At 35.5% G+C, this 127,400-nt stretch overlaps 8 protein-coding genes across 10 annotated transcripts; 5 read left to right on the forward strand and 3 right to left on the reverse strand.

Annotated features, from left to right (window-relative positions):
- Nucleotides 1-5,128: 5,128 nt before the first annotated feature.
- On the forward strand, nt 5,129-6,536 carry LOC110730260 (M-phase inducer phosphatase-like). The gene is made up of 2 exons (XM_021910047.1): nt 5,129-5,627; nt 5,871-6,536. Exons 1-2 carry the CDS (start codon nt 5,230-5,232, stop codon nt 6,067-6,069), a joined length of 597 nt encoding a protein of 198 aa, XP_021765739.1. The 5' UTR covers nt 5,129-5,229; the 3' UTR covers nt 6,070-6,536.
- A 6,829-nt stretch (nt 6,537-13,365) lies between these two features.
- LOC110730261 lies at nt 13,366-63,395 on the forward strand. 3 transcript variants are annotated; one of them, XM_021910048.1, is made up of 64 exons: nt 13,366-13,725; nt 15,892-15,995; nt 18,536-18,670; nt 18,760-18,813; nt 19,160-19,254; nt 19,328-19,445; nt 19,604-19,705; nt 19,791-19,979; nt 20,060-20,220; nt 21,161-21,331; nt 22,109-22,195; nt 22,598-22,916; nt 22,999-23,103; nt 23,191-23,283; nt 23,823-23,890; nt 26,276-26,396; nt 26,473-26,679; nt 26,900-27,100; nt 27,253-27,362; nt 29,782-29,884; nt 30,051-30,149; nt 30,584-30,748; nt 30,832-30,906; nt 30,983-31,408; nt 31,489-31,833; nt 31,950-32,081; nt 33,441-33,554; nt 33,631-33,815; nt 34,006-34,114; nt 34,921-35,064; nt 35,198-35,488; nt 36,059-36,658; nt 36,764-36,949; nt 37,498-37,601; nt 38,254-38,543; nt 38,627-38,711; nt 38,792-39,121; nt 39,393-39,749; nt 39,831-40,320; nt 42,137-42,300; nt 43,824-43,986; nt 44,144-44,413; nt 45,480-45,680; nt 46,299-46,341; nt 46,965-47,083; nt 47,184-47,693; nt 49,565-50,362; nt 50,470-50,543; nt 50,647-50,986; nt 51,071-51,169; nt 51,255-51,410; nt 53,173-53,351; nt 53,609-54,115; nt 54,619-54,790; nt 54,888-55,024; nt 55,287-55,413; nt 56,551-56,772; nt 56,854-57,213; nt 58,215-58,373; nt 58,481-58,765; nt 58,841-59,056; nt 59,140-59,192; nt 62,244-62,352; nt 62,763-63,395. In XM_021910048.1, exons 1-64 carry the CDS (start codon nt 13,629-13,631, stop codon nt 63,105-63,107), a joined length of 12,975 nt encoding a protein of 4,324 aa, XP_021765740.1. In that variant the 5' UTR covers nt 13,366-13,628; the 3' UTR covers nt 63,108-63,395. The 3 variants fall into 3 exon arrangements, with proteins under 3 accessions (XP_021765740.1, XP_021765742.1, XP_021765741.1); XM_021910050.1 differs by having other exon boundaries at nt 49,580-50,362; XM_021910049.1 differs by having other exon boundaries at nt 39,396-39,749.
- A 1,672-nt stretch (nt 63,396-65,067) lies between these two features.
- LOC110730262 (poly(U)-specific endoribonuclease-B-like) lies at nt 65,068-69,626 on the forward strand. The gene is made up of 7 exons (XM_021910051.1): nt 65,068-65,605; nt 65,712-65,813; nt 66,623-66,688; nt 66,781-66,849; nt 67,474-68,082; nt 68,340-68,411; nt 69,178-69,626. Exons 1-7 carry the CDS (start codon nt 65,465-65,467, stop codon nt 69,409-69,411), a joined length of 1,293 nt encoding a protein of 430 aa, XP_021765743.1. The 5' UTR covers nt 65,068-65,464; the 3' UTR covers nt 69,412-69,626.
- A 19,886-nt stretch (nt 69,627-89,512) lies between these two features.
- On the forward strand, nt 89,513-92,107 carry LOC110730263 (beta-amylase 3, chloroplastic-like). The gene is made up of 4 exons (XM_021910052.1): nt 89,513-90,033; nt 90,147-90,357; nt 90,819-90,929; nt 91,067-92,107. Exons 1-4 carry the CDS (start codon nt 89,513-89,515, stop codon nt 91,853-91,855), a joined length of 1,632 nt encoding a protein of 543 aa, XP_021765744.1. The 3' UTR covers nt 91,856-92,107.
- Nucleotides 92,108-93,269: 1,162 nt separating this feature from the next.
- Nucleotides 93,270-93,986, reverse strand: LOC110730264. The gene is made up of 2 exons (XM_021910053.1): nt 93,630-93,986; nt 93,270-93,522 (listed from the first exon to the last, which is right to left on the reverse strand). Exons 1-2 carry the CDS (start codon nt 93,863-93,865, stop codon nt 93,408-93,410), a joined length of 351 nt encoding a protein of 116 aa, XP_021765745.1. The 5' UTR covers nt 93,866-93,986; the 3' UTR covers nt 93,270-93,407.
- Nucleotides 93,987-98,804: 4,818 nt separating this feature from the next.
- On the forward strand, nt 98,805-100,518 carry LOC110730001. Its single transcript, XM_021909784.1, has 2 exons — nt 98,805-99,370; nt 99,455-100,518. The coding sequence occupies exons 1-2, from the start codon at nt 99,239-99,241 to the stop codon at nt 99,827-99,829; spliced, it is 507 nt and encodes a 168-aa protein (XP_021765476.1). The 5' UTR covers nt 98,805-99,238; the 3' UTR covers nt 99,830-100,518.
- Nucleotides 100,519-101,139: 621 nt separating this feature from the next.
- LOC110730266 (probable serine/threonine-protein kinase PBL19) lies at nt 101,140-104,742 on the reverse strand. The gene is made up of 4 exons (XM_021910054.1): nt 103,387-104,742; nt 102,838-103,098; nt 102,216-102,338; nt 101,140-101,844 (listed from the first exon to the last, which is right to left on the reverse strand). Exons 1-4 carry the CDS (start codon nt 103,780-103,782, stop codon nt 101,440-101,442), a joined length of 1,185 nt encoding a protein of 394 aa, XP_021765746.1. The 5' UTR covers nt 103,783-104,742; the 3' UTR covers nt 101,140-101,439.
- A 3,887-nt stretch (nt 104,743-108,629) lies between these two features.
- On the reverse strand, nt 108,630-117,707 carry LOC110730267 (novel plant SNARE 11-like). The gene is made up of 10 exons (XM_021910055.1): nt 116,710-117,707; nt 115,396-115,488; nt 114,760-114,853; nt 114,360-114,397; nt 111,937-112,025; nt 111,348-111,427; nt 110,861-110,917; nt 110,639-110,731; nt 110,484-110,558; nt 108,630-109,021 (listed from the first exon to the last, which is right to left on the reverse strand). Exons 1-10 carry the CDS (start codon nt 116,784-116,786, stop codon nt 108,932-108,934), a joined length of 786 nt encoding a protein of 261 aa, XP_021765747.1. The 5' UTR covers nt 116,787-117,707; the 3' UTR covers nt 108,630-108,931.
- Nucleotides 117,708-127,400: the final 9,693 nt, after the last annotated feature.

The raw sequence follows: 127,400 nt of genomic DNA on the forward strand, positions 1-127,400 counted from the left end.
GTCGGTGAATTTTGGTGACAGAAAATCATGAATTAAATCAGCACCCGTTAATTTCCCATGATCAAAACTAAAAGACCTTTTATTTTTTTCTTTTTCTACCATATTGATTTCTTGTGTCAGTGAGTCACAGCATAGTACTTTAAACTTAACTTACTCCGATTAAAAATGAACCAAAATAAGCAACGTGGCAGTTGTAAGGAGTTATTCAGTGATACGGTGGTACAGGAATTTACGGTACACGTGGTTTGCTGATGAATCAGGGTTTATGACGTACGGGCAGATACCTGCCCGTGATTCTAGGGCAGAGCCTCCGTGTTACCAAACAATTGCCTCGCTTCTCGTGTCTCACTGCCCACTCTCTTTCCTTCCTCTTTGGACAAATCATTTTGCGCTTCACTATATTTTTGCCTTCCTTTTCGCTTTTCCTTTTTTTCAATTATGTTATTTTTAGTATCATAAATTATTTTATTGTTTTTTTTTAATACAATAATGTATCAGTAGTGGTTATGCGGCTTAATACGTCTCACAAAATAAGACCTTTGGAAATCTCTTAATTTTAAACCTCTATTACAAGAATTTTGGTTTTGAGTTACGTTGTACAAATTGAATACTCTATTTTATAAATATTATACGGCATAGTGCTCAATTAATTCATTTTGTCCATTATTTTGTCTAATGGAACTTCAAAAGTATTTTTTAAAAGTGAAAATTTGTAGGTTTTCACTAATTAAATTGTACCAAAAGTAAAGATTGCTAAGGTGGGTGGCAAAGGAGGAAGATCATGACATTCTTAAATACGGAGTAAGTGACATTTTAGAAATATCCGAGAAGCTATATAGTGTAGAATATGACATTCTTAAATACGAAGTAGAAAATAATCATATATGTACTCTACAAATCAAAGAAAGGCAAAATTCATAATTCAATATTTAGGATGTTTCTTTGCATTCTCAGTTGAATGTTGTAAAGTCATACATCATGTTACTTAAGTAATCTACTATTAACATGAATAACATTTTAAGAACACTCGCGCACAAATAAATATGAATCGTCAAGTGTGCTATTATAAGTCAAATGTACTAACACAAGTCAATGACTATTTAATGTGTCATCTCAAACAATTTAACAATTGCGTGGTACAATAATTCAATGACTATAAATCTATAATACGGAGTAGTAAGTTGTATGTATATAACATAGACACATTAAGGTAATTTAGATATTAAAAAAAAAAAAATCGCTTTTGATGTTGTAGGAAGTAATATTCTCCATTACCCTTTTGTTTTGTTGTAAAGTTAAAAGATCATTTGTTTTTGTATAAGTTGAAAGACCTTTCTAATAAATAGTCTTCCTAACTCAAGGTCTAATAAAGTCTTAGGCTCTGTTCAATTTAGCTTATTTTTATTGAAATGAAATTATCTTTACATAATACTCCGTATCATTTTTTTTAAGGTGGAATGAACATAACTTTAATCAGTAGGAGAATATTACACTTACGCTTTGTTTGGATAGCAAAGAAGGAAAGAAAAGAAGGGGAGGGAGAATGGAGGAAGGGAAGGGAAAAGAAAGGGAGGGGGAGGTGAGCTCCATTTTCCCTCCAAATCTCTCCAATTTTGGAGAGATTATGGTTATTATAGAGAGGGAAAGTAGATCCCTCCCTCTCCTTCTCCCAATCTTTTACCCAAATAATAGATTATGTTCTCCTCTATTTCTCTTCTCTTCTTTTCCTTCCATTTCTTCCTATCCAAACAAAGTGTTACGGAGTAAATAATGTACACAGTAATTATTAATTACGGAGCAAATTTAAAAAATTGATAATAATCTGACAAGTACAAAAATACGAAAAAGGCCAATAAGAAGAAAAAAAGATGTTGATTTGGGTATAACATGAATTTTGTACAGTACTAGAAGTATTGACCGGGGGTAAACACTGAACAAAAATAGAGGGGTGAAAAGTAAGGCCCACGTTATGATGAAGGGAAAAGGGTGGGGCCCAATAGAATCGGGGGGTCCCACACCAAGTGGAGGGAAAACGACAAAAGAATCTGGCAAAAAGTGAGGGGGCCGAGGAGGGGCTTATGACGTAACCTGTGTTTTTGTACTGTGCCTAGTAAAGGGAGTTTGGAAAGAAAAAGGTTAATGGAGTTTGAGGAAAATTATTTATTTTCTCCTGTTATTTATGAACAAAGAATCTGGGTCATTGTGAGAGTTACACGTATTTTTTGGGTGCCTGATTGGGTTGCTTTTAGGTGTACGTGTAACTTTGTGACGTAACATCACGCGCTTTCGTATGTCTTGTGTCTTTGATATTATTTGTACTGTATAATTAGTTTTTGCGTATATTATACGATACACTTGGATCGGTTGTGAAATTGGGCATGTATTGGGCAAGCACAAAGACCGGCTAAGCACGGGTTAGCCTGACGAAGCCATGATTTGTGCTTGTGCTTATGCACGAACATGATTCTAAGATTTCTACATACGCTTGACCTATTTGAACATCGGCTTGTGTCAACTTCCTACCCCGTTGCTATTGCTTTAAGACTTGTGTGCTGTTTCAAGCCTTTATAGATATCGTGTTTACCTTGTTTTAGAGTATCCCCACCAAACCAAGATACCCTCATAAGACGCCTTCAACTTGTCGGTTCCGCTTGTGCCCGCTTCGAAGTATCGGCCGTCACAAGCCCCGACTCAGCACCCATTGTTGAGTGTTGACGAGTGCTTTCTTGAGATACCTTTGGTTCGTGTTGCCATATGCTCACAAACCACTCTCGTCCTGGGCTTGTGTCCTTGTCGCCAATAGACAAGTGCGCGTCGCACGATCCGGTGTCAGAACATTTGGACCATGACAGTTGGTATCACATTACATAATTTTCTTAGGATTATTTTAAAACGGCTTATTTGAGTGCAAAGTGTGATGACATGACACATTGACTTGCTCTAATCGTGCCTTACTCCATCCTAATGTTTATATGCCTTTTCACCTATGCTCATACCCGAGCATTTAATTTTTTTTATTATTATTATTTGGTTTAAATTTATTATTGTATCTTATACAAATTATCATGTTTGGGAGGAGAAATGTCTTATAAATAATATTACTCCAAATGAACTTAGGAACAACTTATGATTTGATCACATGACTAATAAACAAACTTATCTTTGTGAGACTTAGATAATATCAGTTCGTCATTTTATTCATCTTCCTACTTAGATTGATTGAAAATGTGTATGGATTTTGTGAATATCCTTCGAATTATACGAGAGCGACATATGACTAAGTTCGAAAGGGATACTGTATGTAGTTATAAAGAATGGATTATGTACAAAGATAAACAAACTTTACAATGAGGCATATTTTTAAGATACTTACATTTCTTAATACAAAATCTTGATTGCAAGTTACTCTAATTCCTTGGATACAATTCAAATCCAAACATACTTTTGGCATAATTCCATATCCAATTGACTTTCTATAAGGGGCTGTTCTAATAGACAGCTGAACTGAGCTGAACTGAACTGAATCAAAATAAATATTTTATAAAAGAAGGAAATTAGGAGTTGAACTGAACTGAACTGAATTGAGCTGAACTGAACTGAATTGAAAATAAACGTATGAGAACAGATCCTAAATTGAGGAAGGAGTAGTCTAGCGGTGACACTCCCATGTCTTGTAGAATTAATTTGAGGTTCAATTCATGTCTACATTAAGGACTATTAAGTAAAAAGAAAAAAACATGTTCCACATAAACATGATATTTTACACAGTTTTTTTTTTGTGAAAAGTATTTATATAGTATACAACTATAAAAAATTAAAAATGAATTTTAGAGGAAAAAAGCATTTATGTTCTGCAAAGCTTAAAACTTTTAGCAAGTAAGATATAAAATAGACAATTTTACCTGTGTCGATAATACCAAAGTTAACTTATATTATTTCATATGATTATGGACGTGTTCGGCGCTAGCTTTTGAGTAGCTTTTAGGTAGCTTTTAGTGGTTTGACCAAGTCAAACCACTACTCAACAAAAAATGTGAGTGTTTGGCAAAGTAATGGTTCAAGTAGCTTTTAGTGGCGGAGGTAGCTTTTATTAAAAGCTAGGATTATTAGCTTTTGAATTAGAGGTAACTTTTGAAGTAGCTTTTGAAAATTTAATGTATAGTTTTAAAAATAAAATATTGATTCTTAAATGTAACAGCTAGTCAACCACTACTTTACCGAATAGTCATACCTAAATTATCTTTTTTCACAGCTAACAGCTATCTCCACAGCCCACAGATATCTCCACAGCTACAACTACCTTCACAGCTACATTTTGCCGAACATGCCCTATAACTCAATTCAAAAGTTGCTCACGTAATCACATTAATCGGCTAGTTTGTGTTTGACTATACCATTAGAACTCAATATGATTTGACCAAAATGATTTTTCACTCGAATAAAACTCAATCCGAACCAATATGTATCGGAAAACTTAACCGATGGATAAATGTTGTAAATAGTTTTTTTTTTTTTTTTATTGCACACATTTAGGGGTGCAACCAATATTTACCCTGAGATCACACGCAAGGTGAATTTTTGCCAATATCTCCGTACAATAGTAGTTACAAAAATCTTAAGGAGTACTCCGTACAAGTGAAAGAGTAAACGGAAATTGAAAAATCGCGTGAAAAACACGAGGTAGAAAAAGAGAAAGGGGGAAAACAAAGTAGTTGTCGTTTTCTCCGTCCGCTCAAGTGACGTTAAGAGTCGCGAGTAGGTCCCATTGTGGCTCCCCACCCTCCCTAAATTGAAAGCAAACAGAAAACTTAGCATATAACCCCACCAAAATTACACACCCACCCTCCCTTCAAATTCCCCAAAACACCCCTCACTCAAACCCCCTTTTCTCATAAACATCCAAGGGCAAATCAGTCATTTCCCACCCCATCACAACAAACAGCCAATGGATTCAGTAGCACGGGATTCCATACACCCGCTCGTGGTTTATACTTTCTCTCTCCTCTTCCTCCTCTTTAATTTTTCAATTTCAATTTAATTAATTTAAATTTAATTAAACTAATTAATTTATTCAAAGAAAAATTTGATTAATTTCTCTTTCCACCAAACCTCTCTTTATAACCTCCCTTGTTTCACCCCCCATTCTCTCCCTTACCTTACCCCATCACCCAACTCTCTCTCACTTTCTCTCTCCTCTCAAACCAAAGAAAATCCAAATTCTCCATTAAAATGGAATCATCATCATCAACAATGAGAAGGCCTTGTTTCAGAGCAGAAGACGATGGTTTAGCTTCTATTGCTGGATTCTCCGGTACTACTCAAAATCATATCATAAATAATAGTGGGTTTCCTTACAACAACAACAACAACAATAATCATCAGAATCTGAATCTGAATCAGATTCAAGCTTTTTTATGCTACAATGGCGGAAATGGTGCTGGTATTATGATGAAAAGACGAAATAGTCTAAGAAATATTACTTCTCTTTCTTCTTCCCCTGTTTCTTCTCCTAGATCCGGTCGTCTTTTTGATGCGAGATTTGAAGAGCTTCACTCCCCTCATTTCCTCGAATCTTGCTTCCTCTGCAAAAAACCCCTCGGCGGAAACCGCGACATCTTCATGTACAGGTCAGTCTATAACCTCCCTAGATCTACCTTCGTTTCCGTCTATCGGTGTAATTAATACATTTACCGTCTTAAGGACTAACTATCGGAACAAAACATTGTATTAATTACACCGATAGACGGGGACGGGTGATAGTTAGTCCTTAAGACGGTCTATAAACAACAAATTCAATTTGTATATATTGAGTTCGTATTGTGTATGATTATTGATTTGTGTTGGGATTTTTGTTGTTGTTGTTATTACAGAGGAGATACGCCATTTTGCAGCGAAGAGTGTAGACAAGAACAAATAGATATAGACGAAGCAAAAGAGAAGAACAGAAAAGTGAAGGCGTTGCGAAATAAGAAAGAATCGGCTAAATCAACTTCAACAACATCTTCATCTTCTACCCCTAGTAAAAACCCAAACTACCCTTTTCGAACCGGAACCGTTGCGGCAGCCTAATTTCACTTAATTTCCCTAATTAATGTTCTTAATTAGGGAAAAATATAAGAACTTGTTACATAGTAAATCTAAAGAAAATAGGTTTTTTTTTTGGGTTTTTTTAAAGGGTGATCTTGAAGAAAGATCTATTTTGGGAAGAAGTATGTAAATTGACCTTGTTGGTTTACAGTCAAAGGAGAGAGAAAGTGAGGAATCAGAGGGAAAAAGGAGAGAAAACAGAGCTCATGAGAGTGTTATGCAAGGAGTATAACAAGAAGAAGATGAAATCAGAGTGATGTGCATATGGAATTATGGATGGTTTTTTTTAGATGAAAAATTACTCTATGAATGGCTCTTTTTTTTTTTTTTTTTTTTTTTTGGGTTGAATTATAATCCCAAAAAAGGGGTTGGAAAAAACAAAAATAATTTTTGGTTACTTTGGTTGTAATTGTTCTTTAGTTTTTGATATAATACTCCTACTTTACTAATCTATGAAAATTAGATGCATATTACTATGACAAAATAATCAAAATTTGTTCTTGTTTTTTCGTCAATTCTTTTTTTATTTATTTTTGTTTTGATTCTTTGTTGTTGATTTGTTTTTGTTATGTGTCTACTATGAGTCTATGATACATGACAAAGTAAGGTCCATTATTGGAGAAAATTGACAGATTATTCTTGAACTTGTATCAACAAATCATGAATTTTTTTCTTTTTCCAAGTTTTTTAAATAAATAATTTTGTTTTTTTTTTTTTTTTTTTGAACGAAAATAATTTTGGTTAGTTCACTGAAATTTTGATTCTAAAAAAATTAAAAAAACAAAAAGAGATTCTATATGTCAATTTTTAGAAAAGATTCGGGACTTTATAAAGTTGAAATTGTACTACACTACAGATATTTCTAAATATACTGTACTGTATTTCGGCACCTTGATTTGTAAATTGAAATTTTGATTTGTGTTATTATGATTATGAATTTAATTTAAAATCTAATTTTTGTAAACGGCATAAATTATACGGAGTATCCCGTAATTTCATCTGTAATGACTTTGTATAAATTTAGCTAGATATTTATTTGAAGTCAATATTAGACTTTAAGTTTGAGTGTCTTTTGCATAAAGTAAAGTAGGAATGGACTATGATTATTACTCCGTATTATTTATTTTTTCCTTAGATGTATTGTCACTGTTAGTTCTTTATGATAGTAATGGCCACAAAGATGAAAAGAAGGTTTCAAAGTAAAAGAGATGACAATTTCAGACACAGAAAGCAAACTATTGAGACTGCCAACAAAAAGAATAGTAGATCTCTCACTTCTTTAATTAACCTTAGCTAGGCAGCCGGGCTATATGGTCCTTCTTTCACCTTGGTCTGGTTCGACCAAGGCGGGTGGACCAAGCAAAGGTCCCTCCATCTCGATCTTTTTGGTTAAATCGATTTCCCATTTATTTCGACCACTTCTATAAAGGGGAGGGGGGAATTACTCGAATTAGGGGTTTGGTCGGTTCAAGTCCATTTCAACATATACATTATTTATACTTTTACGTTTTTAACCCATAAGTTAACATATCGATAATTTTCTATATATTTTGAAAGTACTCCGTAATATTTAAAGTAGTTTCCATCAAATTATACAAGTACTTTTTTTTTTTTTGAATAGAAATTATACAAGTACTTTGTACTCGAGTATGAAATGAAGATAGCCTTGAAAGAGGTATTAGGTGGTCAATGAATGAAGTACTAGCAGCTAGCAGTAGAATAATTAAGGCAGAAAAAGAGAAAGACACCGTAAGATGTAGCAAGTAGAAGCTGCGAGATTCAAAGATCTAGCTACTACCGAGTACAATTTACTGCAAAGTTTGATATTAAAGGAGATCTCCTTATTTGGGGGTTTTTCCGAAATAGTAGTTTTATGACAAATTTAATTATAGTTGGTACGGAGTAGCGTTTAATTTATGCAATTGGTTCAAATATTGGCCACTTTCTTGGTCATCCTTATAGTGGACCACAATTACCATTACAAATTTGGACCACTTTTGTGGCGTGTTTCTAGTAGTTAACCATCCATGTCTAGAAAAGGATTTACTCCGTATAAAATTAATTGATCAAAGTGAAAAGTATAATTGTAAAAAATATTTTTATAAAAAAATTAATGTAATAATGCTTAGTCAATGAAAAGACTGAAATAGAGTACGGAGTATTAGATGATGTAGTGTATTAGACTATTACTCCCTCCGTCCCAAAAAGAACGACCCATTTGGGTTGATTACGCGGGTATTAAGGAAGTTAAGTAAAAAGAAGCAAAAGTATATTCGAAGGATAAATTTACATGGGGTTTGTAAAAAAATAGAGAGAGAAAGTAATAAAATAACATGGAAAATCAAATTTTTATGTGGGGAAGCAAATTGGTGGTGTTTTAATGCAAATGGGTCATTCTTTTTGGGACAAAGTTTTGGCCAAATGGGTCGTTCTTTTTGAGACGGATGGAGTAGTGGATGATTGAGTGACATTTTGTTTATTACTCCATATGAAATTAGGGGTTTATTGTCATTGATTACAACCATTTATTAATAATAATTACGGAGTAAAATTATATATTTGAAATTTCATTTGATGGTACATCTTGACAATATTACATTTGGTTCTTCTTATTAAGCTAAGGTTTTCAAATTAAAATCAATGATGCTTGGTCTAATAATGCATGCTTGTATTGAAAATTATAGTATTATTAATTGATGTCTATGTTTTGAATGATTTCATAAAATATTCTCCATAGTAAAATTCTATATAGAGTTACGTTGTCCGACTCTTTTTAATATATGAGCTAGATAAAGTCCTGTGTCACACAAGGGTTTAACAAAATTATATAATGAATTATAATGTTAGTTCAAAATCTATTAAAAAATGAAATTGAAAAGGTTTTAACGTTAATTTATACTCGGATCGAGCCTTAAATTCGGATTAGACAAAAGGTTGAACACCAAAAAAAAAATAAAGTAAAAGATGTAGAATAATATTTTATACAATAAAAATATGAAAAATATGTGAATATTATTTAATTATAGGAAGTGAATCACAATCTTATAAAGAAATAAATACTACCTCGTCTTTTTAAAATTGATACGTTTTGACATTAGGATTATTCACACAGTTCCCTTTAACCGCGCTTTATGATTTATACGTAATGAAAAATATAGTTATGTGGAGTATGGTTGGATTCGTCAAGATTATATATTTTCAAAATATCAACTTTTTATAATTTTTTGAAATCGGTAATTAAAGATATTAACGGCTGAATATGTTCATTGACAAACGTGACTATAGAAACCTGAGCTAAAAGGAAACAAAACAAGTATTTTTTTTCTAGAAAGTGAATAAAAAAACAAAGAAAAAAATTTATAAGGGAAAAAACAACACCAAGAACTGACATGTGTCATTTTTGGTGGATATTTTAGTATTATATTGTTCTGTATTGATTATTGATTGATTGATGATTTTAAAATATTCTCCTTAGTAAAAGTTTATATAGACTTGTCTAACTCTTTTCTCCTTTTTTATATATGAATTATAAAGTTTATAACGGAAATAATACTTGTAATTTTAAGGGTTCAATTACGGTATTCCATACGTATTAAAACTTCTCTTAAAGTTCTTTAATGTAGATGATAGTTTGATGGGATGAATTGAACATAATTCGAGTGTTAATCATACATTAGCGTACGCCGTCCATATATACACTCAAAAACAGGGTGCAGTACATAATTACTCCGTATCAACGGTGCCTTGATGTGAATGATTTTCTTGTCTTAGAATCATAGTGTCAGTCCTAATTCCCCCAAAGTTCCACCTTTTTTCAGAGAAAATCTCTCAAACACCTTTGCCACTTTATTAAAAGCCTCAAAATAAAGTAATTAAAACCCATTAAAGCCATCATACTAGTGCTCATTAAGCTTTACTATAATTAAAGTAGTTGTCATGAAAGTTCCAAGGAGAGAGATTCGAGGAGAATCCTTTTTAATTGTCCACTACTAGAGTACAAGACAAGTGTGATGCACAATCTCATTAGAGAATAGCAATGTTTCATTCAAGTTTTTAATTACTACCCTCTTTATTTTTTCATTTTATTTGTGAAATATAAAAAAATCTTGAATTGTAACTAAAATTAACATAAAACTCAAATTTGTACAGAGTAATAAAATTTCAAAATACGAGTAATTATTTGTCAATTTATATTATTTATATATGATTAATACTCCCTCTGTCACTTTATCAAAAGCTTTTGGTTGAGCTGGTCATTTAATATGAAATCAGAGCCAGCGTGACACAAAGGTTACGGGTTCGAATCTCTTCCACCCCTACTTTCAAGTGGAATTAATTCGCACCAGGTATGGGTGGACCTGCATCCATATTTCAAGTCCAAAGGACATTCTGTAAGGGAGAGTGATAGAGTATATAACATATTCCTGGGCCTCAACCACCAACGGAGGAGTACCTAATAATTCTACTGTAGCCTCCTTTAATTTAACATGAAGTGTTTACAGTAATGCTATTTACATAAACATAAGATTAAAATGTAGCCACAAATTAAAATATAAAAGTAGCAACAAGTTCAGTACTCCTAGATCATTATACACTTAAAAAGTTGGTTAAAAATGAAAGGTGAAATGAAAAGCAAAAGAAAAGGAGGAAACCTTTTAATTTAGAAAAATGATACTTGTAGATTGGCCATTTTAATACTATGAAGTATTGAAGTATTAATAAGTGTGGGGATTGAGCTGGAACAAGCTCAGCTGTGGGGGCCACTTAACGTTAATGGTTGTCTACAATAAGAGGGATGTCAATTATATGTGGTCATGTGGGACGTAGTTATGTCTATATCATGAGGTGTTTCTATGATCAATGACCATGACTCACCCTTTTGGTAAATCCATCAACAAACAAAGGGACAACAACCTTGCTTGGAAGGTTTCTTGATCAATGCCCATCAAAATTTAATTCAAATGAAGGAACATTGGAGTAATTTCTGTATATGGGCAAGCCTCCATTAAGGCAGTGAAAGTGGTCTTGTTATTCAATTGTTTTGTTGTGCACGATACAATGGACGTGGGAGAGAATTTGAAGAGAGGGACTCAGGGATGGGAGAGGTTGGGATTGTTTCACGTACTCACGCTATGGCACACATGAGTATGTGAAACTTTTTATCGCTTACGTGTTAAATACGGGTCTGGGCCACATTCGCAAATCAAGAGAGAGTGCTTCTTCACTTCCCCTCACATGGACCAACTCTTGGTCCAATAAACTTTAGCCATTTAAGGTCCCATACTGTGGGCCTAACTCTGATACCATGTTAAATACGGGTTTGGGTTGCACCCGTCACAAGAGAGTGCAAGTCCACCACTTTACAAGACCAAGGAGGTTCCACCTCAAAATCATATGGCAATAAGGGGAGTAGCCCCTTAGCCTTATATTGTGCTGATAACTCTTGAATTCTTTCAACGTGGGATTTCATTACCACTATACTCCCCCCTTTTTAGTGAATTAGTGTGGGACAAGAGAATGCTCACATGTGGGTTGTTCCTGAGCTCAACAATACGACTGGCTGGTAATTTTTTGTATTATACACCAGTGTGCAATTAATAGAGTATAAAAGTCATTCATTTAGTGGTAAGATTAGATTATTAAATGGAATTTAAAACTAACTGGCAACGTTTAATAAGATAACTAGTGTTTTACTCCGTAGATAAGATTATTAAAGAGGATTGCATTATCACTTAAATTTTATGGGTATTTGGTTAGGAGGATAGGGATAGTAAAAAATTATCTAATTTACGGATTTATGACATGTTATCTTGTAAGTTGTAACATATTTCTTTTGTCCCACTAAAATTGCAATAGAACAAAGTTGATGAAAACTAACTATGTTAACGAGGAGTACTTGTTTTTTTATTGGTACTTCATACAGTATTTGATCGTCAAAGTCATACTCAAATAGCGAAAAGTGAAACATAATTTTGAATCATGTAGTTTGATCACAATCTTGGGTCATATCGTATAATTCGAAAAACTGTGTACATATATACTCCGTATTAATTTTGAAGAGACTGTAAAACTGTGTACATTGTACAATGGACTATGGCCTTTACGGGGGTTTGAGGCTGAAGCCATCTAAATAATTGACGGGCCCCATTTTAAGAAATAATGTTGGGACTACTTTAAAAATTAGATGGACTGTTACTGTTAGTTCATTATTTAGCCATTTTACTGAAAGTCGATTTTAGTGGTCCTTGCCATTTGCTCTAGAGTCTAGACATACTTCTTATGTCCTTATTCTTTTGAAAAAGAGAGTATATCAGAATTATTAGAATATGACTATTCATAAGTCATTCTAAATTTCTAACTACCATTTAATCCAAACTATATACTAAGTATGTTGTTACTTTACTCTTTATGTTATTCATATAATTCCTTACATTTGTGATTAACTTGCTGGAAGAATTAAGCTTTTGGATTAAAGATGTTTGGGTCAAAGTTATTCACAAGCACACCTTGTGAAGGCTCCAAACTAGCCCAATTTCCTTATTGACAAAGTGAGTGTCTAATACATGACCCATGGAAGGCTTTTGCCACGAGCTTGGTTAAGCTAATTTGCTTGAGAAAAAGTTCTTATAAATATGAGAGATTGATATATTAATTAAAGCTAAACTTATATAAAAAACCACGCTACTAGCTGGCTATCAATCGGGACACAAACTAGCTACAATGAAGGATAACTTGAAATCCTATATTGCATGACAAACTATTACGGAGTATGTTAATTAGCTCATTATTGGAAATGCGCTAAGGCAGATTTATTTGCATTTATTGTAGTTGCACACAACTTGCCATCTCATCATCCATTTCCGTACACGTCATCTGCCATATATATTGCGACAAATATATACAAAGTATATTTTTTCTCATGTCTTAACAAATTTCTCTAATATTAATATGTATGGACCGTTCAATTTACTCATATGTGGGCTTGTGGATTAATCCATTCAAACAACTAAAAGGGCAACTCGGCCCAGCCCATAAAAATCAGCCCACCACCCCACAACTTCACAAACCAGAAGCACGTGCCATTCATAATTTTTTATGATAAACACGTGCCATTCTTAAATGCATAGTACACTTAGCAGATTTACCCCGTCTTTACCTCCAAAAAATGCGCCACGTGTCAACTGCCACTGCCTTGCAGGTGAAAACTCTTACTCGTACTATATTTTTTTTTTTTAAAAACTCTTACTCGTACTATATTCCTCTTCTTCTCTCTGAAATATCTTTCTTTAAATAGGAAAAAAGCAAATCATCTTTATTTTTTTCTCTATTTCTATCTCTAGAAACTGTCAGACTTGTCCTCTAATCCTCGAATCTCTCTCCATTTTCTCTCTCCTCCTCCTAGATTTTTGGCGGTTTCATCATTTCTGCACTCTAGGTGTTCGACGAATTGCTTCAATGAAACTAATCCAATTTTTATTTCTATGATTTTTGTTTGTTTTTTTGGATGAGATTTGATTGCAGTTTGATCGTCGAAGAAGAAGATGTTAGAGGATCAAGTAGCGTATTTGCTGCAGAGGTATTTAGGCAATTATGTTAGAGGTCTTAATAAAGACGCTCTCAAAATCAGCGTCTGGCAAGGTAATCATCAATTTGTTCCTATTTTTGTGAATTTTTTGATCAAATTTGCGTTACTTGTTGCTTAATTTTAGTATATACTATGAATGTTAATTGAATTTTGTGGTATAGAAATATAGAATAAATGAATTTGTATTTTGACTGTTAAATTGAACTTAGTAGTTTACCTGATGCCGGACATTGTATAAGACATCTATTAGTGTAACGAGGATAATAAATTTATAATTAGATTACAGTGTGGAGGACTGGTTAGTGGTGGTAGTCGACTAGTCGCGTCGGCTGGAATTTCCGTTAGGCTAGTGGCGGATTCAAGAATTTTAATACATTTTGTCTGAAATGTGGTTAGATAAACCTTAAATCATTCTTAAGTTAAAGCTGTTATTACACGGATAGTAGTAGTACGGATTATCTCCAGGCTTTCAGTGTGGAGGTAGTGGTATAGCCAGTCTATCTGTTAAGATTTTAGACCAGTGACGGATTTAGGATCTTCAATGCAGTGTCTGAAGTGCGGTTAAATAAACATTAGCCATACTTATTATGGGGTGTATAGTGTATGGCTTACCTACTATAGTAGCAATAGAAACTATGATTGTGAGACTAAGCAAATGTATGAACCATATATTTGAACTTTTAAGTATATATACTGAAGTCAGCCATTTTACAAAATTTATGTTATGCTTAGTATCATGTAAACATGAATAAGTCTTTGCTCCTTGTGCTGGGGGGACATTACTGGATTTTGAATGACTTAAGGGTAGAAATCAATCGGGCACTAGCATGAGATTATGGTATTTTATTAATTTTCGGTCAGTGTTCTAAGGCAAAACTGGAAATGGATGGTCGAATGGATACATTGTATTGGAATTGGCTGATTCATCAAGGTCAACCTTGAACAATAATAACACACTATCTTTGCATTGTACGTAGAAATATTACCTCCGTTTCATATTATTTGTTACGATTTGACATAAAGTAAAGAGGAAAAATGTCTATTCGTTGCAAATAGTATGAAACGGAGGTAGTATTTATGTTTGAAATTAGAAGTCTTGGAGAGTTAACAAGGGGCCTTATGCTCAATTTAGTGATGGAACTAATGAGCTATGGTCATTTGAAGTTGGGTTGTGCTGCAGCATATTAGGGCTTCCGCATCATATTAAAATTTTCTTTCTGCTACATAACTTTAGGAAATATCTTATTAAAACTAGTACAAAGTAATCTTTTTGGAAGGGAACTTATAATGTTTTGCTTAGTCAGGATTGGAATAGGTACTTGCAAATAGATCTCCAAATGACTTTCTTTTTATACTTTGAAACAGTATTTGTTACTCTTTCATTAAAGAAGTTTGAACATCATTTTTTCACCCAAATGATTATTATTTATGATTTTTATTAGCTTATTCTAAAAGAAATTGTTCATAATATTATGCAAAATGATAACTATTTAGCTGGAAGAGATCACGAATAACTACTCTTAATTGAAATTACACCTCAATAGAACTATTTCTTTGTTTCTAATGTTATTCAAAGAGCCAAAAGTATTTGTTAATAATATATCTATGAATTCTTAGCCTTTTGAAACCAATTTTCATTTCTCTTTTAGAAAATTCTCCATCAATTTTCACTACATTGGCTAATGATTTAACTTAATTTTACTCTCTTTATCTCATTCTTCCAGCAGCGTGCTCTGCTACACATCCATGAACTTATACCTGTTCTTTTTTCCCCCTTTCCTTTTCAAGGTTTTAGATCTGATATAATTCGTATAATTAGGATTTTTTAGCCTATAGGGAAATAGGCTTCCGCTCTATGCATGTGTATTCAGAATAGAGATAACTGTCTTATATGATACATCAAGCCTTGAAACTTGTGAGTTTGACTCTGAAGATCACCATATCCTTTCCTTGCTCTCTTCTTGCATAGTGGGTTTCTTTCAGACTATCTGATTCACATGGTGTTAATCACTGATGACCCCTATTTTAGGCTCTTTCTTATCCTATGTTATTGAGGTTGCTTTTTATTTTGTGATTGGTTTGTGCTAGGTATCATAAGCTCAGTATTTGTTTTCTTTGGCGAATTCTTAGATATACACTGTTTATTTGCATGGATTTTATTTAGTTATGCTACATGAATTTATGTCAGTTTCTGATAGTAATTTGGTACTTGTGAACAGGTAATGTTGTGCTAACTAACATGCAACTAAAGCCCGAGGCATTAAATGCATTAAAACTGCCCATCAAAGTTAAAGCAGGATTCCTTGGATCTGTCACACTCAAGGTTGGTTATATTTCTATGCCATAATTTTAGGGGGAAACGCTCTTCACTTTCTCCATGTAAATTTGAAACTGGCCTTTAAAGCTGTATGCTAGAAGTCTAGGACCGGGAAAAATGAAAATTATAATAAATTTTAGATGGTAAGGTTTAATGGAATACATTTTAATAATATTGCTCTTGTTGAAAATGTTTTTATTTTTATTTTTTTTGACAAGTGTATATGTAAGAGAGAAGGTGGTTCTTGTGGTGGAGAGAGACAAAGAGAGAAGGTGACTATGTTGCATAGACTCGAATTTGGGTGTCGTGTTTGACACTCCAGATTTTATAAAATTTCATATAAGGCCACTATATATTTGAGTGTTGTATCGTGTCGAAGTGTTGGAGGATTCGACACTGGACACTCGGCGTACAATAGGGTGTCGGAGTAACATAGGGTGGTGGGTTGGTGAGGCTAGGGTGACCAGGGATAGTGGTTAGAGGTGTCGGTGATTAGGGGGGGGGTTGGGAGGGCTGGTTTGGGCAGGTGACATGTGGGTGGTGAAAAAGGAAGAGATGGCTGGAGAAATAAGCTAAATTAAAACTCGACATTGTTACCATTTAAACTGGTTACAACGGGTTAGGGATCATGTTGGGAAGAACCCCTCAAGGTTGGCCCATTGTAGGATTATTTAATAGATAGATAGATGGACTATTTATAGCGTACAGGTTAAAGTAAGTTGGGACAGTTAAAATCAAATTTTTTTTTTTATGCATTCTTAAACTATGTATCTAACTATCTACATTAACTAATTGAAAAAGATTGGAGGTAGTAATTAAAGTGAATTTTTAATTTATGTGAATAACATAATGAAGCAAATAAACACTGCCTCATTAGTTGCTTTGTGTAAAATAAAACACCGCATAATGACTATAATGTCATAACTGACTTTTTTGTAACAATTCTAAGCATGACACCAAATTACAATTGTTTTCTTGTATGCACAACTCCTAATTGATGCTCACAAGGTCTCAATTCCTCAATTGTGTGTTTTGACATCCATGGATTGAGGCCCATTTAATTGTATAATAATATGCTTATGTCTGCAAATGCTACTCTAATTTGCGTCATAATCCAAGCTAACATATTTATTAAAAGGTAATCTTTTTGAATTAATTATTCACTCCCATATCAGACTAACTTGGGAGCAGGGTCTTTTCACGTATAGTCGTATATAGGGGGATGACAGGGAGTCATGATCAATATGAAGATAGGAAGAGAATTAAGAAAGAGCAGAAGATGGAAATTGGGTTTCTGGGTGTTAATGTTGGCATCTTCATGATCCATGGCATGTTTCTGGAAGTACACTAATTTTTCTCAACCTCTTTTGATTTTGAGGATTCCCGGTCCTTTAATTTGCCATGCTTTACATTTTCTCTGTGATAGACATGTCTTCTGATATTATCTGGTGCTTCATTTATTTTTATGCAAGAGTAGTTGTTTACATAGTCTGGTATGATAGATTTTATATACTACCTCCGTTTCACATTTTTTGCAACTTTGGAGTTGCGGACTCCTAGGTAAACAATGAGAATTGGAGATTAACAAAAGGAAGGGGCATGTGATTAAGGAAGGAGGGAGAAATTGGGGATAGTTTAATTAATTATTAACCACCCAACATAACACCAGCCACACAGGCCACCAGACGCACCACCACTTCGCATTACCACCCTCACGGACACCGCCCAACACTAATCCTCGGATATTGCCTAACCACTACAAGCCCACTAGCCACCACACCCAAAACCTAAAACCTATCTCGTGGGCTGTACTCACCACACATCCACACAAACCCGAAACCATCTACCCACCCCGTGACCCCTCCTCAACCATGCCACCCAAAACCTAAAATCTAACCCACAACCACCATGTAACGCCCCCACGAACCACACTAACTCTAAACTCTTACCCTAGCCAACCAAAAAATTATCCCACACCCTCTAAAATCACCCATCCACCGACCACTTCTAGCACCACCAACCTCATCGAAATACCCACATCGCCCTAAATTCATTCAATGATGGTGGTTCAACCACAACCATAAACCGTAAACTTTCTGTCATCGTTGTCCATGCATAGAACTCCGCTACGATGGTTTGTCTTTGTGGGAAGAGAGAGAAAGAGGTCAGATTGAAGGATAGAGAAAGAAATTGGGGAATTGAAAAAGAAGAACTTCAAGAAATGGGTTTGAATTATGGAAAGATTTGATGATAGTTGAAAGTTGTTCAATGAATTGAATTGGTTGGTTGGGGGACTTCATTAGATTTGGTGAAAATAATTAGATTAATCGTGTTTGTGAAAATTTTAGTAAGGGTATTTTAGTAATTCCATTTAAAAAATTACTAAAAATGGAAAATTTTGGAAAGTTGCAAAAAATGTGCAGCGGACGGTTTTGGCAAAAGTTGCAAAAAATGTGAAACGGAAGTAGTAGATAGAATGGTTGAGTAAGGATGCTGGTTTAGTTTTTTGTTATTTTAAATTTTCTTATGATGGATCTTAATTTCAGGTTCCTTGGAGTAAGCTTGGCCAAGATCCAGTTATAGTTGAATTAGATGAGATTTTTTTGTTAGCTGAACCTGCCACACATGTTGACGGAGACAGTGAAGATGCTTTACAGGAGGCCAAAAGAAATCGAATACGTGTACGACTTCATTGATCTTCCTTTTGAACTCATGTTTTTGAATATCGAATTAGGAATTTTAAAATTGTTTTTGGTAATTGTTGCAATAGGAGATGGAAATGAAGTTGTTGGAAAGAGCACAACGCTTAAAAACTGATGAAGTGGTATGTCATGATCTTTTTATTGTTTTTTTTGAGCATGTAAATACATTGATGACCACATGAAAGCTCGATCAATTAGGGGGTTGGGACTTGGGATCCCCATACTCTCTAGTCTCCTCCCTGCTTCAGTCTCTTTCATAAATAGACACAGGGGATGACCGGATGAGGTATATATATATATATATATATATATATATATATATATATATATATATATATATATATATATATATATATATATATATATATATGTAATGCATGTATTCTGGTTTGGTTTTCTGGTTTTTGTGATGTAATTTTTGGTCAGCTTAGTGCTGATGACATTCAATGACTCCATTCCTTGTATCAGAATAAATCTTGGTTGGGGTCACTAATTAGCACTATAATCGGAAACCTGAAGCTTTCAATTTCAAATATCCATGTTAGATATGAAGATGGTGAAAGGTATTTGCAACAACTTAAAATACCTGAAATTTCTTGTCAACTATACATTTTTTAATATGTTATTTTTCTTCAGCAATGCTGGCCACCCGTTTGCAGCTGGTGTTACCTTGGACAAACTTTCAGCTTTCACTGTTGATAACAACGGGAATGAAACTTTTGTCACTGGGGGTGCATTGGACAATATCCAGAAGGTTTGTATATTTTCAGTAGCAGAATGTAAAGCCAATTGGATGAGCTAGTCACTTTTAGCCTCATGATATCTTAAGATGATTGTGCACTTGTTTTTGTCCTTAAATTATTACTCATGTTTCTAAGTTCCATTATTGCTTTTCTTTTTGAATACTGTTAGTCTGTGGAACTGGAGCGTTTAGCTTTCTATTTCAATTCTGATATAACTCCATGGCGCCTTGACAAACCATGGGAGGATTTGCTTCCTTCTGAGTGGTCTCAGGTGTGTACTGCAGTACTTGTCCTGTACGTGTTATTTACTCTTATTGCTAGGAATTGTTATTTACTAATACAATGATGATTATCAGGTTTTTAAGTTTGGAACAAAGGATGGAAAAGTGGCTGCTGCTCTTGTAGATAAACATAGTTACATATTGGAACCAATATCTGGAAACGCCAAGTACTTAAAACTGCGGTCATATGATTCTCCTGTTACCGGTCAACCTTTGCAGAAGGCAGCAGTAAATTTGGATGATGTGACAATCTGTTTATCAAAGGTAGATATTTTTGATTAACAAATAATTTTGTTGTGGGTTGATGTGAATGGTGCCAAGGACCTTATGATGCCATACTACAGCATGGTTACAGAGATATGCTGAAGTTAGCCGACAATTTCGCTGCTTTTAATCAGCGTCTGAAGTATGCGCACTATCGCCCAGTTGTCCCAGTGAAATCTGATCCCAGGTCCTGGTGGAACTATGCATACAGTGTTGTATCAGATCAACTGAAGATGGCTAGGTTTGGAAAATCTTCTTACATTTTTTTCTTCTTCTTTTGGGCTTCTTGCTCTTAATTGCAGGAGCAATTTCTCTTTGGGCACGTTCTAACCATGCTTCTCTTTCCTGTCTTGTATCTTTTATCTGTCTTGTGTGTGTGTGTGTGTGTGCACGAAAATCGATGTAAGGATTTTCTTCGTAGATTTTGAAGACTATTGTGGTAAGTTTTAAAATTTTTCTTTCCAGAAATCTAATTGTCCCTTTTGGTGGTTATTTGTTTTCCTTGAGTGGATTGTGGATTTTTTCATAGTTTTTGAGGTATTGCAGCTTGCTATATCGTAGCCTAATAATAAGCTTTGATTTTTTATTATTTAATTTAATTTATCCTCAAAATGGCGTTAGATTGCCCCCCTCCCTTCCCCGGTCCTTTAAGTGCTTAATATGTTTATAACAACAACATATACACAATATGTTAATTATTGAAAGTGAAATGACATGGTTGGATTTGTCTACTTCTAAACACTTTATATTCTTATGCTGTATCTAACTTATTTATTTATTTAAAACCATTTTTAAAATTTTTTAGCCAGGAATTGTTGCCTTTCTCCCCACCTTTTTCTCTTTTTAGTGACAGCTTGTCCCTTCTTGATAGTGTTTTTATTAGATCTGTTTCAATTACCTGACATTATTACTATCCGTCAATCTTTAACATGCCGAATAATGCCGTGCAAGATTCACTACTGTATTATGATGTAGAGTTGAACAGTCATGTGAGTTGCTACTGCAGTGATCTATAGTGGGTTTATCTCCAACTATATTGCTATTTTTTGTGTTTGTTTGCTGTTTGAACTTTTTACTACTATTTTTGAATCCTTGGAGAGACAGGTCAGTTAATGTATATATATGCATGCTTTTTGGATATGTATGTGATGTGCTTTGCGTCTTTTGATTTTTTATTGCAGTGGGAAACTATCTTGGGATCGAGTGCTGAGGTTTGCGAGGTTAAGGAAGAAGTATATATCTTTGTATGCTTCTTTACTGAAATCAAATCCAAGTCAGGCGGTGATTGATGACAGTGAAGAAATTGAAAAATTAGATCTTGAACTTGATATTGATCTCATTGTGCAGTGGAGGTGAGATTTGAAGGTTAAAGTCTATTTTTTTTTTTATATAACTTGTCTGGTGATGATTTAAGCTAAAGTATAACTTGTATTTTCTTCATGATATTTTTTGTCTGTGGATAAGTTATTTTGCATTTATGACACATGTTAAAACTTTAAAAGGCACCAAGGGGGGCTTTATCCACTTACTTATAAGCAAAAGTTGGGCTGATGTAAAAAAATTCTCATGCGCTCATGCTTTCATGCAACATCTAAACAACTTTTAGTAGCTGTGGAAGTTGTCTATCTATTTTTCCTTTTCTTTCTTTCTTTTTTTTTTCTTTTTCTTTTTTTTTTTTTGGACTTCTAGCTGCGTTATGGCTTGTGACTTGCATGTATATCCACAATTGGGTATGCTGGTTAATGGTCATTTGCATTCTAAAGCTTTTGAATATGAAATGATTTTCTATTTGTTGTTAGTAGAGTAGCGATTGTGATAGTGGTTAGTGTTTTTATAGCAAATAGCAATCACAGCAAGTAAGTGTTTTATGCAAAACTATCTTTTCGTGATTTCTAGTGGTCTACAATCAGATTTCTTATGAAATGTTTCTTCAAGTTATCATTAACCTCTAATCACTAATTAATTCACTACATCATTGTAAATTATTACGATGGTATTACTTAGAAGGGTGTTGCATAACTCACCCTATATTTGGTCTGAAAGCAGGACCTACTTATGCTTTTGAAAGTATATATCTGGTTTGTTCTATTGATGTCTAATATTGTGATCAAGATGTTTCTGTTGTCCAGGATGGTTGCTCACAGGTTTGTGGAGCATTCCATAGAGTCAGACCTGAGGAAACAACGAGAAAAGAAGTCATGGTGGTCATTTGGGTGGTAAAATCTTGCTTTCTTTTTCTTATTTTTGTTGAAGCTAAGAGCAACTCCAATGGTTGGGAAAAGGGACTAGCTTGCAAATATTAAAAATCTTAAGCTAGTAGCTACACCATTGTTGCACATCTTGATGATTAGCTTTGGCAAGCAAATTAGCTTTGTAGAGCTAATTAGCTTGGCAAATATTTGTTAGATAAAAAATATTATTAATTTAAAAATAAATTAATTTACAATTAGCTTAAACATTGGAGAAATAAATAGCTTGAATTGTTGTAGCTTAAGAAGATGACGTGGCATGTCAAGCTATTAAATAAATTAGCCAACCATTGTAGTTGCTCTGAGCTCTTTTACTGTGTCGAATGAACCCCAGAGTGGTTGAAGTAGCAGTTAACTCTTTTCTTTTAGGGGTGGCGGTGAGTCATCTCAAGCTGAGACTGAAACCTTACAGTTCACTGATGAGGATTGGGAACGCTTGAATAAAATCATAAGATACAAGGAAAGCGATGTTGGACAAGTTATTGATGTGAAAAAGGATGTTATACATACTGCATTTGAACTCTACATGAGACGTAATGCATCAAAGTTGATTGATGCCGATGGATGTGTTGCTGAATTGTCGTGTGAGAGCCTAAAGTGCTCCGGTAGTCTGTATGCAGAAGCAAAAAATTTTGATCTGAAGTTAGGCTCATATCGTCTGACATCACCACAAGGAATTCTTGCTGAGGTCTAATCCTGACTCTGGTTCATGTGACGTTTATTATTATTTATTTTCATGCTGATGACTGGATGCATTATTTTGTTGCCAGAGTGCTACAGCTCATGATTCTCTAGCCGGCACATTTGTTTACAAGCCTTTTGATGTGGAGGTTGATTGGAGTTTTATTGCTAAAGCTTCTCCCTGTTATGTGACTGTGAGAATGCTTTCCCAAGTAAAATGTTTCTTTTTTTTACACTATAAATGTTGTGCAGCGTTCAGTAACATCAAATTGTCATTACAGTATCTTAAAGACCCCGTCGATCAGATTGTGAAGTTTTTTGAGAGCACCACTGTCAGTCAGACACTAGCTGTAGAGACCGCAGCCGCTGTACAGGTATTCCTGTAGTTCTTTGCACAACTCAGTGGGAAGTCGGGGTCAAACATAGATATTTTTTTTCTAATGTTATTCCTCTTTTCTTATTTAGATGTGCATGTTGTACAGGGTACAAACTACACAACGTTTTAAATTAATGAATTGAGTGACATGGATGATCTAAAATTATAATAAACTCTAAATAATCCTAACTTTTGGGGTTGTATTCTCTTAATAAGCCAATTGCTATATTATTTTTCAGATAGTGTTAGATAATTTCCTAAAATTTAAGTATTAGATTTATTCATATAATTTGAGGGTCAATTACAGAGTGTGATATAAGTTTTTTTGTAGGTGGGATTTATTTAAGTAGATGGTTAAAAGTTTGATTTTTTCATGTTAATTTTGTTCCAGCATATCAGAAGTGGCTTTTAAATCTGGCTAGGTCATGTTTTTGGTCTGTGTTATTTTATTTATAAATTCCAATGCGTGTTTTTGTGATCTCCTGTTATTTTATTCTATATGTTACTGATTGCTGAATCTATTTCTGTTAATCTCAGATGACTATTGATGAAATGAAAAAGACTGCACAAGAGCAAATGTCCAGGGCTTTGAGAAATCAAAGCAGGTATGCTTTGACTGTAAACTTAATATCACATTGCTGGGTTGCTTTTATATCTAGCTTTAGATTAGACTTGGCAAAATTTGACCCAACTTGATGACATTGGGTCTTGAGATGACAATAGAATCCTAAACTCAAAAAAGACTGAACCTAAAAAACTAAATATAGGTTGGTGAAACCTGACTTGACCTTACTGTCCCAATTTAATTGTCATGACAACCTTTTCAAGTAGTTTTATGCGATAAGTGGTTGGTTTATCTATTACTTCCTATGTTCCGGATTAGTTGCACCAAGTTGGCGAAACCTGACTTGACCTTACTGTCCCAATTTAATTGTCATGCCAACTTTTTGAAGTAGTTTTATGCTATTAGTGGTTGGTTTATCTATTACTTCCTATGTTCCGGATTAGTCGCACCTCTTTAACCAGAACAATATTTAGGTAAATCAATTAAATTAATTTACTATATTTATTAGGTAGTAGGGTGTTTTTTTTTTTTTTTTTTTTTTTCTTTTTATTATAGGTAGTGGGTTCATAGTGAAGTGATGGAATTTTTTTTTAAAAATGGTGTATTATTACCATTTATGTAAGTTTTTGAAGTAATTTGGGATGAGTTAATTAGAAAAGTGTGTCATCTATGACATTAAGTGCATATATTAATTGAAAAGTAATATGATGGGAAATGGTGGAGGAATATAGAATTGAATGAGAGAGGGCGTGACTGTGTGAGACCTTAACTTTTGGTAATAGAATGTTATTGAGTACATATTAAACTGGGATGGAAGTAAAATGAAAGTGTGATGTTCAAATTAGGATGGAAGGAGTATTATAATGCCCTAATGTTTAATTAGGGTGAATTATTTCGCTGTTTATAAAATTGACTTCACTTTTAACTGCTCAAATTTTGGCATTGTTGGTAGTTTGATATTTGCAAACCCACTAGTAAGAAAATTAAACTAATTTAAATACTACTTTTAATCATTTACATTAAATTATTAATTATGTAATTTCTTTTTTAGAAAATCTACATCAAATGAACTCCTAAAATTTGGGCCTGCTGTGAATATCAGTTGTCTTCTAATTCTGCTTGGACTTGGTTCTTTGATTGAAACACAATAGGGAGAGAGAACTTGAGAAGATTAGAAACAGAACAGCGAGCAGCAGCCTCTGGGACTACGGCTTCACAGTGGTAGCCTGCAGTTCTGGTGAGGTAGCAGGCACCATACTGCATTTCTTGTGGCTGAGCTTAGGTAGAGCCGCAGAGGTGAGATAGCGAGTACGGTGGCTGCTCAGAATCCCAACAGAGGAGAGAGAAAGAGTGAGAAGAAGAGGGAGAATTTGGGCTTGTAAATTCAAGGTTTAAATTGGTGGTTTTGGGTTTATGTTAGAGTGGTGTTGAAAGCTTGGCAATGGCAGCCATGGCTTAGGTAAGATAGATGAAGAATGATGAGATAATTTCTGAAAAATTTTAGGCGAATGGGATAGTTGTATTGGATCTTAAAAATTCAGTAGGGTAGCATATCAGGAGTTCATTTCTGAAGAGATAGTATGCCAATAATGGCTGGAGGTTCTACACACTGTACACATGGAACATGGAAGAAATTGGTTGTTCTCTTTTTGGAGTGATAAGGGTAATATCGTCATTTCAGAAATTGTGATCAAATTCAGATATGGTTTTCTGGGCTGTAAAATATGATGGACAATAATCAAAATTAAAATGTTTAGTAGAAAATTATTATTTTGGCACAATGACATAAATAATATGTCGAACCTATTTTAATCGTACTATTATATATTCAGTAATCATGAATGTAGTTTTAGTAAGAAACAAATATTTCTCAAAACAGTATCAAATTATTCGAGATGTTTTTTAGCTTATAAAATATCACTAACATCTAATAAGCCCTGTTTAATATTCAGGTTATTACAGTTTGTACTACTATAATTTCTATGAAAGTGAACTGAAGAAACCGTTTGAAGAGATTCATTATCTTTTTAGCATTTGTTATTATTTTGTGATAGTGAACATAATAAAGTTTAGATACCCTTTGAAGAGGCCCAAATTATCCTGCTCAAGAATTTTCTGAGATCCCCACATTTGCCCGTTAACCAATTGGAATATCATTAAGGGAGAAAGAAAAGATGTCTTCAAACGAAGTGCATTTGCTTAGATTAAAAAGCCTGAACAAGCCAGCGCATCGCAGCGATTTGTGTTAAGACTGAATTTACTCTTGATCATCCTTAGCTATAGAAAGTTAGTTATTGATAGACACCAAAACCCATGGACTGACTAATCTATGTAAATGATTCCTTTCTTCCACATCAGCCCCTAGATTATTGTTGTTCAAGTTTTTCTGAAACTGTGAAGTGTTGGATTTAATATGTGCTTTTAGGTTTCTGCTCGACCTGGATATTGCTGCTCCCAAGATTACTCTTCCTACTGAGTTTTGTCCAGATGGTGATCATTCAACAAAACTCATGCTTGACTTGGGGAATCTGATAATACGAACAAAGGTAGTTTCACTTTAACTTTTAATAGTGCAGGGTATGCATGTTAGGTAGTTTTCTAATATGCCTACTGCAAATGTAGAATGACCATGGATCAGAGTCAGCTGAGATCATGAATTTGTACCTGCAATTTGATATGGTGCTGAGTGACGTATCTGCTTTCCTAGTAGATGGTGATTACTGCTGGGGTGAAACCTCATTGGGTGGGCATCTTGGCACTTCCAAGTTACCCGGTGCTGTTTTATTGCCTGTTTTGGACAAATGTGGTGTGGTTCTTAGGCTTCAACAGGTAAAGGTTGTTTTTTGGCTAATAGATCTTCAAAAATACAGAAGATCCAAATATGATTTAAGCTCACCTGCCATATGTAGTTAGACCTTGTGGAAGATCTTTTCCATTGTGCTTTGGTAGATTGCATATCTTCTTTATTGTAGTATTCAGGGTCAGCAATCTTCATTCTGTGGAATACTCACGCTTTCCTGCAATCTTGCTGATGCCTTGATACATACAGATAAGGGTGGAAAACCCATCATATCCATCAATGAGGTTGGCTGTTCGGGTGCCGTCATTGGGATTTTATTTTTCCCCAGCTCGCTACCATCGTTTGATGAAAGTAGTGAAAATTTTTGTGGAGGATGACGATAATGCTAACCGTTTGCTTCCGTGGACACAAGCTGATTATTCGGGTTGGCTGTATCTTTTGACTTGGAAGGTTTCTACTTCTTGAATATTAATCGCTTTGAAATTTGGTTCTTTGATTATTTTGTTAAAAATAATTAATAATGGAAACTAATCTTTACTGGGCGTCTCTTCGATTCCAGCGCTAACCTTTTACTGCACCTGGTTTTTGCTTTTAACCTATAGGGAGTAGCGAACAGGGAGGCTGTTTGGCAGCGAAGATACTTTTGTTTAGTTGGTCCATTCCTTTACATACTTGAAAATCCAGACTCCAAGACCTACAAACAATATCTGAGGTTGGGGCTCTTACCACTTTGTTCTGTTTTGTGATTCTTCTTTCAATATTTGCTTTATATTGAATTTTGATTTTATACGTCTGTAACTTCTAGTTTTGTCCTCTCCCTTTAGGACAGTTTTATTTTAGCGGTTGTCTAAGAGTGGATGCAATGTTGGGTTTTGTTGGATTAGTGGATGCAATGGAATTTTATATAGGCTAGTGTAATGGATCTGGAGGAAACACTTAGAGCATGTACATTAGGGTTCTTGAACTAATTCTCTAATGTGCTCTTGGAGGAGAGAGAAATTAAAAATTTTAATCTTCCCCGAACTATGGGGTTTCTGATTAGCTCTTGGATGGAGCTCCATGGAGAGCCACATGAGAATGACTCTTCCCCAAGAGCCACTTAAATACTTATGGAGAAGCTATATGCTTGAAATATGTACTAAATCTTGTATGTTTTTTTGGGACCACTAGAGAGCTCATCGAAAGAGTTCATATTGTCGGGGCTTTTTCAATATAGATTTTTACTTTATTTCTGGTGTATCTTATTGAGAAGAAGGTAGAGAGAGAGAAGGTAAGAGCTCACACCAATGTACATACTCTTATGATTTAGGACACTGCTATTTGGTTCAATACTAGGTAAGAATCCTACCTCTTGGTAAAGGTCAAGTGGAACGGAAAATGGCTGAGATGACGGCGAACCACTATTGAGATTATTTGAACCATTTTTCCCACGTAGTTCGTCAGTCAATCATTTTATTGTCAGAGTACTAGAGAGATATTTTTCTAGTGGCTTCTATCAATGTAATAAAAGAACCATCCGATTTTGTTACCCCTAGCAACAGATGCATGTATGAACCATCATTCTCTTTTGATTCTCCATATTCTTCTCCACATTCTGATTTAGCGAGATTTGGGAATAACTAGTGCATTACAATGAAAAGACTAATGTTGCGCCAAAGAATGTTTCTTAAGAAGAATTAGGACAAAGTGAGTGCAGAAGGACCTGAAAAGAATGTTGATCTTGCAAGAAGAAAGGTCTGTTGTGTTTTGAGTGCCTATAAAAGAGGGACAAAGGGAAAAATCTATGGGAGCAATCCACCTAGTCTGAACGAATCTTTTGACTATGACCCACTCAATTCTATGCCTGTTGTACGCTAGAATTGGTGATGAACTAGCTTTGGGAAAAAAAAACACTACCCAGCTACATTTAAAACCTTAAATTCAAGACTAAAAAATGCAAAATGGTCAAAGTATAGCTTACTGAATAATCTGACTGAAAAAGCGGAAGATCCTTACCGAAAATGAAGGTCTATTTTTAGTTGATACTGCTCCAATACCCATCCAGGAGAAGAAACGACGAGTTTAAATAGTAACATTGAATGTAGACATTAATAAACTTAAAGCAAATATAATTTTGACTAGTGTCAAGAAAATGGGGGTTGGTATATATATAGTTGGTAAATGTCTTTTTATATAGTATATGTGAGACTTGTTTTTTTTTTTTTTATGAATCCTAGCTTTGGCGGTTCGTCTTTATTAATTCCAGCTAACAATTAGTTTTTAATAATATAGATTTGGGGTTGGGAGGTTTCATTTTTTTGGGTCTTCGATGACTAGTGATTTGATGATTGCGTAATTTTTTTTTTATTTATTTACTTTTTTTTTCCCCCTTATGTCCATCAACACTAGTACTAACCTTTGGCGGCCAAGGCCATTGAGACCACCATTAAGGGTTGTTTTTGATTGTGGGGGAGGAAGGAGGTACTTTTTTGTATGGTGGAGATGGGAGGGGGTGACTTTCGATGGTGGGGGAAGGAAAATAGGCAGGTTTTAGTTTTGGAAAGGAGGTGATTTTTTGTGGTGGGGGAGGGAAAAGAGATGGCTTTGTAGTGGGGAATGGAGGCGGTTATATTCTGGAGGAAGAGAGGGGTGGTTTTTGATGGTGGGGGGCTGGACAGCGGTGGAGGGAAAAGGGGTGGTTTTGCAGAGGACATCGGTAGGGTAGGAGAGGAGTTAGGCTTTTGGAAAAAAAAATTATTTATAAAACCAATTATGAGTTGACACGTGGCAAGAAAACCGGTAACTTGGTGGACCAAATAAAGCTAATCTCCCAAAGTTCGGATAATAAAAGTGAATCGGCCAAAGTTGGGATTAATTAAACCAAATTTTCTAAATCAATATATCAATCGTTCTGCTACTAATTGTGAAATCATATTCACTCCTCTTTTAAGTATTCGGCTGCTTAGCTAAATTTATATTTCTATTTTTGTATTATTTATCACTTATAAAACCCAATACAATATCATTTACCATTTTGATTTAGCTATAAAATATTACTAATCAGCTTTGAATAGTAATGCATTGTACTTATTGGACAACTTAGATAGATTAATTTGTAATGGTGATTTGGTCAACTCACTGGCCGTTTGCAGTTTGAGAGGGAAACATCTGTATAAGGTTCCTGCAGAGAATGTTGGTAATGAGGAACATATACTTGCTATCCTTGATGCTACACGTGTCCATGCTCCTGGCAAGGTCCTTATACTCTCTTTTTGTTTATATATTAATTGCAAAATAGCAATTTTTTTTTTCAAAGTTCATTATTTGAAGTGTTGGGTTTATGTGATTGTCATTTATATTCAATGATTTCACTGCTGTTGGCCTGTTGCAGTTCATTCTATCCCCATTTTTGCATTTGCAGATTGTTGAGCAAGCAAATGCATTGATCTTGCGATTCGAGTCTGATGAATCTGAAAGCATTTGGTATACCCAACTACGGAATGCTATATATCGTGCATCAGTATGTAGAAATTGTCTCTTTGTATCTTTTATTTTGGTTCACCGGCTATTTATTATGATTAAAAGTGCCGAGGGGAGTAGGAACTTTCTATTTTTGTTAAATATCAATTTGTGCTTTTTAAAGTACACTTTTCTTGTCAGTTTTATTATTCCTGAGCCTCTGTTGTTTGGCTAAGCTATCTTCGCTTTGCAGATTCAAGTTTTAATTTTTTTTTTTTATTTTAAAAATCATCCTTTGGCCATTAGATTTCCCTCTTAATATGTGGTTGATGGCCAGTAAATGTGATTATCCAATTTGATTCTATTTTCAAAACAGTATAAGTGTATTACTGTTGAAGGTTGAGTCCTATATCCACTCCATTTCCCCCTTGTCGCTTTTTGCTTTTCAATATATGTTTAATGCTGCATATTTTTCTGGTTTTATGTTAAATCTAGAATTCAGCTCAAATCAGTACATTTTCTGAATCTTCATCGGATGCTGAAAGCTTGGAATCTGAGGCTGTTGAACACAATGGTGTTGATAATGTTATAAACATGGAGAAAATATTTGTTACTGGTGTGTTAGATGAGTTAAAAATCTGCTTCAACTATAACCAGGAGGTAAAACTACATTTCAGTATGTTGTAATCTAGATCTTTTGCTGCCAGATATCTTACTTGTCTTTGTGCTGCCTGGAAACTTAGTATGATGAGAGTTTTATGAAGATGTTACTATCTGAAGAGAAGCATTTGTTTGAATTTCGAGCTGTTGGTGGTCAGGTATGTTTGTTATCCTTGTACTTTTGCACTCTAAATACTACTTTACCACCATAGTTTTATATATTGGTTTGAACAGGTGGAAATTGCGATTAAGGATAATGATATGTTCATAGGAACTCTCTTGCAATCCTTGGAGATAGAAGATTTAGTATGTGGAGGAACTTCTCAACGTCAATATTTAGCCAGATCATTCATACAGGGACCTGAAGTTAGTATGATTTCTGAAGAATCTAGGCAGAGCAGTAATGGTGATTTGTCTGCTGAAGGTGATGATAAATTCTACGAGGCTCCAGAGAATCTGCCGGATAATGACTTCACCATCCCTGAAGTATCAGCATTTAAACCTCCCAGCTTTAGCAGGGTGCCTGGTCTTCTACCTGATAGCTCCTTTCAATCTATAGCAGAGAAAACTGGGCAAAATGATGAGTTGGGAAGTTTTGTTAAAGCTCAAATAGTTATATATGATCAGAACTCTCCTTTCTATAGTAAAACCGATAATATGGTGAGTTGCTGTCTCTATTCCGGGCTGTGAAGCTTGATTGGTTGTTGATGTCAAAATGATTTTTTCTGTGGTGACTGCAGGTTGTGGTGACCCTTGCCACCTTATCGTTTTTCTGCCGTAGGCCTACACTAGCTGCTGTTATGGATTTTGTGAGTGGTATTAATTTTGAAGATGCAAGCTCTGTATCTCTCAGTGACAGTTCACCAGCTGCCGCTCAACAGCATGAAATTCCTGTTGAAGATGGTGATCCACAAAATACAACTATAGCTGCGCAGTCTGTTGCTGTAGGTCTCTTAGGAAAGGGAAAATCCAGAATTATTTTTTATTTAGTCTTGAATATGGCTCGTGCCCAGATAGTTCTTTTGAAGGAGGATGAAACTAAGCTCACTACTCTGTCTCAGGATAATTTGCTTACTTATATTAAGGTTTACTTTAGCTTGCCCCCCTCTTACGAGTCTTATCTTATCCTTGCATTATGCTATACGACATACTTTTATTCTTGTGAAATTGATTTTAACTAACTAGACTTCCTTTGGGTTAGGTATTTCCATCATCATTCAGTATCAAAGCTTCCATAGGTAATCTGAGAATAAGTGATGACAGTCTTTCCCTGGAGCACTTTTATTTTTGGGCTTGTGACATGAGGAACCCAGGGGGAAGTTCATTTGTGGAGGTATTGCACAATTTTGAATTTTTGTGCTAGCATGATTCTTTTGTTGGTTGGGTGTCATTACGTGTCATATTGGTTTTATGTCAATACTCTTTTGTTTGTTTGTTTGTGCATGCTCGCGCGTGTTTGCGTGCGTCCGTGTGTTCTTTTTGAGAAGTAATTACTCTTAACACAAAGTATTGGGTGAGGCAAGCCGCACCCAATGTTTTGCCAGTCGAGAAGGTATCATCGTCATTTTCTTGCGATGAAGAACAAGTTTCCACCCGATGACAAGTTGGTGGTGGTTACGATGAAGGAGAGGAGTGAGGTCATCCATGGCGGAAGAGAGAAAGATTAATTGCTTCAGATTCTTGGATTTTTCGAAAAATGTCCAAAAATTGAATTGGGGCTTTCTTATGTGATGTATAATTGTTGAAATTGATTGTCCCATATGATTGTATGTTGAATTGTGAGCATTTTGATAACATATGCATGTATTTTGGTTGAGAAATGAGCAAGTTATGTTATACCCATGGCCTTTAGTATGAGATCTTCAATGGAGGTTCCGCCATTTTATACATATCATCAAACAAATTATACATATTCTCAACAACTTATACATATCCTCTATCAAATAATTTATATCTTCCAATTATTTATACATATCCTCTATTGGTTGGATGATATCCTATATTGGCTATATGATGTCATTTATGATTGTGTCTATGATATCCTTTATTGGCTGGATGATAGAGGATATCATCCCTGTAATAGAAGATATCATCCCGCCAATAGAGGATATCATCCCGCCAATAAAGGATATCATATAGCTAATAAAGGATATCATCTAGTTAGTAGAGGATATCATCCAGTCAATAAAGGATATCATCCAGCCAATAGAGGATAACATCCCGCCAATTGAGGATATCAAAAATCAGCATTTTTTTAGTCTGGACTGACGTAATACCTTCTCATATTCTTAATTAGACGTGTAAAAGAATGAAACTGAAGGAACAATGGTTATCATACTTTTAAACCCCCCCTTTTTTCATTTCTCTGGGAAACTGAAGTTTATCTCCATTACATGCATAGATTTGCTGTATTTAGCTATTTACTACCAATTTTTTGGTAGATACTAATGTAAATGATTTTCTGTAATGTTTTTTTTCCCCTTTAAATCGATGAAATTCTAATATTTTGTTTTAATCTAATGGGTTGTCTAATCTTGTCTCACTCATAGTCATAAGTTACTACATGAACTTAGATACATTTAGCACAATTTTATGTGGTCACTCAAATTTTTCTGCCCATTTACCCTCTTTTTTGTTTATATATATTATTATTTTTTTATCATTGTTTTACAGTTTGACTCTGTGCGTGCAGATCGATTTCTCTTCGTATGATTCTGATGATGATGATTATGAGGGGTATGACTATAGTCTCTCTGGTCAACTTTCTGAAGTGAGGATTGTGTTCTTGAATCGCTTTATCCAAGAGGTAATCAATTTTATGTTTATCTTGTTTGCTTAGCTTTCTTTTGTATCTTGCTCTAACGGTTAGAAATTGTATGTAGGTTGTTAGTTACTTTTTGGGTCTTGCTCCCAACACTTCTGCTGGGGTTGTCAAATTGAGGGATCAGGTTACTGATTCTGAGAAGTGGTTTACTACCAGTGAAATTGAGGGCTCACCTGCTATGAAGCTCAATTTATCACTTACAAAGCCAATTATAATAATGCCTCGGAGAACGGACAGTCTCGAGTATATATTTATCTTATTTCTTTATTTATTTATTTATTCTCATATCAAGATAGAGTAGTTCGGTTTATTTATTTATATATTATTGTTATTGTTATTATTATTATTATTATTATTACTACTATTATTATTTATCCCGTCCTTGATGCTGAAGACCCTGTTAATATTGGATCTAATGGGTTCTATTCTGCAGTTTCCTGAAGCTTGATGTTGTACATATAACTGTCCAGAACACCTTCCAGTGGTTCAATGGCAGTAAACATGAGATGAATGCTGTTCATATGGAAATATTGACTGTGATGGTAAGTTATGTCCATATCAAACATTTGATATCTCTCTCTTTCGCTCTCCTTTTTCAGTGATTGATTTTAATCAAGATTTTAACTGTTGGAACTGGATCCATTGTCGTTTGGTCCTTTAGTTTCCTTTTTATAATGTTTTTGCTATGTCTTTTCTTCCCTATGGATATGACTGAATTGATTAGCTGAAGGTTTTTGGGGTTGCCAGGTTTTTTTGGTAAGAAAAATAGATTGTTTTCAGCTGAGAAGTGTGTACAGAAAAATATAGGACAAGGTGTCCTCCAATGAAAAATAGCCGATTAACATAGTTTGACGAACCAAGTTATATTTTGAGCCCCAGCTGATTTACTTTGGAACAACACTTTGAAATAACTTTTATCCTTCTAAAATTATAAGATTAAGATTTTATGAAAGGACACAAAGCGAACTGCTCAAAGAACAATGTGAAACCATTTGAGGCAGTTTCCGTGCCAATTTTCAGAAATTGACCATGTAACTATGCAAGCATTAAAGCTGAACCTCTCTGATGAATCTGCTGTTCGACCTAATTCAGCGGACTAAATCTGTCTCGCTTGATTTTTTTTTTTTTTTTTTTTTTTTTCAATTTGTTAACCAGCTGTCCTATTACATCTTCTTAGAGCCTATCTCCAATAACATCTCAAGACAGAAGCCTTGTTAGAGGAATTGGGGCACCAATATGGTTTTTTTTTTTTTTTTTTTTTTTTTTTTTTTTTTTTTTTTTTTTTTTTTTTGAATAGTCATTATAGGTTGTTGTTAGCAATGCTTTCAAGTCCATTTTGTCTGTGTAGGTTGAAGACATCAATTTGAATGTTGGAACTGGAAAAGAAGTGGGTGATAGCATTATTCAGGATGTCAATGGATTGTCCATTGTTCTTCGGCGATCACTTCGAGATTTGTTACATCAAATTCCAAGCACCGAAGCAACAATAGAGGTCATTTTATCTACATTCATACACACTTTGCTCTACAACAAAGTCATATCATTGCAGTCCCTATCTTATTTCATTGGTTACAATTTCATTGTGCTTTTCTTATTAACTTTTTTTTCTTAATTTGTGTTTGTAGATGGATGTACTGAAAGCTTCTTTATCTAACAAAGAATACCAGATCATTACAGAATGTGCACAGTCTAATTTATCCGAGTCTCCAAATATTGTGCCTCCCTTGCAGTGGAATAAAAAGACCCCTTCCATTGACATGATTGAGTCTGCTGCAACTTTCGAATTAGGATCTACTGAAGTTGATTCTCATACTAGGGAGGTCTGGATCAGCTTGAAAGTCATTGTTGCTATTAATAAAGTGGAATTGAGCTTACATTCAGGTGTTGCAAGAGATGCTCCATTGGGAACCGTTCAGGTATCTATTAGTAGTAGTAGTAGTAGTAGTAGTAGTAGTAGTAGTAGTAGTAGTAGTAGTAGTATTGAATAATTTGATATTTAAAAATGATGAGTGATTTAGTGGCAGATGATAGAACTTAGATGTAGTTTATGGCAATGCCTAATTGAACCAAATGGAAATGATTCTGAAATGTAAAATTTTCTGTTCCAAAACATTTTGTATGATATATGTGCAATTAGTAATTGCTGAACATGATTATGATAAATAATCTCATCTACATGATTCAGAATTCAGAATTCAGATTTCAAATTTTCATGTTCGGTGGTTGTTTTCCATCATACTAGGATGGGATAGTTATTGTGGATAAATCTGTTGCTCCCCTTAAAATAAATGTTATATGTCACTACTCTTAAGCTAATCCGGCCATTATTGTTTATTAGTTATACACATCATATGTTTATAGTGTATCTTTTTGTATACAATCCCTTTTAATTTCTCATCACTTGTTATTTATTTATTTTTTGAATAGTTTTATTTGTATTTGCTTCATTTATAATATGGGATCAATAATATTCTTTGCTATAACAGATCAACACTGCATGGCTTCTTTACAAGTCTACCACAGGCGGAGAAGATTTTCTATCTGTCACGCTCCAAAGTTTTAATGTACTGGATGATCGTGAGAGTACTCAGGAACAATTTAGACTAGCAATTGGGCAGCCAAAAAGCATTGAGTATAGTTCTTTAGAGAATGAAATCAGGCAGATAGATGCTACAATGCTTGTTGTCGATGCGACACTGAGTGAGAAATCATCATCTATATGTTTGTGTTTGCAAAGGCCTCAATTGCTTGTTGCACTTGATTTCCTGTTGGCCGTTATTGAGTTTTTTGTCCCAACAGTTCGCGGCATATTGTCAAATGAAGAGGATGACATGCCCATGAGTTTAGTTGATGCAATCATTTTGAATGATTCTACCTACACCCAACCTTCATATGAATCTTCTATCTCTCCAAAGACACCCCTTATTATTGATAATGAAAGATTTGATCATTTTATCTATGATGGCAATGGTGGGACACTATTGCTGAAAGATAGGCAAGGTTCTATTATTTCATCTTCCAGCACAGAAGCAATAATATACGTGGGAAATGGGAAAAGACTGCAATTCAAAAATGTTGTCATTAAGGTGGCCAGCCTTATTAAATTAATTTCTTTCAATATTTGTTTACTATATATTAGCTTGTGTAAGGTAAAGAAGAAACACTAATCTAAATAGTGTCTATTGTTGCAGGATGGACGTTATTTGGACTCTTGCATTGTATTAGGAGATAATAGTAGTTATTCGGTGTCTGAGGATGATCACGTTGCTTTGGAGTATGATGATGAACCTTCAAAGGATTCTTCTGGGACTTTTCAAGTTACAGAGAACCAAAATACTGATAATGGCGAACCTCCAGAATACATAATTGAGTTGCAGGTTATGCTCTGTTCAATTTTCCCTTATTTTCTACATGGAGATTTAATTTCATTCTTGGCTCTCTTTTATGTCTTCCTTAATTTTCTTGGATGCTCTTTCTTTTGCTCACTTTACTCACCATATATATATATAAAATGACTATCTTGTTATGTCCCTTTCTTTATATCGTATGGTTCCTTATGACGATTCATGTTAGGCGACCCCAAATCATTTTGGGACTAAGGCTTTGTTGTTGTTGTTGCAATCTTTTTAATGTTAGTAAAGAGGGGAAGAACCGATCAATTATTACCAGGGTATTTTCCAGGATGAATCTCTCCTATTTACAAGCTAACATATTTGCAAGTAGTAGATTTAATGAAAATCTAAATAATTTATACTTGGATTTTTTTTTCTTTTTTTTTGTCTAATTTATTTTGGGGGGGTGGGGTAGGGCTGTTCAAATTTCTTTCCAAAAATTACAGAGTTTTTATCTTCCAATATCAGTTTTAGGTAAGAAAAAGAGGTATTATATGCTTTTAAATATTATTCTGATATGTGTGTACTTTCAGGCAATTAGTCCAGAGCTCACTTTTTATAGCTCATCAAAAGATGTGGGAAATTCGGCAAGTTTATCCAACAAATTGTTGTATGCGGAGCTGGATGCATTCTCCAGGTTAGATTTCTCATAGTAAATAAGCCACTATAGGTCAAGTCCTTGCTTTTGAAGTAAAAAGAAAACTTGTGAAATGTATTGCTTTCACGAGAGCCTCATGGGCAGAAGTCAATTTAACCTTTGAACACCTGATAATTTCCTGCAGTTGTTGCATCATTTCTTTCTCACTCTGAAACCAAAGAATGATTAAATGAGTCCATCTTCTTAGAGCCTTCCTATTATATCTCCCCAATCTCATATAAATTATAAGTCAATGGTGGGCAGAAAGCAAGTAAACCTTTGAACACCTTCTAATTCAATCAATCAATCAAAGCCTTAATCCCATAAGTGGGATCGGCTACATGAACCAAAAGTGATTATTCCGTATAGTCGCTAACCCAATGTTAGAAAACAATTTATTTCCAGGGAGTAGTTATCTTACTAAGAACAAAGAGATAATTTCACCCTTCTGTATGATCAAGGTATTTGCACTGGAAAATTAACCTTTGGTTTTAAAATTTATGCTATTATTAAAATCTACTAGTCTCTACTGTTTGTCTATTTTTAAAATTCAGAATTGTTGTGGATTTTGTTGTAGTATTTCCCTCCTATTTTGAGGAAGGAAAGCTTAAATGCTTCGATGTTATGTAATGCAGTAAATATTTGGTTTTAGGATTGTGTTAAAGGGTGAAACCATGGAAATGACTGCAAATGCACTTGGATTGACAATGGAAAGCAATGGAGTCAGAATTTTGGAGCCATTTGATACATCTGTCAAGTTTTCAAAAGTTGCTGGAGAGACAAACATACATCTCTCATCTTCTGATATATTCATGAATTTTTCCTTCAGCATCTTGCGTCTTTTTTTGGCTGTTGAAGAAGATATTTTGTCCTTCTTAAGAATGACGTCAAGAAAGATGACTGTCAGTTGTTCTGAGTTTGACAAAGTAGCAGTTGTGGAATGTGAGTTTCTTACTTTTGGACATTTGTTGTTGCATAGTATTGTTATCTGCGCTATCATCTTAATGATTCCTTTGATTCCTCAGACCCGAAGAATGACCTCATTTTTGCCTTTTGGAGACCTCGTGCACCCCCTGGCTTTGTTGTTCTCGGTGACTATATGACTCCACTGTTAGTGCTGTCTCATCCATTTTTCTGCCCGTTTTATTTTATATTGCTTTTGACTGTTGTAACTCTAAATTTTTTGCCAGAGACAAGCCACCTACCAAAGCGGTTCTTGCAGTAAATAAGAACCTTGTAAGACTCAAGAGGCCTGGGTCGTTCAAGTTGATATGGCCACAAACTGCATCTGGTGATGTCTCTGACGCCGAAGGCATCAACAGACTGCCATCTATTCTTCAGGAGGGCAACGTAAGCTGTTCAATTTGGTATCCTGTGGCCCCAGAAGGTTATATTGCTCTGGGCTGTGTGGTTTCTTCTGGAACAGCACCTCCTCCGTTGTCGTCTTCGTATTGTATCTTGGCTTCTTTGGTTTCTTCTTGTCCATTAAGGGATTGTCTTGTGATTGGAGCAAGCAATGAGTACGTGACTATAAGAACCCTTTCTGTTACTATTTTACTTAAGAATTGCAGGGAATGAATTAAATCAGTTTTGTCAAGCAGTATCGAGCATTTATTTTTGGCATTTTATGTTTTTGTATGTTACTAAGATGGGTCTGGTATCTTGGAAATTCTGCAATTTGTTTTCGCTCTCAGTTTTTGTGATTAATTATCAATTAATTAGAAAGTTGGAATAATGCTGTAACTTTATTTTGTTGAAACTAATCTGGTTTATGTAATCTTTGGAGTAAAGCAGGTTCTCAATGGCTTTGCCCTTCTGGCGTGTGGATAATTCTGTTGGCACGTTCTTACCAACAGATCCTAATTCATTGAAGCTGGTTGGTGGAGCATATGACTTGCGACATATTTTCTTTGGGATATCAGAGTTCTCACAAGATGTTCCTAAGAGTATGCCTCATCATGCCTCACCGCGTGATGGACCCCTCCCTGTGGAACCGTCAATTGGAAATTCTGGTCGGCGTTTTGAGACTGTGTCGCTCTTTGATCTGGTGTGGAGCAATCAAGGTTCCACTTCAAAGAAAAAACTCTCAATATGGCGTCCAGTGGTCCCACAAGGGATGGCATTCTTTGGCGATATTGCTGTTAAAGGGTATTTCAGATTTGTAATAGACTTTAATCTTTATGTTTGTTGCTTTTATCATTATTGACTGAGAGAATGTATTGGCCATAGGTTTGAACGTCCAAATGCTTGTGTTGTTGCTGAAGACATTGGTGATGAAATTTTCAAATTACCTATAGGATACCAAATGGTTGGTAGAATTAAGAAGCAGCGGGGAGTAGATCCTATGATATTTTGGTTGCCTCAAGCTCCGCCTGGTTATGTTCCTCTGGGATGTATTTCCTGTAAAGGCTCGCCCAAGGATTATGATTTTAGTGGCTCATTGCGATGCATACGGAGTGACATGGTTGTTGGGGATCAATATTCGGAAGAAAGCTTGTGGGATACATATGATGCTGGTCTTAGAGCAGAACCATTTAGCATATGGGCAGTTGGTGGAGACTTTGGAACTTTTCAGGTGCGGAGTGGAAACAAGAGGCCTTCCAAAAGATATGCGGTGAAGCTTGCTCATAAATATGTAACAGATGGCAAGGAAGATACAGTCATTGATGCAGAAATTAGAACGTTTTCTGTTGCATGCTTTGATGACTATGGTGGCTTGGTAAGTGATGCCTTATTTGAGATCATTAAGTATCCAATACTTCCTCAGTTCTGAATTAATTGCTCCATTTCTCATTTTACATTCTTCTAACTTTCTTTTGTGATTTATATGTAGGAAATTTTCACATTTGCTACCACCTAAAATGCCTCGCTTCAGATTTGCTTCCTATTTATTTTTTTTTTCACTTTGCTACCACCTAAATCAGACTTTGTTAAAAATCACTACCACTTAATGGAATCCGTTAGGATTTCCGTTGAGTTTATTTAAAAAAAAAAAGAAAAATTAAAAAGATTTTAAAAAAATAAAAAAAAAAATTAAAAAAAAACCAGCAACCCCACCCACCCCCTCCCCTAATCTGCCACCCTCTCCCTCCCCTAATCTGCCACCCTCCCCCTCCCCCCTTCCGGCGGCCGACGCCTAAAGATTCGGCCGGCGCCAGCGACCTCACCCCCTCCCTTTTCCCCACCCAAAATTGACAATCCTAATCCTAAGCCGACACCCCCAAACCCTGACCACCACCGCCACCGTAACCCCCAAAACCCATACCAACACCACCGTAACCCCCTTTCCCCTTCCCTCCACCGGAAATCGGCCCCCCTCCCCTGATTCCCCCACCGAAATCGACCCCCCTCCCCTTCCCCTACCCTTTTCGGCCATCCCTAACCCTAAACCACCACCCCAAAACCACCACAACCGAAACCCTAAAATTCGTTTAGGGTGGTTTTGGGGTGGTGGTTTAGGGTTAGGGACGGCCGAAAAGGGTAGGGGAAGGGGAGGGGGTCGATTTCGGTGGGGGAATCAGGGGAGGGGGGCCGATTTCGGTGGGGGAATCAGGGGAGGGGGGCCGATTTCCGGTGGAGGGAAGGGGAAAGGGGGTGGTTTTCGTTCGGGGTAGGGGTCGGAGCTCAAGAACGGGAAAGGGAAAGGGGGGATTGGATGCGCATAGGGTGGGGGAAAGGGAGGGGGTGGGTTCGCGCGGCGGCGCCGGCGCCGGCAGGGGGAGGGGGGAGGTGAGGGGTGGCAGTGAGGAGGAGGGGTGGCTGCAAGGTGGTTGGAGGGGTGGCTAAACGGTGGAGTGGGCCCACTAACGGAAATAGTAACAGAATAAGGCATGTGGTAGTGATTTTTAACAAACTCTGTTTTAGGTGGTAGTAAAATAAAAAAAAAATTTAAACAGGTAGCAAATGTGAAGCGTGGTGTTTTTAGTGGTAGCAAATGTGAAAATTTCCTTATATGTAAGTAAATATATAGTCACGTTTGTTGGATTTGTTTCTATGTATATACTTTCAAAATATCAACCTTTTATAGCGTTTACTTAAAGGGAATTAAAGATATTAGTGGTCATAGTTGTATGTGGTAGGGAATCACAAAACTCCAGATGGAGCATTTATATAAAAACGGGGGAAGTAAACAATTTATAATTTATCTGAAATGTGTCATGCAGCCAATGGGCTACCTGAGGTGTTTTTGCTGATTTTCATGATATAACATTTTTTTATGATTGACATCTAATCTTCCAAGTTGTAATCTCTAACATCTGTCTAAAAGTGCACTGATAATTAAGACTAAAGGATTACTTTTTGGTTGTATGGTTGATATATTTTGGGACACTTATACATACGCCTGTTAGAGATACATGCCTAATGCTATTGGTTGGGACAATTATCTGCACAAGAGTGAGAAATATGATTTTGAAAGTTTCTGTTGTTTTTCTTATCTTGGTAACTTCTTGATGTCACTTTGTTGTTGAAATATGCAACGTCCTTTCCCTTGCATAATCATTTTATGTTCTTGCTTTTTTATTTTATATTTGCAGATGGTTCCGTTGTTTAATGTGTCCTTGAGTGGTATTGGGTTCAAATTACAAGGAAGGCCTGACTACCAAATCTCCAATGTAAACTTCTCTCTCTCAGTGAGGTCATACAATGACAAATACGAGTCTTGGGAGCCTGTGGTAGAGGCAGCTGATGGGTTTTTGAGGTAAGTATTGATTTTAATGTCGCAGATTATATGTTACAGTTGTTCTTTGTGTGATTAACGAATGTTTAGCCTTGATCTCAATTTTGGCATGGTTGCCATGTTTGAAGAAACTTCTAATGAAAAAAGGTACTGCACACGTGAGGATTGACATCTTGCAACGGAATTAAATGTTTCACACTTATCCCACCAAAATATTGCATTACACTAAGGGGCCGTTTGGTTAGCATGGGGTAAACGGAATGGAATGAACAAAGGGAAGGAAAGAGAATGGAATGAAAATCCCTCAAATTTCCTATGTTGTTTGTTTTAAAAAACAAAAGGAATGAAGCCACCAATCCCACCACCATACCACCACCACACAACAACCTATCTCTTCACTTCCTACCTTTTCGAACCACCATCTAGCCACCTCACCATGCGCCGCACCTCCCCCACCACCGCCGCGCCTCCCAGGCCCTCGCCGCCCTCCCCTCCTCCCGCAAAACTCTTCCCTTCCCTGAAAACATCCCACAGCCCCGTAAACCCTAGAAACACCTCCCTATCCCCGTAAAACCGCCTAGGGTTTTACGGGGGTTGTGGGATGTTTTTGTGGGGGAGGGGAGGGGCGGCGAGGGTCGGGGGAGGGACGGCATGGTCAGGGGAGGATGGCGAGCGTCTGGTATGAAGGTGCCTGGTTTTCTGGTGGTGTTGGTAGGTAGGAAGGTGGTGCTGTGGTGGTGTGATGGTGGCTGTGGTGGTGTGATGGTGGCTAGGGAATGAATATGGAAATACCTAGGGGTGGTGGGGAATGAACTTGGATGAAGGGAATGGAAATACCTAGGGGTGGTGGGGAATGAACTTGGATGAAGGTAATGGAGGTGGTAAAGGGAATGGGAAAAATCAGCTAACAAACAGCAACAAAGGGAATCAAGGTGGTTGATTCCCTTTCCCTTTGATGAGTTCCCCAAAACAAACGGTCCCTAACTCCTCCTACAGAATATTAGTTTTGCAACGAGAGCAAAGGCTAAAAATTTAAATGGTAATCTTATGATTGCAGAAAATATTGGCCAAAATCCACTCTTATTGCATGTAAGCTAATCTAAACTCACCTTAGATTTCTCTCATCAGTTTTCCAAAAGTCCCATGGAACTCACCCTTAATTAGCCTTCCTTACTTTTTTTGAGCTTCACTTTCCCCACCTTTGCTCTTTTACATGCTACATAATGTGTTAAGTTTTCTCAATTCGTGATTAACATGTCTAAGAGTGGATAATTTAGCTCTTTTGTGCTAATTTGTGTTTGAGTGTCTTTAGTTCTTTTTTTGTTGTGTGATTGAATTGTATCATTGTATGTGGTGGCTACTGGCTAGCTTTTAGCCTTTGTCAAAAGTACACTCTGAACTAATCTCACCCAGTGGTTGACCGTTGTTAGACTGTCAGCTGTAATTTCTTACTTTGTTAGAAGGCTTCTCTAATAAAAATGGTTGTTTTTATTTTTGTTGCATGATTTTGTCATGAGTTGCTGTCTCATGATTAAAATATGCAGGTACCAGTATGATGTGTCTTCCCCTGTTGCTGCTTCACAGTTACGACTCAGTTCAACCAAAGATCTTAATGTGAATGTTTCTAGTTCTAACATAAATATGATTCTCCAAGCTTATGCTAGCTGGAATAGCCTCAGTGAAATCCAAGAGTCCTGCGTTACTAGAGTATGCTCTTGACTTTTCTAGTTATTAGTGTATGATATTATTGTAAGCTACTTCATGCATATATGTTATATTTGCCACCTATTTTCAATATTATGGACCATTTCTTGATTATATTTTGTTGTGTTGTAACTTTATTTGGTGATACCCTATTCTTCAGGAAATTGTTTCTCCAACTCATAAGGATACATCAATTGACAGTGTGCATCATAAAAGAAATTATTTCATCATTCCACAAAATAAGCTCGGCCAGGACATTTTCATCCGAGTTACTGACATTAATGAGCTTTCAAGTGTATTCATGATGCCATCAGTGGATCTGAAGCCTCTTAAAGTTCCCGTGCTGAAAGATATGCTGGATTCTCACTTCCGAGGGAATATTGGCCAGAATATCCGTACAATGGTGACGTTGATGATTGCAGAAGCACAGGTATGATCAGAAAAAGTTTAATTAAGAAAAGAAAATTGTCCTGAATCAATTTCAAAGTTCTACTTGATGTGTAGCATAGCTCTGTACTAGTGTATAGTTTGTATAAATTTACATCTTACTCTTTGTATTATTGGTTCGTGATTTCTGCAGCCTCACTTGGATCCTTATGCAAGCAGGCTGATAAAATATGATGTGTTTAATTGTTTTTTGTCATTCCGTAGTTGAAGGGTTGATGCTGTGAACGTTTTACAGCCATCATGTTTTAGTAGCTAGGCTGGACATTAAATGGTCATAATTTAACAGCCATCATGTTTCCTCTTTTTTGTGGGACTTTGATCTTGACATATTTTTACTTGATTATAGGATTACTAGTGTTGTTATAGACAAGAAAGTGTAACAAATTTCGTTTGTCAAGCAGTAATAGTGCCCCTAGCGCAAAAGGATTTGTTTATCATGTATCATTGTATCCTCTCCCCCCCCCTCTCTCTCTCTCTCTCTCATGTATCATTGTATCCTCTCCCCCCCCCCTCTCTCTCTCTCTCTCTCTCTCTCTCTCTCCCCCTCTCCCTCTCTCTCTCTCTTTTTTCGCTGCCTAATCACGAGAAATATCAATTTATCTGATTGTATCTCTCTCTCTCTCTCTCTTTTTGCTGCCTAATCACGAGCAATATCAATTTATCTGATTGTATATGGAATAGTGATTTGCTATAAAAAGCATATTTAGGAGTTGGACTGTTCTCTCGGTAAACATCTGGAAAATTTCTCCCTATTATTACCAATGGCAAAGCAATTAATAATCCTGATGGTTATTTGCATCATATCAGGTGAAATAAGTGATATTGCTCCTTTGCAATTCTCTTTTTTTCTAAATATTTCACTGGACTAAGTGATTATGTGATCTGGAAATTGGAAATCTTATTCTTTTCATGCATCCAAGTTTATTGCAATTACATTAGATGAAAGTTTCCTGTCTATTGCAACGTGTGGAAATTTTTTTTCTAGAATTTAATGTTTGTTTGTTGGTAGTATGTCTTCTCATTTATTTGATCCATGTTTTCAATTACAGTTTAAAAAGTTGGATGGTCTATCTTCTCGTCAGTATGCTGTATCAATACACCTTAGTCCAGAACCTATTCTGTCAGATGCTACAGCATTGAATCAGCTGCAAAGTGTTCGCACATGTGGGCGTCACTCTGAGTCTATCAGTTCTTTGAAGCTCGAATGTGTTAAATGGAGAGAAGTTTTCTTCTTTAAAGTTGATTCTCCGGTATGTCAGAAGTGTTTCACTTTATCTGAGTTTCACTACTATGTTTGTATGTTTTCCTTCCCTCTTTCACTGTTCCCCTACCTCCTCCTCCTCCCCCCCCCACCCCACCGGCCCCGCACTCTGTCTTATTAACTTTTACTGTCTCAGACTACATATCTATTTAAGTTCAGGAAAAGAAACATTTTAAGTTTAATAATAGTATAGCTTATGCGAATCTTTCCATGAATGTTGGTGGGGTTGATGATTTAAAACAAGCTGCAAATCCTCAACCCTCCCCTTCCAAACCCCCGCCCCACCCCAAGAGAAGATTTTGAAAGGGTTATAAGCCCTGCCTGATTACTCAGGTGAAACAATCTTGGAGTATTTTTATTGCTTAAAGATCTGCCTTATTATAAAATATTGCAGTTATGGATAGCCTCATGAGTATGGACTGTTGATTATTCTTGGTTCTTTGACTTCTATCTATTATTGAAATGGTACAAGTACATGCACCTATGTTTTGAACGGGGAAACCTAAAGAGTTGTCTCTTTGGCCAAACCATATGCTACAACAATACTACTCGTGGTTTGTGTCTATTTTCTTATCTTTCTGAAATTTTACACATTTTTTTTGAGCAGGAAAACTACCAGTTGGAGCTTATTATGACTGACATTGGAAAAGGTATATATTTTATTATTTTTAATTGATTTGTAATTGCAAATTGCAAAGCTCATAGTTTCAAGATAAACCAAGGCTGCACTGCACTATTTAGTACTTTGTAATTTATAAATAGTACTTCTAGGGTTTAAAACAGTCTATATAGTATATAGGATCTAAAAACGTAGAGACCAAAGTTAAATTAAAATAGGTTTCAAAACATTTCAAACTATAAAAAAAATCTAATTAGATTAGCTAAGTTACTTAATAATTTACAATACCTTTTTTCATCTATAAATATATTATAAAATTATATAATACTCGGGTATTACAATTTATGATTCGGAATCAGGCAGTTGTATCATCTCTTGGTGTCACCTTGCGATTGAGCAAATAATATTTATGATATTTAACATGTTCTATACACTCTGGTAATCTACTTTTGAAGTCAGTAGTTGTGTGCACTGCCATTCTACTTTTCTAGCACCAATTCTGTACATGAACTAGAAAATTTGTGAAGTGGACACTATATCAAATTTTACAGGAGAGAATTTATTAATCTTATAATTCCTTGTATGTACATGTTCATTGCTAATATTTTATGTAATATTCCGTGCTCTATGAATTTACCATCTTTGTTCCGGCAGGTGATTTGGTCGGATTTTACTCAGCTCCATTGAAGCAGATAGCAACAATAAAAAGGGCAGATTCTCATGATGATGGCAATGAATGGAAATGGATTGACCTCTTTCCTCCAGAATCAAAGGTTCCTTTCGTTATATTTGTCATTTTTCTCTTAGCCTAAGTTTTCTGATCCTGAAGTTGGTGGTACTAGTGTAAACCTGAACCATGATTATTTTTGGCAGATGCTGTCTAAGGGAGATACTTCAAAGGGAACACAAGGAAGATTAAGAGTTTCTGTTCATTTTGCATCAAAATTGGAAGTTGAAAACAAGCAGTCATTTGCTGATGGCAGGAAGCCTGGGTTAATCCAGATTAGTCCTACCAGGGAAGGACCATGGACTACTGTGAGGTTGAATTATGCAGCTCCTGCTGCTTGTTGGAGATTAGGCAATGATGTTGTTGCAAGTGAAGTCAGTGTTCGGAATGGCAATAGATATGTAAATATTAGATCCCTTGCGTCAGTACGTAATGATACTGATTTCACACTTGATTTGTGCCTGAAAGCCAAGGCCCCATTTGAGTCCAAGAGACCATTGAATAATCCATGGACAGCTAACAAGTCAAAATTGAATGATGAAAAGATTGAAACAGTGGATTTTTTTGAAATAGAAAGATACATACCTGATGTTGGTTGGGTTTGTTGCTCTGGAAAACCTGATAATAGTCTATCAGCTATTGGAGGGCCTGACAAGGTGAGTTACCCTAAAATTGTGTTTTGGCTTGAATGGATAATTTGTTCAAGTGTTTTAATTCTCTTCTTAAGTCACTTTGACGGTGATGTTTTTTTATTTATATATTAAGCGCCATTCATGATATGCGAATACTGTCATACAGATGATCAATCGACACTATAAGTAGCTTGTCCTGATGTCATCAGGAGCAGCTTGTTCTGATTTGATTGGAATCTTCAGCTGTCTTGCATATGCAACCTTTAAAAGAAATTTGATTTGTTGGCTTTCATAGTATGCGTATCATTGTCATACTTATTTTATTGTTGTTTCTTTTGCAATAATAGCTGTGCAAGCTAAAGATGAACTAATACTGAGAAAATTCCACTTCTAACGTCACAGTATTTGTTAAGTTAGTACAATATCCTAGAAATAATTACCGGTGTCCTTAAGCTCAAAGGGTGAAGTTGTTAGGAAAAATGAATATAGGTAAAACATATAGCACCCCTTGGGTGTGGCTGTTAGGATATCATACTCCCTCTATCTTCTGCGGAGTAGTAATTAGCTACCTGCTGCAGTTATTTTCTTATTTATTTAATTTTTTTTATATACTTATGGTATCAATTATAACATTCTAGTTATTTTTAAGTCGATAATTGTTGTGGATGTCAGTTGTATATAAGTATTCTTTAACACTGAAAGCGAGAGGCTGGGGGTCGATTCTGTTTGCAGAACTTTAGAATTCTGCTGGATTTTGGACTGAGTTTTCTAAGGGATGTTTGCTTTTATATTATAATACACTAGAGTGTACCCGTGCAAGATGCACGGGATATATTTTATATTAGAAACAATTAAATATATAATATAAGAAAAAATATATATATTTCAAAAAAGGAAGTTGATTTGATGTAGTAACTTAAGCCATGTTTTTTTAGAGTTGTGGTATGATCTGCTTTACAATGCTCTGTTCAAATCTACTCTATTGAGTATTAGTAATCTGTCGACACTTGTTCTGCTCTGTTTAAATCTGATATTCAGTGCCAGAAACTCAAAAAACAGGGCTGACTCTTATATGTGGGTGCTACTTTGTTAAATCTATAGAGGTTACCCGTTCTGTGTTATAGGGGTTACTTAGTTAGTATCATACGGTGTATTTTTTATCTTTTGCAAGTAGCTATTCGGTGAGGCCAGTCACGCAAATAGTGTGCTGTACATTTTTTTTGTTTTGATGATTAGGGAAGTGTAGGTGTGTTAAATGTGTAGAGGTTATGGTAGTTAGTGTCATAGGCCTATTCTTTATCTTTTGCAAGTTGCTATTCGGTGAGGCTAGTCGCGCAAATAGTGTGCTGTTCATATTTATTTATTTTTCTTTTTTTAATGATGATTAGGGAAGTGGAAATTGTTTATAGGATAGTCCCCAAAAATATGCATATAATTGAAGGGTTGGGGATTTAGAGTGCTATGGTGTATTGTTGATAAATAAATAAATTGTATATCCGTGCTAATGCACGACATGTATTATACGTGAAAGAAAATAACACAAAGTGAAATGTTAAAAAGTGAATTTTTATTAATTATTGCAATTCCTTGAAAAAATAAAAAAATAAAAAAATATGGGATGGGTAGTTATTATCCTTATTAATGTTTTTTTTTTCTAAGTTAAAATATAAATAATACATAATATGGTGGGATGGGAACTTGGGTAGTTATTGGTTTGTAATTTAAAAAAAAAAAAAAAAAAAAAAAAAAAAAAAAAAAAAAAAAAAAAAAAAAAAAAAAAACTCAAATGCATAAGATTTAAGTATTGGGGATTTGGAGGGCTGTGGTGAATTGACTCTACAATTATAATATAGATATTTAATCTGTACTTTCTTCCTAACCTTAATGCTACTAAGACCTTTAACATGCAGGTAGTTTCTGGGGAAGAGCCGTCATTTGACTGGGTATGGGCTGATGATTGGCATCTTGATGAAGCGTCAGTGTGCACTGCTGATGGATGGGTTTATGCTCCAGATGAAGAAAGTCTTAAGTGGCCTGAGTCTTATGATGCTGGAAGTTACGTGAATCATGCTCGGCAACGAAAATGGATACGAAACAGGAAACTGATCGTAAGTGATGCACAACAACATGTATCCATTGGGCTACTTAAGCCTGGTGACTCTATGCCCCTTCCACTTGCATGCTTAACGCATGCTGGATCTTTTTCTTTGCTTCTACGACCTTTAAATTTTGGTATTCCAGATAGATATGCTTGGAGTAAAGTCGTTGAATACCCTGCTCAATTACTAGGTTCTAGCAAATCTCAAGAAGAACCTGAGATTTGTGTATCTGACCTAGAAGAATCTGAAAAATTGTTGCACTGTGAACATAATTCTCCAACCTCCTCCAGTAGCACCATTGGCTCCAGTGGAATTTGGTTTTGCTTGAGTGTGCTGTCTACTGAGATTGCAAAAGATATCCGTTCTGATCCCATCCAGGATTGGACTCTTGTGGTTAAATCCCCTTTAAAAATTGCTAATTATCTTCCCTTGAGGGTCGAGTATTCAGTTTTTGAAATGCAATCGAGTGGTCACTTTCTGAATCGTTCTAGAGGCATTTTTTCTCCTGGAAAAGCTATAAATGTTTATGCTGCTGATGTTACGAAAGGCTTATTCTTATCACTGTTTCCACAAAAAGGGTGGCTGCCAATGCATGTGAGCTTCAAAAATATATAATGTTCCTTTTCTCTTTAAAGGTTTTAACTCTGCTCTTATATCTCAATCATAGTTCTAAGGCTCTAAGCCTTCTCTGTTTTCTGTAGGAAGCTGTTCTAATATCTCAGCCTAGTGGAGTGTCATCTACAACATTGAACTTAAAAAATCTAATTTCTGGAAGGTCGCTTCATACACATTATTACTTGCTTTACACCTTGTATTATTTTTTTTAATGGCCCTTCTCTAGTGTCCAAACCTCAAAAAATATAATATTATTGGTGCAGGATGGTCCAAGTTGTTCTGGAGCAATTTCATGACAAGGAACAGCCAGCAATGCCAAAGGCTGTCCGAATATATGCCCCATTTTGGTTTGCTGTTTCCAGGTGTCCTCCTCTGACTTTTAGGCTAGTTGACAGAAAGGTAGAAAAAGCATCCTCACCATTGAAGTCAAGAAATAGCAATCCAGAAACAAGTGGGCAGATAACAGAAGAAGAACTCCAGGAGGGTTGCACTATTGCTTCATCGCTGAACTTCAAATCAGTGGGATTACAGGCATCTATTGCTGCCCCTACTGGAGAAAATTCATTTGGACCTGTTAAAGATCTTTCTCCACTCAGTGACATGGTAAATTGCATTTGTAACCGATTGCTTGGTCTGTTAGTCTCTGAAAGAGTGAAATATTGCTAAATGCCTTTGTTCGATTTGTAGGATGGATCACTGGATCTGTCAGCTATTGATTCTGATGGTAATTGTATTCGATTGTTCATCACCACTAAACCGTGCCCTTATCAAACCATTCCCACGAAGGTATTTTAAAAAGCCAGACTTTTTGATATTTGTGGGGACACTATAAATGATGATGTTCTTTTCTTTTATTCCTTTTTTTTCCCAGGTAGTCTCTATTAGACCATACATGACATTCACTAACAGAACAGGTCAGGATGTATTTATAAAATTGAGCAGCCATGATGAGGCAAAGATCTTGAGGGCATCGGATTCAAGAGTGAGCTTCCTTTATCGAGAAACAAGTGATGGTAACAAACTCCAGGTATTTGAACTTTATACAATGATCAATGTTGGCAAGGGGTGTTTCCCTTTTTTTTTTTAGCATCAATTGGTATGGGCTTTGTTAGTGCTCTTATTTAACTTCTTTGTAAGGTAGAGCATGGTAATATGAGTGTTTCAAGGGTTGGAGACATTAATGTACTACGTATTTTTTATTTGTACACATTTAAGCGCCAAAATTTAACTTATTTTGAGCTACCTAATTTCTAAGGGTGAGCATGGATCGGGTACCCAAACTACTATCGTTATTGGATCAAGTATCTAATAACCTATAACACTAAAACTGATGTCTATGAACCGAACCAATAAGATCACTTCCGAGATCTGTTTTTTTGGATTGAATATTGGATATTTGATATGATATCCATGTATGAAAAGTTTGACATTTCAATATTTAACACTAATTATCAACGTTACCGTATGGTCTCTAAATTACTAAGGGGTCGTTTGGTTCACATGGGGTAATCGGAATGGAATGAACAAAGGGAATGAATCGGAATGGAATGAAAATCCCCCATTTTTAGGGTGTTGTTTGTTTTGAATAACAAAGGAATCACTGCCACCAATCTAACCACCACACCACCACCACATCGCTTAACTTTTCACGATTTCGCGCCTCCACCCAGCCACTCCACCACTCGCCGCCCTTCTCCGCATCTCCCCCTCCCCTCGTCGCCATTCGCTGCGACCCTAGAAGCATCTTCTCACTCCCCGTAAAATTTCCCCCAGCCCACAAAACCTTAGATTCATTTCTCACTTCCCCACCACCCTCGAAACCCTAGCGTCTAAGATTTCGAGGGAGGTGGGAACGCCGACTGATGGTTTCACGGGGAGTTACAAGTTGTTTCTAGGTTTTTGCAGGGTTGTGGGAGGATTTTACGGGGGAGAGGACAGCGGCGAGCGGCGGTGAGCAGCGGCGAGGGGCAAGGGAGGTGCGGCGAAGGGCGGGGGACGACCGGCGGTAAGGGGGATGGGTTTCCCGGTGGTTTTGGTCGGAAGTAGGATGGTGGTATGGTGTTGTTGGGGTGGCTAGGGAATGGGAATACCTAGGGGGGGGAAAGGAGTTAGAAGGATTTGGGGGAATGGAGAGGGTAAAGGGAATGGGGGCAGTTGATTCCCATTCCCTTTGATGATTACCCCCAACCAAACGGCCCCTAATAATATTATTATTTATTCAAATTATTAATTGATTATGAAACTATGTCGGAGTTTAGGTTTGGAATAAATATATTCAGTTGATAAAAAAATGCTTATTGGATCATTATCTGATATTCGTAAGGTTTAAACGTACCTAATAACTGTCACTTTACAAATTGGGTACCCAAACCGTTATGGTTATGGTTATCGGATTAAGTACCCTATTTTTTAGCTGATATAGTGGATCACGGTTTTGGATTATTTTACTATGCCCTATTAATTTTTAGTCAAAATATTATTGGATATGTCCTCAATGATGTTGACGTGCTTTCTAGATGTGTATTGTGAAGATATAGCATTGCTTGATTTATTATTTTTTTTTTTTTAAAAAAAGTTGTTTTTGAGTGCTTTTTTCATGTAACTTAAATTTTTGCTTACATTTTCTCAATGAGTGGTACAGTAAACATAGCTTAACATGTTTTAATAAGTGTATTTTGAATAAGGATGTTAAGCTTTCTCTTCTAATGATAGACCTTGTTTTAAGATTGGGTCTTTGCCTCTTTGGTAAGAGAACCATGTTAATTTTTGTAAAATGGTCAATATTGTAGGTACGCCTAGGAAATACCAAATGGTCATTTCCTATTGAAATCCTTAAGGAAGACACCCTCTCCCTTGTTTTACGAAAAGAATGTGGTGAACGGATATTTGTAAGGATGGAAATTCGCGGCAATGAGGAAGGATCACGGTTCATTGTTGTTTTTCGTCTATGCTCAAGAACTCCCATCAGGTATTATTCTTTAGCCTATTTTATAATGCAGGTCAAATAATCCATTAGGAATTGTACCTTGTACTTGGGCCTGTGTGTACATATTACATTATTTATGCAAAGGTGTATGTAAATCTTGGCTTACTATTGTGGTAGCATGTGTATTAATGATTGTGGCTGTGAACCTGTTATAATTTTTGTGATATCAACTTCTTTACTCCCAGTTTTGAGGAGTATTCCCCTTGAATTTTGATAACAATAACTTTTTTTTTATGCAGGATTGAAAATAGAACAAGGAAGAAAATTAGCATTTGCCAGAGCGGATTTGGTGACGATCATTTGATCCATTTGACACCTCTGTCTACAACAAGTTTCGCTTGGGATGATCCATATGGTCATAAATGTTTTGATGCTAGTATTTATAGTGACAAAATTGTGAGCACCTCAACACTCAACTTGGAAAGTGCTTCCATGTGCTCACTAGAAGGAGCAGGAGTGCAGTTTCAATTGGTGGAAACTGGTAATATCACAATCGCTCGATTCACAGAGGAGCAGCCATCCAGGTTGAATGCACAAGGAGATGACCAGACAATGATTGATGATGAGGAGAGTGTTCAGATGCAGAAAAAAATGCAAAATAGTGTTCCACCATTTGAACTCACTGTTGAGCTTGGGGTCCTTGGTCTTTCTGTTATTGACCACAGACCTAAAGAACTTTCCTATTTATTCTTGGAGAGGGTCTATGTAGCATATTCCACTGGCTGTGATGATGGGACTACAAACAAGTGAGGCTTTGCAATTGCATTTGTCTGTATCTTTATGTTTGTCATATATAATGCAATTAAGACTTAAGAAATAAGATGATCACTTGGTCTTAAATTAGCTCAAATTAGTGAGATCTTTTATCTTATAAGAAGCCACTCTGGGACAATCAGTGCTTTATAGATGGAATAAAAACTGAACTATTATGCAAAAGAAATTATTCAGTCTCTGATGGGACTGTTTGAAGAAAGTGTCCTGATGGTTTTATAAATTATGTACTGCATTCCTATATTTGGTTTCCAGAGGTTGGGGGTGCAGGAATGGTAATAACAATAATATTACATTCACATTTCAATTAAGACTTAAAGAGGCTTGAAAAAGTAACATTCAGTATATGATTTAACTTATTGTAACTGCAGGGTTGATAAAAATTAATCCTTTAATTTCGATCTCCAATATTCTTTAGAATTGACAGCTTAGTTTAGTGTATCTTATGAGCTGATTGGATAACCTTCATGTAATCCAGGTTCAAGATTAGCTTGGGTCATTTGCAGCTTGACAATCAGCTTCCCTTGACAGCGATGCCTGTATTATTGGCACCTGAGCATATTGGTCAGCAACCAGTATTCAAAGTAACCTTGACTGTCTTAAATGAGAATACTGATGGCATCCAAGTATATCCACAAGTGTACATAAGGGTAATTTTTTTTTTTTAATTTTAAATAAAAAAATAAAATTCCCTCTCTTTTCATAACAAGTCTGTATCCATTTCTGATGAATTTGATGACTCGACAGGTAACCGAGAACTGGTGGAGGCTAAATATTCATGAACCAATTATTTGGGCTGCAATGGATTTCTACAATAAGCTACGGCTTGATCGTCTTCCTGAAAACCCAAATGTTACACAAGTTGATCCAGAGATACGTATTGAGTAAGAATTCAATTTTTTGGTGTCACTTATGTGTCTGGTTCCGTTGTTTAAATCCTATCTATGGTCGATTAAAATATTGAGCTGATCAACTTTGGAACTTGTGTCTGACGTTACTACGGTGACTTTTTAGCTACTCTCTTGCCTTCATTTAGTTGCATGATGATTTAATTAATTACTTCCATTACCAGCACACTTTGTTTTAGTTTTGGACTTGTTACATATTATCAACTAAGAGATGCTGACATTTATAAAATCGGTGCAGCCTCATTGATGTTTCAGAAGTAAGATTGAAAGTTGCACTGGAAACAGCACCAGCTCAACGACCACACGGTGTATTGGGAGTATGGAGCCCCTTATTGTCAGCCATTGGCAGTGCATTTAAAATTCAAGTGAGCTTGCTTGACTGTAATTAGTAACTTGCAGATAAAAGCTTTCTCGTTGTGAATGCATCTTTTGTGTAATTATTACTTTCAGGTTTCAACCACTTCAGAGCTTCCCAAGAAAAATATTTACTATTCATAATAATTATTTTTTTTTTAATTTTTTTGTAAGATTGCCTTGGTCAGTTGAAATTTGTTTCACTTGGTGAAAGTTATCATCATTATAAATCAAGCTGATCCAAAGTGCTTGATCAGATTTTTTATAATTCTGAGTAACTTTATTAATGGAGAGACAGTGAGAATAAAGGAGGTAGGAGCTCTGCATCTAGCATCTTTACCATATCATTACAGCATTACCCATAAATCCTGTTAAGGCTACTTCCTAGTGCAGGTAAGGGAAAGACTAGGTGGTTTGCTATTAAGTGTCTTGCCCATGGATTAAATATAAGATGGCCAATTAAATATATGGTGGAGTAGTTGCATCTCATAGTTTGAGGCCTTTATTAATTACTTTTGACGTCGTTAATTTTGGATGAAGAAACCCATGACCTAGATAGGTGATTTCATGCTCTTCAATAAGCGCTATTGCTTATGTCTCCCAACGTGGGAGATTATATGTCACCTAACACAATTGGCGAAACTGCACATCTGACCAAAGCAAAGAACACATATATGTATTCATCAATATTTATAATACGTATTATAAGTTTTAGAAATAAGTTTTCACCTTTCCTTTTAGGCCTTCCTTGTAATTACTTGCACTCCAATCAATTCTTTGCATACTTTCTGAGTCCCATCTAGATTTTTACTCCTAACATCCTTAACCATCCAAGTCTTGCATGTTATAGCAAAGACTATATAATAACATTCATGTTGATGTTAAATTACTACTTCATTCAAGAGTCATGCGGGTCTTATTCTACTTGAAAGCTTCTCATGACATGCATTCCCCCCCCCCCCCCCTTCAATTTGGGGACTCTGAAATTATACTACAATTTATCTGTGTCATTCCAATCTTTAACACATTGGATCTGGAGGCTTAAGCACCATGATACTACTGGATTCTTGGGAATTGGATCTTTACACTATATAAATCATCCTAACATGATTTCATGGCCATAACTTTGTAATATGTATCTTTTGCAGATTCACTTACGGAAGGTTATGCACAGGGACAGATTCATGCGAAAAAGTGCTGTGGTTCCTGCCATTACGAATCGGATCTGGAGGGACTTAATACACAATCCCCTGCATCTGATCCTCTCAGTTGATGTACTTGGCATGACAAGATCTACATTAGCCTCCCTAAGCAAAGGTTTTGCTGAGCTTTCTACAGATGGACAGTTCCTACGGTTACGTTCCAAGCAGGTTCTTCCCTTATTTCTGTTTAATCCATATGAAGGTTATGGTTTTATTATGGATATCGAACTTAATTGAAAACTTCTTCAGGTTTGGTCTAGAAAAATAACAGGTGTAGGTGATGGAATTATCCAAGGAACTGAAGCTCTGGCGCAAGGTTTTGCATTCGGTGTGTCAGGAGTAGTCAGGAAACCTGTTGAGAGTGCTAGACAGAATGGCGTTCTAGGACTTGCTCATGGGCTCGGGCGAGCTTTCGTGGGATTTATAGTCCAACCAATGAGTGGTGCATTAGATTTCCTTTCATTGACTGTTGATGGAATTGGTGCAAGTTGTGCCAGATGCTTTGAAGTTTTAAACAATAGAACCTCCCTCCAAAGGGTCCGTAATCCACGAGCTATACATGCAGATGGTATTCTTCGAGAATACAATGAAAGAGAAGCTCTTGGACAGGTACAAAAATATATCTGATATTGTACCTGATATCAGCAAGCCTTAGTGTTTGTAATTGACTATTTTGTTTAGTGCAAGAATTATATTCGAAAAACACCAAGGGGGTTTCACCCTTATTTAAAAAAAGGGCTTAAAACAAATATATTTATGGCCTTAAGCTATCACTAAACCTTTAATCTGCTCCCTTTTTCATAAAACCCCAATTTTCCTGGGAACACGTTTTTATGAGAGAAGTTATAGTGGGGTACTTTGATAGTGTTGAATAAGGAAGGTAGTGGAAATTATTTATTGTTTTAGGGGAAGTGAAAGACATTATTGTGGGGTTAAAGGGGTTTTGTAGATTTATTATGCATAAATTAAAGAAGTTAATGGGCGAAGGATCCTACCCAAATTAAAAATGGGGCTTTTATTTTTGGGCTAAAATTTCTGGAGAAGTGGGGCGTTTATTCCAGGATAGGGGGATTAGAAATCTATGTTTATTCGATTATTGATAGCTTTATTGTAAAAGCAAATGTTTCAACTTTAATTTTGTTAAAATGTTACAATGAATCATAAGACTAATTGAGGGATCTAAATCATTTAAAGAAAACCCCTCAGAAATCTTTTGTAACTCAGGTTCCGAAAGGAAATACCCCCCCAAGCTCTCCCCTCAAAAACTAAATTTCCTCATCATGTGTTATGGTTTATTTCTCTTCCATACAGTTTTCTCATTTGGCAAAAAATCTAAGGAGTTATAAAGTATATCATATCATTTAGATGATTCCTGTTTCAGTTTAAAACTATGTTACTTGGACTCTAGTACCCATGTCCGAGTATCCGACTCGGCTATTTTGTGAAAAAATTCCACGATTTTGAACTAAAAGTGAAGTGTCCGGGTGTCATACCCATGTCCAAGTGTCGAGTGTCCGACACGGGTACGTGAGGTGAAATGAAGAGTCCGAGTAACATAGGTTTAAAAGGAATTAAATTAATTTGAAGTTCTTTTCTTTTTTTTGATTCAGATGATTCTATGGCTTGCGGAAGCAAGTCATAATTTGGGATGCACGAAAATCTTCAAAGAACCCTCCAAATTCGCCTTGTCTGATTACTATGAAGCTCATTTCATGTTGCCTCCGCAAAGGATTTTATTGGTTACAAACAGAAGGGTTATGCTTCTTCAGGTATATAAGAGAAAAGTGGCCCTTCTAGGTTTCTAGCACTATCTTATCAATATAAAGGACTAATGGATGTGTGTGTGTCTGTGTTTGTGTTTGTATTTTGGATCTAGTTCAAAGCTACAGAAAATATGGACAAAAGACCTAGCAAGATTATGTGGGATGTGCCATGGGAAGAGCTATTGTCTCTTGAGTTGGCCAAACCTGGAAGACTTCAACCTTCTCATTTGATTTTTCATCTTAAAACTTTCAAGAGATCTGAGCCATTTGTTCGAGTTATAAAATGCAAGCCTGAGGAAGAATCAGAAGGTGGAGAACCTCTGGCAGTTAAAATTTGCTCGACAGTGAGGACGATGTGGAAAGCCTATCAATCTGATTTGAAAAGTTTAGCATTAAAGGTTATAAAGCAACTTTATTTCACTGGTCCTTCATTCTGGGTTACAATCTGTCCTTATGAATTTGTACATTAGCAGGTACCTTCAAGCCAGAAACGTGTGTACTTCTCTTGGGCTGAAGCTGATCGGAGAGACATGCAGAGCCAGCCTAAAGCTATTGTTATGTCTAGGGAAGCATCATCATCTAGTTGTGTATCCCATGAAAGGAGGTTTGTGGAACACAGCGTCAACTTTGATAAGATTTGGAGTAGTGAACAAGAATCTAAAAGCAGATGCACACTGTGTAGAAAGAAGGTGAGAACAGGATAATAGGCTACTTGTACTATGCCTTTTTTTGTCTCAATTGAGAATTTATTTGTAATTTATTATTTATGCAGGCTATTGAGGATCATGGCATATGCAGCATCTGGAGACCAGCTTGTCCTTCTGGGTAAGTCAGGAACTCCCTATTCGGGCCCCGGCCCCATTCTTTCCTAAAGTATTCAATGACTATTCAAATACCCAATTTAATTTACCACTCCCTTCATCCCTTACTGTTTGCATCATTTGACCCAAAAAGCTCTCACAAAAAGTGGGCCCATGGTGCAAACAAAAAGAGACCGAGGGAGTAATTTATAAGGACCATAACTTTATTCGGGGTTTTTACAAGCCCTAGAAAGAAAATTTCTCACTAAATATCCCATTGAAAATAACAAGAGAAACTCTAATAGCATGCATGATTAAGTAGTTTATAAGGACCATAGCTTTATTCAGGGTTTTTACAAGCCCTAGGAAGAAAATTTCTCACTAAATATCTCATTGAAAATAACAAGAGAAACTCTAATAGCATGCATGATTAAGGAAGCAATTTCAGAAATATGTTAGTCATAGCATAATTACTCTAGCAATGAGGAGAACAGTGAAGAAAGTAAAATTCTCAACAAGCTTTTTAAGAAAATTGCTAAAATCTTTAATAATATTGCAAGTATCCTAATCACCATTACGATTTTGTTTAATTAAAAAATTAAAATAAATAATAAATAAAAAGGGAGAAGAAGAAAACTATACCCAAAAATCTAATGCAGTTTAATCAGCCAAAAAAACTGTGAGACTCAAAATCAATGTAATAACTAATAAGTGTCAAATATTAGCTATATCCTATATGCATCTTTTTTGCTCTGAATTATTTTACAAGTACTAAGTAATTCAATAATTACATGAAAATTTTGACTAAACACATGATAATTTCAAGAAAACAATTGAACCATTCATTGAGATTATTATTGTTACTTCACCTTGTGTTAAATTTCATATCTAACAAAAAACCTAAAATTGCAAGGAAAAGTTAGATTGTTAGCAATACTCTGTATTTGTCAACTATCCAATCGAGTGTTGGTGCTCTTAAAGAGTAGGGCCTTCATCTTTTACCATCATTTTCCATTTCGTCTTTTCCACTCAAAAAACAAAATTATAAGAACACATTTCTTTAATGGGTGAATTTTGCGGTATTATTGAAGTTTTTTTTATGGCGATCAATATCTTTGATGCTTATCAGTCATGTGGAATCTTATTAGATTCGTCACGATGTATAATCTCAACAAGCTTTAAGAAAATTGCTAAAATTCTGGAGTTTTAATGGGCGAATTTTACTATTAAAACCTATGTTAACCATCAAAAACTTTAAAAGATGAGAGAAACACATAGGGGCGGCAGCGACAGTGTCTTTGCGACAACACTAGCGAGGGTATATGGTGGATGTGCTAGGAATAAAGAAGCTATGTGAGAAATGATGGGAGAGGAGAGAGGTTGGTGGCATTGGTGGGTATCGGTACTTGGTGTATAAATGGTAGGCAAAGAGAATATATTTACTGAACTTTTGTTTTTGCAGAATTGTATCTACTCAAACCAAACAACATAGCATATCAAAGAGAATCAAATTCCTTTCCCTCCCTAACCCTTTCCTGGTTACATTCCCTTTAGTCCTTTACCCTCTTTGAAACAAACGGCCCCTAATCTAGTGAAACTATTACAATTGGAAATTTAAGTAAATATAACCTAGTCACCTTAAGACCCACAAACACATCCATGTCTCCTCAGAGCACCACGGACATAGGAAGCATGTGGGATGGCCGAGAACGGACAAATGCCGGAATTAGAAAAAAAAAAAAAAAGATTAAGATTATTGAGAAGACTCAACTGCAACTTCATGTCACCTTTCTTGGATGTGGATGTGTCAAGTTGATTTTGCTGATATCCGAAAATTTCCAGATGTGATACGCTGACATGAACGTGTCAAACTGATCTTGCTGGGAGCTGGGGCAGAAACTGAAGCTTTAGGACATAGACTAGTAGTGCTTCATCTGCTCTCTTGTTCTAGCTCTTTACTTCTTTGATCTTTACCACCCCATATTTTCCATGCTTGCATCAACTAATTTTTGAATACCTAAAATTTCTCTAAATCAATGCAATCATGCGTGAATGGAAGCTTTATTTTGGGTTTATTTTTTCATTTGTTTTTGTGTTGCTACGATGGTGGTTGGGTGATTAAGGATATGCGGATGTTCGGAAAAATAAAAAAGGAATTTGGCTTTAGGTGTTAGAACATGCCCTCCCCCCCCCCCAAACACACACACGCACGCGCACACACAGAGAGAAAAAAGGAATATTTGGGCCTATTTCATTTGGTATATAAACTCTGTATTTTCCTCTCGCTTTCTTGTGGATGTAGCTAAAACAGTGCTAGTGAATCACGTAAATTTTTGTATTCTTAAACATTGATCTTTCTCACATCTGCCATAAAGTATGGGTTTTGGATCTTGTGATGGTGGTGGTGGTGACAGCAATGGGGCAATTTGGGCAGCTTGGTGGTGATTATCGTGATCTAGATGATTGCTTTAATGGGTTGGTGGAGGGTGTTGGGGTTGGTGTTGGTTAAGGTGGGTGATAGAGATTGGGGCAATGGTTAAGCAAAGGCATGAATTGAAATGGTACTCTCTTTTATATTTCCGCTGATTCCTAGAGTGAGGTTTTTCTCCCCGCGTTTGGGAACCCAATACCTTGGAAGTTTGAAGGATGACTTTCCAAGATTCCATTTTTTGGTGAATTAAAACAAAAGTCATGTGCGTTTGAAGTCTTGAATGATTGCAATCTCATAGGCTCCAAGCCTCAAAGTCATAGCTGACTCTCAAAAATAGCTGCAATAAACCCCCCTTAAATTCTCTAGAAATATGTACAAATAAGAACTTAGCACACACCTTCCCCAACCCACCCATCTAATCCCGCTCAAAGCCCTTTTCAATGGAGAAGTGATGATAGAAATTGTACTAGTTTATTTCATGCTGACTGGATTTCTGTTTGGTAGTGTATGTTGGATTCATAGTTGTGCTCTTAAGCCTAGTTCATTTTCTGCCAATCTGAATCGTCTTGCTTATAGTTTTACAATGTTTTGTATGTATTTCTCATGTATCTTTAAAGAGGTAACATAATTCTTTCTATTCTTCAGGTACTTGTCCATTGGTGACATAGCTCATGTTGGTGGTCACCCACCCAGTGTTGCCACTGTCTATCTTTATGATGGCCAATTGTTTGCACTTCCTCTGGGATTTGACCTGGTATGAACGATTTACATATCACACTGCAGTATCTCTTCTTGTTTAAATGACTCATATTGTAGAAAACATCCGTAACTTTTAGAAATATCTTATGCAGCAAAGTTTTGGGTGTAGGGGTATATGACATCTTTTTTAGCATCTCACTTTGGCTGTAGCCTTGTATGCAGTTGCTACTTTTTTCATTCATACTTCGTATTTAGCAACACCTCAGAACCAACTTCTTTCGACCGCTATTTGACATCTAGTTCCTTAGAATGTGAAATCACTGAACTTCTTGGTCCAAAGTAGTAGATTGGCACATATTTGTGGCTTATCATGCATTTCCTTTAGGCGGTAATAGAATTTCATCATTTACAGAACTAACACCTTTTAGTTTTTGATATTTATCTACTCTCTTGGGGTTGGTGTAGGTATGGAGAAATTGTGCAGACGATTATGTGACTCCAGCATCTATATGGCTTCCACGGGCTCCAGAAGGATTTGTATCTCTAGGATGCGTGGCTGTGCCAGGGTTTAATGAGCCTGAGACCAATGTAGTTTATTGTGTGGCAGAATCATTAGTTGAAGATGCGGAATTTGAAGGGGAAAAGATTTGGTCTGCACCAGATTCATATCCATGGGCATGTCACTTGTATCAGGTGCAGAGTGCTGCTCTTCAGTTTGTAGCTTTAAGACAGCCTAGGGAAGAGTCTGGATGGATACCAAAGAAGGTGCGTGAGGATGCGGCTTCTTCATCACAGTCATCTGAGACTTAATTTTTCTGTTTTACCCTTCTCTATTGATTCTTTTATTGTACATATGATATATTGGCCGGAATCATTGGCCATAGCAAATTTTGTCCCGTAGAAATCACGGAGCAATGTTTAAAGCTGCAAAAAATTGTGTGAGCTTTTATAATACGTGAGGGGTTGCTTTTGTAAATCAATTTTATGAGTATAAATCAATACATACATCAATGCATGTGTGGAACACACTTTGGTCAATCATAAAGTGATACATATACACAATATTTCATGTTTGTATATCATATGACAATTATATGATTCAGCTTTCTAAATTTCATAGTAATTGTGATGTAATACCTTTCACTACTTGTGCATGTACCAGATTTACTAACATTGTAATGAATTTTTATCAAATTATGGCAAAATTGTCATAAAATACCTTAGTTTTAACTCAATTTGTGAACTAGTACTTAGTTGTTTTTTTTTTTTTTTTTTTTTGGCCAACTAATACCTTGAATTAAATTTTCTTTTAAAAGTAGCATGTTAATCACAAAATCCGGTTAAATAGGCAATGCTCCGGCCATTGTCTTTCATTTTCTCGCTACGCTCTACTATTCCTGCTGTTTCACTAAGCATTGCACATAGTTTTAAGATAATAAATGAAATGTTGCAATTGTTATAAAACAAATATTATAAAAGAAAAGTGTTGCAATTATTATAAAACTAACATAGATGAAAAGTTTTGCGATTATTATTTATTACGAAAATAGAGAGAACAATAATTTAAAATTCAAAAAAAATTATATGACCAATCTTGGAGTGCAATAATTGAATCAAACATAGTCTTTGGACTTAAAAGATCTATGTATAGGTCTTTTATGATTCTAAACCAACTTATAAGATTATGGGGAACACCACACCCCGCAATTATGGCCACACATTCACTTTATTTTGAAAAAAAAATCCAATATTTGACCTAATGTGGATTATATAACTTTTAGTATTGAATAATTTTTTACTTTATTGGACCCGTAAGGAAATAAGTCGAAAAATTTTCCAAGACATCTCGGGAGGCCATTGGATTGTTGGAACTTGAAGACTTGGAATAGTCCACTTTCCCTTTAAACTATCCAAATCCAATCAAAATTAGCAATTTAGTCCACTTTCCCTTTAAACTATCTAAATCCAATCAAAATTAGCATTTTTTTTAATCACACTTTATTTCATAAATGGGTAACGATTTAACGTATATTGTGAAAAATACAGGTAGATATTAGTATATCTATATTATAATTGCAGAGTAAGTTCATGAGGTTTCTCCAAAACCTCAATCCTCAATTCTCATGCACTTCTCTTTTCTTTTTTTTTTTTTTTGCACTACACTCAAATAACTTCCACCCATTTTATAAAAAAATTATAAAAAAAAAAAAAAAAAAACCTCCAAATAACTACATTCCACTTCTACTATTTTTTTTTCCCTATTAACGCATACTATCTATTTTACTCAATATCACAAAAAAAAATATATATATATATATATATCTATTTTAATATATCATCCAACAATTCGCTTTTTATAAACCCCAAAATTACAAGGAATCTATATTATCATTGCACATTTTTTCCTAACTTTTTCGCATAACACATCCAAATCAATCTTTAAATTATGTATACTTCATTTAAAAAAAAATACAAACACCATAGATCCACTATTTTTCTTTTAAAAAAAATAACAAATGTATTTCTATTATATTTTTATAAATCACTCAATAACAACCTTTTTATTCCTTCAATAATTATCAAAATCAGAATAGCACGTTTCTTATATATCCCGTGCATTGCACCGGTATACTCTAGTTATACTTGATTACACATTATGTGTCCAAATAATAATTTGATAATCCGATTGTACCGTGGACACCTTCATATGAAGTCTTCGGATCCGGGTGCATGGGCATAAAGCATAGGGATGAGTCCATTTCCAGTTTCCATCATATACCAATAAATCAATTATTAACTACGACAACTAACACTACCTTCCGTTCTTCTTCGTTACTTCTTATCCATTATTTAAATCTCTACTTTTCAACTATCACTCCCTCTCTTTCTCTTTCTAAATCTTAATATAAAAGAAAAAAAATCACCCTTTTTATTAGTCACTTTCTCTATTTGTGGTACAATCAAAATAAAGACAATTCTGATAGTGAAGGATACCTCAAGTGGTTAGAGCTCCTTCCCCGATCCTGGGTGATCCTAGGATCAATTCTCATCACCCGTCCTTGTGTGCTTGTGGCTCTCTAAACACCAAAACAAAAAATAAAGACAGTTCTCATAAGAAAAAAAAAAAAAAAAAAAAAGCTTAATTTTTTAGAAAAAGAGAATCAATTATGGACGGTTTGATCAAGGGTCTCGTCGACGTCGCGATCGGCCACCATCGTCGCAACGACGACGAGGAGGATAACAACAACAACAACAACAGCAACAACTCTGAAGAAATAGAAGAACGTTCTAGATCCAGTTGGGCGCAGGTTAGCAGAATTACCCTTTTTCCTTGTTTAGTACTTTTAACATTATAATGGAATTTTGTAATGTATGAATTTTGATCTGATGATGGGAATTGGCTAAAATGCACAGGTGGTGTCAGGGGAGCAGGATAATGATCAAACTGGTCAACACACTTCTTATGCTGCTGCTGCTACTGTTGATCATACTTATCAATCTCAATACGTTACGCATGTATGTATTATTTAATTATTTGATTTTGATTTGGATAAGTTTTTAACGAAATAAAAAGGGGAATTTTTAATTTTAGGGACTAAAGTATAATCTGAAATTATGTGGATTAACATAATGATCTTTGTTATATGAGATTTCGAAATTATGTGAGATTATTGATAAAAGTATGGATGAAATTGTATATGCTGTACGAAATTTTGAAATTATGGATTTAACAGATTACAGAATGATCCATTCGAAATTGAACAATTAATTTGAAGTGTATAAATGCTTTTGTATACAAGTACATAAGTACATTATGAAGGAAGTAGTGATTAATTTTTGGAATTGAACAGAATGATCAATGCTGTTTGGAATTTTGATACTCCATTGTTGAATTAATTTTAAAATTAGTGATTTCTAACTATCAATCGTATCAAACTTTGCCAAATGTACGCCATTGTGTACGCTTCTAGAGATCATTTTATCATGCTTCTGTGATGCTTATTATTGGTGTTGTTTGTTCATATGGTTCTTTTAAGTTTGTTAAACCGAGAATGCTAGTGATTTGATCAAGTTATTGGTTAAAGATATGAGATATCAGTATGTTTATTCAACATATAAGTTGTCGATCTAATAATCATAATCTTACTTAAGTAATGTGAGTTTGCTAGAAGAATCAAAAATCTGAGTACAATTGTTCAGCCTTCAATATTTCACATCATGTCTGCAGCTTGGAGTGTAATCCTGAACTCTTAATCGCGGAAATCTGTCTTTCTTTGGATGCATTTGTACTTATGTGAGGCTTTGAACTTTTTTTTGGCATCTAGACTACGCATGAGAATTATCAACAAAATGAAGCTTATGAGAGGCCTAGTCATAACCGAAATGAAGAGGTTAGTTTTGTACTTTTGTCTGCTGCTTCATTGTGTCATTCACTGTAAGAAGTCAATTTTTTGTTATAAACTTTTCATTTTGATCTGTGTAGAATGAACAAGAGGAAAACTCTGATGGTTGGCAAACTGCTCACAAGAAGCACCACAAGCGGCCTCAAAGGGTATGGCACCTATAATATGCATCTTAATGTTACCCTACTTCATATTTTGATTTGCTTGTGGCAAAGGCATTCTCTTTTCATCGGTTTGGTGATCACTACAGTAGTTTTCAGGGGAATAGATGCAATGACTTTGTTTAGATTACCGATTGCAGTCTATTCTGGTGGTACTTTATGCAAGAGGGATCTGTGTCGCACATTGAGGATCAAGCAAATAGTAGACAAAATAGTATACTTTTTGAAGTCATTATTTTTATAGGAATGAAATGTGAAGAGCAGTAGGGAAATGGGAAAGGAAAATGTTAGTTGAATAGAGGGGTTCTTTCAAGTTTTAATGGATTTTTTTCACTGTATGCTTAGTATTGGTGGAGTCTGAAGCAAAGATGAGACCCTTTATCTCTCTTATACCTTGGTGCATCGCAATGTGCCCATGTATACTGTGGATAGAGACTTAAGATGATGGCTCCTGACTACCTCCTTTCAGTTATGGCGGTTCATGACCTTAGACTGTTACTTGTCTCTTTTTGCTGTTACCTTGATTGATATACCGATTATGATTGAGAAGCAAAAATCTGCTTATACATAGATCACTTCACTTCTTGTCTAACTTTATTTCTCGATTAACAGGTTCATATGGATCATTGGAATTCATATAAAAGTCCTCCAAGTGAGCAGCAATATTCTGAGGAAGTCAACTATGCTGCTGAAATGGAGCCATCTGAAAATGAGCTTTCTGACTACATAAGTGCTTGCGCAAAGCTTTGGGAACTCGATTTTAACCGCTTGAATCCTGGAAAGGACTATGAACTTGATGTTGGTGAGGGGAAGAGGGTCCATGAGAGGGAAGACATGGCAGAAGCCAGTCTCTTTACATGGGTTGATGAAAATGTTCTCAGAAAACCTACTTTTTCTCGGTTCTGTGCCCTGCTTGACAACTACAACCCATATGAAGGATGTAAGGAAAAAGTATCTGAGGAAGAAAGACGGGAACAAGCTGCATTTATTGAAGAGATTAGTAGGACTGCGCCTATCAAGTACCTTTACAAGTATCTTTCAAAAACAGGTCTCTTCACTGATAATTACCAGGAATTTAAGAGTATGCTAAAAGATCTCTGGTTTACTCTTTATGGTCGAGGTGGTACTTCTGGATGCTCATCTTCTTTTGAACATGTCTTTGTTGGAGAAATCAAGTCACGTGGAGAACAACAGGTCTCAGGCTTCCACAACTGGCTTCAGGTATATGCCTGTACTGCAATCACTAGTCATAGGAATTCAGAAGCAGTTCTTATAAAGTCGCATCTCCATTCTTTATATGTTTATGTTAAGCACTTTCTTTGTAATATGCATAGTGATTTGACATGTAAACTTCTGTTTCCTTTCTGTATCCCTTTCTTTTTTAACGTGTTTTGGTCTATTAAATATCAACTATTCTGTTATCAATGGTGTCTGTGCTTCAGTATTGACTAACCATTAAACTTCGTTTTTTCCTGCAGTTTTACCTTGAGGAGGCAAAAGGGAAGGCAGACTATCAAGGTTATATCTTGCCTCGCAGAAATAGGCAGTTTGTAAGTAACTAACATTATGGTGTATTTTTGTTATTTGGAGCAAAGATGCAGTAATTATGGTTTATATAAAATTAGAAACGACATCCCTCAGTTGATACACTCCCTATGTTGTTGTCTGTTTATCACTTTTTCTGGAACTTTCTGCTCGTAATTCATTACTTATGTAATGACAAACTGTCATACAAAGCCCCCTACGAGATGATCATCTTTTATAAGTGACTGGACATTCTTTCCTATGTGACTCTCTTTCACCTTAAGTACCACAATCTGGGTGCTAAAGAGTAGTATTTCTCGTAACAGATGAGATTTGCTTATGACTTATGAGCAATACAGAATCAGTAAAATTATGTGTATAGAACACGTAACGGATGAATATATGTAAGAAGTGGAGCTCATCTTTGTGTAGATTTTGTTCATTTTATAATATGTAGCATAGTTAATCTTGATTGGAGAAGAAACAGTATAGGTCGTATAACAGTTTATACACTGAGTGAGTGGATGACTTTGAAAAGTGCCTACTTTATACATAAGAAAACAACTCCCTATTTCTATTTCATAGTTCTCTGATTATCTCAGTACAGTACAATGTCCAAAGCTCTAATTTATTCAAGATTCAAGGGGTCAGCCTTTTTCATGATTATCAAGTTTGTTGTGCCTAGACTAATAATGTACTCGTATCTTCTTAGCAAATTATGTCACATACATACTGAATTGTATTTCTTTTTTCTTGTTTCCTTGATTTATCTCTACCAATGTCTCTTTACAGCCAGATGCCGAGACACAGTTGCTTACAGTTCAATTTGAGTGGAATGGAGTCCTCAAATCTCTCTCAAGCATGTTCATAGGAGTAAGCCCTGAGTTTGAACTAGCCCTCTACACACTATGTTTCTTTGCAGGAGGAGAGGACAACCACATAGAGGTCGGTCCATACCCGGTTAATATCAAGTGTTATCGTCTAGGAAACAAAATTGGTTCTGCATTTCCTATCGCTGAGGCCTGATCAGCAAGGAGTAAAACTCTGCTCTTAGTCATAAACTCTGAATGTTCTAAAGAAGCTATATTATATAAACTCCCTTGTATTTTGAAATCCCTATTTGATACACAACATTGTTCTGCTACAAAGTATTGATGGTAGCAGTTTTACAGGAAGGAAAGCATGTGCCTCCCTAAGTAAATTATTTCTCTTATACTGTGCTATTCGAGTGCATTTTTCCATTTGTATTTAGAATTTTCCTTAGCATGCATCACAGTTCAAAGTAATCAACATTAAATCATTTTTTTATTGGTGTTTAGAGAGCCACAAGTAGAGTTGTCAAAAGTTGACCCGACTCGAAATACCGACTCAAACCCAATCATTAACCGACCCATTTGAACCCAAAAAAATGGTGAACCAAACCCAACCTGAAACCAACCCTAGACACGAGTATGTATGTGAGACCCGAACCCAAAATGAACTGACCTGGAGATGACCCGACCCGAATGTAACCCGTAAATTATTGACCTGAACCGAAATTGATCCAAACCCGTTTTTACCCGTCAAAACCCGAATTTAACCCTGACTTGTTACTAACCTGACCTGAATTCAACCCGACCCATTCCTAACCCAACCCGAATTTAACCCAACCTGTTCCAAATCCGATTCGAAATCAACCTGACTTGTTATTGACCTGACCCAAATTCAACCCGACTTGTTATTGACCCGACCCGAGTTTTACCAAACCTATTACTAACCCGACCTAAAAATTCAACCCGATCTGTTACTAACCCGACTCGAAATCAACACGCCTTGTTATTGACCCGAACTAAATTCAACCCAAATTGTTCCTGGCTCGATTTCAAATCACCTTAAATGCAATTTAGATCGCCTTAATATTGTTGATCAAAGCATTTTGTCTAAGGAGACCAAGTCAGTCCACGCCAGCAAAAGAAAGGAGCATCATCATCAAATTTAAGAGTTATATATAGTATACTTCCTCCGTTTTTATTTTATTGCACCATTAGGACTTTTACGCTATTCACTTAATCTTCTTTAACCATCATTTGTGATTTATCCATTAGGATAAATATAGTCATGTGGGGTCTAGTTAGATTCGTCTCAAAAATTCTTTTCAAATATCAAATTTTTATAATTTTTACAAAAGTATAATTGAAGATATTAATAACTAAAGTAACGCATTGGCAAGCATGAAATCCCTCATGGTGCAATAAAAAAAACCGGAGGAAGTATATTTGTTATATGGTCAAAGGAGATAATTATCTTCCTAAATTATAAACTATAGTTCCCTAGTATATTGTCATATATATTATAGTCAATGGAAATAATTAGCTTGATAAAAATGATAATTATCTATTTATAGTTAGCTGAACCCAAATATAACCAGACTTGGAAACGAAACGACCTGATTGTAACCTGCAAATTATTGACTTGAACATAACCCGACTTGACTCCGAGAATGACCCGACTAGGAAATGACCCAACCTGATTATAACCCGCAAATTATTGACTAGAACCGAACCCGACTTGAACACGAGAATCACCCGACTTGAAAATGACTCGACCTGATTATAAACCGCAAATTATTGACTTGAACCGAACCCGACTCAAACCCGAGAATGACCCGACCTGATTCTAACACGCAAGAACTCGACTCGAACCCGAGAATTACCCTAACATGTTTGAACCCGTGAAAACCCGAATCAAACCCGACCTATTGTTCACCCGACCCAAATGTAACCCGGCCTGTTATTAACCAGACCCAAACCCGATAAGAAGTATGACCCGACTCAAGCATGACCCAACACAAACCCGACCTGCATAGGTTATGGAAGTAATCCGAATTGACCCGACCCGAGTTGACCCGACCCACTCTTACCGACCCAAACCCAACCCATTTACCCAAATTGACAACTCTACTCGAAACCACCAAAATTTCTCAAAAAGCGTGGATATTAGCCTTCCATTTTGTTATTTTTTGATTTTTTTTCACCCGTAAATAAAAATTGCCGAAATGTTTATCATGGTCCCTAATATCCTCCGGGAGTTCAATTGGCTAGGTGGAACCATCCAATTTGCCTTTAAACGACCAATTTACCGGTTTATAACTTGCACCGATCTCATTAACTCAAGCTTACCACGAACATTTACGACAACATATAATGATCATATATGGATTAAAATAGCATTATATGACCCCGAGATGTATCCCCTAAAATCTCAATACTTTTCGACACCGGGCCCCGAAACATTCGAAATTTCTCAAAAAGCGTGGATATTAGCCTCAATTTTGGAATTTTTTGACTTTTTTCGCCCGTATATAATTGTCTAAATGTTTACCATGGTTCCAAATACCCTCCAAGAGTCCAATTGGGTGGGTGGAACCATCCAATTTGCCTTTAAACGACCAATTTACCGGTTTACAACTTACACCGATTTCATCAATTCAAGCCTACCACGAACATTTATGACAACAAATAATTATCATATATAGTTCCAAACGACATTATATGACCCCCAAGATATATTCCCTAGAATTTCAAAAATAAAATTGACACCGGACCCCGAAGACTCCAAAAATTCTCAAAAAGCGTGGATAATAACCTTCAATTTTCGAATTTTTCGACTTTTTTTCGCCCGAAAATAAAAATTGCCGAAATGTTTACCATGGTCTCTAATACCCTCCGGTAATCCAATTGGGTGGGTGGAACCATCCAATTTGCCTTTAAACGACCAATTTAACGGTTTACAACTTGCGCCGATTTCATTAACTCAAGCCTACCACAAACATTTATGACAACATATAATGATCATATATGGTTCCAAACGGCATTATATGACCCCGAGAAGTATCCCCTACAATCTAAAGGTTTTTCGACACCGGGCCCCAAAACCTACAAAATTTCTCAAAAAGCGTGGATATTAGCCTTCAATTTTGGAATTTTTTTACTTTTCTTCGCCGCAAATAAAAATTTCCGAAATATTTACCATGATCCCTAATACCCTCCACGAGTCCATTGAGGTGAGTGGAACCATGCTATTTGTCTTTAAATGGCCAATTTACCGGTTTACAACTTGCACTGATTTAATTAACTCAAAGCTACTTGCTTTTAAACGGCTATTTATGACAACATATAATGATCATATGGTTCCAAATGACTTTATATGACCCCAAGATGTATCCCCTTAAATCTCAAAAAATTTCGACACCAGGCCTCGAAACATCCAAAATTTCTCAAAAATAGTGTATTTCAATTTTGGAAATTTTTTACTTTTTTTCGCCCGGAAATAAAAATTGCCGAAATGTTTACCATGGTTCCTAATACCCTCAGGGAGTCCAATTGGGTGGGTGGAATCAACCAATTTGCCTTTAAACGGCTAATTTAGCGGTTTACAACTTGCACCGATTTCATTAACACAAGCCTACCACGAACATTTATGAAAACATATAATAATCATTTATGGTTCCAAACGGCATTATATGACCCCGAGATATATCTCCTAAAATTTCATGACTTTTCGACACCGGGCCCCGAATCCTTCAAAATTTCTCAAAAACAATGGATATTGGACTTCAATTATGAAATTTTTTAACTTTTTTTCATCTGGAAATATAAAAATTGTCAAAATGTTTACCATGATCACTAATACGCTACGAGAGTCCAATTGGGTGGGTAGAACCATCCAATTTGCCTTTAAACGGCCAATTTACCGTTTTACAACTTGCACCGATTTCATTAATTCAAGCCTATTGCGAACATTTATGACAACATATAATGATCATATATGGTTCCAAACGGCATTATATGACCCCATGATGTATCCCCTATAATATCAAGCCTTTTCGACACCGGACCATCAAACCTCCAAAATTTCTCAAAAAGAGTGGATAATTAGCCTTCAATTTTGGAATTTTTTTACTTTTTTTCGCCCGAAATAAAAATTGGCAAAATATTTACCATGGTTCCTAATACCCTCCAGTAGTCCAATTAGGTGGGTGGATCCATCCAATTTGCTTTTAAACGGCCAATTTACCGGTTTAAACTTGCACTTTTTCATTAACTCAAGCCTACCACGAACATTTTTGACAACATATAATGGCCATTTATGGTTTCAAACGTCAATATATGACCCCGAGATGTATCTAATAAAATCTTATTTCTTTTCGACACTTGGCCCCGAAACTTTCAACATTTCTCAAAAAGCGTGGATATTAGCCTGCATATAGGATTTTTTTGGCTTTTTTTCGCCCGAAAATAAAATCTGCCGAAATGTTTATCATGGTCCCTAATATCCTCTGGGGGTCCAATTGGGTGGGTAGAACCGTCCAATTTGCCTTTAAACGACCAATTTACAAGTTTACAACCTGCACCAATTTCATTAACTCAAGTCTACCACGAACATTTATGACAACAAATAACGGTCACATATGGTTCCAAACAACATTATATTACCCCAAGATCTATTCCATTGAATTTCAAGACTTTTAGTCACCGGATCCCGAAGACATCAAAATTTATCAAAAAGCGAATGCCTTTAATTTTTGACTTTTTTTGACTTTTTTCACCCGTAAATAAAAATTTCCAAAATAACATGGTCCCGAATAACCTCCGAAAGTCCAATTGTGTGGGTGGAACCATCCAATTTACCTTTAAATGACCCATTTATCGGTTTACAACTTGCACTGATTTCATTAACTCAAGCTTACAACGAACATTTATGACTAGGGCTGGCAAACCCTGACCCGACACGAAAACCCGACCCGAAGTTACTGAGAGAGACCCGAACCCGACCTGAACCGAACCCGAACAACCCGAATTCGACCCGATTTGACCCAAATTTCATATTACGTAATAATATTAAGTTTTACACTATTTTTAATAGTTTCTAAGCATAACCCGAAATCGACCCGAAATCTGACCTGAACTCGACCTGCTGACCCGAATTGCCACCCCTATTTATGACAACATATATTGATCATATATGGTTCCAAACGGCATTTATATGACCCCGAGATGTAATCCTAAAATTTCAAGGCATTTCGACAACGGGCCTTGAAATCTAAAAAATTTCTCAATAAGCATGGATCTTAAACTTTAATTTTGGAAATTTTTTGACTTTTTTTTCGCCTAGAAATAAAAATTGTCAAAATATTTACCATGGTCCGTAATACCCTTCGGGAGGCCAATTGGATGGTGGAACCATCCAATTTGCCTTTAAACGACCATTTACCGGTTTTCAACTTGCGCCGATTTCATAAACTCAAGGCTACCATTAACATTTATGACAACATACAATGATCATATACGGTTCCAATTAAACGACATTATATGACCCCGAGATGTATCCCCTAATTCTCAAGGCTTTTCGACACCGGGCCCCGAAACCTCCAAAATTACTCAAAAAGCGTGGATATTAGCCTTCAATTTTGGAATTAAATTGACTTATATTCGCCCGAAAATAAAAAATTTCCAAAATGTTTACCATGGTCCCTAATACCCTCCGGAGTCAAATTGGGTGGGTGGAACAATCCAATTTGCCTTTAAACGGCCAACTTACTGGTTTAAAACTTGCATCGATTTCATTAAATCAAGCCTACCACGAACATTTATGACAACATATAATGATCATATATGGTTCCAAACGACATTATATGAATCAAGATGTATTCCCTAAAATTTCAAGACTTTTCGACACCGGGCCCCGGAACCTTTAAAATTTCACAAAATGCGTTGATATTAGACTTCTATTTTGGAATTTTTTGACTTTTATTCGCCCAGAAATAAAAATTGTTGTAATTTTTAAAATGGTCCCTAATACCCTTTGGGAGCTAGGTGGAAGTGTGGAACCATACAATTTGTCTTTAAACGATCAATTTACCGGTTTACAACTTACACCGATTTCATTAACTCAAACCTACCACGTACATTTATGAAAACAAATAATGATCATATATGGTTTCAATCAACATTATATGACCCTGGAATGTATTCCCTGAAATTTCAAGACTTTTCGACACCGGGACTCGAAACATCCCGAATTTCTCAAAAAGCTTGGATAGGACTTCAATTATGGAATTTTCTAACTTTTTTTCGCCCGGAAATGAAAAGTGCCGAAACGTTTACCATGGTCGCTAATACGCTACAAGAGTCCAATAGGGTGGGAGGAACCATCCAATTTGCCTTTAAACGACCAATTTACCGTTTTTACAACTTGCTCTGATTTCATTAACTCAAGCCTACCATGAACATTCATGAATACATATAATGATCATAAATGGTTCCAAACGGCATTATATGACCCCCGAGATGTATACCCCAGAATTTCAAGACTTTTCGACACCGGGCCCTGAATCCTCCAAAATTTCTCAAAAAGCGCGGATATTAGACTTTAATTATGAAATTTTTAACTTTTTTTCGTTCGTAAATAGAAATTGCCGAAATGTTTACCATGGTCATTAATACCCTACGAGAGTCCAATTGGGTGGGTGGAACCATCTAATTTGTCTTCAAACGGCCAATTTACCGATTTACAATTTACACCGGTTTCATTAACTCATGTCTACCACGAACATTTATGACAAAAATTAGTGATCATTTATGGTTCCAAATGACATTATATGAACCCGAGATATATTACTTAGAATATCAAGGATTTTTGATACCCGGCCCTGAAATTTCCAAAATTTCTCAAAAATCGTGGATATATATTAGCCTTTAGTTTTGGAACTTTTAGACTTTTTTCAGTCCGGAAATAATAATTGCCGAAATTTTAACCATGGTATCTAATACCCTTCGGAAGTCCAATTGGGTGGGTTGAACCATCCAATTTACCTTTAAACAGCCTATTTACCAGTTTATAACTTGCACCGATTTCTTTAACTCAAGCCTACCACGAACATTTATGACAGCAAATAATGATTATATATGGTTCCAAACAGCATTAAATGACCCCGAAATGTATCTCCTAGAATTTCAAGACTTTTCGACGCCGGGTCCCGAATTCTTCAAAATTTCTCAATAAAACGTGGATATTAGTCTTCAATTTTGGAATTTTTTGACTTTTTTGTAAATAAAAATTTTCGAAATGTTTATCATGGTCCCTAATACCGTCCTGGAGTCCCATTGGGTGGGTGGAACCATCCAATTTGCCTTTAAACGATTATTTTACCGGTTTATAACTTGCACCGATTTCATTAACTGAAACCTACCACAAACATTTATGACAACAAATAATGATCATATATGGTTCCAAACAGTATTAAATGATCCCGAGATGTATCCCCTAAAATTTCAAGAGTTTTCGACACCGGACCATGAAACCTAAAAAAATTCTCAAAAAACGTGGATAATTAGTCTTCAATTTTGGATTTTTTTGACTTTTATTCGCACGAAAATAAAATTTGATGAAATGTTTATCATGGTCCCTAATACCCTCCGGGAGTCCAATTGGGTTGGTGGAACCATCCAATTTGCCTTTAAACGACCAATTTAATTACCGATTTACAAGTTGCACGGATTTCATTAACTCAAGCCTACTACAAACATTTATGACAACATAAAATGATCATATATGGTTCCAAACGGCATTATATGACCCCGAGATGTATCCCCTAAAATATTAATACTTTTCTACACCGGGTCCCGAAACCTCAAAAATTTCTCAAAAAACGTGGATTTCTCAAAAAATTTCTCAAACGGCCTTCAATTTTAAATTTTTTTTCGCCCGAAAATAAAAATTGTCGAAATGTTTACCATGGTCCCTAATACCCTCCGGGAGTCCAATTAGGTAGGTGGAACCATCTAATTTACCTTTAAAACGACCAATTTACCGGTTTACAACTTGCACCGATATCATTAATTCAAGCCTACCACGAACATTTATAACAACAAATAATGATCATATATGGTTCCAAACGGAATTATATGACCCCGATATGTATCCCATATAATTTCAAGACTTTTCAACACCGGGCTTTGAACCTCCAAAATTTCTCAAAAAGCGTGGATATTAGCCTTCAATTTTGGAATTTTTTTGCCTTTTTTTCACCCGGAAATAAAAATTGTCGAAATGTTTACCATGGTCCCAAATACCCTCTGGGAGTCCAATTGGGTGTGTGGAACCATTCAATTTGCTTTTAAACGGTCAATTTATCGGTTTACAACTTGCACCAATTTACCAGTTTACAAAGGCCAATTTAATTAACTTGCACCGAAACTTGAACCGAAATTGACCCAAACCCGTTTTAACCCATCAAAACCCGAATTTAATTTGACTTGTTACTAACCTGACCTTAATTCAACCCGACATGTTCCTAACCCAACTTGAATTTAACCTAACATGTTCCTAACCCGACCCGAATTTAACCCAACCTGTTACAAACCTGATCAGAAATCAACCCGACTTGTTATTGACCTGACCCAAATTCAACCCGACTTGTTATTGACCTGACCCAAATTTAACCCGACTTGTTATTGACCTGACCCGAATTTTACCATACCTATTACTTACCCAACCCAAAAATTCAACCCGATTTGTTATTAACCCGACTCAAAATTAACACAACTTGTTATTGACCCGACCTAAATTCAACCCAAATTGTTCCTGACCCGATTTCAAATCACATTAAATGCAATTTAGACCACCTTATTATTGTTGATTAAAGTATTTTGTCTTGGGAGACCAAATCAGCCCAGGCCAACAAAAGAAATGAGCATCATCCTCAAATTTAAGAGTTAAATATAGTATATATTTGTTGTATTGTCAAAGGAGATAATTATCTTCCTAAATTATAGACTATAGTTCCTAGTTTATTGCCATATATATTATAGTCAAAGGAAATAATTAGCTTGATAAAAATGATAATTATCTATTTATAATTAGTTGAACCCGAATATGACCTGACTTGTAAATGACCCGACCTGATTGTAACCTGCAAATTATTGACTTGAACATAATCCGACTTGAATCCGAGAATGTCCCGACTTGGAAATGACCCAATATGATTATAACCCGCAAATTATTGACTTGAATCGAACTCGACTTGAATCCGAGAATGACCCGACTTGAAAATAACCCGACCTGATTATACTCCGTAACTTATTAACTTGAATCAAGCCTGACTCAAACCCAAGAATGGTCCGACTTGATTCTAACTTGCAAATTATTAACTTGAACCGAACCCGAGATTTACCCTAACCTGTTTTAACTCGAATTAAACCCGACCTATTGTTCACCCGACCCGAATGTAACCCGACCTAAACCCGACCCAAACCCAATGAGAAGTATGACCCAACGTGACCGACTCAAGCATGACCCAACCCAAACCCGACCTGCATAGGTTATGAAAATAATCTGAATCAAAGTTGACCCGACCCACTCTTACCCAACCCGTTTACCCGAATTGACAGCTCTAGCCACACGGGCGGGGGTGAGAATCAATCCCAGGATATTTGATCCTGCAATTGAGAGGGAAGCCTAACCACTTGAGCTATACCTCACTCTCAAATTAAATCAAATATTGTCCACTGCTTATTTGTACTCCTTTCGTCTTTAAATTATTGCGACTATTTAAGGTACTACTTATCAGCTCTACAAAAACAACCCAAAGACTTTGATCTCTTCAATTTATTAGCTCATAAAAAGTATGCTTAAAAATATGAGTTGGCCTTTGATGCACCACTTTCATAATATGAGTCAAGTGGTTTGTTTTTCTCCAGGTTTGATTCTACAGTTCTTCACAATTAATGCAAGAGACAATTAAATTGCTAATTGAAGAATATATTCCGGATTATCATTATCATTGTGAATAATTACTACGGACTACTTCATAAATGCTAATTGAATGATGAATTTGTTCTTGTGGTATAATCATACGTTTATAATTTTTACATATCAGTCATTGAATATCTTAGCGATTGAAATAATATATCAACAAGAGTGAAAAAAGAAGTGTTATAAGTTAAAAAAAAAAATGGAGGAAAGTAGTATATAAGGTCAGAAAAATAAAACCTACCTAACAATGTATTTCTACTTTTGTTTTTTGCTTTCGAGAAAAGAAATTACAAGCAGGTAATCATAATTCATAAAGATAAAAATTTGCACAAAATTCGTCAAAAAAAGAAGACCAAAATTCAAGGAGTTAAGGAATAGTATATCCCAAGCGACATTCTATTACATTTTTTTTTTTTGAAGTGTTTCCCTAAATATCTAATTGCACTTTTTTGGAAAAAAAAAATAATAAAAAATTAAAAAAAAAAAAACAAATATCTAATGGCACTTTTTTTTATAAAAAAAATATAAAAAAAAAAAAACAAATATCTAATGGCCCTTTTTAAAAAAAAAAAAAAAAAAAAACAAAAAACAACAACAAATATCTAATGGCACTTTAAGTCCATATACTTAAGGCAACTTAAAAATAGGATATTAACCATTTATTGGCATTAGAGAATGTTGTGACAAAGCATTAACAAAATATACATTGAGTCAATTCAAATAAGATCCTACATAATTATTATGTTATACGCATATCTTATTTATAAATTACAAAAGCAAGACAAAATATAGTGTTTGAATGGTGTAAAAGTCAAACAGTGTCAACTAAAAAAAATTGCAAAAGTAGTATTAGTTAAAGTTTTGCATCAATATACAACATAAGAAACGTATCCCTTAAAAAATATGGAGATGGTATAACATATTTCCTCCTTTTTTAAAAAATATTTTTATATGTAGACGTGTTTTGACTTTAACACTATTCACACAATTTCATGATTAAATTTGTACATGGACAAAGGTGACTAAAAAAATGTGTTGATTAAAAAAGAAACAAGAAAGAGTCTAGACACGTATAAAAAAAACAGCAAATGATGCACAAATCAGAACCATATCCAACAAATACACGGGATTAGGGGTGGCACTTTTCAAACCGAACCGTGAAACCGTCTGTTACCGAACCAAACCATCACGGACCGAACCGTTTATAACCCGCTAATTTTAAACCGAAAACCGAACTGAACCGTATAATGTCAAACCGAAACCGAACCGAACCAATTAATGTTAACCCGTTACGAACCGTAAACCAATAACAAACCAAACCGTTTATAAACCGAAATCGTTTGAACCGATTAATGTTAACCCGCTAACTGTTTAAACCGAACCGTTTATAAACCGAAACCGTTTAAAGCGTAGGAAAAAACCGTTTAAATCGAACCATTTACAACCCGCTAACCGTTTAAACCGAACTGTTATAACCCATTAAACCGTTTAAACCGAACTATTTTCAAACCGCAACCCGTTTAAACCGATCCGATTACAAACTATTTAAACCGAACCGTTTACAACTCGTTCCATTCAAATTGAACTATTTACAGCCTTTAACAATTTGTTAGAATTCCACGAAATATATTTGATGTTTAATGTAATTTAACAGTACAATTTTTTTTACATATAATTATTGATTTAAATTTGTAAATTTTTTTGCTATTATAAAATTAAAATTATATTCTTGTATAACTAAATTAGGAGTTATAAATTAAATAAAAAAATGAAAAAATTTGGCCACCCACCCACCACCGTAACCCACCCTAACACCACCCCCGCCGTCACCCCAGACCCACCCTAACACTACCCCCCACCCACCACCGTTACCGTAACCCACCCCCACCCCACCACCGTTACCGTAACCCACCCCCACCCCACCAACGTCAACCCAGACCCACCCTAACACCACCCCCGCACCCACCATAATTACCGTAACCCACCCCACCACCCACCGTAAATAAAAAAACCCAGACCCAAACCTTACCCCACCCCATCCACCACCGTCACCGTAAATAATAAAAACCCAGACCCATACCCCACCCCACCTACCACCATCACCGTAACGTACCCCACCCCACCCCCTTAACAAACCCCACCCCACCCCACCCACCACCGTCACTGTAAAAAAAAAAAAAAAAAAAAAAAAAAAAAAAAAAAAAAAAAAAAAAAAAAAAACCAGACCCAACCCCAACCAGACCCACCACCGTCACCGTAACACACCCCACCCCACCCCATACAAAAAAATCGAAAAAAAACCCAAACCCACCGTAACCCCACCCCACCCACCCCAACGAAACCCAACATCCTCGAAACCCCCCAACTCACTCTAATTGCTCACCCACCATAAAACTCCCTCCCTCCCTCGAAAAATCCTCCCTCCCCACCCACCCGAACCCAGTCTAACCGCCGCCGCACCCACCCTAACTCGGCCCCCTCCGTTGCCCACAACTTGAAAAAAAATTAAAAAGAAAAACAGAAAATAAAAAAAGGAAGAACGAAAACACCTTATATATTAATCCTGAATTTGGCCTCGAATTTGGTTTTAAAAGGCCAAATTCGATCATGAAACAACTAGATCTAGAGTTTCGTGGTCGAATTTGACCATAAAAAACCGTCGTGCGTGGTGCCGGTGGACGGTGACGGAGAAACGAGATGGAAGAAAGGAGAACATAGACGGAAGAAGGGAGAAGAAGGAAGAAGAAGAAAGGAAGAAGGAAGAGGAGATGAGAGAGAAAACGAGAGAGCAGTGAGCATATTAACAGCCATGGCTTCAAAAAATTGATAATATTACAGAAGAGGATTAAGAAAACGAGAGAGAAATCAAAAAGAGTACTAAAGAGACGATGGTAAGAGTGATCTGATTGGTGGAAAAGAAAACACACGGATCGTGAATTGGAATGTGTGCGATGATAGGCCGTTAGATGACATGCAAATCAATGGCTGATATTTAATATAAGACGGTGACACGGATCATGGGATAATGGATTTGGATAGTATGTTTTTTTTTATTCATAGCTACGTACTAATAAAAACACTATTGTACTCTTAACTTTATGTAACTTATAAATTGTAAGAAACACAAATGTTTGGAAATTGGAATTGATTCAATATGACATATTTAATGTATATTAGTTATATGTATATCAGTATATGTAATAAATAATAATGTATGGTACGATTGGTATCATACTATCATTGGTATGCATAGATAATCGATAAATGTATCTGATTATTAAAACTTAAAACAGTTGATGATCGATCTAATTGAATACTTCTACTTCCCCACCCGTTTTCTTTAACTTGCAAGTTGCAACATATATATGTTGCAGCCTTGTAGGCACGTAATCTTAAAAGGTGATTAGAGAGGGTAAGACAACAAAGTAATTCAGCAATATAACTTTAACACCAAAATTATGGAATAGTTACAAACAATTGTCAATTATTATTTTATTAGACTAATGGGAAATTGAATAATCGTGATTTTAATTAAACATCCAAATATAGTTCCGTAACATTAAATTATTAGTTTATTACAATATCAATTATCGATTTATTGTATTCAAAGTACCAATTCATCAAATCATGGTTATGACGCGATCTTTAAAACAATTAAAACAAGAAGCTGATAGCCTGATAATATTTGATAATGAAACAATAATACATTAATACCTTATAAATTTGTAATAGACTAATATTTAATAAACAACAACAAGACTATAACCAAATTTGAAACATAACACATTAACATGATATATAATGAATGAGAATTTATGTAATTCTATATAATCTGATATCTGAATCGATTTATCGTATTCAAAGTAGCAACTCATCAAAACATGGTCATGACACGATATCTAAAACAATCCAACAAGAAGCTGATAACCTAATAATATATATTTAATAATGAAACAATAATACATTAATACATTATAAATTTGGAATAGACTAATATGATAATATTGAATAAACAACAACAAGAGTATAACCAAACTTGAAACATAACATATTAACATGATATAGAATAATTGAATAAATGAAGATTTGTGTAATTGTATATAATCCGATGTCTGAAAATAAAGTGACGAAGTCCCAACTTTATATAAAACGAAAATAGCTAACCGGTCAAAAATCTCTTAAAACCCAATTTCTACTCGACCCATTATTTTTTTCACCAACCTATGCCGACCCGCTAATGAAATGGAAATACTAGTCCCAACTTGATATAAAACAAAACGCGCTAACTGGTCAAAACCACTTTTTAGAACTCGATTTCAACCCGATCCAATTTAACCGATTACCAAACTAACCCGAACGATTTTAGCACCAAACCGAGTATAAACCGAACCGATATGAATCGAACTAGCATTAACCCGGGTAAACCCGCCCCTGAACCGACCCATTTCAAAATAATCCGTTCATGACCCGAACCGATATGAACCCGGACCGACGTTGACCCGGTAAAACCGCCCCTGAACCGATCCGTTTCAAACCGGCCAGATCATGACCCGAACCGTTTATAAACCGAACGGGCATTGACCGGGGTAAACCCGCCCCTGAACTGACCTGTTTCAAACCGACCCGATTATTAACCGAACCGTTTAAAAACCGAACCGGCATTGACCCGAGTAAATCCGCCCCTGAAGCGACCCGTTTCTAACCGATCTGATTATGACCCGAACTGTTTATAAACCGAACCGTTTATGACCCGAACCGAATTTAAATCGTACAAAAATAAACCGAAACCGAACCGACCTGTGACTAATCAAAACCGAACTGAACCGACCCGCCGTCTAAATGAAACCGTTTTAACCCGAACCGTTTCAAACCGAAACCGTTTCAAACTGAGGTCAAACCGAACTGCCAGACCGAAGTCCCACCCCTACACGGGATCATACTGTCATACATAGTTAGTCCCATCTCTTTGTGTAATCCTTGTGTCTTCCCATTTTCCAGTTATAGTTAGAGTAACGTGTAACTTTTTTACTCATTAGTTGATTTGGCAAGCAATAATAGCCGATCGACATGTTACACTGTGATCTTTCTATCTAAAACAATCTTGAAAAGGACATTTGAATGCAAACACAAAATATCTTGGCATACTCTATAATAGTCGGTACTAAGAATACAATTGAAAAAGATTTGATGATCGACATCTAAATATATGTAAAAAAAATAATCAGTTCAACCGTTACTAGTATAAATATCTCTATGTCGACTGACCAATAGGATACATAAATGTTTCTGTTATTCTGCCATATGGGAAGATATTTCTTCAACAACCTTACTTTTACAATAACGTCTTTGCCATTATTATTCAAAAGAGAGGGCCTTCAAAAAGCTCAAAACTTAAAAGCCACAAGACAACAAGAGTGGTTGCATAATTGTATTTGAGTCTTGAGATTTGACAATTAAATGAATCTTCCACCTCAATTACTAAATGTTTGAATCTTGGAAGCAACAAACTTCGTCCAAACATTTGTGTCTTTACATGTACATACTACATAATACATATTACATACTTCGTAATACTTGTAATAGTAATGAATCAAAATGTAAAATAAGAGAGCGACTAGAATGAGAAAAGTGTTTATGGTTGCTTATAGTGAAATAGTACTATGGATGGTTATGAACTTATGATGATACTGAAAACTGTTACAATGATATACTACCTCCGATTTTTATTAGTTGACACATTTTGACTTTAGCACTATTCACACACTTTCCTTTGACCGTATTTTGTGTTTTATACGTAATGAAAAATATAGTCATGTGAGATCTTCTTAGATTCATCACGGTATATATTTTCAAAATATTAACTTTTTAGAATTTTTGCTTATCAGTAATTAGAGATATTAACGGTTGAATTTGTGCATTGGCAAACATGACTAAAGAAACGTGTCAACTACAAAGAAACGGGGGAAATATTTTTTAAACTAATAAATATACTACGAATATTAGGTTATAAAATCGTGATATTGATTAAAAATGGTTGTAATGGTACTAAAATGATCACAATGTCACAGACTCACAGTGATACACTAGAATTTGAAAATTAAAGTGATGATATGAAGTCCCGTCACCTTTTATTATTATACACTATGTTACCATATACCCTTATTATGTAACAACAAATACATAACCATACTACCTAGAATTCCTCCTCTGAACTAGATACATCAATATGGATACAATCAATACTGAAAGACCAACTCTTTTGATCCTCGTAGTATGACGACCCCTTCACTAATTAGTATAACAAGCAATTAAATAATAAATCCGGCTATCTCTATCGTTAAGTATATGAATTTTCTTTTGCCATGGAGATATCATATCAAGTAGGCTACATGTATCTAAAACCACAAGGTGTACAACGCACTCAGGTGTCACACATTGCCACACTTGCCCATCTATTTTAGTGCACCTGAGGTAATCAGGTGTGCAAAACTGTGCAAAAGGTTTGTAACATAATGTACATGCATTGACGACACTCATTTTACATGACTGGCACTTTATTTATGCACTTACACCTTGAATGTACCTTCCTTTAAGCATCTTAGTACACTCTATAATTAAATCCAAATCATTGTGAAGGAAAGATGGAGTAGAAACATTATCAATACCTCAACAAATTAATGGATTTTATCCAAATTTTCTTCTGTCCCTCTAAAGACAAAAAAAATTCAAAAACATTTCTCAAGCACATGAACTGTTTGTACCAATTATATGTATTTTGAATGGGATAACTCAGCATGATTTGGAAAAATAGGCAAGTCATGTGCATATTATTACATATAAGTACTTCATGTGACTCAGCACCCTTATTTCAAAACTCAAAAGAGACAACCTCCTAAAATAATTTATTTGTTTTATTTTCAAAAAATGTCTAGTAACTACAAATATTCATGCATATGCAAACGATGTACAAAGTACTACTATACTTCATAGTTTGAACTTATTTTAATTTTCATATGACAAAGTTTGCGTTCAAAGAGATTATAAAGCACACACTATGAATTTCACAATCATTCAAAAAAAAAATTAATTTTGCATCAAAATAAGTATTCATTTGCAGAAATTATTGACATAAACCAGTAGAGAGTGAAAGATTGGCTTGCTGAGGAGGAAAATGGATGTAGAAAAGAAATCAAGATCAATCGATTATTTCATTATAATTACGGAACAAGGGGAATCAACTAGATCAAGTCCTCCTCCATATACAACAGTAGGCATTGTAAAACACACTAAAACCCAAGAGCCATGCATTGCATAGACTTATTCATTCATATATCGTTTAACCATAAAAATATGACATGCGTACTCACCAACTATTTAAAAAATGGAATCCAAAGATAATCTAGTTACCTACTTTGTATGACCTAATCTAAATCACATTTAGTTTTACCATCAGTATCACTTTTGTCTATTCTTTTTACTGCGAACAACCCTACCTTGCAGCAATATAGCCAACAACCCCCCCCCCCCACCTCTTTCCCCGTAAGGTCTTGTTAAATTAATATCAATCAATCAATCAAAGCCTTAATACCATAAGTGGAGTCGGTTACATAAATCAAAATTGATTATTCCGTGAAGTCATCGGCCAAAATCTTCCTCCTCCATCCATTACGATTCAATACCTTGTCCTCATGCAAATCCATATACTCCATATCCTTTCTAACTCCTTTCAACCAAGTCATAAAAGTAAAAAAAAAACCTAGCCAGACAACAAAAAATATAATGGGTCCAAGATGACAGCTTGTTTGCTATGTGCTCTTTATGAAATTGGCAGAATATAGTTGTTACATCTATGTCCTCTCAGAGGAAAACAAAAACAGGTTTCATTTCTCCTTAAGGTGGGGCGAGGCTAATAAGGAAGTGAGTCACCAAAAAGATAAGGTTCAATTACCTCCACTAAAATCTGCATCAACAAGCATCAGAATCATACAGCGCGCCAAAAGGACCAACTTGAAAATAATACTCCGAATAGGAATCAAAAACATAGCCAATTTGCTCTTAATTTCCTAGGTTACCAACCTTAATTTAAATCGTTCGAAAAGTCAAAACCCATCTAACCCAAATTTCACGCTAAGTCACTACATAACAAAGCACATCAACCTTATCTGACCAAGTTATATTTCTGACATTCAGGAAGGTTAACAAAACTTAAAGCCAATTAATTGCATTTTTTCAACTAACTTAGCATAACCTATGACCTCCGGGCACCAAGACTAAATCCGATGGCATCTCCTTGGCTCATGGAGGTTACTTACGAGCTGAACTACCCTGTGCCACAAGGGCAAGGTCCTCAACAGGAGGAAAACGAATGTAGCAGCTACAGTAACAATAATGACAATCGTTACTGCTAGCATGAACTACACAAATACCTAAACAAATGAGTTAAAGAAGGCATAACCTTGATATTTTAGACAAATATTGGGTAAATCTTATGTCATTTTCCAGCAAGAAAAGTTCAAAGTATCCCTCCTCTATTGTGACTATCAACACCATGTGAACAGGGAAGATTTCAAACCGACGCAAGTCACGCAACGAATAATTCGAAACACCAATCAACTTAGCATCTCTAATGGAGCCAAAACTACCCCACATGGCTTTTACCATTACAACTGAAACCCTCAATCTTCCTTATCCATAATTAACAATGACCAAAGATAATACTTGTAGAAGTTAGCAACAAATTTAGCCTCCACATTAATACATGTGACGAAAAACACTAACACATCAGAAGCAAAAGTGTCCACTGCACTTTTTTGTGGGACTGGAATGTTAAGAGTAATGCTTGTGGCAAAACAATGCCACCCAATTATTATCACTAAAAGGAATATATGGGACAGAAAAAAGAAATCTTTTTTACATATGTAAATTTTAACAGGTCACTTCTGAATACAGAGTATTTGAAAGCAATACCAAAATTTTAAAAATAACACGGAGCATTTAAAGGTCACATTTGACTTTAATGGACAATCATTCTAAATTTAATCCCAAGCCTAATAAAAACTATGCACTCGTATAAAATTACGATAGGAAAGGCTGGAGTAAATGAGTACGAAGTATTATTTAGGGTATCTTCATCACAAAACTTCAAAATGGCAGAATTTAATTTGTAAAGAATAAAGTATACAGCATCACATCCAATATCAAGAGAAATTAACAAAAGGAAAGCAAAGCCAATTAAAACCTTGAACATTAGTACATTACACAAGAGCAGAAACGAAATTACACGGCGTAAATTTTTACAGAAAAAACAACAAAAACACCGAAAACAGAAAAAATATACTCCTAATAAAGAATCTTCACAGTACCTTCCACTATTCCAAACTAATGATAAAACAATAGATTGAATTCACATGATCCACAAATAATGGCAATATACACGTCGGACATACGTGTGAATGTGTAATTCACAAGTGCACATGACAGTTGACAATTACTATGGAATACAGAGGGAGTATAAGTTAAGGTAATGTTCAATTCACCATATACTCCATTGGCTGATGTGATCTAATTTTCTAATTCAACTAAAACTTCATCTCAATTTATAAAAAAAGAATTAAGATGTCAACATTGTATTAATGCGCATTTTTTAATAATAAATTTACATAATTTTTTTATGGAAAAATCTAATATATTTAGCTTAAATAATCCAATCTAATCATAAATTAAGATACAAGTACAACTTATTTTTTGAGTTCTTGAACGGGTAACTAGGTAAGTGAATTCAACAATAACTAAAGTATTACTCCATATTAGTAAACCTAACCAAAAAAAATGCATTAATAGTAAATTAGTAACTGGGTAACAAGGCAATCATTCCCAGCCTGGCTTCTAATAATTACCAAATCTTCTTAGTCAGCATGAAATGGAAAATAGTTGCACCATAAAAGTACTATTAAAAAAACCTAAAATAGTAATAAAGTGCACTCAATATATTAAAAACTCCAAACCCGGATAACTTTAGTGATTAAACGAGTGGTTAAGATTTACACACAAAAAATGGCCACTAAAAATCACTAAATAACTCATGTACTTGTATAATAATTTCGGATCCCCATATTTTATGATAAGGTTGAAAGTAGATCCGCGTAGAAGCTGACTTGGAAAAACTAAGCTGACTAATCTCGATTTTCTGCGCTTTTTTCTAAGTATTTTATACAATGGGCCCTTGCTTGGCAAATAAAGGTAGGATTCGCCTTATAAATAGTGCGCTTAAATCATCATTTTTCCTTCATCTTTCTTTCTTCATCCTTAGAACTCATTTTCACAACCATTAAAAATGACTTTAACTCTACGTTCTACAAATTCTTTCCTTAAGGGTCTCAGAAGCTTTAAAACTTCTGAAGAATTCCCAAATCTCGTACGTATTGCACGAATCAGACCTTCATATCGTGTTCGGGCTATCAGTTCCTTACAGGCAGAGCATTTTACGCCTGAAAAGATGGTGTTAGAAGGCAGGTGTAGTGATAAATGGGAGAAACTCCATGAATTGACAGGTCATCATCACACGAATGCTTCGAAGGTGCCGGTGTTTGTGATGCTTCCTTTAGACACTATATCTACTGGTGGAAGCTTAAACAAGCCACGGGCAATGAACGCCAGTCTGATGGCGCTAAAAACTGCTGGTGTTGAAGGAGTAATGGTAGACGCATGGTGGGGGTTGGTCGAAAAGGACGGACCTTTGAACTATAATTGGGATGGGTATGTTGAGCTAGTGCAAATGGTCCAAAGGCATGGTCTAAAGCTACAAGTAGTTATGTCTTTCCATCAATGTGGGGGAAACGTGGGAGACTCCTGCAGGTATGGAAATACTAATAATAATTGTGTTTCATTAGCTGTTCTTTTAGGATCATAGTAGATTATAGAAAACTAAATCATCTTAGACTAAATTTTTTGCAAATTTCAACTTGCAGTATTCCTTTACCCCCATGGGTACTAGAAGAAATCGACAACAACCCAGACCTTGTCTACACAGACAAATCAGGCAGGAGAAATCCAGAGTATATCTCCTTAGGCTGCGATTCACTGCCGGTGCTAAAAGGAAGAACACCCATTCAGGTCTACTCTGACTACATGAGGAGCTTCCGTGAGAAATTCAAAGATTATCTGGGCAAAGTTATAGTGGTAAGACTCGAAGCTACCTAGCACTTCCCCCCAAATCTATAAATCATTCAAATCACTAATTGGCTTTATATGAGCTAAAAAACCCCAATAAACTTATTCTGGAAACAAAATGAGTACAGATCCCACCTATCAGGTTATCAGTTAGGAAAACAATATGTAAATATATTCAGATAAAAGGATGATCCAATTGGCCAGATAAAAGAAGAATAAATATCATACTAAATAATTAAAAAATATTAAAATAAAGATAATTATTTTCTATAATATAAACAATGCAATACATGCCAAATATACCACTATATGTGAGCAAAAAGAGACAGAGACAGAGAGATTCAAGGATTGCAAGACGCGTTTGAAATCCAAAAATAATTGGGTCACACAAACCATATCTTGAATTCCTGATAATAATCAAGAAATATCTTCTGCTAGCTTTACTAATACAAATTCTATACTTATTGCAGGAAATTCAAGTAGGGATGGGACCATGTGGAGAGCTAAGATATCCATCTTACCCAGAAAGCAATGGCACTTGGAGATTTCCAGGGATTGGAGAGTTTCAGTGTTATGACAAGGTAAAATCTTAGACCGAGTCCTAGACCTACTATAATTTTACATATAACAGAAAGTAAAGGATATGCGAACACGATTAACATACCAATAATATATGTCGGACAACAGACTCATCTTCATTTTTCTTATATTCAAACAGTATATGAAAGCATCATTGCAAGCAGCAGCTGAGGCATGTGGACAGCAAGAATGGGGAAGAAATGGGCCGCATGATTCAGGCCAGTACCACCAGTATCCTGAAGACACAGGATTCTTTCGTAGAGAAGGAACATGGAAAACACCATATGGACAGTTCTTCCTAGAATGGTACAGTGCGAAACTAATTGAGCATGGTGAGAGCATTCTAGGAGCTGCTCATGGAATTTTTAAGGAAACTGGGGCAAAATTGTCCGGGAAAGTAGCAGGAATTCATTGGCATTACAAAACCAGATCACATGCCGCTGAATTAACAGCTGGATATTATAATACAAGAGATAGAAATGGATACCTACCAATAGCTAGAATGTTTGCGAAGTATGAAGTTGTACTCAACTTTACATGCATGGAAATGAAGGATGGGGAGCAACCAGATCATGCAAACTGTTCTCCTGAAGGTCTAGTGCAGCAAGTAAAATTGGCAACTCAAACAGCTGGAGCTGAGCTTGCTGGTGAAAATGCTTTGGAGAGATATGATGCAAGTGCATTCGGGCAAGTTTTAGCAACCAGCAAGTCTCAAACGGGAAGTAGATTGAGTGCTTTTACATACTTAAGGATGAACAAAAGATTATTTGAAGGAGATAATTGGAGGCATTTGGTAGAGTTTGTGAAGAGCATGTCTGAAGGTGGTCAAAACGAGAGACAATCAACAAAAGACTTAAGCAGGACGGGCCTTTATGTAGGATTTTTAAAAGAGAAGAGCATTCAGAAAAATGAGCATGCTTTAGTATAAAATTGTACAAGCACTGCAATAATTATTAGTGCAAACTAGCATACTCTTATACAACGAAAGGGTAAATATTGATCAAATAGTATAGAGCATGAATTTTACAATGTATGATGTCAATTTCAAGGCAATTTCGTAAGATAAATAAGAGTGAAGCCTTATACATCCTATCTTCAAGTAGTATAGAGCACGAATTTACAATGTATCCATGTCAATTTCAAGGCAATTTCAAAAGATAAATAAGAGTGAAGCCTTGTACATCCTAGCTTTCTTAGATAACTAAAGACAATAGAAACACAATGATCAAAGATGTCCTCAAGATAAAAAAAGACCTAAAAATTCTTCCATTGCCATGGCCATCCCGGCTATCAAAAGCACCCGAGTCAAATTATGCACTCAGAGATAAAATAAGACTTACTTCAGACCCATCTTTACCAAGAGACTTGACACCAATCATCAACTTTTAGCCTAAAGTAACTTGACATTCCCCCTGAATAAGGTTTGCTAGGACAATTGTCTCATTCTTTACTTCCCTCAAATACTAGAACCTGCACAGCTTATTTTGATTTAGCCTCTTGAAAGTAGCCAAGTACATTGTGAATCAAACAGATGTATTCGTTGAACCAATCTGCAACTAGTGAAATGTATACGATTTTCATTTAATCAAACAGCTAAATCATTTAAGGGACTAGTCCAAAGATCATACAACACTTATCATGCCCCCATAGTTCAGACTTGCCACCATAATTGGAGGTTACAAACAAGGTATTAACTATATTCAAGTGTTCAACCTTAAGTTAGGACCATTCCATGATTGGCAAAACAAGAAAAGTTGATCACTTGAAAACTTGTCCATCTACCTAAATCCCAAAGAACAATCTGTAAAACAAAACCATGCATGATCCTGGTCTTCTATGTGCGCCAACTGATTGCCAACGGCAGAACCTTGAGCAATGTTCCAACAGACTAACATCCTTTAATAGGACTTTATCTTGCCAAACCAAAGATGGATCTCATGACTCCTACGCCATATTATACACTAAGCAATACAACCTTAGTTTTAGGCTCATATCCGTATGCCTAAGTAACCTGATTGCTTACTAGAGAGAGTGGCCTTCTCATTAAAAAAAAATAGAGAATCTCCCAAAACTATAATCAATAAGCAACAGCTGGAATCGGAAATAGAAGTAGCAAACCTCATCCAGGAATTATACCAAAAAGCTAAACACAGTAATCACTCAGAATAAGTAACAAGAGAGACTCCAGGGTCTTCTCTAGCTCAATCATTTGTAAGAAATTACTTCAACGTATTCCATGTCTCCAAAGAAACAGCAAAGCCAACGACAACGATAACAATAACAATCACAATCAGTCAACCACACATATAATGAGGAGAAGCAATCAAAAATGAACTCAGCGCTAGAATTGAAAATCAGCAGTAATTTAACAACAAATTAAGAGCTAATAAATTGAATTCAAAATCAGGATTTAGTGTATTAATTCATCAAAGCAATAGTTTTACAAAAACAACTACAAAGAGGAGAGAGAAAGTACACAATCAAGATTGAGGAGGAGTAGGCGAAGAGGCGGAATTGGAATTAGAGCGACGAAGATCATCAATGAGACTACCAAGCTCTTTGCGAGCTGATTCTCTTCCAAACATGAAGCCATACCTAGTTGATTCCACCAAAATTATTCAAATTTTTCAGCAAAAATTGATCGAAAAACAAATTGGCAGCCATTGATGAGGAAATCGGAGGAGAGAGAAAGTAGAAATTACCAGAAGGATACGGCGGAGAAGAGGCCGGCGGTTGCGACGGTGTGGAGAAGAGTGAATTTTCTCTCCATTGTTGATTGTTTCAAAAGTAAACTGAACTGGTGAAAGTTGGGGTTTTGTGATTTGTGAGGGTTTAGAAATGGCGGGTTTTGAGTGAACAAAATTAGGATTACTGATGCAATTTTGCCTATTTGGAAACACAATTTAGGTTTATTAGTTGAGCCATAATCATAATTCATAGGGGCATAGGGCTTGTCTTGTCTTAGCAGTAAGGGTTTGTTCTTGCGACTTAGGTTGTAGGATCGATCATGAAAATGAAAATGAGTTGAATAGTGGTTATGATCAAATTATATTTCGATTTTTTATCTAACAAGTTTGTTATTGTAGAATCTATTTAAAAATTGTGCTCTTAAGAATTATATGATTGTATCTAACATTAAGGATGGGTGTTAGCCATTAGCAGACTAATAGCCCAAATGGATAATCAAGTGACTATCTTAGCCAACCTTATCAAGGGGATTGTGTTAATCCACTTAACAATTGTTATTAAATGATAAGAAGCAATGAATGGAAGTCTCCTTTTTTTTTTTCTTTTTTTCTTGTGTATCATTAGGGCAACAGGGTTGCGACCTAGTTAGCTAATGCCGAATTAATCAAACTACGAAGATGGAAGCGGCTTGACTGCATTTTGTGTTGGTTATTTTTCTTTGATTTCGGGGCCTAGCCTATCGCCCTATCATAACTTTCTCAGTTTCTTGTTGTACAGATTAATTAAAAAAAAAAAAAAGTCAATTGACAAACAAATTTACTTATCCTAAATACAATTACTTGTAGTTTTCAGAAGTGAATAACACGGAGTATGACCATTCTCCCTATTTGTTTGTCCTATTTGACTCTTTACAATGTCTAAAACAGTATTAAAACTCTAAACACGTAAGCATTTCTAATTCCATATAAAAAAAATTAAAAATATGATATTAAAGATAGACATTAAATTTGATGATAATTTGATATCAAAGTTGTAAAATTTACAATTACAATGGGGCAAAAAACAGTTGAGGAAAGAGGGGCTATTCAAATACGTGTATGCTACCATGTTGTTTGACTTGTGATCTCAAGGATATATTGGTAGATGATAGATGGAGGGGAATTAGGTGACGTATGTGATGGTGTGGCAGTAATGGACCATGATGTCAGCCAGAAGGCCCAGAAGGCAGACGATAAAGCGTTCTTTATGACTGCTGCCAACTTCAGTCAAACCATGCAAAGTCAACAGCACATTCATTTTGACCATTTTACTACTGTAGCATTGTAGATTGAGTGTACTCGGTAAACATTATAAGATTAGCTTTGAATTTGTGGGTAATTAAAGGATTGTGTTATTTGCGCGTAATCTCTTCCTAATCAATAATAACAACGAATTCAACCACTTTGACTTTGTATTTACTCTTTCTACCTCAAATTTGTATGTACCATACCTCAAATTCTAAAAATATAAAATAAAATAATGGTTTATACATATTATGATAACAGGTGGCGTTTTGACAAAGAAAGCATTATATTATTTGGTAGACTCTACTATTATTAATCGCTTAAAATGAATGATTTGAATCATACTAAAATGACTTTTATACTAGTTATAGGACGTTTTTCCAAAGTGAGCCAATTTTGGCAAATATTAACCAAAATGGTTGCGTGGCAAAAGTATTTACCAAACTAAGCTTCCAGGCTAAAACGCTGTCTCGGTCAGCATTTTATGCCTGGGTTTTTTTTTAAAAAAAATCAACCTAAAAACGCTGTCTGGGACAGCGTCTTTGTTGTTGACCTTTTTTTTAAAAAAAAAAAAATTTGTAATTGCCTTTTATTTATAAAAATGTTTTTTAAAAAAAAAACAGTTATACCAAAGATGTTGTCCCAAACAGCGTTTAACTCTGGAACTATAAACGCTGTCTCAGACAGCGTTTAAGGTTATTAATGAAACGATGTCTGAGACAGCGTTTCTGTCGTTTTTTTTTCCCTCCAACAGCGTATTTCATTTCATTTCCTCCTCCTTCATTCTCAAACCCCTTCTTTCCCAAACTCTAACTTAATCCCCCTCTCTCTCATACTTGTGCTCCTCCGTGTAGACCGCCGCCGGCGCCGCCACCTCCACCGTCGCCCGCCGTCACCTCCACCGTCGCCCTCCGTGTAGCCCACTATACACTCCCCTCACCCTGAAATAGGTATTCATTCAACTTTCTTTGTGTTTTAAATTCTAGGGTTTATGTTGGTGATTTCTAATTTTTTTGGAATTGGGTTAAAATGTTGATGAGGTTGAGTTGTTAGTGTTAAAAATGTTGAATTGTTAGTGTTGGTATTGTTGAATTATTAGTGTTGGTAATTGTTGAATTGTTAGTGTTGATAATGGTAGTGTTGATATTGTTAGTGTTGATAATAGTTTGGATAATGTTGAATTGTTGTTGTTGGTTTTGTTGAAAATTGTTGACAATGGTTGATAATTATTAGGTTTTGAACAATTGTAATTACCTACATTGTTGTGTAATAATGGTGATTTAGGGGTTCTTAGTAGTTAATTTGTAGAGTAAGTAAAATTTTTTTGTTTGATTGTGGTGATTTAGGGATGATTTAACGGCTTTACGTAAAATGTGTTTTGGTTGTTATGTAGAATATGGCTGGACAAAATGCAGCGTTGTTATGTTGATGGGGAGGTGAAATTTTGTGTAATGGATCAAATGTGGAGTTCAGTGGAGGGAATATGGACCTTATAACACTTGAACCGAACATGACTGTGACTGATCTGATGAATGAGGTTCACAGTTGTATTGGTTCAAACCCTATGATTGTTGAACTGAACCTTAAAATGAGGTGTGATACTGGTCATGGGGTGCAAGTGTTACCTGTCTCTACGAACAGACATTTGAAAGGTTTGAGGAGCATGGTAGGAATGAAGGGTTTTCCCAATGAGATATATGTAGAAACAGTGCCTATATGTACCCAACAAAGTACTCGGGCAGAACAACAAGCTACATATGTCTCTGATTACAACACCGCGTCCTTCCAAGAGCCCGCAAACCACATTCCATCGAATGCATATGGGATGGGTTCTTTCACTCGAATGATGCAGGACGACCAATTTCACTTGCCTTTTAGTTCTCATATAGCTTCACCAGTACATGCGGGGGGACGCGTGACAGTGTTCGGCCAGCCTGCTCCGTCGTCATCGAACATCGTGGCATCTTCGCCGATGCAATTGCATAGCTACTCTCCTATGCAAGGTGATGATGGTTCACCGTTTCGAGAAGAGCCAAATCATTTTGATGATGTTGTGAATAATGAATTGTCGGTGTATGATGTGTATGCGGAAATGGATGATGAGGACGAGAACGGAGAGGGGGATGATGAACCTACACAGGTGGAAGATGGTCAGCCGTTGGTTAGAACTCCCATACCTTGGTTCAGTGAGGTACCTGAGAACTATGAAGTTGATCAGTATTGGGCCGAATCGAGTAGCCACACCTCTTTTGTTCCCGGGGGAGAATTTGAGAAGGGAATGTATTTTGAGAGCAAGAAACTGCTTCAAGAAATGGTGAAGATGTATTCTATTCAGAGGAATCAATTCTACACCACAGTGACCTCGAATGATGGTGTCCTACATCTGCGATGCAAGAAGAAATGTGGTTGGATGCTACGGGGTACCAAATCGAGTGAGCACTCACATGGTTTTACCATAGTCACGTACAAAGGCTCGCATCGGGAGACATGTATCACTGAAGTACTATCTAATGATCACCCACACTTGGATTCGTCCGTAATAGTCGAGTATGTGAAGTCCTTTGTGCGGAAAGATCCTTCGTTGAAAGTGGAATTCATACAGGAACTGATCTCGAAGCAATTTCATTTCGATGTCCCGTATCGACGAGCGTGGTATGCCAAGGAGAAAGCTATAGCTGAGATATTTGGGGATTGGGAGAGTTCATATGGCAGACTTCCCCACTTCATGCAAGCACTCCTATGGTCGAACCCGGGAACATGTGTCGTATGGAAACACAAAGCTTTAGTGGATGGTGTATACTACAGCAACATGGAAGTGTTTGAACGAGTGTTTTGGGCCTTTGGTCCTTGTATCGATGGCTTTAAACATTGTATGCCTGTTATCTGTATCGATGGGACGCACTTGTACGGGAAGTATAAAGGAACACTGTTGGTTGCTACGAGTGTTGATGCAAGCTTCCAAGTATTTCCTATTGCATTTGCGGTGGTTGAAGGGGAAAACACTTCCAGCTGGTCTTGGTTCCTAGGTTGTATTCGAGATCGTGTCACGCAACGGGATGGCCTTTGTGTTATTTCTGATCGGCATCCTGGGATCATTGCAGCAATGAATGATCCTAATGTTGGATTCACCCAGCCCCGAGCGTATCACAGGTTTTGTGTCCGCCACATAGCCTATAACTTGAAGACTCACGTGCGAAGTAATGACATGAGAGACATGTTCAAGGCCGCTGCGTACCAAAGGCAAGAAAGAAAACTTCAAGTTGATCTGTGTTTCATTGGTGAGGCCTGTCCCAAGGCCATTGAGTACATTGCTCAAGTCTCGTTCCCTATGTGGTCTCTGTTTCACGACAGTGGTCGCAGGTATGGTATATGTACTACTAACTTCTCGGAGACATTCAACAATGTGCTGAAAGGAGCTCGGTTTCTACCGATTATGTCCCTTGTCGAGTTAACCTTCCACAGAGTTAACAAGTATTTCACTTTGAGAAGGGAGTCTTCTGAGGCTAGGTCTGATCAGGGACTTCCATACCCCCCAAAGGTCACTGCCATCCTCGAGAAGAACACCGCTAAAGCCAAATATCATAGAGTGGATGCTTATAACCGGCGATTGCATATTTACCAAGTGACAACAGAGAGGGGAGAGAGAGTTGGTAATAAAGGAGGCCACAAGCATACGGTGAACTGGCAGTTGAGAACGTGTACGTGCAACAAACCGAAGATATTCCACCTCCCATGTTCTCATGTGCTAGCAGTCTGTGCTACATACTCACTATCAGAACGGCCTTGGGTGGACCCTCTGTTGCAGTCGGCAGCCTACATGAACACCTATGCACCACAGTTCTGGCCGATCCCCTACGAGACAACCTGGGCACAGTGGGCACAGTACGTATGCCCTAAACTCATTCCGGACGGCACAATGATACGTGGAAAAGGTCGTCCAAAGTCGAAGCGCATACGCAATGAGATGGATGACAGCAACCGGCCCCCAACCAAATGCAGCCGTTGTCACCAGCAAGGTCACAACCGCACTACTTGTCCATCTAGACCAACATAGGACCTAAGTGTATATGTGTTATTTGATATAGTAGTATGTAGTGGTGTTATTTTGATGAAACAGTTATAATTTTCTACATTATGTGTTATTGTGTTCAATTCGATGAATTTTATTTTGTACGTTGGATGTTCGAGATTTCCTGTTTATGCCTTTCAATCGAAATTAGTATTCAATATATTGTGTTAGTGTTTGATGTGTAACGTTTTCAATGAACAGATATCATGGACGTACGGGATAGGACACCCGAACCTGTTGACCCTTCTGTCATGTCGTTCAGGGTTATCCCATGCAGGGCGTTATGGATCATGACGATCCGTACATGGTGTGGTACAGGCTTATCACACGCCGTTTCATCAACCCCAGCTACACACCACCGTCCACCCATTACCACCCGGCACATGACGTCATTAGCGGATATGTGAGTTTCTTTTACTATACTTATCATCCTCATTTTTTAACTTTTTTAAATATCATGTACTTGACTGATCGATGATTACTACAGGCGGCGGATATGGTGGCGATGTATGATGCACTGTCCCTCGCCCTTACAGACGGACCCACCAGAGCCCAGGTCCAGCGGATGCGAGATATGTCCGCGACTTCCTTACGCAGACATGGTCACGGTCATCTCATCCAACAGCGGGACGGTGATGATGGTAACTCCATCCATTCGCGGTTCGACCCCGGCCAGAGTAGCAGTGGAGGTGATCCTACGTCGCACACAGAGGCAGAGGAGTACATCTTCCACAGTTCTGCACCCTTCAGAACCCAGGAGGACGCATCGTCCAGCCAGCTCACTCCCCCCCTCGCGCCGGAACCCATTCACCACCATTCACCATTACACTCGGCGTCGTCCAAGACGAAGGGACGACAGTGAGGCTAGGGAAGGGTTACACCAAATTGATGAGTAGTGAACGTATTGTATCATTGTTTTGTCCTTTTTCCTGGAATGCTGCATATAACGATTGCATTATCAATATAAGACATGCTGGTTGAATGAATCTGTTTGTACTTTGAAGTTTTGTTTGCTTATTTATCCAAATCGGATTTATGTCAGTCAAAATAGATCCTTCAGGGCTAATGTACATTAAACAACAGACATTTGGAATCCATAGTCGAAAATGGGGAAGAAAGGATGGCCCGTGGTGGTTAATGTGGTTGTTCATGGTGGTTTTAGTGTTGTTGGTTGTGGTGGGTGGTTATCGACGGTTGTTGAATGGTTGGGGTTGGTGGTGGAGCTGGTTGAAGTGTTGTTGGAGGTCAAAAGTGGTGGCAGATGGTGGTCGATGGTGGGGGTTGTTGGTGGATTATGGTGGCAAGAATCATAGCAGGGGGTGGTGGGTGGGGGCAGAAGAAAGTGGCAGATCAGTGGCAAAAGGCTGATTCCGCTGCTGTTTTGCACACCAGCAGAGAAACGCTGTCCCAGACAGCGTTTTAGGTTGAAAATAAGACGTTGTCTGAGACAGCGTTTTAGGTACAAGGAAGTTTGTACATAAAGCGCTGTCTGGGACAGCGTCTTTGGTATAACTGTTTTTGTTTTTTAAAAACATTTTTATAAATAAAAGGCAATTACAAAAATTTTTTAAAAAAAAGGTCAACAACAAAGACGCTGTCCCAGACAGCGTTTTTAGGTTGATTTTTTTTAAAAAAAACTCAGGCATAAAACGCTGACCGAGACAGCGTTTTAGCCTGGAAATTTAGTTTGGTAAATACTTTTGCCACGCAACCATTTTGGTTAATATTTGCCAAAATTGGCTTACTTTGGAAAAACGTCCACAGTGCAATCATCAAATGCTTCTACTGTGGAATGAAAATCTATTATTATTAACCAAAAGATCTTTGAGATGCTTTCTTATAAATAAAAGCAGTCTCACAATAATAGCATAATCACTTTAATAGTTCAATAATAGTATAATCATAGTGACACATAATTGTTTGACCATTTTGTAATAACTCTATTCAACAAAGGACTAGCTAGGTACCTAACAAGGGTAAAATGAAGAAAAAGTTTGTATTTTCCATTTTCCCTTCTTATACTAAAAAAAGGATAAATTCGTCATTTAGCTGACTATTAGGTAGCTAACATGCCTAGCAATGACTCGATAACTATTATTAATAAGTAATAAGAATAAGGTGAATAGAACAAAATCTTTAAGTTGTGCTTAATGTAAGAAGCAATATCTCATGGACGATAAACAAATGCTAACATAACAAATTTGATTATATACAGACACAAATGCTGCAATGAAGCAGAAAATCAAGGCAAATGATCTGATTCATTACAAACTCTCCGCAAAATAAGCTTAAATGAATCAAAATCAAATGTACTCACTTAATCATTGAACCTAGAGTTTTAATTATTTTCTACTAAAAATGACTGATAAATACATAATTTTTGGTATTTGCATCATATTGTAAGACTTAGCTTACAGCATGATCATGCTTTACTTCTCTAATAAATTGAATCTTAATTAGTAGATAATTCCTCTATTTAGCTTTACTTGTTTGTGGGGTGTTTACTCGAGAAGAGCTTGCTTCTGATTCTAGGACAGCCCCTTTCAACACCTCTATAATTTCACTCATATTGGGTCGTTCTTCTGCTGTCTTGACCAAACATCTATCTGCTAACTTAGCTATTTTTCGGGCAGTGCTTAAGGGATACTGATTTCGAAGGCGGAAGTCCATCATCATGCTAAACATCTTACTGTCAGCTGGAAACTGTTTCACCCAGTCTAGCAGTTTCTGCTCTGAGGCTGGACGATTCCTCTCTATGGCTCGTCTACCAGTCAAGATCTCATAAAGTACCACCCCAAAGCTGTAAATGTCACTCTTTTGCTTTAAATGGCCCGTGTCAACATATTCCGGGGCTGCATATCCAAATGTTCCCACTGGCTGAAAGTTAATAAGCAAGACGTGTCTTCAGTTCAATTAATCCCAAAAAATTTAAAGTTTCATCATAATGTTTTAAGTAAACACTTTTCAAGTTTCAATATTCTAGAGGTTTCCATGTAATCTTCCTAAACTCGCCCATACCACAGGCCAGCCAATTTGATTTACTCTAACTCCCAAGGAAAGTTGGCTGTTAATATAGAACTCAGTGATAAATCTACACAAATTTATTATTAAGCTTCTGAATTAACATTGTAGCCAAAAAAAACTAGACTATTTACTTTAAAGGTTGGGGGTGCAGCACACAAGACTTCTGTTTGACAATTAGATTAAATAGAATAATATGTAAGTTTACGAATAGCAATAGAACTTACCGCTGTTGACACATGAGTGGCATCCCCACTCGGCCCTTCTCTAGCCATCCCGAAGTCAGATAACTTTGCGTTCATATGCTGATCCAAAAGCACATTCGAAGACTTAAAGTCTCTGAATATCACCTGACAACAACAACAAAAAGAAAAAGTTAGTGATTTAGTCCAACATCAACTGACCAGTAACACTTAACTTTTGTTTTCAGCTGAGTCTGCCCATACTCCGGATAACATAACAGACAGTAGAAATGGAAGGCCACGCATCAACCTCCATGACATTGTGTTTTCAAGCTGAATGAGTACGTCAGTCTTAGATTATACCACAATAATTCATTTATACAAATTACTAGTATATATTTGATCATCAATTGGTAAGTTCAGAAGGTTTAATTTATCAGATGTACGAAGTATTATCACATTATGCACTAGCACAGGCGGCTCATTAGGCTTTCTCAAAGTTGTATGCAGATTCAGACAGATAAATTTACATATAGACATAGCAATAATAAAATCTCTTGATTTGACTCGAACACTAAGGAAACATAATCAGTTAAATGCTGCTACTCTAAGACACATAACAATATAACATTGCAGTATTGCACCAGCAGAATGATCGAAATATTACCTGAACTTCGATTCCATCGTGCAGATAACTCAATCCTTCGGCAGCATCCAACATTATCTGTAACCTTCTTATCCATGGTAGAGCAGGAAAGTTTTTCCCAAACAAATGGTGTTCCAAACTTTTATTCTGCATATATTCATACACTAACAGCCTCTGAATTCCTCTTTCTCCATCTACAGCACAATATCCTAAAAGCTTTACCAGCTTAGGATGATCAACAACGCCGAGGAATTGAACTTCAGCAAGAAATTCTTTGTGGCCCTACATTGGTTCACCAACACAATTCAATGCCAGGAAAAAGAGCTACCATTCTATGAACATTGTCAAACAATCACAAGATCGAAATCCTGCCTCGAAACAAATTTAAGCACATGATTTTAATATAAGTCTAAGCAAGAAAATCCGACAAAAGGGCAAATGCAAAGTATACAAAATCAGATAAGAGGGCATTTAAAGATAGAACAAAACAACAAAGATATCGACACACAGATTTACGTGGTTCACTAACAATGCGACGAAAACAATAAAAAGGTTGTATTCAGTGAATACCTGCATGCCATATCTGTTAAGCTTCTTAATAGCAACCACAATAGGATCACCCTTGCCATTAATAGGCTTAATTGTACCTTTATAAACACTTCCAAAACCACCCTCACCAACTTTCAACAACTTGTTGAAATCATTTGTAGCTTCTCTAAGCTCATTATAAGTGAAAACCCTCAAATTATGTTGCTTCTCTCTATATAATTCTGGTATACTTCTTGATGATGAGGCTGAATTTGCCGATTTTGATACTCGATTATTTGATGCATTTGAAGGATTTTGATTTCTTAATTCAGGAGCTGAATTTGATTGCTTCTTTTCTTTACCCTTCCTCTTGAATGAGGTGAAACAATTCATCTTTGAAATTTTTAGAAATAACCTCTCAATCAACACAATTTTCATATAATTGTTGATTGAACTTTTTTACATCACACCCATGTTTTTTTTTTTTGAAAAAAATAGTTCAGAAAAATGGAAAATTGAGAAGACTCAACTGAGCAAACTTGAAATTGAGAAAAACCCAGTTGAGGAAAAAAAAATGAAATTATCAGAAAAAACCAGTTCAGAAATAATGAAAATTGGGAAAAACCCAGTTGAAATTTTGGTCCAAAATTTGTGAGAAAATAACAAAACCTAGATCAAAGTAAACAGAAGCAATTTCTGGGCACTTAAAAAATATAAGTTGAAGCTAAGAAATGAAAAAATACAATGAATTTAGCTTGATTTTAGTATAATACAACCAAAGTACAAAATTTTGAGGAGATTGAGGTAACCCCAATTAAGAAATTGGTCAAAAAAATGTGGCAAAAAATAAACCAGATGAAATTAAACAAGTAAAAGGAAAAAAATTGTGTAATAAACTATACTTGAAGTTCTAAACAGAAAAAATTTCTGGGAATATAAAAGGAAAAAAAAAAAGGTGGAAAGCTCTGAAAAAAAAAATTTGAAAGGAGAGAATTTTCTTGTCTAAGAAAATTGTCACACCTTTAATTTTTTTTTTTTATTGTAGTGATGTTGGTCCTAATCTTAATGTAACAAAAATGATATCCAATTAAATGATAATACAAATAATTTAATAAGTACCAAATGTGAAAGCAGCTGAAAAATTCCACGATGTAGAAGGAAGGAAACAGGGGAAAGAGAGAGGATAGAAGAAAGTATACCAAAAAACAGGGGAAGAAAATAATAAAATATTGACCATTGATGACGATTTGTTGAATAAAGAAGAAGAAAAGATCAAAATATAAACAATTTTATTTGTGTTTTTTTGGATGTATTTCACAACTGTTTTTGAGATCAATTAAAAACATTCACACAGACAAACAACAAAAAAAAAATCATTCAACTTTAAAGGTTTTAGGTAAGTAGGTAACCATTTGTCCATTTTACTATTTCATCTCATCACAGTAATCAAACACATACATTTATTATAATATATATATATAAAAGGAAACAAAAAGTTTGAAAGGTAATAAAGCCAATAACAGTTTAGAATTTACGAAATATTCAATAAAACCGCGTTTTATACGGAGTATGAAAATTCAGTTTGAATCGCTATATCACGTGCTTTTTTTTAAGGGTTCGTTTGGCATTGCTTTGATTTCCGGTTTTTTTTTTTCGTTTTCTAAAAGTATATGATATGAGTCCCATAATGAATCAAAAATTATATAAACTTATTAAAATTATGATAATTTTGAAAACTGACAACTGAAAAGTGGAAACACCTTTTTCTTGTTTCCTGTTTTTGGTTTTTGGTTTTCAAAAAAACAGGAAATTGAAAGCCAAAACTGTTGCCAAACAAACCCTAAGTTTTCAGTTTAATTTTTCCTTATGACCGATTTTCCCTTCATTTGCAACAAACCAAAAAAAATTTTTAAAAAAAAACAAAAAAACAATAATAGCAAAAAATAAAATAAAGTAAATTTCAAGTATGTGTTTTGTTCACCTTATTAAACGTGAAATTATTGGAATCAAATTTATCTGGATTTATTAGAACTTATCTGAACTCATAAGACCTATAAAACTTATTGATTATATTAAAATTATTGGAACATATTAAAAAAAAAATTAATGCTGAATAAAATTTTTACTTCCTCTGTCCCTTATTGATAGTCTCATATGGACAATTTTCACAGGAATTAATAAACATAAATAAGAAGTAGTAAAAAGTGCAATGAAAAAGTAAATCTATATTGGATATTCAAAAAAGTAGAGAGAAAGTAATAAAAGTACACTAAAAAAACAAAATTTACATGGAAAAATTTAATTTGCACAAATATTGTTGCAAATTAGAGAGAATTTTGGTAAAAAAAAATTAATATTAATGGTACATGGGAAAAAAAAAAGACTATCATTTGGGACATAAAATTGACCTAAGGAACTACTCGTATTATAAGGGATGTAGGGAGTAGGGAGATCTTATTATTTTTTTATTTTTTTTATTATTATTTTATTTTTATAAGATGACAGAATAGTTCTTTTTTTTTTTTTTTTTTTTTTTTTTTGAAGACAGAGTATAGTGTAATTAAAGAGAAGTGTCTCAATGGCTATGAGCTAAAAGCATCCACAATGGCTAGCTACATGTACATGTAGCTAAGGGTTGCTACATCATTATTTCGCAAGCTACATGATTTAAGCTATAAGCTCTACGACAAGCTATTTCTTTTGTAATTTTATTATGTCCCTTATAATGACAAGATATATATATATATATATATATATATATATATATATATATTAACAAATACATAAAATACACGGAGTATTAAACAAATAAATATAATAGCATTCACTAGAGTAAACTATATAGAAATTGCTAACAAATCCTTATGCATAACCATTGTAGATTTGTAGATGTCATATGAGTAGGTTTTGAAAAATAAACCGTGGTAATTGGGATCTTCTTCACCAATACTTCACGTGTGGACCCTAAAGTTTTTATGTTGGTTGTCATTATCTAGTCATAACTCTACTAATGGTCTTTATCAAGAGCAAGATTGCCAAGATGATCACATTATTTTCTTTTGTATGCTATTTATTATGGAGTAATTATTACATTTAATTATTTTGATGGTGTATAGTGTATTTGATGTTATTTTCGCACTCGTTTTCATTTGCTCATCAAATAGTCCAACATCACTTGGGAAAATAGTCATGGCTGCATCACAAAACTTATTTGTTTTTCAATTACATGACTGAAATACTCAAAGTCGAGTTTTACTCGAAATTATATATTCTAATCTAATTTAAGGCTGCCTAACTCATACCAAATGTAAATTTGTCGTATTAATTTATAACATGCTAATTGAAAATAGACAAGATTTAAGGACTTATTCTTTTTGCTTGAAACAAGTAAATTTGGTCTGAATTTTTAAAGGTATGATCTTATTTGAACTTTTCTTATCGGGTCTGGTTTGATCTTATTTAACAATTTGACTAAAGGTTAACCGCATTTTAATACTAATCTATATTAAAAAAAAAATCAAAATAGATCTTGTTGGATTCGCCTCATGAACTTTTTAAAATATTTAATTTTTATATATAAAAAAAATTAATGCGCAATAAACGATATTTAACGATAAGTAAATGATAATAAAAAGTTCTGATATAGTCTGATCTGAATCTTTTAATTTGGTCTGATCTGATCTGAATTTATTAAAGAATAAGCAATAAGTATCTAAATTAAGTCGAAGAGAACAAGTTCTAACTCAAATTTTCATCCAATCAAAAAGTTGCAACAATGGTAGATTTGGAAATTTTTTTGGGGATATAGTCAGCTAAATTAACTTATTTTCTCTGTTGACACACATTGACTTTTTTCAAGGGTATAAATTTTGTTACGTAATGTTAATATATACGAGTTAAATCTTTTATCAGGCTTTAACAAAAATTAAAATACAATTATTATAATATAATTTTTTATTTATTAGCACAAAGCATATGTCAATTAAATTTCTAAAATTTTAAAATACAACATTACTTCTTATTTATGTTTTACGAATACATGTTAATAGTCGTTACTTTCATAAGGGTATTTTTTATTTTTGAAGAGGAAAAAACAAAAAATAAGTTTTTTTTAATGAGAAAATATATTACTTCGCAGATGAAATTTCTTACTTGCTTAAAAGATCATACATTACCACTAATATAAAATGAATAAAAGATTATAGTTTGCACCAAAATAATTTACTAGTAATTGTTTTACAGATAGGACTCTACCTATGAATTACCCATGACCTAATTACCTAAAGCCTAGCAGCACAACTTTCTAGTTTCTACAAGTAAGAAGTAAGCAGAGATCTGAATTTAAAAAAAAGAACTAAGCATAGATTCATAGAACTCTTTTTCTGGATCAGCGTGACCTAATCACATGATCCATTATGACATCACTAACACCTTTCACCAATCACACCAATTACTGTATAGTTAAACAACGTTGTTAATCATATTAATTATTGTTAATCATGTTACTTGTTCAAGTTGTGTTTTTCTTTATCTCCTTAAACAGCAAATAAAAGATAAAAGGAACATAGACCAAGAGTCCAAGACCATGTGAGGCATCCACAAGACCACAAGATATAATACTCAAATAATTCACATTATTGTTCACGAGTTGTACTAATCTAAAAAGAGGCCACTATCCCTTTATGATTATCCGTAGTCCTATAGCCCAGTTTACACTTTATTAAAATTCGGCAGAAGTAGTACACACGGGAAGAGAAAGAGATAGCAGATGGGTATGCATACCAGCAAAGAAAGTATGGGACAAATTCATAGAAACACTTCGAAATGGTATATGTAGCTATCTATTGGGGTCGGAAGAAGTAATAATTACTCCCTCTATCCCCAATTGTTTGCCCCAAACTACAAATTTACTTTATTAAGGTTTTGGGCAAAAAAAGGTGCACATGGATTGACACAAATATCAATGAGGAGAGAGATAGAGAGAGTGCAAGTGGGAAAACATGCCAAAAGTAGTATGGGACAATTTTTTGGAGACACCTTAAAAAGGAAAGTGGAGCAAACAATTAGGGACACAGGGAGTAAGACTTAAACAGCTAGTTTTAAAACAAAAACTCATTAAATTAATTGTAGTCTCTCATAGGTACATAAAATCCGACAAAAGTCGAAACAACAGAAAGGTGGAAGTATAAAAAAAAAGTTGTGGGGAAGAAAGAATTTAGGTATGATTATACAAAGGTTGCGAGTCATGTGTGAACGTGCAGTTTAGTCATATGAAAATGACAAACTTTCACGCTAATACAAACATAGGATTACAGGAATAATTAATATTTTGACAGCATCACTTACACTGAACCCTACAAAAGAAAGTTTGTTGATGTATGCTGGAATATATTCTTGGCAAGTTGTTAAGTAAGGCTCCAAATCAAATATATTACAAAGGCCAAAGTACCGCCAATATGAACATATTCTTGACTAAATTACTCGGGTTCCGAAAAGACCTTGGTGCAGTCAAAGTCTTTCACACGGCTCATAAGATAGCAAAAGACCAAAGTAAGAATCCTAGGAAGCATCTTCTTTGGTAGGAACTTCAGTTTGGAAATGAAAGCAGTCTTCGTGATTGAGCCGGTGGAGCTAATCCAGGAATATCTCGGATGTCTTTGTTGTGTGGGTTTATAATCTGAAAACAATTTATGTATGCAATGTAAGTTCACATGTTTAAACTTTTAAGTTGGAAATATGTATGAACATGATACAAAGACTTGGCACTTGCAAGTAACAAGTAACAACTAACCAAGATATCCCTAAACAGAAGGCAAGGATGCAGATGGAAAACCAGTAAGATTAAAAAGTACATAACCTTAGAATGGATAATAGGAAGTTTCTTTTTTAAAAGGCTATTGAATGTGGGTGTGTGGTCATCTCTGGTATGTGCAACCACAAGATTGCAAACTGCTGCCACCATAATTTTTTCCAAACTACCATTATCCCCTACTAAGTCCCAACCTCTCTCTCTCTCTCTCTCTGACTCTAAGCTCGGTAATTTGGGGAAACTATTATTTTTAAAGGGTGAAGTAACCAAAAGTACTTAGTAACAGCCCCCTACACAACATAATCCATTTTTATGCACAACTACATTAAATAAATCAGAGCTAGTACTATATACAAGTTGATTGCCAATTTAATTCAGTTAAAGGAATCATCAAACCTCAAGAATCACATAATAAATTCAAAATGGGGGAGGTAACAACTCTTAACAACAAAGACATTTTTGTCCCCAAACTTCAGCCATAATTAAGCTCAAAGTCAAATTGATGATAGCTAAAAGCAAGCTAACAAAAGCAAACAGCAAAGTTTGAAACGCTAATAAAGATCCAGATAACAGGGAAAGCAATTTAAGGTTTCTTTCATTCAGATCAAAATCAGAGGGGGCATAGCATGTAAAGATTTGTGCTGAAGAAGAGGTAAAGGAGCATGATAACCTACATTGCTTGGGTAGGCCAGCAAGAGACTAGCTACTTTTGTCACTATATAGTACGGAACCATGATAAGGACAGTGCTAAGTAGGGTTTTCTGCGCATATAAATATCAATTAAAAGTCTATTGGAGTACTAATTAAACTCCTTAGAGAACCATACAGAAGTGGGTGGGGTAATTCAATTGATGACGAGACAAAGGCTGTCAGACCGCTTGATCTTAATTTTCTCATTATTGGTTGACCACATCGGCACATTCTCTGAATTTGAACTGGGGTTCTGGGAAGACTGAAGATTATTATATTCTGTATTTCAAAAACTGTTACAGCCTATTCCTTGCATTCTCTATTTTGAAATACTTCCGAATATGATAATCTTGAAATCTGACAAGTAAAAACCAGAAGCTGTTTCTGGTTTCCATATTCTTGTTTACACTTGAAAAATAACATGGGCAAACATCGAAACATGTGAAAACGATGGAAAGAAAATTTGCAGTTAAGATCCTATGCTAAGTAGTTAAAGATCTAAAAATCAAGTTGTAATATAAGTTTTCTTTCTAAAGAACTTCACTCCAAGTAACAACTCCTAGAGTCTAATCATTTTTTTGGGAATAAAGACGAAACCACCAACATAATTAACATTATATATAGGATAAAAGTAGCCAACCTTCGCAATGATGATGGCTATGACTCCAAGCACTATGAGGAAAAGCAAGGCCATGATACATTTATCAGTAGCAACCTGTAGAAAGTTGGAAGGGTAAGTAGCCATAACGCATCCAACATAATCAGTCAAAGAAATAAGATGAGTGTTGAAGAGACCTGTCGACCGATTTCCTTGACTAGCTTCGAAGCTTTCTTGATCGAGAAATTTATGGAGTCCAGTTCATTAACAATCCTACTCATTTGATCAGTCTGCAACACTCCCAGAGGTTATTGCATTATATTTCATGCATGAGATTCTTCATAAAGAATCTCAAAAGGAATGGATAGAAGTTAAAGCTCCATTTCAACCCCAATAGAAACTTCAACTATGTTACATACCTGGGCTTTAAGAGCTTCTGCAGTTTCTGTTCCTACATTAATTGTCTCGTGAACAATCTGCCTCAAACAAATGAAAATATTAATTATGCATATGATTAACTAGAATAGTCGAGAATGTTAAGAGTATGGAATCCCATGTATGATATGTATATTGCACTGACAATGCAGAGTGACAGATGAAAGACATGATGATAGACGAGCATTATTTTCACATTAAACTCCACTATATTAAAGTTATTAACAGGACCTTCTGGATGTAAACTTTACATGTTAATTTCATAAAGTTTTAGAATCATTTTCAGAACACACAAAGTTTCTCCGATTCCTTTAAAAGCAAACTGTAACAATTCACATTTTGAGCTGCATTATTATTCAGATTAGGTAGAAGTTTTTCAAATTCCTCATGGATATGCCCATAAGAGTGTGATCAGACAAAACAGTTTGGTTCTAAATCTGAGATTAAAATGCAAAAAGTTAATCACCAAACCTTTTTTCCTCTATCAATGGCTTGATCAGTTTCATCCATCATTGTGTTTCCACGATCCATCAGCTGCTCATTTGTCATAGCTGCATAATGCACAACCAAGGTTACAAATGCATAAATGATACATGAACTTACAAAAAATTTATAGGACGAACAATCAAGAGAAAGGTAAACACAAAAAAGAAATTGCCTCAAAAGAGAAGAACTAAAAATTATGGAGTCAAAGGTTTACTTTTGTCCATGATCAGTTATTATATGTGAAGATATGTATGTGTTGAATGTTTTTAATCAAAATGATTGACAAATTTCTTACTGACATCAAATAAATGAAAAAATGGAGGATACTGTTTTGCACAAGCTAAATATAAACTCATAATTATTAGACTTAAAAGTTGATGTATTTCGCATATAAGATATAAATACATGAAAAGGACGTAGTCCAATGCCTGTTGGATTCATAAAGCTCTAAGTCATAACTCTTGATAGTAGAACAATGATGAGAAGTTGAGAATAACAAAGGAAGCCACAGCGGCACAGCCCACCAGAAGCCACATGCCAATAACAGTAGTTAAAGATTACAGCATTTGCTTACTGGATGCTAACAAAACATTTTCCTCTCCTACCCCTTCGCTAGGCCCATCAAATAGTTCAACTCGTTTATTTTCAAGATTGGAAGCATATCTGTTCACAAATTTAAATCCAAGTCAGTTATTAAAAGGCTGAATGCACAGAGATTTAACAGCATCTGAACAAGTACAAAAGTGCAGAAAACACCATGACATTGTAAGAATCCTAATATAAAATTCAAAAAAAGAATAATAAGAAAAACAGAATTGAAAGCAAGGTGTTTGCCAAGAACAGGTATATGAGATTTCAATAACCCTCACAAAAAGGGAAACAGAAAAGATATGGAATGTTACAGACTTACAGATGCAAATATATTAAATAGAAATACTTAGCATGTTGCTCATTTTATAATAAGCATTTGGTCATGGCCTAATTAATGAGCATTGCTACACAAAGCTACACCCAAGAATTTTTTTTATATATTTTTTTCACTCATGCTTTCCAATACAAGAAAAGCGGAAATTCAAACTCAAAACAAAAACCTAAGGATTATGGGCATCATGTCTGTAAACAATAAATCAATTAAATTAACAACCTACACATACAAATAAAAAGTTCCCTCCATTATATCAGTCCACGAAGCAATAAATTCTAGCATTACAGAGCATATTTTCAAAAGAAAAGATAACTTATCAGATAATTCCACTTTATTGCGTTGTGCTTTCAGTAATTCTACTTTGATACCCTAAGCCTTTGAAGTTAATTTCACTATGGTGTTCTTTAGTTTGGTAATTCCACTTTGATGCCCTTTGGTTTGGTAATTCCACTTTGATGCTCATTTTTGTAACTTCTTTAGCCTTATTTATTTGTAGGGGAAACAAAATTGCTATTTATCAGTCTCATAATTAAAAAAATTCATGAGATGGTTTATGTTTATTTTGTTTTTGACAAGGATGACTCTGTTTTTAGGAAATTTCCCATGTCTAAAAAAATAGTGGAGGTAATTGTTTATTGAAAAGTAAAAAATGTGATGAGAGAAAAAATAATATTAACAATAAATTTAAAAAGTAGTAGTGAATATATGTGTGTGGAGACCATGAAATGAGAGATATATAATAATAAAATGTAGAGGTTTTCCAAATAAGGAAATGTAACACTTAAAAAAAAGGAAGTAGTATGAACAAAATTTGATTTTATTTATTTACGGAGAAGGAAAAACAAAAAAGGTAATATGTATAGATACCATGAAATAAGAGAGAATGAAAGATATAATAATAAAGTGTAGAAGCTTGCCAAAAAAGGAAGTGTAACACTTATAACACTTAAAAAAACAGAAGTTGTATGAACATTTATGGAGTAATAACTAGAGAGAGAGAGAGAGAGAGAGAGAGAGAGAGAGGTCAGATTGAAATATAGAGAAAGAAATTGGGGAATTGAAAAAGAACTTCAAGAAATAGGTTTGAATTATAGAAAGATTTGATGATAGTTGAATGTTGTTCAATGAATTGAATTGGTTGGTTGGGGGACTTCATTAGATTTGGTGAAAATAATTAGATTAATCGAGTTTATGAATTGAATTGAATAGAAGAGCTTTTTTTTTCCTTACTTCGATACTTTTTTTTTTAATTCCTTATAATGAAATATGACTAAAGAAAATAATTTTTGTTCCAAAAATGAACATTAATATAGTTTCAGGTCATCAAAATGAAGAAAAGTATAAAAGTGGAATTATCAAACCTCACGGCACCCTTGTGAAACAAAATTTAAAAGTTCAAAGCAACAAAGTGGAATTAGAGAATCTATAGGGCACCAATGTAGAAATTTTCCTCAATGGACATGATAAGTAGGCAATTCAATTATCAAACCTCACGGCACCATAGTGAAACAAAAATTTAAAAGTTCAAAGCACCAAAGTGGAATTAGAGAATCTATATGGCTTAGACGGTAATTTGATCCTACTATTAGAACTTCCCCTTCCTTTAGATTGACATGTTATGTTAATGGATACACTAACACATGGCGATGAGATGTTAACAGTCAATGTACTTTCAGATTTTAACATTCATTTCTATTTATGTTATGATTCTTATAAGATACTTTCGAGAAGGAAAAAAATGGTTCAATCACTCTCAGCAATCTACATTCACACTTCTTCATGTAATAATGTAATTAGTGTCAGGTGGCAATAACTCAGGATGAGAAAGTAGGGGACTGTTTCAAAAATTCAAGATGGCAAAACGATTCATATTTTATTAAGGTAACCTATGATCATATTATTAGTAAAATCAGCTCTCTTTTCACATGTTAATGCAATGCTGTTATCAACTAAAACAAGCATATAAAAATGAGTGCGAGAAAGGACACACATTAAGGTATTTGATATTTAAATTTATATTTCTGATAGTTATGTGAAGAACGGTCATAATAACGTAAAATAATTCGACTTACTGCTTTTTCAAAGCAACATATGAATTCAGCTCCTTGATCTGCAAAAAACCATCAAAAACATAATCAGTGCTTAAGGAGTGAAGCTAAGAAGATCCACACCGAAAATAAATGCTTCGTGATAAAGATCACCAAATAGAGAGGAAAAGTAAAAACAAACCTTAAGCATCGAAACAATGTTTAGGGTTAGTACTTCATCACAACAATGTACATTAATACCCCTCCCTATTCACAATTTAATAGTGAATTTCCCTAATTAAACACTACTTTTTATACCTTCACCTGTTATCTAACCAAATATAAACATCAATTCTTGAAACTACTTTATTTTAGAACATCTAACTATCTAAGACCAAAACACTTATGCTTTAACATTAAAGAAACATAAGTAAAGATGTCTAACCATAGACTGTTTTCTCTCATTCAATGTCTTGCTGGTGTTTGGATCATTCCTGCTTTCCAAATTCTTCACCTCTCTATCAAACTCTTTAATAAGCCTGAGAAAATAAAAAATCAGCTTCAGTTGAGCAAGAAGGACTAAAAGGAGGCAAAGCCCATAAGACTCATTCTTTAAGCATTGGCACATCATTACCATCAGCTAAACTTCATTTAAGAAAGACAGGTTACAGACTAACACAGAATGCACATTTATTATTAATGAATGCAAGATTCAGCCAAGTTCACCATCAGGCTCATTAAGCAGTTATCCTCCTCACAATTCACCCTGAATTTGAATAATCAAGTTTATCCACAACACTTATGATCTAGATGCTAGCTGCTGGAGAGTTGTGAAAGCAAATACGGAGTATACGTATTTGTGCTCATCATGCATAAAAATCTCATAAAACCAAACTGCTAATGCCATCTGTTGATGATAAAACTGTAAGTTTTTTGTATGAGCCAACAACACCATCAGGTTCGACAAACCAATGGTGAAAAGAAGGTTACATTGTAAGAATAGTTCGTGGGATGCATGCTATTCTTACTAGATGAAAGAAATACAGATTGCCCATATGGAAAAGAAACTTCAGACAACTACCTTTTACACTCTCGCATCTTATCCGTGAGCTCTTCCAGTTGCCTGCTCTGTCTACTGGAATCCTTGATCTTCTCCAACTTTTGAAACCCATTTCTGTTTCAAAGATATAATCAAACAAAAATTTGACACAACTGTTCATTGCTAACTACATCTATAACTCTATATAATCAACTTAATTTCATTGAAACTGAATAGATGAAAGACAACCACAGACACAGGACATGCGTAAATAGATCAGCAAATGAATATGCAGCCAGTTAATTGATTTCTAATATTTTAACGCAGTCATACCAAGTGATAGTATAAGCAAGAACATTCCCTAATATGCATTTGAAAAGTTGCTGGTAGCAGAATTCTCAGGAAAGGAAGAACTAAAAGTGTTTCATTCCAAAAGTTGTATACCAGCCCAAATGCAACATATCAGCAGAAACATGTTGATTTGCAGCTTTCAACACTAACCATCCTCAAGTTGCAAATGACCAATACGCATCAGTTTTTACAGTCAAGGCGAAAAGAGACATGTGCAGGCTGATAAGTCCAATATGATTAATACACGAATCATGCCACATTAACCACAACTCTTGATGCAACAATAGAATTAAATATGCTTTAACTGTGCATCATCATTACTGCAATCGATCCAAGATTTTAAATTATTTGTTGATTCCATATTACCTTAATTCCACTTGAATGATTAAAGCACACGCACGGGTGTCTTACGAGCAGTAAAGAAAACAAACAGACACTAGATTTTGTTACTTGGAAAAGCAATTCACTTCATTTGAAATCACTTTCCTAGTAAAAATTGTCACTACCACTCTCCCCTCTCCCTCTCACCCAATAAAAAGCGAAAGCTGGTAAGGCTCAATTCATCAAGTTTTCAAGAATATTCGCCACTTGGATATCAAAAGGCTTTCATCCTTGAAAAGTCAAGTAATTCCCCCTAAACAGTTGGCAACCATGTGCTCCATCAAAGCTAATTATAACGTAGAGTAATTAGCTCCAATCGAAAAATGGCGAAAATTCATCCCTATTCAGCATTTTTAGCAATACATTTTTCCAGAATCTAACTAACACTATACAAATCTGTCTGCATAAGCTTATTACAGTATATACAATACACATCAAATTATCAGGCAATTGCAACTCGTAAGCAACGAAAACGAAGCACCAATCAAATCTCCGACACTCATACTAGATGAATCAAAAGACAGCTTAGAACAATTCACAATGCATAAACTTATCAACTAAGATTATTTAAACAAAACATAATAAACTTCGCAAAATTAAGGAAAAAAATGACATATATCTTACGATAATGCACGAAAAATATCATTGATTTGTCCGTCAATCTCGCCGAGCTCCTCGCTAATCGCCGACAACGACGACATTGTCAAATTCCTCAAAATGTCAACTCGTTTCTCCTCTTTCTCTCTCTTACTCCGCTGTTCGTCGAATCAAATGACAAACAAATGTTCAACAAAAATGCAGATTATCTCGCCATTGTTGATCAAACTAAAATTCGAGCAATGATGAATGTCAAATTTTCAAAAAATTGAAGCGGCAATTGTAAACTAATTGAATCTGATTGTGCAGGAAAAATTGAATTTTGTGTTGGTGGACCAAAAATTGGGGAAAATTTAGGATCAAAACAATGTAGGATTTGGAAGATCGAAATCTAGGGTTTTGAAGATCTAATCGTTGCGTTGTAATAATAATTTAAGGACACAGAATTTGGAAATGGAGAAGGTGTTTTTCTCTCTCCTGTTTTCCTTATGTTGTTTTGTGCTGGTCTAATTTCCATTGATTTTCAAGCTATTTTCTATAATTTGTTATTTACTCCGTAATACTTTTATTTTTTTATTATTATTTATTTTTTAAATTCATTTTGTTGGAGCGAGAATTGGGCCGATTAATCCGTTGTAGAGTGCTGCAGCAACTTAGCGAGTAGTGAGCAGTGACTATTGTGTAGACCCATTAGTCCATTACTACTAGCCTATTAGGTCCAATTAGTCTAAGGTGCACCCTTGTGCACCTTAGATAGGTGTAACAATGCAGCCCAAAAACCTAATTACACACAACCCAATTAAAAAAAAAAACCCTAAAACTAAAAAACACGGAAACAACAATACAACCACTCATACCCAATACACCCACCCTCACCCAATAAATGTAACGTCACCTCCAAACTCAATACTTTTTTCTTCTATATGATTTTCTCTCTCCTCTTTTTCACTTTCTCTCTCCTCTATTTCATTTCCTCAGTAAAAAACTGCAAAAACATTAATGGACATTAGAGAAGAGATGCAAAATCAAAAGGATCCTCCCTAAAAAAAAAGCAATTTTATGTAAATTTCACTTAATTTTGTTTAAAATTATATGATTATCACTTAATTTTGTTTGAATATTTATTCGATACTCTCGATTGTTCGAAATTTTTATTGAAATTGTCAAAAAAAAATTAGTGAAATCAAACGGATACCTTATGTTCACATTGCGAAATGTATATGTTCATATTTTAAATTCTTATGTTCATGTTTTGAATCCTTTTGTAAACTTTCTGAAATGCTTATATTCACTTTCTTAATTCATATGTTCATATTTTTTATGTATATGTTCACCTTCTGAAATACTTAATTATGTTCATACGCATTCAAAAATGAACCAATGCACATGTTCATATTTTTAATGCATATGTTCATATTTTGAATGCATATATATATATTCATATTTTTAATACTTATGATGCATATGTTTCATAATCATATTAATTTTTTTTTTATTTTTTTTTGAACGGCACTCGGGAATATTATTAATCACACCAAAACAAGATCTGCCAAGGCCATTAAACCTTGAGGAAAAGAGTCAAGAAAAATAAACTCCGACCCACTAGGAGGGAGTAACCTCGCAGCGAAGTGTGCAACTACATTACCACTACTTCTAACATGATTAATACTAAAGAAACTAAAATTGTTCCCAATAGCCTTAATGTCTTCAATAACAAGATCAAAGGGGGATCTCCCCACCCGTTGCTGCTTGATGGCTTGCACCACAACAGAGGCATCACCTTCCAATTCCACATGGTTGAGCTCAAGAGATTGGCCCACAAGCAGCCCCCACCTAACTGCCAACGCTTCAGCAAGCTTGACACTGAATTCCCCATAGCATCTCTTCACTCCGGCAGCGATCATATGCCCAGACGAGTCCCTGATCACCACACCTAAGCCCACCCCCACACCTTCCAACATTGCAGCATTGATGGGCGTTAGAACGGTCGTACATTCCACACTCAATCAAACACATTTATTAACAAACACCTTACAAACCAAGCATAATGACAAGTAAGAGTTCGGTCCACAAGGAACAGGATATGATTGCCAAAGATCTTTACACTTAAGCTAACTCGAAGTCAATTGGTGAATTGGGGTTCGTCAAGAAGACAAACAAACTATGGTTCTAAATCAATGAATTAAAGATACTAGGGAATGAGATCCACTCAACCAAGGCAAATAGGCAAACGGGGAGTAAAATAGACAAGATATAGCAAGGACTATATGTAAAATCAACCTCATGCAATTAGAAAACAACTCACACTACTAAACTTAGATTCCTCATTAGTTTAGCAATAGATGATACATAATCAAATTACAATAAGTAATGACGTACTCAATTTACACTTCCATGTCAAATTAGGCATATCATACTATCAAGCTCCTTAGTCAAGGGTAGCTAAACCTATCATGAGGAACTAACAAGCAATCTCATATAATCAATTTAATTGCAATACAAACATCAATGCTTCTCCCACATTTGCATAGTTAACCCAAAAGGTCGAGCTTCACCCAACCCCTAGCAAGAAAACTACTCACAACTCATGTTTATCAACATGCAATCAAGAATTAGGGTTCTAAATACTTCAATAATTGGGGAAAAGTGGTTAACAATTGAAATAACTATCATCCAATAACAAATTACCAAGAACTAAGAAGATTTAAATAACATGCAAATACCAAATAAAATCTGAAATTAAAAGGAAGAAGGTTGGAGAAATTACTAATTGAAGCTTCAAATGTTGAATACAAATTGCCAAACTTTGAGAATAATTCTTGAATTTCACTAATACAATGATTTGATTTGATGAAAACTAAGCTAAATTAATCCTAAGGAATGTTTCAAACTAAGAGAGGTTTCTGAAAACTAGGCTACTGTCCTCCTTCTCCTTCTCTTTTAAACGATCTCAAAAGGACCTTAAATAGTCCGTACAAAATTGGCTGAGATCGGGAAAAGGTCCGACCGAACTCTGGGTAGGTTCGGTCGGACTCAGGGTAGGTTCGGTCGAACCCTGTGTAGGTTCGGTCGAACCTCCCTAATCCTTGTTTGGTCGAACTTTTGAGGTTCGACCTCTCCTGCAAAATTGCTGAAAACTGGTTTGACACTGCCTTCACTGCACCCTGGAGGTTCGGTCAAACTTTTCAAAAGTTTGACCACACCAAGGTTCGACCGGACCTTTCAGAGGTTCGGCCACACCTCCTCTTGCACTTCCTTTTCTTGCTTCCTCTCCTTCCCTTTTGCTCCTCTTGCCTTTGTCCATGGCTTCCATACTTGGCCAAGGGGCCTCCCACCGTGCATAGGACCGTCACGGAACCTGCAGAAGATACCAAAGTTCACGAGAGCATGGGGATGATAAAATAATGCATAAAGATTATCAAAATAAGCATTACTTTTCATCAACACAAAAAGAAGCCATAAGAGGATAATGAGGTGGAAAAACCTAAGAAAAATAAGAGGAAAAAGACCTAAATACTACCCCTAAGAGTGACATAAATGTCACTCATCAAGCATCAACATTAATCTTTATCCCATCTGCAGGAGCCTGCCAACTACTCGGAGAGCTCTGAATGCTAGCACGAGCACACCCCACTGCCTCGTTGTATTTTTTATAATCACCAACTAGCTTCAAGTATCCCACAGCACCACTCATCACACACTTCCATGGATTGTTTAACACAACCGAGTTACGATATGACCAAGCAGCCCACGCAAGGGCACAAACTGACAGTAGCTCCTCCTTGTTCAGTTTAGAGTTCATCCAAAGAAAAAGCTCCTTAAACGAAGTCTTCGGTGCATCAAGCAAGATGTTATAATGAGGAGATGGTTCCCAAATCAGTCTGGCATTTGGGCAATCGAAAATAGCATGACAAATTGTTTCTGGTGCTGCATTGCATAGCTCACAAACTCCATTATCTCTCACATGTCTTCCCCTGAGCCTCTCCAAGGTTGCAAGGGAACCAGAGCAAGCACGCCACAAGAATTGGCAGAGCTTAGGAGATCCTTTAACACTCCACACCAACTTCCAGACAGCCTCATGATCAGCCCCGAACTGCAGCTCCCATCCTCTTACATGCCCCAACCTTCCCAACCAATACCCCGATTTGGTAGTGTAAACACCATTCTCAGTCGGCCACCAAAATCTGGTGTCCTCAGGCAGCCTGTTACTAAGAGGGATGCTACGGATATTATTTTTTATTTCTTCAAGTTTTTTTGTTCACAATTAAATGCCTTATATTCATTTATATTCATAATAATATTTTATATGTTCATAATGTATATATTCATAGTAAATATTTGTTGTTCATAAATATTCTCATTAAGTCTGTTTATGCATATGTTCTCTTTTTTAAATGCATATGTTCATATTTTTTTACGCATATGTTCACCTTTTAAATGGTTATATTCACTTTAAGAAAAACCAATGCTTACGTTTATATTTTGAATTGTAATGTTACTTTCTGAAATGCATATGTTCATATGTTTTATGCCTATGTTCACCTTCTGAAAAGCTAATGTTCACATCTAAGGGAACCTATGCATATGTTCATATTTTGCATGATTATGTTCATTGATAAAAAAAAATGCTAGAAAATCGGATGAAATTCATACGCAAATGAAATTGATCAAAGCTAAAAGAAATTCAATTCATATGAATTCAAAAAATCAGATAAACAACCAGTTCCATATTGTAAGGAACAAATTCAATCGTTAAATTGAAAAAACGAGAAAGATAGAAAAAAAATAGAGGAAAAAGGAATTAAAGAAGGAAGGAGAAAAAACCGAGTATAATTTGTGAATTCAAAGATTCATATAAACTTTAATCAATCGAAATTAAAGCACAAAAAATTCATACTTAATAACTACTTTCATGTTATAAGAAACAAATTTAATCAAAAAAGTGTAAAAAAGGGGGTAAAATTAAAAAACAGAGGAGAGAGAAAATAAAAAATGAAGGAGAGAAATAGAGGAGAAGAAAGCTAATATTCATATTTGTGCTATTGTTACACCTATTTCTAGGTGCATGAGTGTGCACCTAAGAATATACGTATTAGGTCACTCTCCCATTAAGCCATTACCCTACTTAAATATGGAGCGCTAGCTTAGGCCCCGTTCTTTATCGGTAAATTGAGCTAAAGTGAACTGAAACGTTCTGCATTGAACCCTTAATGACTCGTTTGAATGATGCTAGCATGTTGCATCTCATCTTGTATGTCGATTAACCAATTGGGCAATAAATATATACTACCTATATTCTTTTATGTTTTCTCACTATTCATTGAGTGAAACTACAAAAAAAAATGTTCGCCTGTTGCTAATCATGTAATAAAAAATTAAATGTGTGATCTTATTAGAATTGTTTCATTTATAGTTGGTTAAACATATGCATTGGGAACCGCACAAAATGTAATTTTATGTCATTATACTCACTAGGCTTGTAAGTCTTAAACTCTTAACTTCAATTAGTATTGTGAATAAACTTAGCAAGAGTGATGATAAAGTTAATATGAGTATGTAAGATTATATATTTTAAGAATTCAAGACGGGTAATTTAATGCTTCTCACAATATTAATGGTTAAAATAAATTGACATAGGTAGTACGGAGTACTAGTTACTTAAACCCTATATAAGAGGCTCATGTTTCATCTACACTTTAAATTTAAAGAGTTTCTCATATGAGAGGATGTGGTAAAATATATATATTCCCTTCACGGCTTCACCTCATAATACAAAGTATGTTTTTTTTTTTTGGAAAATTTGCCATTTGCAGCCATTTTTTTTAAAAATTGCAAACTGCAGCCCAAAATTTCTTATAAATTGTAAGTTACAGTCCGATTTAACTTTTTCATCGGTTTACGTGTCGAAAAATATTTGGTTAAGATTTTAAGGGTCATTTTAGGCCATGAAGTTCCAAATTGAGCTCGAAAATAGAAAAAAAAATTACGTAAGTGTCTCGTTTTGCGTAACAAAAAATATATCGATTTGTGGGCAACTATTTTTTGCTATGAACTTTTGGGCTGTAATTTGCATTTTTTTTTAAATGGCTGCAAAGCCTGCAATTTATAAATGTGTTTGGTGAATGGCTTTTTCAGCCAGCTGAAAAGCTGGCTTTTAAGCCAAAATGAAAAAGCTAATGGCTGCAATTTTTTCCTTTTGGGGTAAACCAAAATACAATGTCTGTTTCTATTTAAAGCTAAGGTTGTATTTATCATATTTTTTTTGGTACTTTTAACATCAATTTTCAACACTTTCATTCTTTCTCTTTGTTAGATTTTTCTTTTAATTACACAGATTAGGTTACATTTGTTTACAATCTTTACATGGATGACGAATATATAGAAACGTTAGGCATGTGAATAAGCATATTAAATAAATCTACTTAGACTGCACTATGAGCTTGTTAGGTAAATGACTTATCAAACATGTTTTAAAATTAATAAAAAGTCAAACAACCAACAAAAAAACTAATACAAACGGCCAATCAAACCAGTCTATCAAATCAACCAACAACCAACTATGAAACAAGGCATACATCGTTATTAAACCCAAAAAATCAACTGATTTTCAGGGGCTAATAAATTCAACTTAATCAACTATGATGTACTTGTACTTTTTAAGAATCTTTTGGAATTACTTCTACTCTAGGTAAATCACGCTCATATAGTCATTGTACTTGGACAGTTGGACGTTGGTAACTTATATGTAATGTGAGTTGTTAACTTGTTACTACACTTGTTAGATCAAAAAAGGAATAAAAAAGACTAGGGAAGACAGAGGGGAACCTAGAGGAGGCTCATGAGCTGCAGCAGAAAAGTCATGGGCCTTCAGTAAGTGCCAAGGAGTATGCAAGTTCATCCATATAAACCTTAGTGAAAGCCGAAGGGGAGAAGAACTGGTAAGCAACATCATCATCAGGCTGAAGTCTTCCAATTTGAGCAAGGCCATGAGCAAGCTTATTGGATTGGCGTTTGACATGAAGAATTGTGACACTCCACTCTCGTTGTAGTAATTTCACGATATCGTTGATGAAGTTGGACAGCTCGTGATCAATGTAGTACAGCGGGTTCTCAAGCATATACTTTAAGGCTTGTGCATCCGTCTCGAGTTCAAGAAATCTTATTCCTCTAGCCCAAGATGTAGACAGGCCTTCCTTTATGGCAAATAATTCAGCAGAAGCAGGCCCTAAGGCAGAGATCTTAACAGAGAAACCAATTTGCCATTTGCCTTGTTGGCAGCGAATTAAACCACCTGCTCCAGCAGCACCCAAACTGATCCAAGAAGCATCCGTATTGAGTTTGTAGTATCCTCTTTGGGGAGGAGACCAAACTCTAGGAGAACTCTTTGAAGAGGAAGCAATCATGGGATTTGAAACCTGAGAGATGGAAAGAGTAATACGATAATCTGATTGAAACTTATTAAAAGAGGTTAGAGTGGAATCCATTACTTGTTCGAAAACCATTTTATTTCTTATAGACCAAAGATGCCAAAGAGTAATGCAAAACATGATTTTCCAAGATTTATCCATACCAAAATTAAAAGAAATCCATCCTTCAAAGTCAGTGTTAAAAAATTGGTCATAATTGAAATCAGTTTTTGCATAATTATCAAAAATAAGGGCCCAAAAAACCGATGAGTTGGGGCAATCTCTAAAGAGATGGATGAAGTCCTCGTTGGGAGAATTACATCTAGTACACTTTGGGTCAAAGTTGGGGATCTTAGAAGCTAGGATGGAACCTGTGGGGAGGATTTGCCTTATGATATTCCAAAGTAGCATTTTATACTTGAATGGTACTTTAATCTTCCACATGGAAGACCAAGAGAAAGAAGCAAGGAAAGAGTTAGGGAAGGAGGGAGGAGGTAAGGCAGAGAAGTAGGCAGATTTTATGGTAAAGGAGCCATTTTTGTGAAGGGACCATCTGAGTTTATCTTTAGGGGAGTGGAGAGTGGGGAGAGGGGTAGCTTTGATGATAGAGAGAATATCCTCAGGGAGAAGGTGGGCAATAGGAGAAAGGAACCATTTCTTATCCCGAATAATATTAGAAACTCTCCAGTGTCCTTTGTTATCGGGAATGCGAATATTATCATTAAGATAGAAGGGGGCATCACCTATCCATTTGTGGAACCAAAGAGAGGTATCATCACCATTTCCTATAGTGATAGTTAAACCTTTTTTTAAGATTTCTCTTCCTTGAAGAATGTCTTTCCAAATTGTGGAATTATTGGGTTTAGGAGTACAATCTAAAAAGTTAGTATATTTAAGGTATCTTTTTGTGAGAATTTTAACCCATAGTTTATCGGGTTGGGTGAGAATTTTCCATCCAAGTTTAGCCATAAAACAAATATTCCAAATTTTAAGGTTCCTAATTCCAAGACCCCCACCATTGATAGGGTCACACACAACTGACCAAGTAGTCCTAGGAATATACCTAGCTTTGTCCACTCGGTTCCAAAGAAACTTTTTAATGTTTTTTTGAAGTTGGTTAGTAAGGGCAATAGGTAAGACATTAGTTTGCATAGCATACATGGGAAAAGAGTTGAGGACTGGTTTTATCAGGGTGGTGCGACCTGCCATATTTAGAAGCTTGCTTTGCCAACCCCTAATTCTAGAATTAGTTGTATCAAGAAGGTCATAATAATCACCAATCTTAAGTTTGTTAGGGCTAATCATTATACCAAGGTACTTACCAAAAGAGAAGGAACTTTTAATGTTGCAGTAATCAAAAATACCTTTTCTAATATTATAGTCCATTTTTTTTTGGAAAAATAATGGAAGATTTATGAATATTTATGGATAAACCAGAAATTTTATTGAAATTATCAAGAACTTTCATCATAACAGAAATGTTGTCAAGATTAGCTTTGCCAAAAAGGAAAACATCATCGACATCGAAAAGGTGGGAAAGTTCTATATCCTTAGCTATTTTCATGGGTTTCCAATTTTTGCTATTAACCGAGTCTTGAATCATACAAGAGAGACGATCAAGACAAAGAACAAAGATATAGGGAGAGAGGGGGCAACCTTGTCTAATACCTCTGGAAGGTTTGAAGGCATTAGTAATTTGACCATTCCAAAGGACAGAGATGGAGGGGTGCAAATACAGCTTAAAATGAGAGTAATCAGATTTTTAGGGAGATTAATAGCCCTAAGAGTGTCTTCAATGAAGCTTCATTCAATGCTATCGAAAGCTTTGGCTAGGTCAATTTTAAGGGCCATGATGTTAGCTTTCTTAGAAAACTTATTAAAAAAGTGGGCTACTTCCTTAATAATGATTATATTTTCGTCGATGGACCTATTAGGGATAAAGCTAGATTGAAAGGGGCTAATGAGAGAGTTTGAAAAGGTTTCAACCGAGAGGCAATACATTTAGTAATGAGATTGTAAATAGTGTTACAAAGGCCCACAGGCCGGAAATCCGTCATATTAGAAGGATTATCCTTTTTAGGAATGAGACATAGGTAGGAGTCATTGATATTACTATTAATACAACCATTATTAAAACAAGTAGTGACAAAATCACAAATACTAGGTCCAATTTCCTCCCAATTTTTTTGGAAGAAAATGGCTTGGATGCCATCGGGACTAGGGGAGTTAATAGGGTTCATATCCATGAGATTTAAGTGGATTTCCTTAGGTAGGGGAGGAGAACCTAAATCTGCAGCCAAGGTATCTTCAATAACTTTAGAGTAGGCAAATTTAGCTAAAAGAGAATGATCAGGGGAGGGGATGGAGGAAGTAAAAATATTCTGAAAATAGCTACTGGCCATATTTTTAAAACATCTTGATCATAAATCCAATCCTCACTACTGTTAGTATGGTCTTGAAGACAAAGAATACGACCCCTAGATTTTTTTATTTTGGCAGAAATATGAAAAAATTTAGTGTTACAGTCCGCATGTTTCCGCCAATCTATACCGGCTTTTTTGGCCCAAGAAATGCGTTCAGAGTTATAAATCAAGTTTAACTGATGAATTAAATCTTTTTCAAGATGAAACAAAAAATATGAAAAGCGATTAGATAAGCTACGTTGAATACCATCAATCCTTTTGATTAGGTTTTGTTTTATTATAGTGATGTTACCAAAAACATTATAATTCCATATTTTAATAGAATTAAGAAAGCGCTTCTCCCTTTAATAAAATCATTATTATTATTGGACCAATTATTAGCAAAGTAGGGTTTAAAAGAATTGTGTTCCAACCATGCAATTTTGCAACGAAAAGGGTAGTTACCAGGCAAATTACGATTAAACAAAGTAACGAGAATTGGATTGTGATCAGAAAAAGTTCTAGGGAGATGAATTACCTGAGTGTTTGGAAAGTTATTGAGCCAACTCGGGTTTGCCATAGCTCGATCAAGCCTCTCCCTTATTATAGCAGCACCTTCACGAGCGTTGTGCCAAGTATACGGGTTACCATTGAAACCAAGGTCAACAAGGCACGCTGCATCTGCCAGCATGTTGAGGTCCTGACATTGGGACATTCTGAAATTTCGACCCCCCATTTTTTCAGTAGGGGAGGTGACTTCATTAAGGTCACCAAGTACCAACCAAGGAGTGTCATCTGGAGGTAGGTCATTTTTCAGATTGTTCCACTTTCTATGCCTCTCAGAAGGATTAGAGGGGCATGGATACCAGTAAGTAATACTTCAGTATTATTGGGCTTAAATTTGAACAGG

The sequence above is a fragment of the Chenopodium quinoa genome, unplaced genomic scaffold (assembly GCF_001683475.1).
Source record: "Chenopodium quinoa cultivar QQ74 unplaced genomic scaffold, ASM168347v1, whole genome shotgun sequence".
In the NCBI taxonomy this organism is placed as follows: Eukaryota; Viridiplantae; Streptophyta; class Magnoliopsida; order Caryophyllales; family Amaranthaceae; genus Chenopodium; species Chenopodium quinoa.

Excerpts from the sequence above, each read along its gene's own strand:
- LOC110730260 (XM_021910047.1), top strand. The coding sequence starts at position 5,230 with ATGGAATCATCATCATCAACAATGAGAAGGCCTTGTTTCAGAGCAGAA. Across the intron at positions 5,628-5,870 it reads CGCGACATCTTCATGTACAG|AGGAGATACGCCATTTTGCA; the intron begins GTCAGTCTATAA and ends TTGTTATTACAG.
- LOC110730261 (XM_021910048.1), top strand. The coding sequence starts at position 13,629 with ATGTTAGAGGATCAAGTAGCGTATTTGCTGCAGAGGTATTTAGGCAAT. Across the intron at positions 30,907-30,982 it reads TTCGAGCTGTTGGTGGTCAG|GTGGAAATTGCGATTAAGGA; the intron begins GTATGTTTGTTA and ends TGGTTTGAACAG. Across the intron at positions 39,122-39,392 it reads GTGATTGGAGCAAGCAATGA|CAGGTTCTCAATGGCTTTGC; the intron begins GTACGTGACTAT and ends TTTGGAGTAAAG.
- LOC110730262 (XM_021910051.1), top strand. The coding sequence starts at position 65,465 with ATGGACGGTTTGATCAAGGGTCTCGTCGACGTCGCGATCGGCCACCAT. Across the intron at positions 65,606-65,711 it reads CTAGATCCAGTTGGGCGCAG|GTGGTGTCAGGGGAGCAGGA; the intron begins GTTAGCAGAATT and ends TAAAATGCACAG. Across the intron at positions 68,083-68,339 it reads GCTTCCACAACTGGCTTCAG|TTTTACCTTGAGGAGGCAAA; the intron begins GTATATGCCTGT and ends TTTTTCCTGCAG.
- LOC110730263 (XM_021910052.1), top strand. The coding sequence starts at position 89,513 with ATGACTTTAACTCTACGTTCTACAAATTCTTTCCTTAAGGGTCTCAGA. Across the intron at positions 90,358-90,818 it reads ATCTGGGCAAAGTTATAGTG|GAAATTCAAGTAGGGATGGG; the intron begins GTAAGACTCGAA and ends TACTTATTGCAG. Across the intron at positions 90,930-91,066 it reads AGTTTCAGTGTTATGACAAG|TATATGAAAGCATCATTGCA; the intron begins GTAAAATCTTAG and ends ATATTCAAACAG.
- LOC110730264 (XM_021910053.1), bottom strand. The coding sequence starts at position 93,865 with ATGAATTATGATTATGGCTCAACTAATAAACCTAAATTGTGTTTCCAA. Across the intron at positions 93,523-93,629 it reads TTCTCCGCCGTATCCTTCTG|GTATGGCTTCATGTTTGGAA; the intron begins GTAATTTCTACT and ends GGAATCAACTAG.
- LOC110730001 (XM_021909784.1), top strand. The coding sequence starts at position 99,239 with ATGCAGGGCGTTATGGATCATGACGATCCGTACATGGTGTGGTACAGG. Across the intron at positions 99,371-99,454 it reads ATGACGTCATTAGCGGATAT|GCGGCGGATATGGTGGCGAT; the intron begins GTGAGTTTCTTT and ends TGATTACTACAG.
- LOC110730266 (XM_021910054.1), bottom strand. The coding sequence starts at position 103,782 with ATGAAAATTGTGTTGATTGAGAGGTTATTTCTAAAAATTTCAAAGATG. Across the intron at positions 103,099-103,386 it reads TTAACAGATATGGCATGCAG|GGCCACAAAGAATTTCTTGC; the intron begins GTATTCACTGAA and ends GAACCAATGTAG. Across the intron at positions 102,339-102,837 it reads ACGATGGAATCGAAGTTCAG|GTGATATTCAGAGACTTTAA; the intron begins GTAATATTTCGA and ends TGTTGTTGTCAG.
- LOC110730267 (XM_021910055.1), bottom strand. The coding sequence starts at position 116,786 with ATGTCGTCGTTGTCGGCGATTAGCGAGGAGCTCGGCGAGATTGACGGA. Across the intron at positions 115,489-116,709 it reads GATATTTTTCGTGCATTATC|AAATGGGTTTCAAAAGTTGG; the intron begins GTAAGATATATG and ends TCTTTGAAACAG. Across the intron at positions 112,026-114,359 it reads TATGTTGCTTTGAAAAAGCA|ATATGCTTCCAATCTTGAAA; the intron begins GTAAGTCGAATT and ends ATTTGTGAACAG.